General features: G+C 36.0%; 14 protein-coding genes, 2 long non-coding RNA genes and 6 pseudogenes across 22 annotated transcripts; 12 read left to right on the plus strand and 10 right to left on the minus strand.

Moving 5' to 3' along the window:
- Window positions 1–4,075: 4,075 nt before the first annotated feature.
- On the minus strand, window positions 4,076–4,834 carry LOC123922481. Its single transcript, XM_045975197.1, has one exon. It carries the CDS (start codon window positions 4,832–4,834, stop codon window positions 4,076–4,078), a length of 759 nt encoding a protein of 252 aa, XP_045831153.1.
- Window positions 4,835–19,977: 15,143 nt separating this feature from the next.
- On the plus strand, window positions 19,978–21,467 carry LOC123924593 (putative FBD-associated F-box protein At3g50710). The gene is made up of 3 exons (XM_045977539.1): window positions 19,978–20,620; window positions 20,780–20,941; window positions 21,036–21,467. The coding sequence occupies exons 1-3, from the start codon at window positions 20,009–20,011 to the stop codon at window positions 21,324–21,326; spliced, it is 1,065 nt and encodes a 354-aa protein (XP_045833495.1). The 5' UTR covers window positions 19,978–20,008; the 3' UTR covers window positions 21,327–21,467.
- A 7,381-nt stretch (window positions 21,468–28,848) lies between these two features.
- On the plus strand, window positions 28,849–33,121 carry LOC123923602 (annotated as a pseudogene).
- Window positions 33,122–35,849: 2,728 nt separating this feature from the next.
- Window positions 35,850–41,374, plus strand: LOC123920685 (exocyst complex component EXO70B1-like). Its single transcript, XM_045972981.1, has one exon. It carries the CDS (start codon window positions 36,234–36,236, stop codon window positions 38,175–38,177), a length of 1,944 nt encoding a protein of 647 aa, XP_045828937.1. The 5' UTR covers window positions 35,850–36,233; the 3' UTR covers window positions 38,178–41,374.
- LOC123920684 (exocyst complex component EXO70B1-like) lies at window positions 39,146–41,374 on the plus strand. The gene has a single exon (XM_045972980.1). It carries the CDS (start codon window positions 39,146–39,148, stop codon window positions 41,228–41,230), a length of 2,085 nt encoding a protein of 694 aa, XP_045828936.1. The 3' UTR covers window positions 41,231–41,374.
- An 823-nt stretch (window positions 41,375–42,197) lies between these two features.
- LOC123920687 lies at window positions 42,198–43,940 on the plus strand (annotated as a pseudogene).
- Window positions 43,941–44,305: 365 nt separating this feature from the next.
- Window positions 44,306–47,162, plus strand: LOC123920686 (exocyst complex component EXO70B1-like). Its single transcript, XM_045972982.1, has one exon. The coding sequence runs from the start codon at window positions 44,762–44,764 to the stop codon at window positions 46,868–46,870; it is 2,109 nt and encodes a 702-aa protein (XP_045828938.1). The 5' UTR covers window positions 44,306–44,761; the 3' UTR covers window positions 46,871–47,162.
- Window positions 47,163–48,912: 1,750 nt separating this feature from the next.
- Window positions 48,913–53,166, minus strand: LOC123922482. The gene is made up of 4 exons (XM_045975198.1): window positions 52,888–53,166; window positions 51,433–51,531; window positions 49,920–51,069; window positions 48,913–49,832 (listed from the first exon to the last, which is right to left on the minus strand). The coding sequence occupies exons 1-4, from the start codon at window positions 53,164–53,166 to the stop codon at window positions 48,913–48,915; spliced, it is 2,448 nt and encodes an 815-aa protein (XP_045831154.1).
- Window positions 53,167–59,304: 6,138 nt separating this feature from the next.
- LOC123923487 lies at window positions 59,305–61,657 on the minus strand (annotated as a pseudogene).
- Window positions 61,658–61,823: 166 nt separating this feature from the next.
- LOC123923488 lies at window positions 61,824–80,698 on the plus strand. Of its 7 annotated transcripts, none has more exons than XM_045976173.1 (9): window positions 62,455–62,744; window positions 62,921–62,991; window positions 63,823–63,885; window positions 68,658–68,728; window positions 69,560–69,622; window positions 73,219–76,228; window positions 76,353–76,502; window positions 78,130–78,368; window positions 79,855–80,698. In XM_045976173.1, exons 6-9 carry the CDS (start codon window positions 74,259–74,261, stop codon window positions 80,556–80,558), a joined length of 3,063 nt encoding a protein of 1,020 aa, XP_045832129.1. In that variant the 5' UTR covers window positions 62,455–62,744; window positions 62,921–62,991; window positions 63,823–63,885; window positions 68,658–68,728; window positions 69,560–69,622; window positions 73,219–74,258; the 3' UTR covers window positions 80,559–80,698. The 7 variants fall into 7 exon arrangements, 4 of the variants coding, with proteins under 4 accessions (XP_045832131.1, XP_045832129.1, XP_045832132.1 ...); XM_045976176.1 differs by having other exon boundaries at window positions 76,356–76,502; XM_045976174.1 differs by lacking the exons at window positions 62,455–62,744; window positions 62,921–62,991; window positions 63,823–63,885 and adding an exon at window positions 66,032–68,481.
- A 627-nt stretch (window positions 80,699–81,325) lies between these two features.
- Window positions 81,326–86,579, plus strand: LOC123923489. The gene is made up of 4 exons (XM_045976177.1): window positions 81,326–83,364; window positions 83,941–84,090; window positions 84,402–84,661; window positions 85,190–86,579. The coding sequence occupies exons 1-4, from the start codon at window positions 81,455–81,457 to the stop codon at window positions 85,894–85,896; spliced, it is 3,027 nt and encodes a 1,008-aa protein (XP_045832133.1). The 5' UTR covers window positions 81,326–81,454; the 3' UTR covers window positions 85,897–86,579.
- A 2,784-nt stretch (window positions 86,580–89,363) lies between these two features.
- LOC123923491 (exocyst complex component EXO70B1-like) lies at window positions 89,364–91,564 on the plus strand. The gene has a single exon (XM_045976179.1). The coding sequence runs from the start codon at window positions 89,469–89,471 to the stop codon at window positions 91,497–91,499; it is 2,031 nt and encodes a 676-aa protein (XP_045832135.1). The 5' UTR covers window positions 89,364–89,468; the 3' UTR covers window positions 91,500–91,564.
- A 352-nt stretch (window positions 91,565–91,916) lies between these two features.
- On the minus strand, window positions 91,917–93,151 carry LOC123923505. The gene is made up of 3 exons (XR_006814415.1): window positions 93,114–93,151; window positions 92,839–92,908; window positions 91,917–91,980 (listed from the first exon to the last, which is right to left on the minus strand). It is a non-coding gene; the product is annotated as an uncharacterized LOC123923505 (long non-coding RNA).
- A 4,734-nt stretch (window positions 93,152–97,885) lies between these two features.
- LOC123923504 lies at window positions 97,886–99,392 on the minus strand. The gene is made up of 3 exons (XR_006814414.1): window positions 99,083–99,392; window positions 98,808–98,877; window positions 97,886–97,949 (listed from the first exon to the last, which is right to left on the minus strand). It is a non-coding gene; the product is annotated as an uncharacterized LOC123923504 (long non-coding RNA).
- Window positions 99,393–100,526: 1,134 nt separating this feature from the next.
- Window positions 100,527–102,782, minus strand: LOC123923495 (annotated as a pseudogene).
- Window positions 102,783–105,129: 2,347 nt separating this feature from the next.
- On the minus strand, window positions 105,130–105,956 carry LOC123923503 (disease resistance protein RML1B). The gene is made up of 2 exons (XM_045976191.1): window positions 105,891–105,956; window positions 105,130–105,749 (listed from the first exon to the last, which is right to left on the minus strand). Exons 1-2 carry the CDS (start codon window positions 105,933–105,935, stop codon window positions 105,450–105,452), a joined length of 345 nt encoding a protein of 114 aa, XP_045832147.1. The 5' UTR covers window positions 105,936–105,956; the 3' UTR covers window positions 105,130–105,449.
- Window positions 105,957–119,057: 13,101 nt separating this feature from the next.
- LOC123923498 lies at window positions 119,058–120,334 on the minus strand. The gene has a single exon (XM_045976186.1). It carries the CDS (start codon window positions 120,275–120,277, stop codon window positions 119,240–119,242), a length of 1,038 nt encoding a protein of 345 aa, XP_045832142.1. The 5' UTR covers window positions 120,278–120,334; the 3' UTR covers window positions 119,058–119,239.
- A 520-nt stretch (window positions 120,335–120,854) lies between these two features.
- Window positions 120,855–122,243, minus strand: LOC123923501. The gene has a single exon (XM_045976189.1). It carries the CDS (start codon window positions 122,191–122,193, stop codon window positions 121,486–121,488), a length of 708 nt encoding a protein of 235 aa, XP_045832145.1. The 5' UTR covers window positions 122,194–122,243; the 3' UTR covers window positions 120,855–121,485.
- A 2,193-nt stretch (window positions 122,244–124,436) lies between these two features.
- On the plus strand, window positions 124,437–126,688 carry LOC123923493 (exocyst complex component EXO70B1-like). The gene has a single exon (XM_045976181.1). The coding sequence runs from the start codon at window positions 124,546–124,548 to the stop codon at window positions 126,526–126,528; it is 1,983 nt and encodes a 660-aa protein (XP_045832137.1). The 5' UTR covers window positions 124,437–124,545; the 3' UTR covers window positions 126,529–126,688.
- A 3,751-nt stretch (window positions 126,689–130,439) lies between these two features.
- On the plus strand, window positions 130,440–132,440 carry LOC123922483 (exocyst complex component EXO70B1-like). The gene is made up of 3 exons (XM_045975199.1): window positions 130,440–130,747; window positions 131,030–132,224; window positions 132,286–132,440. Exons 1-3 carry the CDS (start codon window positions 130,460–130,462, stop codon window positions 132,438–132,440), a joined length of 1,638 nt encoding a protein of 545 aa, XP_045831155.1. The 5' UTR covers window positions 130,440–130,459.
- A 248-nt stretch (window positions 132,441–132,688) lies between these two features.
- On the minus strand, window positions 132,689–134,988 carry LOC123923500 (annotated as a pseudogene).
- Window positions 134,989–136,528: 1,540 nt separating this feature from the next.
- On the plus strand, window positions 136,529–138,267 carry LOC123923497 (annotated as a pseudogene).
- Window positions 138,268–143,419: the final 5,152 nt, after the last annotated feature.

Raw genomic sequence — 143,419 nt, forward strand, 5'->3', positions numbered from 1 at the left:
ATTATGCAAGAAATACACATAAATTGGGGGTATGTTGAGTGATGAATTGTTAGAAAACGTGCTTTGATATAATGGAAAAGCGAGGTAGAATCATCGGAATCACCTAGTCTATAGCTAAACCACATGCAATCTACTATATCATAGGAATCTACTCAAGTGTTCACAACTGGATCAACAAATTAGTGAATCGCAATCTCTTGTCAAAATCCACTCTATTCGTTGTCGATACTCCCCCGATCTCTCGGGAGGAAGCTACCTACAACGAATGATATGAAAGCGCGTCGATCGTTCGCTACACTCTATGTCTCAATCTCTCGACCGGAAACACTCGAGTGCTCAATGCAATTCAGTTCAGAAATTAAATCAATACTCTCGCACGTGACTTAACTCGAAATCATTACAACACTAATGAAGGATTATAAAGCATTAAGAATAGATTTGCATTGAATCAACACCATGAACAGAGTACATTCTTATATATAGCAGATTACAAATGATTCATCTACATCCTAGACTATCCTAGATCCTACCTCCAAAAGAAGCTTAGCTCCTCATGTTTCTTCGTTCGCGTCCTCGCTTCAACTTCATGGCTTGAGAATCCATGCTATTGAGATGCTCGGAGCTATCCTATGGAGTCCTTGATCTGGATCTTGATGCTTCCAAAATCAGAGAATAGATGAATAATGCAGAATTTTCCAACCCCTTAACAGAAAAATGCAGAATCCTTATATAATGATCGCAACCACGCCGCGCGTCAGATCTATCACGCCGCGCGTGGTTGCAATTTCTTCAACGACGCCGCGCGTGTAACGGTATCACGCGGCGCGTGATCCAATCTGAGGCCTCTGATCTTCAGCTCTGCCATCTTCACGCCGCGCGTGATAGCTCCACACCCCCGGCGTAGTTGTTCCTCTTCTCTTTACGCCGCGCGTGGTCAGTGCTACGCCGCGCGTGATCAAGTCAGAGAGCAATCCAATTCCTGAACAAAGCTTCACGCCGCGCGTGGTCAGGTATCACGCCGCGCGTGATCAAAGTGAAAACTTGGCTCCCTGTGATCTCCATCACGCGGCGCGTGATGGGCTACGCCCCCAGCGTAGTGAAAATCAGCAATTTCCTGCAATTTTTCCTGTTTTCTTGCAAAACAAGTAATCAAGCTTATGATTAGATTTCTCTTATATTTATTGCTTAAAACCTACATGCATTTAATGTTGCTAAAATAGGCATGGATTAGAGAGTGTGACGATCCGTCATCAGTGTTTTTTTGCTAGAAGTCTCTTTCTCATCTTTTGGTTAGAACGTAAATTTTGACTTTCACATTTGTATGATATATATTTTGTAGCAAAATTAAGTGAAATAAATGTGCTTGCTATTAGCTGAAATATATTCAGATGTTAGTGTCTGTCAAGTACCTTTTTGTAGATTTTGGATACAAGGTGAAATCCACCCTTTATCATAACACAAGATGAATCATAATTACCATCAATGGCAATCTCTTTGATGCTCCTATGTTGTAGTTAGAGTCGTTAATCAAATGTTTCAGCACAAGGCACAACGCAAGCATGACTACCTCTAACATACAAAAGTAAAAAAGTAACGGTAAGAAGAAAAAAAAAATGAAGAAATCAAAGCAAAGTTGCGACTATACTACCACGATGCATAAAAAGAAAATTAAGTTCTCATACTATTACACTATTAGAATAAAATATATGCACCTCTTCAAACTTATGAATATTAACAGATATTCACTAAAAATTATATTAATTGTCCTTAATAACACAAATCTACTATGTAGGTTAATATTAAACAAAATTATTATTTTTTTAAATAACCTTCTTATTTTTAATATAAATTTATATTAAATATAACCATGTTACTATATTTAAAATATTAACAATCATTTAATTATATATGATTATACTTATCATAATTATTATTTTTATTGATAAAAAATATTTTAAATGTGTGTTTTAATCAAACCCATGAAATGAAAGAAAAAAAACAAATCCTCTATAAAAAAGAGTATTGCATTCTAATAAGCACTACTAAATTAAATTGAAAATTCGAATAAAAATTATTAAATAAAAAAATTCAAAGCAAAATGAACGGAGAAAAACCTCATAGAAAAAAAAAACCAAACAATAGACAAAAAAAATTGAGACTAATAAAATCGGGATAAAATTTCACCAAGTGAATAATTGATAAGAAACTTCAAGAGAATGAGTGGGAGGTAAGTAGATAATTTATTTGGCATCTTAACTGTATAGAAGGGAGTAAGCAGTAACATTGCTATTTGATAGGTAATTTTCAGAACACGAGATCACGTGATAAAAAATGTCAAAATCACCATACTTCTTAGTTCAACATTACTCATGAGCAATATTTTCACCAATTATAAGTATGTATGACCTCTAACTCTTATTGAAAATAAATAAATAAGGGATACATTAAAAATAAAAAAGCAAAGTGATTTGTGACTAAAATTGCAACTCATATAATGAAAATTAAGATTTTATACGATGACACAATTAAAATAAAATATGATACATCATTTAAATAAAAATTATTTTAATCTTGAACAATTTTTTTTGTTTTTACACATATATAAATATTGAATATAACCATATAATTTGTTGGATTTTGCCCCGACCAAAATTCTGCACAAAATCTGCTTCTGAGCCTTAAGTTCAAAGCTTCGCACATAACTCAATTTGGACCAATAATTCACAAAACTGATACCGAAACAATCGTAATCGAGTTAACTTTCAGAGAATCAAACCCCACTAAATTTGGAGTTACATAGAGAGATTAATTACCGTTTTAGTGAAGGTCTGTCCAATTACTAATGCTGTAGAAATCTACTTGGGACCTTCAAATTCAATATCGTCTACCGAACGCATCGTGACTCCAAATTCAACGAAATTGAAATGACAACAAGGGTAATTTCGTTAACTTTCTATACATGTAAATACTATTAAAAAATGAGCTACAAGGTGAGAGGCATGACGAAAATACCAGTAGTAGTTTCATACGATAATTAATTTGAACAGACCTCCCCTAAAACGGAAATTAATCTCTCGATTTCGGTCGTTTCAGTACCAATTTGGTGAATTATTGATCCAAATTGAGTTCTGTGCGAATCTTTGAACTTGAAGCTCAGAAGCAAATTTTGTGCAGAATTTTGGTGGGGGCGCAAAATCCAACAAATTATAAAATATGGGGGGTAAAATTCCGCATTTAAAAATAGGGAGTAAAATTCCGCATTTTTCAAAACAGAGAGGGTAAAACTGCATTTAAGCCTATTTTTAATTTATAAAAATATTTTAATTATGTATTTTAATCGAACCCGTGCAACGCACGGGTTTACCCCTATTTATATATAATATGAGCTAACATATTTCATGGGTAAAGATACAACAAAATAGTAGCGTTAATTATCATTTTTTCATAATTCACTTGAAAATAGTCACTATAAAAAGCTAGAATTCAAAGTGAATCCCTATAAAATATAAATGAATAGTTCGCAAAACACAAACGATGTCATAACTTATATATATATACTCTGCCCTAATAAGACCTTTGAACTAATTGGATTCACAATAAAGACATGTATATTAGGATTTTGGCTAATATGAACGATATTTAATAAAAATTGATAAATCGTTAATCTTGATGGGTCTCAATGACTTATCATATGATTTTCAATTTTTTTGAAATTTGACATGAATGATCTATATAATATAAACTATCAATCCAACGGTAGATTTTGTAAAATTCGTATTCGTTATAACGATACCATGAACTTGTGTACCATGAAAGACATGATACACTTGTGCATGTTAGAATCGGCCGTATATTAGTTATCAAGTAATATGGCAATACAATATTAATGCATAATCATATGAAAATGGTAGTTAATTTTCAATTAAAAAAAAAATACAACCAACCATATTTGAAAGTTGAGTTGAAACTATAAAATACATGGTTACTAATGATAATTAACCTCACCTGTCCCCATCTCCTTCTCCTTCTTCATTCCATGATATTTTCCATGTTATATATATTTCATGAACTAAATTTAAATCTTATGGTTATTTACTATTCTGTTCAAGATGTCCACACAGATAACAGTCGATTGAATTAGAGGTTGTGCATCCCATGGCATTTCAGCATCAGGATTCGCGATCTCAAAATTGGCATCACATGAAGCTTTGTATGATAGCACACTACACATAGAGTTATAAGCATCAGCAAAATTTTGTTGAGGAAGTATCTCCAATGTATGATTGATTGCATCTAACATATGATCACATAGTTCATGACAAGAGTCAAGGGCACTAATGAATGTTTTGTTGGTGTTAGGGTCGTTAATCAACTTGACAAAAGTATCGGATAAGGACTTGGCTGTGCCGAGGGTGGCGTTAACCTCAATCTCAAGTGCCTTGACGATATCAAAAGGACTTTCGAAGAGTTTTGAAAGGGTTTCAATACAATGTTTTTTCCTATCTTCATCATCTTCAACACATATTTTTAAGATTTCAGGATCGACTATTGTAGCAACTCTGGCAACATTTGAGGCGACTTTGGATACTGTGTTGGCATCAGAGTTTGGTGCCTCAACAGCTTGGAAACTTTTGGAAATGAAATCAATACTTGAAGGGGCTTCAGCTGGGGAACTTGTTGAGGTGTAATCTTTAAAGGAACTTTTAGGGGCTGCAGCTGGAACACTTGTGGAAATGAAATCAATAACTCGACTCGAAGGGACGGCATTGGAAGATAGAAGAAGAGAAGAGATGGACAGGATGACAAGGAGGGTTTTATTGAATGTGTGATCCATTGTCTATTCTCTTGAAAAAATATTCCAAGAGCAGAACAGACAATGGAAGACACAAAACTCAAGTTGCAATTGCCTCTTATTTTATTGGGTGGATTTTTTTATTTTTGGACGTGGAAATAGAATTTCCACTCTAATTTTGGCACATTTTTAGTTGTTGATTATAGGCTCTCCTTATATATCTGTATAATAATAGCAACCTGAAAGGTTGTAACATGCATAAATAGAAAGAGACAAGTTGACTTAGTATAAGTTTAATAAAACTAATTAACCTTTATTCCCGCATCTCTATGTGCATCTTTTTTCCTTTCCAAAAAATATGAATTTATTAACAATAGTCTGGATCAAGTATCATAGTGGACAGCATTTATCAACCTTTTATAAAAAGTTACAGAAATTCTACCCAATCAGTCCGACAAAAGAAATATACATAGTCTACAACACAAGGCTAAAACATCAAAACTCACACCACATTGTGCATAAAAAGCTGGAAAAGAAATCCAAAAACCATTTAAAGGAATATGATCGGGGAGTATTTCATTCATATCAAAATCAAAATAGGTTATATACAAGTGAAACAACACCTTTCAAGGCCGTAAATCATACTAGGAATACTTACTAGCCTAATATAAAAGATATGCATTCATGTACAAAGATATTTCAATATACTATCTATCAAATGTTTCCATATTCTATCACACCCCAGCCGTTGAAGCGGGAGGTTCACGTATGCTGAGACTGGTACGAAAATCATCAAAGGGTATGCGCGGAAGACCATTAGTGAAAATGTCATCAATTTGATAGCGAGAGGAAACATGAAAGACACGAACTTGGCCACGAGCAACTTTTTCTCAAACAAAGTGTATATCCATCTCAATGTATTTAATGCGCCGCTGTTGAACAGGATTGTCAGAGAGAGATATATAGCACTAACATTGCTGCAGTACACCAGTGTGGGTTTGCGAATCGGATAATGAAGTTCCAGAAGTAAATTACGGATCCAACATGACTCGGAAACAACATTGGCTACTCCTCTATACTCGGCTTCACCACTGGATCGAGATAAGGTGGGTTGCCATTTAGAGGACCAAGAAATCAAATTGTCTCCAAGAAAGACGCAATAGTCAGAAGTGGATCGTCGAGTGTCGGGACATCCACCCCAATCAGCATCAATGTAAGAGATGAGACTAGTTAGGGAGGATGTGTACAGATGTAGACCAAGATCGAGTGTGCCTTGCACATAGCGCACAACACGTTTAAGAGCATGCATATGTTCAGTTTTGGGATCATGCATGTGTAGACATATTTGTTGAACAACATATGATATGTTAGGTCTCGTAAAGGTAAGATATTGTAATGCTCCTACTAAACTACGATAATGAGTTGGATCCCCATATGGAGAGCCTGAAGATTTACTAAGCTTCGCGTTGGTGTCTATTAGATAATGATGAATGCCTCATTTCTGCTGATGAGCCTAAATTTGGAACCTGAAAAATATATCAAAGAGAATTTTTTATGTAGCTAATTATTTTTTGTTGAGCTGAGTTTTATTTATTATTAAAATTTATTCTAAATTTTTTTTTTTTATCATTTTTTTTCATTTGTGCAATTTTTCAACTACTTTTGTGCAATTTGTGCAATTTTTCAACTACTTTTTTCCTATACTATTAATAAAAAAATGTAAATAATTGATATTTTAATAAAATAAAAATAGTTTGTAACTTAGGACTTTTCATTGACCTTTCATCAATTTGAACCTTTTATTATTTTTATAAATAAATAAAAATATTTTTTTTTTACTAAATTTGTTATTCTATAAATGAAATTAAATAGAAAAAAGAGTGTTAATTAACTAATTTGTGGAATGAGTGATGAATAAATTTGATTATGCTTGCTTTAACATAATCAAAATTATTGGGGACGACTCTTGAGTTCCGTGTTTTGAATTTTACTTGTACCTAAAATTAAATAGAGATGTTGCTAGCAATGAATAAAAGAAGTAAAGATTAGCCATATATTTAATAAAAATTACAGTAATAATATATAACAATTATGTAAAAAAAAAATTGAATGGGACTATACATATAAAACTAAATTAAAAATTATACTTGACTTGCACCAATACATATACCATTCTCCAATCAGCAACATATCATTCTTCATAACACTGTAACGATTGAAAAACATGAAATTGCAATGAATATTAGTGTTAATGGTGAGGTTGTTCATAAAACCATATGTCTTTATCTATGTGTTCATATATAAAAGCAAAATATGTAAATTTAAAAACACAATAGATAAAAAGTTGGTAAAAGGTGATCTACTTACTTGTTGACATTGTTTTGAGTATAGCTGATAAGTTAGGAAATTATTCAAGGGATTGACAAAACTCACATAAATTCTCCTTCAAATCTTCCTCACATTCAGAACACGAGCAATCAATCAAGTTTTCCCTTCATGACATTAAAGAATAAATGAATATAAAAGTAACAAAAGAACAAAAGAATGTACAATAATTAAGTTTACAATAAAAGTAACAATAGACAAATGAACACAGCTATATTGAAAAAATGTTTACATATCTTACTGAGATTGCTATCAATAGTAGACATAGTGTACAACTTGAAGATGTATATGATCTCATGAGTATCATTGCAAGTGTCAAATGTATAGAACAAATATGAAGAAAAAAAATGTGATAAGTGGTGATTATAAAGGTTAGAGTGAAATTGAAAATTAAGCAATATTTCTTTTATTACTCTATGTTGGTTACATTTGCAAGAAACTCTAAGGTTAGGGAAGTGTAATAGTGGAAAATACTTAATGGTACGGTTATGATAGTGAAAAGTTATAAATAATATAAAAACATGTTTTGTGCAATTCATTCTTATGAAAAATTTAATTAAATTAAATATTTATAAGTGAAGTTTTTTTTTTTTATCAAATAAGTGGAGTTTTCTTAGAGGTGCCACATCATCACAATGCTTGCTTATGAGCAACTCAACCTTCCTTTTACTAGCCAATATTCACTTAGTGGCCAATTAAGGAAGGTATATGATCACACATTAAGAGTGATCAGCTGTTTTGTGATCAGTTGTTTTCCTCTCCCTTGCTCACCTCTTTATTTGCACGAAAATAAGCACACCAAATGCCTAATTAAAACTTTAAAAGCTTATAATTGGCAAGCAAATTAAACTAAAAATATTCTAAGTGTTTTGGTCTAATTTAGATAATTTGGACCTCACACTTTTATTACAACACGAAATAAAAATTAAGAAAACTTCAAATTTGGGCAACATGCCCTGTCCCAATGCCATCTTCACTTGACGTGATCAAATTGATAATTCTTGGCTCTATTTAATAATAATAATAATAATATATCCCTTTTATTAAACTTAAATATTTAAATATATTTTTATAAATAAATAAACTTATTATAATTTTTTTGATAAATTAATTAAGAGCATCTAGATATTTAGATAGAGATAGAAATCCAAACTCAGTTGCCACCCCTTCCTCATCCTTCGATATTGACCACTTAATAATCCGGCCTTATTGTTTAAAAAAAAATAAATTAAAAATCCGGCCTTAGCCGTGAGTATTTGAGTCCACATACACTTCATTGTATGTGTCATGAGAGTTCCACAACTTAGCTAATTCTCTAGAACTTGAATTTGTTCTTTTAATTGATCGCGGTTGATATGAATAACACACCGAAACACATTGTTTTTGTGAAAAAGAAAAAAAATGATTTTCTTGAAGTTTATATTTCTTTTCTAATGATTTATGCACATTGCAAATCATTAAATTTGGAGTTGCTTTAAAATTAGCAACTCACTAAGTTTAGGGTGGGTGTACTAGAGAACTTTGTAAAAACAAATATTGAAAAAAAAAGAAAGACAAAAGTTGAAAAGGAAATAAAGAGGTCAAAAAGTGTGCAAATATTTTTTTTTACTAGAAATAAACGATATTCATTCATTCAAATTTAAAAAGTACATCGATGCAATACAAATTCAAAATCCTAAAAACAAAATGGATGAATCTGCGAACAAACTCACAACATTCATGTTAACGGCAAATTACATAAGCCTACGAATATGACTATATATATTGAAGTGTCTGGAATGTCCATGCATCCAGATCTGTAGAGTTGATGACACAAAAGTCGACATTGAAATATGGATTTGCACTTGATCGAAATTAATCCTTCAACCCGAAACAAATGAACACCGCAGAAAGACGGGATGACAAAATACACCGCACAACGATGGGACAACACCGCACAAAGACGAGACAACAAAATACACAAAAACAATTTGGAAAGGGGTGATTTTAGTTCAAGATTTGACCTGAATTTGACCTAAAATCACCCCTCTTTGATAAACTAAGAAGAAGAAAAGGAAAAAGTGGTGACGGCTAGGGTTAGAAGAGTTGAGGAAAAATTGTGTTTCAATGTGTTTAACGATAAGACAGCTAATTCACAACAAATTTGTAGCTAACCCTGTTTTACTGGAGATTAGCTACGAATTAGTTACAAAAGCAGTCGTAGCTAATCCCGTATTTTCTTGTAGTGAAAGAATAAAGAAAAGTGAAAGAATTACACATAAACATTGATGATGAAAAGCTTCAACTCCAATGATTGTTCAACAACTTCTCTCAAAGCTTAGCATAGTGTTTCTCTCAAGCTCAATTAAAATTCTCATACCCTAGCAAAACATGACTTTTTTGCTTAAGTAAACCAAAATTTCGTAACAATATAGTGCCTCAGCATGGCTGACAATAGTAATCGGGACGCCTCGTGTAACAAAGTGGTGCCTGGGCGTGGATTTTTGCGTCAGGGCGAAAAACAACAAATTTAACTCTTTTCCATGGTTCAGATTGGTGGGGGTAACTAGGAGTGAATCCTATTTATTGGATCAAATCTAGGATGTGGAAAGTCACACTGGGGGAGGGGATTGTTGGTTTCAAGTGTGAGTAATTAAATCCTACATTGACTATGAATGGAAAAAATGTTGAATTTATCAGAGAGATGACCCATATTAACCTAAAATGTTACGGCTTTGAGTGGAGATATGATGTCTCTCTCTTGTTATCCTAGAGCTTTTGACCCGATGTTTTTTCCGAACTTTTCTAAGTAAGTCCAATAACACTTCCACTAGAGCTGTCAAAACGGGCGGCCCGACCAATTTCGGGCCGGCCCGGTTGGGCTTCGGGCTACGTTGGGCCGGGCTAAAAGCCCGGATAAAAAACGGGCTGCCAAAATTAGTGCCCGAGCCCGGCCCGGTACGGGTAGTCGGGCTTTCGGGCCGGCCCGATTTATTTTTAATATTTTTTTTTACTTCTAGTGCTCAAACTCAACCATATAAATAGCATTAATAATTCTAGCGCGTCCTATTTTTTACTCATCCCCTATCTACGAGTTTCTCGCGCGCCCTATGTTTACTCATCCACTACATACGAGTTTCTCGTGCGTCATATTTTTACTCATCCGCTACCTACGACTTTCTCGCGCGCCCTATTTTTACTCATCCACTACGTACGAGTTTCTCGCGCACCCTATTTTTATTCATCTACTACGTACGAGTTTCTCGCGCGCCCTATTTTTACTCATCCACTACATACGAGTTTCTCGCTCCCTATTTTTACGCATCCGCTACTTACGAGTTTCTCGTGCGTCATATTTTTACTCATCCGCTACCTACGACTTTCTCGCGCACCCTATTTTTACTCATCCGCTACGTACGAGTTTCTCGCGCGCCCTATTTTTATTCATCCAATACGTACGACTTTCTCACGCGTCCTATTTTTACTCATTCGCTACCTACGAGTTTCTTGGGTGCCCTATTTTTACTCATCTACTACTTAAGTAGCGGATGGTATTTTATAATTTATATTACAAACTAATTTCAAATCATCCAAAACAAATTATTTATATTTATAATTTATTTTATTTTTTTAATTTAAATTTTTTCGGGCTTGCGGGCCGCCCGCGGCCCATTCGGGCTAGCCCATATTTTAATCGGGCTTTGTCGGGTCGGGCTAAAAAGCCCAGAAATAATTCGGGCTAGGATTTTCAAGGCCCGAGCCCGGAAAAAAATCGGGCTTAGCGGGCCGGCCCATTCGGGCTAGCCCATTTTGACAGCTCTAACTTCCACAAAGTGCACCCATTGAATGCAAGAATAATTTTTCTTGAACAAGTGAATGCAAGGATCATTGTTTTTGAACAAGTGAATAGGGGTGATCGCGGTTCGGTTTGGATCGGTTTTGAGGCAAAAACTCATCCGATCCAAAAATAAATTCATTTGCGGTTTGGTTCGGTTTTGGATGACAAATAAAAAAAATCCGATCCAATCCGATCCAATATTATGCGGTTTAATTTGGATCGGTTTTTGGATATCCAAATTATAAATTATAATTTTTTTAATAAATATAAATATTATAAAAAACGCTACAAAATAATAGTTTGACATTTTTGACAAAATAAATATTAAGTTTGATGTAAAATATAACATATAATATATTGAAAATTAATATTTTGGAATGACAATTACCAATTATATTCGAAACATACAAAAAGTAAAAAAAAAAATAGATTAAATTAAACTAACATATAGTATTAACAAAATTTAAAATAGATTAAATTAAACTAACATATAGTATTAACAAAATTTAAAATGAAAAAAGGTTAATGCAATATATATATATATTTATACTAATAAAAAGATAAATAAATATTAAAATATATGTATGCGGTTTGGTTTGGTTTGGATCGGTTTTAGGAAATCAATCCAAAATCCGATCCGATCCAGCGGTGTTCACAAAAGAACATCCAAACACATCCAAAAAACTTCGGTTTTTTGCGGTTTTCAATTTTTTTGGATCGGTTTTCGGTTTTTATTTGGATTGGTTTGGATTTGAGCACCCCTACAAGTGAATGCAAGAATCATTGACCGGAAGAAATTAGATATATGTCTTATGGAAGCTATTATGTCCCTCAAAAGCAATAATAGACGAGAATGAAAAAGTGAGTGGCATGTTGCAGTGTAAACTGATGGGGAATTAGCACAATAATAATAATAACGAGTAATATGCAGCGGAAATAAAATTCCCCAAATTTGTAAGAACCTTAGCCTAACACCCACGTCTTGTTTTTCTATATAGTAAATATCGTAAGTTTGCAAATCTTCCAAAATTGGACACTCATTAAGAAGCTTATTGAAATTGTCCTTATTTTTGAAAACTACATGAATCAAATGAAGGGTCTTAAGAGAGGGAAGATCGACAGAGATGTTATAAAACGGTTTACTGAGTTTAATAAAAAAACAGAAAAACGATTTTTTCAAAAATGGCAACGAAACTATTATTGGCTGAGTCGCGTACTAGGTCGCTTTCTTTAAGACGTTTCGCGGAACTACTCGAAATAGTGCACTGTAGTATATCTACCGCGAAGTCCCCAGGATAAAACAGCCGTTTTCAATGAAAATACCGATAAACTACTGCACTGTAGTATCGGCCAGAATAACACTATGGTCGAAAATTTCGAACCACTCTAATTGATATACGAATATCAATTCTACGGCAACAACCGTTCAAAATTTGAAACAACAAAAATTAATTTCGAAGAAGAAAAAAAGAGAAGGAAAGAAGCAGTTTTCTCAGAATGCAGAGAGCAATTTCAGGAGCTGAGGCACACGTTTTTGACCGTTTAAAGCTCAGTCAAATCTCAATACGTGGCTAAAAATTAGGGACACGTTTTTGACCGTTAACAGATTTGAAAATCTGTTTCAGACTTGGTCTCAGCACATTTAACATGTGCGAATTAAGGGACACACATAAAAGAAATTTAAATTCAAAAATCTCTTTTTTCTTAGTATTAAAAATTAATATATCACCCAAGCCCGACCCGAACCGAACCGAGGCGGCCGTCGGACGGACGGACGGCGGCGGCGCGCGCGCGCGTGTGTGATATTCGACATTGTGTGTGGTCTCCCTTTCTTACAAAAGTGGGTACCCCAAGGGCACACCCTTGGTTGCCAACTTGTGATATATAAACACTACCAAGTGGTGTGATTTTTCCAATGTGGGACTCAAAGAGTCTTTTTTCAATTCACACTACACATGGTTCTTGCACTTGTGTTTATTTCAATACCAAGTTCCCTCCATATTTCTTCATCATGTTCCAACAATCCCCCACTTGAATTTAAAAAAGTTGTTTCAGTCATAACGTTAAACGTTTCAGTAAGATTGTGCATAAGCGAAGGTGAGCTAAGTCTTGGAACCTTCACGTAGCCAGTAAGAGCCTGATTAAGCAAGAGTGACGTTTAGTCTTGGAACTCTATCTCTGATTTTCCTCAAACCAGCACACAACCTTTCGTAAGGTGTTTTCTAAGGCCCGTGCATTAATGGCCCTGCACGTCTATCCCAGTTTCATGAATGCTCTAGGAATTCGCCCCGAAACTCCAGAGGAACCGGCCTCAGTTCCACATTCATATAGGTGATTCTATCAAGATTACTCCTGATGTACTCCACTCCTATAGAGTATAGATTTCATTAAGAGTTTTGCTAACTCAACCTTTATCATTACAGGATTCATGCCTCTTAATTTGCATGTTCATCTCATATTACTCACAACTTGTTGTTTACCCATTGGAACCTAATTCTTGGGATCTCCAGTCTTTTAGGTTGGGTTACCATCATAAGTAATTCACTTCATAGGCATTAGTCCCATCTTGACAGATGTATTTTGGACTTTCTCTCTAGCCAGTCCTTTCGTCAAAGGATCTGCTAGGTTATCATTAGTGCGTACATGATCCACTCTCACAGCACCTGTAGTGATGAGCTCTCTCACTGTGCTGTGCTTTCTTCTAATTTGACGTCTTTTACCGTTATAAAAACGATTCTCAATTTTAGCGATAGCTGCAGTACTATCACAATGGATCAAGACAGCAGGCATAGGTTTTTCCCATAAGGGAATCTCAGATAACAAGCATCTCAACCAGCTTGCTTCTTCACTAGCAGTTGCTAGTGCTATCATTTCAGACTCCATAGTGGACTGTGCCAAAATGGTCTGTTTCTTAGACTTCCATGATACAGCTCCACCGGCTATACTAAATATAAAGCCACTAGTAGCTTTGGAATCATCTGACAGGGTGTTCCAATCAGCATCACTGTACCCTTCAAGTACAGCTGGAAATTTCTGATAGTGTAATCCGAGATTCATGGTCCTTTTCAGGTATCTCATGACTCTCTCAATAGCGTGCCAATGCTCATTACTGGGTCTGCTGGTAAACCTACACAAGAGTCCCACGACATAGGCGATGTCGGGTCTAGTACAATCAGTGGCATACCTAAGACTACCAATGATGCTCGCATATTCTGTTTGTCTTACGCTATCACCAGTGTTCTTAAACAGTTTTACACTGGGATCATAAGGTGTGCAGGCAGGTTTACAGTTAAAATAACCGTATTTCTTTAGGATCTTTTCCACATAGTGTGATTGATCTAGGGATATCCCCTTCTCAGACCTAGTGATTTTTATTCCAAGAATCACACTAGCTTCTCCGAGGTCTTTCATATCAAAGTTGTTACTCAACATTGATTTCACATTATTTATGGCAGAAAGGTTTGAGCCAAATATCAACATGTCATCTACATAGAGACATATTATAGTGCAAATGTTGTCATCACTTTTATAGTAAATGCATTTGTCACTCTCATTGAGTCTGAACCCATTCAGTATCATTAAGTTATCAAACTTTTCATGCCATTGTTTCGGAGCTTGTTTAAGACCATACAGAGATTTATCTAACTTGTAGACCTTAGTTTCTTGTCCATGTATAACAAACCCTTCGGGTTGTTCCATATAGATTTCTTCTTCTAAGTCACCATTTAAAAAAGCAGTTTTAACGTCCATTTGGTGTACAATTAAGTTATAAATAGCTGCTATTGAAATAAGTACTCGAATGGACGTTATTCTAGTGACTGGTGAAAATGTGTCGAAGAAATCTATATTTTCTCTTTGTCTAAAACCTTTGGCTACAAGGCGAGCCTTGTATTTTTCAACCGTGCCGTCGGGTTTTAGTTTCTTTTTCAAAATCCATTTGCAACCAATTGGTTTGCAGCCGGGAGGTAAGTCTACTAAGTGCCATGTTTTGTTAGATTCTAGAGAATCCATCTCATCATTAATAGCTTCTTGCCAAAGATCTGCATCCATCGATGACAAGGCTTCTTGAAGATTTGTCGGATCTTCATTCAAAGTAAAGGTCGCATAGTCTGGACCATAGTCTTTAGCAACTCTTACACGTTTGCTTCTACGAAGTTCATTTTCTACTTCGTCATTGCTATCATCATTTGGTATCACTGGTAAGTGACTCGACTCAGGAATATTATCCTGTTTAGTGCCCCCACTATTTCTTGATTTAAAGGGAAATTTATTTTCATAGAAATCTGCATCATTAGATTCTATGATCACTTTTTCATTTAGGTCGAAGAACCTATATGCTTTACTGTTTGCTGCGTAACCAATGAATACACATTCATAGGCTCTACTAGCGAGTTTAACTCGCTTCGGGTCCGGTTTACGGACATAGGCTAGACATCCCCAAGTTCTTAAATAAGACAAGTTTGGTTGTCTTTTCTTTAATATTTCATAAGCAGATTCGCTTCTTTTAGATTTGGGAATTCTATTCAAAACAAAGCAGACAGTCAAAATTATTTCCCCCCACCAATGTTTAGCGGCACCAGAATTTAACATAATAGCAACAACTAATTCAGTAAGAGTTCTATTCTTTCTTTCTGCTTTACCATTCATTTCAGGGGAATATGGTGCAGTCGTTTCATGTATAATTCCGTGTTGTTTATAAAAATCATTAAATAAACTAGAATTATATTCGGTTCCCCTATCACTACGAAGTCTCTTGATTTTCGTATTAAATTGATTTTCTATTTCTTTCACAAAAATTTTGAACATATCAAAAGCATCACTTTTATTTTTCATTAAATAAACAAAAGTATAATCTGAACAATCATCAATAAAAGTGATAAAATAACGTTTGTTATTCCTAGTCATGGTTCCATCTAGTTCACATATATCAGAATGTATAAGGTCCATTGGTTCAGATTCTCGTATTACTGATTTATGTTTGCTCTTTGTTATTTTTGCTTGACTACAAAATTCACATTTTTCTATTTCATTAAAACTAAGTTTAGGAATTAATCCTAAGTTACTAATATTCAAGATTGAGCGTTTATTAACATGACAAAGTCTAGAATGCCAAATATTAAAATCACACAAAGAGTAAACAGAAGGAGAAATTTTATTAATAATAAATTCATCAACATTCAGCTTAAACATGCCATCAGAGGCGTACCCTTTCCCAATAAAAATACCATTCTTAGTGATGGTGTACATATCAGCCCCAATAGTTTGATTAAACCCAGCCTTATTTAAGAGGAAACCAGAAACAAGATTCTTCTTCATCTCAGGAACATGAAGGACTTCCTTCAAGATAAGAGTTTTTCCAGATGTGAACTTCAGAACAACATCTCCAACACCAGCAACATCAGATGTATGAGCATTACCCATCTGCACCTTCTTATTTTCAGCATTCGTGTATGTTTTAAACATAGCACGATCATAACAGACATGGCGGGTAGCGCCAGTATCTATCCACCATCCATCAGTACCACCGACCATATTAATTTCGGTGATCATAGCAGCATATGGCTCATCAGCCACATTCACATTAATATGTGCAAGATTAGCCGGTTTAGGCCTCTTTGGATTTCTGCACTTCTTTGATATATGACCTGTTTTCCAGCAATTGAAGCAATAAAAAGGCTCAACAGCGTCATTTCTAGGAGGTGGTGGTTGCTGTTGTTGCTTAGCAATATGGCCCCTAACCGGGTTACCATTCTTAACTCGGTTTTGAATGCGGCTCTGATTCTGATTTTTCAAAGGTTTGCCCGTAGGCTTCAGAGCTGCACCGAATTTCTTTTTATTGGTGTTAGAAACAACCAATATCTTTTCTTCCTCTTTCATATCTTGTTTCCGAGATTCTTCTTCTATACGAAGACGGGTAATCAGACCCTCAATGGAAAATTCCTTTGTCTTATGACGGAGCTGATTCTTAAAGTCTTTCCAACTGGGGGGCAGCTTATCAATAATGACAGAAATTTGAAACTGCTCATGTAAAGGCATACCTTCGGTTATTATTTCATGAGCAATCTTCTGCAGTTCATGTGACTGCACTTCCACTGACCTTTCATCAACCATCTGGTATTTCAAATACCTACTCACAGCATACTTCTTCACTCCAGCTTCCTCTGTATCATACTTCTTACTCAGAGCCTCCCACACATCACTGGCTGTATTATAGGTTCTGTAATAATCATACAGATCGTCCTCCAATCCATTAATGATATAGTTTTTGCAAACATAATCATTATCAATCCAGAGCTGCGCTTTCTATTTCTAGAGGATGCAGTTTTGCAGTTTTGATCCAAAGGTTGAAACTGTTGCGATGTATAGAATTACAGTTGAGGTGAAATGTTTTGACTTTTGATGAGTTGGGTGAAGAGCATGACTGTATTGACGAAGCAAGGGAAGGCCTGTTTACTGAAGGATTCATCGTCAAAGTGGAGAGTTGTGAGTAATTTGAAGAGTGACGTCCACCGCTTCGAAAGAATGGTGGTAGTAAAAGCGAGTTTGGTTGGAAGAAAAGAGAGTATGTAACAGAGTATCTCATCTGGTAAATTGCTGATCCTATCAATGGCTGCCGAGTTCTCCATCGTCGGGAGAGAAAGTGCCGTAATGAGTTTAGCACTCTGGAAAATTGTTAGAGTTGGAAAGTAAATAAGGAATTTTTTCAATATTGTTAAACCTAAGTTTAGGATCGGTAGTCTTATTTTGGTTTGAGCGGCAAATAAGATTTGTTTTTATTTTTTTCTTTTTGCTGAGACTCAAATATGATTTGTTTTTACGTGAAATAGAAAAATACATAAAAAGTCATGGAAGTTGGTTTTATAATTTACCGTAGAAGCTATTCTCTAAATTTTGCTATACCCCGTAAAAATAAATATTTTTTTCGGGTACGTATAATCACAATTTTAACCCTATTACTGCACTTGAAAAAATTTAAATATTAATTAAATATTTTTTTTTTTGTAATTTCATACTTATAAACAAATTCAATCGCGTTAATTTTTTTATTTGTGTTTTTCTTCTTTGTATGTTTTCTTTCTTTCTACAATATTTGATAATTTTTTTTAAATCTAATATATTAATTTTTTGGAGAATTTGAAACAAGCTTCTATAAGGGCAGGGACGGATCCAGGAATCTATAAAATGGGGGGCCGAAATAATTAAATAATAAAAATTAAATAAATCATAATAATTATAATAGTACTTAAATATGCTTAATAAAAAATAAAAAATACATTAAATTGTTTATCTAAATTGTACACGATATTGTTCTATATTATAAAATTCATCAACAACTGAACCGTATTAATTAGTTTGAAATTCATTTTCTATCTTATTTCTCAACCTATTTTTCACAATCTTCATATAGCAAGAAAATAATTTTTCACTTATAGCAAACAATCAGAATTAACTTAATTGAATTTGAACTTTTTTTTTGGGTGAAGAATTGAATTTGGACTTTAATAGTGTATAATATATATTATCAAAATATTTTAAAGTAAATTGTTACAATTACTATATTGTGGGTGCATGTTTTGCACCAAACGGTCGTTACTAATCTTTTACCACATCTCTCAAATATCAATTTATGTAGTATGTATCAATAACAAGTATATTATGAAGAAAAAAAATATGACAAGAGGGGGGGGGGCCTCAGCCCCTACTTGCCCCCTTATGTCCGTCCCTGTATATGGGTGTCCTATTTTGGAGAATTTGAAAACTTACATTTACTATATAGAACAAGACCAGGGTAATGTTAGGGTTACAACCTTATCCAATTTGATCATGGCCGATATAGTTGCATCTGAGGTTCCCTTTAGAACAATTTATAATGTTCAGATTTTAAAACTCACGGTAAGCTACTGAATTTTCATATGGAATATATTCACATTCAATTTCATTAGCAATATGGGACTTACATTGCAATCAACCCTAACATATAAATCAATCGAAATTAACAATCATATTCTATGAAACTTGAATTAAGCAAACTAGTAACAAGAATATAATTGAAAAGAAATAAACAAAACTGAATAATATAATAACCTCAAGGTCTTGGAGAAATTCTCTTACAGTAGATCAACCTTAGTGGTTTAGCAAGTCATGGATTACTATAGAATACAATAATTTTCATGGAAACTGAATTGAATAAAATATAAGAACTGAAGCTCTATTTATAAGCTTTTTCTACTTAAAAGTTACGCACCATCGTGGCACGATAGGCCTTCCTTGTTCTGCAAGTATTTCTGTTTCTTAAAAGTTAATCTTCCTTCTCATCGTGGCACGATGGAGACTTCAAAATTGGCTTTTGGCTTCAACATTAGAGTTGTAGCTCTTTATCTTAGCTTTTCGATACTCGTAGCTCCAGTTATATCTTGTAGAGTGAGAAGAGGTCAAAAACTGATGTTTATTCATGAAATAACTAACAAAAACAAAATAAAAGCAAAACTAAACTAAACTAAGGAAGAAGATGGAAAGACGAAGATGAAATAGGGATAATAGGAAAATGAAGAGAAAAAGAAAAGGAAGACATGCCACATCACACATTTGTAGTCCATGTCAGCACTGTTAACGGCAACATAAAACGGAGAGACGAAATAGATTGACGTATGTCAAACTCAAGGACATTTTAACTATTTCGAAAAACTCAGAGATGAATTTGATTAATGAATGAAAATTTACGGATATTTTGCTTATTTATACATTTAATTTAATTTTTTTTACTTAATACATTTAATTTTTATTTATATACAGGGGCAAATATATTTTGTTAAACCAAGAATAAAACAAAAATAAACTGACTTTTTTATATAACAAAATAATTTACCTTTTTTTTTTTTTATAAGCCAAAGAAATTGACCTTTTAAAAATAGCAATCTGTATTTGTCTATTTGAAAAGGGTTAAACCTCTGATCGATCAAAACCTAATTTTCTTTCTTTTCATTCTACCACAAGAAAATCCATCGTCAAAAAAAATGTCACCGACGATAAAGAACTCTGTAGACGTTGATAGAATCAGCAACTTACCTGATGATTTATTATGTCACATACTCTCTTTTCTCCCAACTAAACTTTCACTCACAACCACCGTTCTCTCCAAAAGGTGGACCCCACTCTGCAAACTAGTCACCTCTCTCCACTTCGAAGAAGAATCAGTTCATGACGTAAAGGTCTTCCATGGCTTCTGTCGGTTTGTGGACGCAGTCATGCTCTCAACCCAACTCATTAAAACAATTTACATTATGTGTAAGTTTAGAACAATGCCTTTGCCGCTAAGTATTTTCAGTTTTCGCACACTTGTGGTTCTTAAATTGAAGAGAATAAAGGTGGTTGCTGATATCTCTGTCGATCTTCCCTCTGTTAAAACTCTTTATTTGATTCACATTTATTTCAAAAATAAGGACAATCTCAACAAGCTTCTTAATGGGTGTCCTATTTTGGAGAATTTGCAAACTCACATTTACTATATAGAACAAGACCTGGGTCATGTTAGGCTTAAAACCTTATCCAATTTGATCACCGCCGATATAGTTGCATTTGATGTTCCTTTTAGAACAATTTTTAATGTCCAGATTTTAAAACTCCAGGTAAGCTACAATATTTTGGTATTTTTTGAATCGGCTAAATTTTATTAATGGACAAGAAGTATGAGAGAGGCAAAGTGATGAAAACACTTTAACCAATCAAAACAATTTCATTTGTATATGTAACTTGTTTTTGTGTTTCGAACTTTTTATTGTTTGTAGATGAAGAGCAGGCTTTCAGAGGTAGATTCATATTGCAAAGACTTTCCTGTATTTCGAAACTTAATCAACCTTTCCTTATACTTTTGTTATTTTCGACACTGGGATGATGTAGCTGAAGTTTTCCAGTATTGCCCCAAGCTTCAAATCCTTGATATTTTTAAGGTTTCTTGAGTTTGTGGATTGATTTTCTTTCTTCTTTTCATCGTGTGTTTCACCAATCTCGTTTTATAAATCTTATTTTTTTCGTGTTTTTCAGTTGGCAATCGACCAACATTTCCCCATAAACTGGAAGTACCCAAATTCTGTTCCTGAATGCATTTCGTCTCACCTTAGATCATGTACTATAAACTATGAAGGTTGGAATGATGAACTTCAATTTACAAAATATATTTTGCAAAATGCGCAACTTTTAGAGGTCATGAAGGTCTACACTGGTCAATTCGCTTATCCCAATCCATTATATCCAGGGCCAAATCGGCGTCCTTTAGAAGAACTAACCTTGTGCCCAATTCTTTCCCCTAAATGTAAACTTTTAATCGATTCTTGATATTTGAAGAACATTGGATTGTCTCGTCGTAAAAATGAACATGAGGCAAGTGACAGTTCTAAATTTGAGATTCAACTGCCATTATTATGGTACTATATTTTATTATTGCAAAGTTATAAGCCAAAGTTTTGCTATATAGTCTAATATACTATTAGTAGCCATCTTAATTTGTCTTTGTTTTCAGCAACTGATGATACAATTATGTTGTGTTTTGTTATTACCTTATGTTGAACTATATATATGTTTACCTGTATTGGAGTACTTTGTGATGCGATGCTATTTGTTTCTCTTATGAATGAATTTTTATTTCAGTTATATATATATGTGATTTTCAATCCTATTTATATATGTCTTCATATGTCTTGATTTTATCCTCGAACCGTGTGAATGCACAAATTTCTTCATATGTCTTGATTTTATCCTCCAAATTAGGCATGGCAATGGGGCGGGGCGGAGACGGGTTTTGTCCTCCCCAAACCCAAACCCGTAAAGTTTGGGTTTTCCCAAACCCATTTCAAATTCTAGCGGGGATAAAAATGATAACCCCAAACCCATACCCAACGGGGATCGGGTATCCCCATCGGGTTTCGGGTATCCCCATTACGCCTCTTTTCACATGAATTTAGATTCTTTTTTTGTATTTTTTTATTAAAAAAAAAGTTAAATGTCCAAAATTATTTTCTCTCAACAATATTTTTTTAAATAAAAAAAAAAAAATAGAGAAAATGGTTTGTTTAATACTCAAATTAAAAATAAAAAATAAATATAGGAATGTAATTTAAGAGATTGTTTAAACGTTTCTAATTTAAAAGAGATGAAATCTAATTTTTAGTATAAGCGGGGCGGGTTCGGGGACAAATTCGGGGTGGGTATTAAAGTACCCATTACCTGCGGGTATGGGTTTTATTGTCATGCCTACTCCAAATCAAGGAGATGTGAATATGGGGTTGGAGGTCCAAGGTTCAAGTCCAGGCAAGGAGAAAAACTAACATATCAATGTAATATACTAACAACTAACAATTTGCCATTCAAAATAAAAATAAAAAATGTGAATATCACATTAAAGAGAAAGAGAGAGAACTTCATCTAGTGCACTTCATAGTGTGCCAACCACAATCATGGGATTGATAAATGGCCACAACAGAAAAATATTAAAGTTAGCAATACATTGAAATGCGAGGAATGAAGTTCCTTTAGCATCTGCTAATAGTAGAACAACATGTCTTAAAGAAACGTTGCAAGAGGTTCTACATTTCAATGCTGCCTCATTGTTCTCATTATATCCTGCAGGGAGCATGCTTTGTGACAGTTACAGCATTTGACTACACTCCAAAGTAATAATATCTGAAGTTCTGAAGTTGAAGTGCTTCTTGCAAGACTCGATATATATGCTCTTCAAAGATTTGTTTTGGGATCTGGTTTTAAATTGCGGCCGCGGATGCGGTATCGGTCACGATCGTTGTAGTTGCGGTTATTGCGGTTGCTGCAACACGCATTGCAGTTGTTGCGGCGAGAAATCAATTTATTTTCCACAAACTATATCAATACATATTGCAAATTGTTTCAGGAAGAATATCACCACTCCTGATAAAGTTTTTAACGGAGGATAATCAATTTATAATTAGCTTGATTTTGGGCATGGATTCATAATTAGCATTTTATAATTATTAATTTTTTTCAAAAAGGCTTGAATTTCGCTGCGAAATCGCTAGGAATATGTTGATCAAGTAGTCAATTTGAGTTTGATCCTAATTATCTGTTGAAAGTGAATTATCTTAGGTTTGCCTTTGAAGATAAAACATCCTAGATAGTTGAATGGTATAGAACTAGAAATTGAATTCATTGTTGTCGATAGAATCAATCATTCATGCATTTGAGAAAGTCGGATGGTTCGCAATAAAATAGATTATTGCTTTTATTTTACAATTTAAAATACTGAACTTATATTTGAGCCGGCTGTTCTCGACGATATCTCAAATGCGTGAATTGGTCATTCATGGACTACAAAAGGAACGCGGCAATTAGAACTATAGGAGTATAACCCCAGCATAATGGATAGCCTAGTCACCATTGTAACCAACATAAAAGGTCAATCAGGAGAGGCAGTGGAATACTCGGTATCGGCCTAGAGAGGTGGTGGAATAATACTCGACATCGGCCTGGAGAGGCGGTGGAATAATACTCTACATCAGCCTGGAAAGGCGGTGGAATAATATTCAACATCGACCTGAAGAGGCGGTGGAACAATACTCGGGTTACTTGTGAAACAACAACTTCATTGTGAGAATGCGGAAGTGCTAGTGTGTTTAAGTCGTGGACTTTGGATGCTCCGATGTGTTTTGAAGAAGGAGTACTTTTGAATCCTAGAGCTAGTTGAAGGTGGAGTTTGTTCATCTTGGAGACAGGAAAGCATAAGGTTCAAGATATGGTTTTCAATTTGTCTTACAAGGTTTGACAATTGTGGTTGTTTCTTTGTTACATGATGTGAGGTATATTCTTGAACTTAAATGCAAAGATAGTTGGTTCTACTATTGGTTATGCATTTATTACTAGTTGTGATTCTCATGATGTGGATAAGTTGTAGAATTTCGGTTGGTAGTTAGTGACATTGGTTGGTTTTAGTTGAAAAGTTTTACGTTATAAGGTGGAAGATATAGTGGATATACCGGTTTGAGGCTTTGGTGGAGAAAACTTGGTTTGAGGTGAAGGTACACCAAAGTGGTATGTTTATGGAGATCTTGTGTGGAAGCAATGGTGATCAAACTTGGTAACTTGTAGGACTATTGGAGGTAGTTGGATGCAAGGAGAGTTTGATATTGCGGCTTGTGGAACCACCTAAAATTTCAAGGTTGGTTGGAGGCAAGCAAATCTTCAAGAGTACGGAAAGCTACAATCCGGGGTTTGAAGAGGGTATGGTTTAGCTTGTGCATTGTCCTAAAATTCCAAGGTTGGGCAAGCAAATCTTCAAGAGTACGGAAGGCATTCCGGGGATTGAGAAGGTGTGGTGAGGCTTGTAGGATTATTCTAAAATTCCATGGATAGTCGGAAGCAAGCGTTTTTTCGGGAGTACGGAAAGGAACATTCTGGAAGCAAGGATTACCTCTTTTTTCATCACATTCATACTCTTGAATTGATGAAAGCTGTATCAGCTTCAATTGCATAAACATGAAAAGTTTTATTCTGTTTTGTGTTTCTTAAACCAGTTTTCAATGCTTGAACCATAGTTTTTAGCTCCAACATCAACATCACAATATACAATTTATGTTCTTCATATACTTTATATCAATCATTGAAGATGCAGACTTTATGTTCTTTACAAACGCATGAATGTATGAAAAAGTTGAAGAAGAATAAGAGGAAAAAGATAAAGAAATGGGGAAAAAAATTACTGTCATTTTGGTCCTTTGCCATTTCATTAGGCCATTTGTCCAACTAATGCTTACTCAGCGTGTCACGCGTCTCCAAAAAAATGTCACATTAGTGTTTTTTAATTAATTTAACTGTTAATTTTAACGTCAGTGACCAAAGTGACTAACGGATTGCAGAGTCAGAGACTATTTTATATTTTTTCTTCCGTCAAGGACCATAATGACTGCGAGTTGCACATTGAGGGACCAAAATAACTATTTCCCTTATTTTCCATATAAAATTTCGAAAATAAGATGCATTGATAATGTAAAATTATTTTAAACTGTTATTCAATATCAACCATATATTCTGTCGAATCATCTCGACTACACTCTACTTTAACGATATGATTCTAAAGAATAATTAATACTTTATCCGTACCAAATTATAAGTTCTTTTAAAAAAAAATTGTGTCAAATTATAAGTCGCTTTATAATACAATTAAACATGTCAATTAGACGCTATAAAATACTCCTACCATTAGGTTTATAAATCCAAGTTCATCTAACAAGAATATTGAAACTATTAGATCGAACGTCATTATCGTGTTGGAATCTGACCACTCCACTTTATATGTATAAGTGTCTGTTTGGTTCCGCGTTCGAAACCAATAGACGTGCGTTTCTCATGTTTCAACGTGGTTTCTCTATTTTGAAATATGTTTGACTATTTCTTTCAAAATCAATTATGTGTTGCAAACTCAATTCTCTGAGAAGATACAATTCCCAGCTTCCACGTTAAGTTCCAAAATCAATTCATCATTTACTTTTAGTTGACTATTAAATAACTCGTTTTCTTCCTTTATTGCCCTCTTAACTGCTATCAATCTGTGCTCAAGAGAAGAAGGGATGATAATATCATAATACCCAGCCGCCGTGCATTACTTCAGTGCCTCCTTTTCTTAATTTGTTCAGCCGCCATGTATAAGGAAATTGACCGCTAGGTTAGAGAAGAAAGAGTAATTGGGCTCCAAAAGCCCATTTGTTTTCTTATTATTTTTATAAAAAAACTAAAATAAAATTAGTTTTATATAAAAAAAACTAAAAAAGATGATAGTTTTATTAAAATATTTTAATTTTTAATTTTTTAAACTAATAAAAATGTATCATGTTGATTTTTTATTTTTTTATTTCGAAACAAACTATGTTAATTCTAGTAAATAAAGTACACATATTAAAACTCATTTTGGTAATTATACATCTAAAAGTCATTTCGATTCAATTTATCCAAACAACATTAAATGTTCAGAATCACACCCAACTCGCCTTTAACCAACATCAATTCTATCAAACTGAATTCTGCCAGAATCAATTATTTTTTACGCCAAATCAAACACACACTAAGTTTTCAATGACTTACTATTTTCTCTATGAAAAAAAAACTCCTAATATGATTAGAGTGTCATTTAAAATTGGAAAGAGTCCGTGAGTGAATTTTTTTTTGAAATACCCCTGTACCCACAAAACATCACCAAAATACCCTACCTGAGAAAAAAATTTCCAAAATACCTTACTTTTCCCTTGTGAGTGGAACGCGTCATCCAGCATGTGACGTCCATATGAAGAACGCGCCATTGGCAATGTAGCGTTCATAGGTTGAACGCGCCATCCAGCATGTTGCGTTCAATTGATGTTTGTTTTTTCGTTAATGAGGGAGAATGAGAGAAAGAAGATATATAAGGGTTTTAAATTTAAGGGTATGAGGGTTAGGGTTTTTAAGGGTTATGAGGGTTAGGGTTTTAAAGGGTTATGAGGGTTAGGGTTTGGGTAAATTTTTTTATTTTAAAATTAATTAAAAAATTATAGAAAAATAATATTAATTTATATAAACACATGTAGCAAAAAAAAATTACTTTTTGGAATATTTTTTTTAGGGTTTAGATGGGGTTTGGAGTTTTTTTTTTTTTTAAAAAAAATTTAATGGTGTTTGTGTTTGTCGATCAAAAGTTCTTACGTGGTGTGTGTTAGCTTTTTCCATTTCCTTTGTAAGCCGATCTTGGCAAGCTTCTGTAAATTGCTGACCAGATTGTAACACATCTGCTGATTGAGTGGCTCTTCTTTGAAATAGGTCGACGCACTTATAGAAAGTTGATTCGACCAAAGATGTGATGGGCTCTTTGTGGATACCTTTAAACACTGAATTCATTGACTCGACAAGGTTGCTTGTCATGTGTCCCCACCTACAACCTTCATCGAACGCTTGAGTCCACTTCACTACGGGGATATTATCAACCCACTCCGGGTCATAATTGTAACAATTGTCCATACGCTTCTGGGCCCTCCAATTAACTAGCACTTTTTGTATTGTATGATATTTTTTTTATTTTGGTTGGTTGGTTTTGTATTGTATGATATATTATTATCAAGTAATTTTTTTTCATTGTCATTTGTGTTACATTTACTTCAATTGAGGGGCATTACACAAACACCATTAAATTTTAAAAAAAATTAGTCCCACACCCGTGCGATGCACGGGTATTATGTGGTATTTTATATTGTAATGTTGAAAAATCATTCGTATAAATTGAAACAATAAGTATTATGAAAATTATAATAATAACATCAACAACAACAAAATAGTAATAATAAAAAAGTGATGTAAATATAAGATAGATATTAAAGATGTGTTTATACATTTCGAAAAGATTACAATGGATCTTATTGCATCTACCAAAATAAGTTGGTAATCCATAAATTTTCATGTCGCTATGAAAACGGTTTGTGGTCATACTTATACACTGTGCATTTGATTCTTAATTGGACACTATAATTCAATATATAGTATAAAAGATTAATCAGTGCGTATAATTTAGTAAAACCTATTATTATTAGTTGAGTGGGTGAATAATGAAAAGTCACAGGCATATAAATATAGGCATATGAAAAAGTGTATAGAGATGACAATGATGTAAGTAGAAGTGATGTGACATTATTGAGTGGTTTAATTGGATATAAGTGACTGACGTGGATTATAGTTAGATTAGTGGTTGCACAACTATCTAGGAATTATATATATAGATGTTTATACATTTAAAAAACTTATCTAGACACTTACCCGTGCGATGCACGGGTCTTTTGCGCTATTTTATACTATAACGTCAAAAAATTATTTGTATAAGTAGTAAATTTAAAATTGAAACAATAGGAGCAAATATATTAATTTGAAACTTATTGGAGTCTTCATTATCTCTTACCAAAAAATTACTACATTATCGAATTTGACATTTATATTAATTTGAAACTTATTGGAGCAAAGATAAATCAGCTTAACTCATACTCAAATATCGAATATGATAAAAATCATACAGGGCATAACAACCATTAGTAAATTTTATTTTATCTATTTTTTTACTAACATTAAAAAAGTAGTCCTAACAATCGACCAACTCCTTATATTTACAAAGATTGGACAAAAGATTATTAACAAAAACATTAACTATTTTGAAAAAAAACAATAAAATACACAAAATAATAAAATAACACAAAAAAATTAAAATGAATAATAACCCAAAACAATAATAATAATAATAATAATAATAATAATAATAATAATAATAATAATAATAATAATAATAATAATAATAATAATAATAATAATAATAATAATTACAATTAGTACCCCACATTAAATGAATGTAAGTGGATGACGTGGCTAAATGAAAAGTTTTCATTGGTTTGTGGATTAGGTTTAGATAAACAATTCCATAACTATCTAGGATTTATATATATCTTAATATAATAAAGGATCAGTGGTTTTGCAAGCCCCATTTTGAAACCCTAAATTCTTGTCCAATCAATCTCCTACATTTTTCCAGTTTGGCCAATCACATATTGCCACCTCTAGGTTTCCATTTCATCTAACCTAATTTGCTTGTCCTTTGTAACCCTAATGTTCTATCCAATAGTTAATTGACACTTATTATATGCATAGAAAATCACATGTTGGCAACTAGAAGCTTCTATATGGTTGCAATGATTCAGCCTGCATCAATTTTGTTGGACCTCTCCTTACACCAATTGGAAGGCTCCACTAAACACAAGATGACAGCATGTAAACTAACTGAATGAGAACCCAGATTTGATTCAGCCCACAGATTTCATCTCTCTGTTAAGAAAGAATCCCACCAATTCCGCAATCCTATACCCTCAACATTCTCAAACTCTTTCTCTCACCCTCCATCTCGTCCTTCACAACCACCACCACCACCACCACCTGTGAGGAGTGGCCGAGTGAGAGATTTTCCGGCGGGAGACAGAGAGTTTTGGCCGTGGAAGAGAGTTCCGATCGATATAGAGAGTTCCGGTGGCGTTTCGCGGTAACACGGAAAGATAAAGATAAAGATGCAGCAAATACCGGTAAGAATCGGCAGAAGGCTAGCGCTAGTCCTGGTACTCAAAAGGTGAATTTGTTTCTTAACTTATTTGAAAAAATTTTCATTTTGTATACATGTATTCAGAATATGGGAAGGAAAGAAAATTTCCATTTTCCATTTGCTTTTTTTGTTGGTTTCCTTTTTGAACATGCTCCTTCAAATCAATCAAGCTGAATAGAAGTCAGCGTAGGAATTTTTTGTTTAGGAAAAAAAGAACATTGCCAATTTTAAATTAGGTGTTAAATAGATTAAAAATAATGTTTGATAAAATTGTTTAGGATTTTATTTCTTAGTTTGTAATTGGTTTTTCAAATTTCACTGCTATGCAGAAGAGAAAATTGGCCGACATGTTAGGATCACAATGGAGTAAGGCGGAGCTTGAACGTTTCTATGATGCTTACCGTGAATACGGGAAAGATTGGAAGAAGGTTAGTTATAGTTTCTTAGTAATAATGTGTTTTTTATTGAATACAGGTTAAAAATCAAGTCTCGCCCTCAGGTTTTTGTCTAATAAGTTATAGATGATCTATATATGTAGTAAATACTGCTAAAGTTTCTATGGAAAGTCGAAGGATCGTGACATTGTCTGGTTTTGTGAATCTACCTTCTTTAATGCACTGCTAATAGAAGTTTTATCATGTCATTATCTTCTTGATTATGAATGATGACAAATTTAATAAATTTGATTGATGGAACAATGACAAATTTAAAAGTTTGAAACAATTTTTAGTGTTTTAATAAGTATGAAACAATTTCTTTCTCATAGTAAATAATCTCTTTTATTGTTATAGGTAAAAGATGATTTGTTGAGTATGTATCAGAGAAGGTAGACCTATATGAAGGCATGGATGAAGAATTTAGAAAAATATTTGAGAAGTTTAGTTTCACTGATGTCGCTGCTTCGGAGGTAATGAATTGGTCTTAATTGTCTTTTTCTCATTGCAACTTCTTTGTTTTATTGTTTTGATTAAAGGTTTTCTATTGTACTACTAGGAAACTGATAAGAATTAGGTTTTCTGTTGATAAAGCTTACCAGACTGTTGGCGTGCCTTTTGAAGTGCTTTGTGCTGTTAATAAGACTGAGAAAGTCGAAGAAGTTGCTCCTGAGGTTAGTCATATCTGAAAATTGCGTAGTTGTTGCGTTGATTTTCTCTCGGCATTTATATTTTGGAGGATTCAGTATCATCTTTGAATTTTGTTGTGTATTTAGATTATTGCAGCTGCTAGAGATGTCCAGGAAAAGACGGAAATTTGTGCACCTTTTGACATTCTTCCTTTGGATTCTGCTGGGGCTTCTCAGCCTATTATGCAGCTTGGAGAGGTATCATTTCTGCCGTGATTCATGTGGAGTCCGTTTAGTGTTTCGAATTAATTACACTCATTTCCTTGCCTTTGTTTACGTGTTTAATAGATTAATTACACTCATTTCCATGAAAATTACTTACCATTTTTATTTTACTGCAGCGCAGAGCACACAACGAAGGGAAAATGACTACTCTACCATAGAATCTGACATCAAAGGTACCCCATTCTGTTCAAAAATATTGAACTCAATAGCTAGAGTACTACTCTTTTGACTAACCATTATTCACTTTTGGAATTTTCACCTTAAGACATATACTATTAATAATTATAATTCATAAATTTTCCTCTCTGATTTTTATTTCTGGCCAAGAATTCGGGGGAATGTATTGCGTTGTTTTAATTGTGAAGTATGTGGTTTTCTATGCTTTGTTATTTTCCTGAGTTCTTAATTTTTGTTAAGCTGAATTTGTAAGTATCATACTTTGTAGTTCTGTAGTATCTGCCAGGCTTCTTAGGATTTTTGGCTGCAACATTGTTGAGCTTCTCCTGGTTGCTACAAGTAGAGAGCATCAAGGAAAAGTAAGCAATTTATTATAATTCAGGAATGACTCATTGAAAAAGTGGATTAATAACACTCTCATCTTCCAAATTAACATGCAATTTTCCATTGTAGGGTTATTTTCAAGTGTTGTTCTCTTGCATAGAGAGGTTGTTGTCTTCTCTAAATGTAGAAAAGCTGGTGCTCCCTGCTGTAGGGGATGCAGAGTCAATTTGGACTAAGAAATTAGGCTTTCACAAGATGAGCGAAGATCAGGTAAAGTTCATCTTCTACATTTTACTGGTTAACTAGGTAAGATAGTGATATCTTGAATGTTTCATCTTATTCTTTGTTTCAGAAAGTTTTTGGTGTTCATCCAATTTCAGACAATAATGATCAACTTAACTCAGCTTTGTACCTTCAAGTGAGCATTATTATTCAAGCACTCATCTTTGTGACAAGGTCAAGGAGTTGGTCTTATGTCGAACGCCTTGGCATGTTGCTTCTCTTTGCCTTCTTTGCAGCAGAGATGGTTAGTCTTACAATTTCAACGACTAAAATCCTGATTTACTCATTTAAAAAAAATGTTTCTCTAAACAAAAAACTTGTGATGTGAAATTAATCTTAAATTATATGTGGGAATTATTGAACTTAGGTGGCAACTCTCATTGCCGTGTATGCACACTAGGGATTTGCTAGAATCAATGGAATTGGTTGGAGATGGGCTGGAGTAATCTGGATCTTCACCGTTGTTACTTACATTCCTCTTGACGTCCTCATGAGGTCTAGGACAACATGATTGATAATAAGGTCTATATATAATACATTCTTAAAATCACCAAATTTCGTTTGTTTCATATTTCTTATGTATAGCACCTACACTTCAAATTGAATATATGTATCTGGTATCTGATATGTGTTAGATAGTGTCGGACACTACATATTTTCAATAATTCGTGTCTATGTCAGTGCTTTGGAATTTAATCTTATATGTGTCAATGCAATGATTTTGTGTTTGTCTTGATTGGTTTAGTCTGCTTTCACAACAAAGAAGGACTACTGAAGAGGAGAAAGAGAGGCACAATGGGCTACCGCTCAACACACCCTCCATGGTCTCAAAGTTACAGAAACTAAGAGCAACAACAGCCATCATGAAGACTTTGAAATTGCTGAACGAGCCAAGAGATGTGCCAAGGCTGCCAGGTACATTTATATAAATAAAATGCATCTTATTAATATGATAGTTAATTTTGGATTAGTAGTTGTAATTTTGATCAATATTATTATACTTAAAACTGTATGGTAGTGGATGTTCTAAGATAGTACAGTACACCATAAAAGAACAATCTTATAAGGCAAAGAACAATCTCATGGTTGACTACATAACACAGGTAAAGAACAATCTGGTCTGATGCTTTTGCTTGCTGTAGAATTTTATTTTGTACTCAGCATTTGCAGATTGGAATCTCATGGTTAATCATTCATTTATTCATAATTTTGTCTTTAATTGCAGATTAATTGGTGAAAGATCAGGATAATTATTCATATACATACATACATACATACATACATACATACATACTAACTGCCTACTTGAGCATGCATGCGCTGAAATTATAAGGTAACAAACAATCATACGCTCCATTCTGATTAAAGTAAGGGAAAATAATAGATGATTTATACTGATTTAAGTAACAAAAGTTATGCTTTTTAAGGAAGAGGAAATGAAATGATTTAGATATTAAAAATGTCAAAGTTTTGGGAAGTATACATTAACGATTGTTATTGTCTTTGCAACTTCTGTTTGATGCAGAACATGAATTGCAGTAAAATTTACTCCTTATTCTCTAGATGCTGGCTGATGCAGAGAAAGGAAAAGATTGTTCAATAGACTTGAGTTTGTGCTGATAACTGTGAAACATTTTCTTTGGTTTCTTTGTCTGATAATAATTTTCAATTTGCATATGATTTCCACGTTTGGTCTTCACTCCATTTTTCTACATCATCACTGAAGGGACATGTTGAACCTTTGGCTTTTTTTTTGTTGCAGAAACTTGATATATGTAATGGGTTGTCTGCTTAGTTCATTTTTGTTCCTTCAAGTGTTTGTACTTATGTGATGTTTGTTGATTTTGTTGTTTAGTTTGACCAACAATATTATTTTTGCTTCAATACATTTGTTTTATCATGTTGGATTTGTTTTGTATTTCTTAAAACTTTATCTTTCAGACCACTCTTCCATATATTGTTTAGGCGAGAATATAATTTGATGATTTAGAGATAATATATGTGGTTCTTTTTATCTTCATGGATTTGTGAAATGTGGTGTGGTAACAACTCTAATGGTACTCTTTCAGACCACTCTTCCAATTTCTCTATTTTTTCTTTGTTTCATTTTAGATTCTGTTCTTTATTTTGGATTTAAGTTTCACATGATATATTATACTAAAAGAAACTATTTTTTCCTTTGCATACCTTGCATTGATTTCTAATGTTCCTATTATGATAGATTTGTAAATTGGCAGAGATGAAGAAATCTCTTTCAGATTGCTTCTTTTTCGCAACAACGGCGGTAGCCTCCGACATAGAGGTAAGGACCGATAATTGACAAAGAATTTTCCGGCATCGTGTTGTTCAAGCAATGGTTCTGTTGGAATCACTGAAGAAGGAATCAAATCGTTAGATCTAGAGGTTAGAAAAATTGAATTTGAAGAATTGTTACTACTATAATTGTAATGTTTTTTCACTCATTATTATTCATGATTTCATTCTAATTTTTATTAAATTTATTGTAACGCATTAAACTTTCTATTTACATGTGGAGAGAGCACAAGTTGAAACGTCGACGTGTAATTGCCGTGAAGAAAAAACACGGAGGTTAGTTTTTGAAATTGCTGATTTATATTTTTCAGCATAGTCTCCATGTATATGAATTAGTGCAGAGCTGATTCTTCAATATGTTAATGTTAATTTTGTCTTGATTCATGTAATGTGGATTAATCTTTTTTTCCCTTAGAGTTTAGCATATGATTTTGTGTAAGGTTTTTGAATTAATTTTCAAATTTGGTCGTTTGATTTGTGAAGTTAAGTGGCACGTGTATTATATGTTGATGTTAATTTTAGCTATGATGTTGTTGATTGGTGCAGCTGATTTTATGAAAATAAGAATTTTTTATGTTGTATATTTTAATTGGATTTTTTGTGACTTTGATATAGGCAAGAGGCAGGCTGAGTTATTTTTTAAGAATTAAGATTATTTTTTCTACTTGATTGCTTGCTTTTCACATGTTAGTTATTCTTGATTTGATTATCCATTTGATTTCCTCCATGACTATCGATAAACTATGTTTAATAAAGCTATGTTTACATTGTTGCACTTGGTTGTGGAATTGAAACCAATGACATATCATGCTGGTAACATTCAATGTAGTTATCTTTTTATCTCAGATATGATGAATTTCCAAATTTTATGCAGGGAACTTTAGATTGTAGGATATGATAGAAGATTATCAATTTGGTTTGGGGCCTTAGATCTATATGAAGTTATCAACCAAATTAATGGAAAAAAGGAGCTGTGATTATTTTTGAATTATTGTTTAGAGGAAGAGAGAAATAGATTGAGTCTATGTATTGATGTTTTTCTTTAAACTATATCCTAATGTACTCTTGCATCCTTATTGTGCATTGAAACTTTTTTTTCTTCATATTGTCATGATAATGATAATTTATGTGGTTAGTTTTGTAAATTGAATTTGGCTTCATATGATATAATGAGATTGGCCTAGAAAAGTCTTATACATTGAAGGGTTGATGAGAGGAAAGGAAGGTAGAAATAATTCTCATATGTTGAAGAATACAGGAATTGGAGGAATTCTATTTTGGAACTTGCTATCATGTCCTTCACAAAATTCTTCTATCATTATAATATGCAATTGTTTCTTCTACCTATATTTTGAATAGCACTCCTATGTCCCATAGCACTCCTATCTATTCTCAAATAGTAGTAATCTTCTTTCTATAAATGTCATGGGTCATGAAAGTTCCATTATAAAATTCGGTGTGATGATTCACTTGAAGTGTGCATATGGTCTACATTTATGTTTGCAATGATCAATTATGTTTAACCCACTTAATTAAGATTAAATTATATGATGTCTTTAATTTAAAACATCCTATATTTGCAATGATATATTATGCTTAACCCACTTGATTGACATCATTCATGATTGACATATATATTGTGATGCTTAACCTATTTGATTAACAGCATCCATGATTGAAATAAATTTGTCGTTCCGCCAAATGAACCAATTTGATTAATTTTCATATGCTTATGACTAATTTTCTTTGACTCATAGCATCCATGATTGACAACAACCATAATTGTTATATATATGGCGTTCTTCTAAACCCGTGCATCGCACGGGGCGGTTACTAGTAGATAGATAAAAACTCCAAACCCCATCTAAACCCTAAAAAAAAAAAATTCCAAAAAGTAATTTTTTTTTGCTACATGTATTTATATAAATTAATATTATTTTTCTATAATTTTTTAATTAATTTTAAAATAAAAAAATTTACCCAAACCCTAACCCTCATAACCCTTTAAAACCCTAACCCTCATACCCTTAAATTTAAAACCCTTATATATCTTCTTTCTCTCATTCTCCCTCATTAACGAAAAAAAACAAACATCAATTGAACGCCACATGCTGGATGGCGCGTTCAACCTATGAACGCTACATTGCCAATGGCGCGTTCTTCATATGGACGCCACATGATGGATGGCGCGTTCCACTCACAAGGGAAAAGTAAGGTATTTTGGAAAATTTTTTCTCATGTAGGGTATTTTGGTGATGTTTTGTGGGTACAGGGGTATTTCAAAAAAAAATTCGTCCGTGAGTAGATGTTACTGTAGTAACAATCACCTCAAAAGTCCGGTCAAAAGCTAACGACAACATTGGAATTTTCAAGCTTCCTAGTTTACACCAATAGAAACATTTCGAAGACACACAAACAAACAAAGTTACCTGCAACGACTACTGTTATCAATCAAACAAACTGCTTTCCACGTTCACTCCACTTTATCTTCTTCTCTTCTCATCATCATCAACATCCACGTAACTTCCTCATTACTTTACCACCTCTACCCTCAACTTATTTCCCAAAACCGCGTCTCACTAGGGGCAAATTCGTCATTACATCTCCCCCTACTCCCTCTACTTCATACCATTTCTAGGTTATCGTTTACTCTAATGATTCATAAACTTAACATTCACTAAAAATGTCTGAAAACGGAGAAGAGAAATTACTCGCTGTGGCACGCCACATAGCAAAAACGCTAGGCCACAACAACAACATGGCTGATGATATTCTCCAAATTTTCTCAAACTTCGATGGAAGATTCTCGAAGGAAAATCTCTCCGAGAAAGTAGCGGTTCCAGAAACAGATCCAAGAGCATGCGCCGCACTGGATCACTGTCTCAAAAACCTCGACCGTCGGATCTCTCACTTTGTTTCCTCCGATCACCCTATCTGGGCGGATTCCGCCGACGCCGGTGCTTTCCTTGACGCCGTTGACGACTTAATCGCCTCCGTTGCTGAGTGGAACCACCTCACCGGTGATAAATCCATCGCCACGTGTCTTGTTCGTGCTGAGGATATGCTTCAGCACGCTATGTTTCGTCTTGAGGATGAGTTCCGATCTCTCATGGAACGGGGCGGTGAGTCGTTTGACCTAACGCAACCGTATCGGAACAGTGATTCAGCTGGAAACTTGTCGAATTTACCGTTTGATTCGGAAGAAGAGGAGGAAGAAATCGACGACGAAGGTAGAAATGGAGAAGATGATCTGATTCCGGTTGCTATGCCGGTAACTGATTACGACATCGTGATTGATGCGTTACCGTCGGCGACGATTAACGACCTTCACGAAATCGCGAAGCGAATGGTTGCTGGTGGATTTGGTAAAGAGTGTTCTCACGTGTACAGCAGTTGTAGAAGAGAGTTTTTGGAGGAAAGTCTCTCGAGATTAGGGTTACAGAAGCTTAGCATCGAAGATGTTCACAAGATGCCATGGAATGATATTGAAGACGAGATTGAAAGATGGATTAAAGCTTCCAACGTTGCTTTAAAGATACTTTTCACCAGCGAACGACGACTCTGCGATCGGGTTTTCTTCGGATTCTCCTCCGCCGCAGATTTCTCGTTTATGGAGGTTTGCAGAGGTTCTACAGTTCAGTTGTTGAATTTTGCTGACGCGGTTGCAATTGGAAGCCGTTCGCCTGAACGGTTGTTTAAAATTCTGGATGTGTTTGAAACATTGCGTGACCTAATTCCTGAATTTGAGGTGTTATTTTGTGATCAGTATAGTGTATCGTTAAGAAATGAAGCATTGACTATATGGAAGAGATTGGGGGAAGCAATTAGAGGGATTTTCATGGAGTTGGAGAATTTGATTCGCAGAGATCCAGCTAAGGCAGCTGTTCCGGGTGGTGGACTTCACCCGATTACTCGCTACGTGATGAATTATCTCCGCGCTGCGTGTCGGTCAAGACAGACATTGGAGCAAGTGTTTGAAGACTATGGACATCCATTGAAAGAATACCCTAAAATTGATGATAGAATGTCTTCATCTTCCTCTTTGTCAGTGCAAATGGATTGGATTATGGAGCTATTAGAGAGCAATTTGGAAGCCAAATCAAAAATCTATAAAGATCCTGCATTGTGCTATGTTTTCTTGATGAATAACTGCAGGTACATTGTTCAAAAGGCTGAAGATAGTGAATTAGGGTCACTTTTAGGTGATGATTGGATCAAAAAACACACTGCGAAAATTCGGCAGTACCATGTGCAGTATCAAAGAAGCTCATGGAATAAGGTGTTTGGGTTTCTGAAAGTTGAATACAATGGATCAATCCCACCTAATGGGGTAGCCAAGTCTATGAAAGAGAAGCTGAAATCATTCAACATGGTGTTTGATGATTTATGCAGGGTTCAATCTTCATGGTTTATCTTTGATGAACAACTTAGGGAAGAAATAAGAATTTCAATTGAGAAACTTTTGTTACCAGCTTATGAAAATTTCATGGCGAGGTTTCATAATATTGCTGAAGTTGGTAAGCATGCTGAGAAATACATTAAGTACGAAACAGAGGAGATTGAAGCAAGACTCAATGATTTGTTTCAGGGAAGCAGTGGATCAACTGGTAGCAGAAAGAGAAGCTAAAAACTGTATGTTTTTGTGTGTATGTATTTAATATTGTGTAGTTGTAAACTTGTAATACAAAGTTTTGATTGTCACAATTTTAGTTGTAAAAGATGCATGACCTTGTTGTATACTATAAATATGATTTGTATGTTTTTCTGCTTAACATCGTTTTGAAGGGTTGAAAAAGATTTTTTTGCTTGGTTACAAATGAAAAAAGGTAAAAGAGAAATAGTAAATTAAATAATGTGTACTATATTTTAAGGAGTTGCATAATTAACACTAGTTGGCTGTTGCACCAATGAGGTCATGGCTTTGGACTCTTCAATTGCAGTGATTAGAATTGTATAAAAAAACTAAGGAATTGACTTAATCAACAAGATTTAGTATGTATAGTATGATACTGTCTCTAGTCATTTTTATAAGAGAAATGAGTCGACGAAAATTGATGTATTATGGCGTAGGTTAAAATTACTTGGTTCAACTCCATGCATTTGTCAAGTAATTCTTGGACTTGGATCCATTGTAGTTATGTAACCATCCAGTTACTGGCAGTAGATTACAGACCTTGATAGAGATCAAATGTTCTCATTTCACTTCAGTAAATTGGATTTTAAATCTAAACTATACTTGAAGACCGACAAGTTCAATTTAAAACATAAATATTGTTTTCATGAATATACTAATTCAGGAGATTATATCACCAAAAAAAAAATAATAATAATACAATATGAGTAGGACCATCATTTATGCAACAGTTGACTGGAGATGAGATTTTCCTTGACTTGGTTTGGAACTTTCATGGTAACTGATTGGAAATATCTTAAAACCATAAAAAAATGGAAAAAATCTTTGGAACTTTCCTGGAGATGATAAACAGCTTTGGTCCCTAATTGCCTCATAATTTCTGCTGAAATAGAGAGAGCTTCTCATAACCAAAGTTATTCTCATTCTGTCTGTGAAATCAATTCATACACACTTTAGACAACATGATGCATATTCTAATCCAAATTTGGAAATGGTTGATGCAGCCAAAGTTGTGGAGGTTTGTGGGTTTTGTTTCATCCATTGTTGGATTGCTCTGTTATGGTCTAAGCTCTTCCTTCAACTATCTCTTTGGAGATTGGAATCTGTTGAAGATTTTCCTTTACAGTGTTTTCAGCTTAATCATCAGCCTCATCATTTTATTTGCAAAGACATGGCAACACTCAACAAGTCTTCGATTCAAAGCTCACGCAGCATTTTTGGTATTAACAATCACTTCACTCTATTCATTTTTCTTTGATAAAGTAATGAATGGAAAACCAGATGCATATAGTCTACTTTCATGTGCTGCTTTTGCTATCATGTTACTAAGTTTGTCACGGAAAACTCAATGCGGATTTGAAGTGGATCTTCTTTACTTTTTTCTCGGATGTCTAATTGTGCAACTCATGAAGATTAAACTGCAGTTATTCATTGTTGGAGCAGCTTTCGGTTACTTAATTATTATTTTACGTTCTTCTTTCTCTTCTATAGATGTTGTAATATATAATGAAGATCTTACTAGTCCCCAAGATGAAAATCTGGTAATTATTGAAGTCAATTCAGATTCACTGCAACTAACCAGTACCGATATTGGTAGCAGTATGGTGGAACAACTCAGTAACTATGTGAAGGCACTTCGGCAAGAAAATTCAAATATCATCGAAAAGCTTGGAGATGATTCTGGATTTATTATGTCTGACCCTGACTTCATGATCAAGGCCTTGCCAACTGAAACAATCGACAACCTTCACAAAACAGCCAAGTTGATGGTTAGTGCTGGATTTGAGAAGGACTTCTCCGACGTGTATATCAGTTGCCGTAAGGAATGTTTGGTAGAAAGCCTCACAAGGTTAGGGTTCAAGAAACTCAACATCGAGGACATTCAGATGTTGTCATGGATGGAAATTGAAGACGGTCTTGAAAGATGGATTAAAGCTTCCAAATTGGCTTTGAAGATATTGTTTCCAACTGAGCGACGATTATGTGATCGGGTTTTCTTTGGGTTCTCATCCATCGCTGATTTATCATTTATGAATGTCTGTATGGAATTTACACTTCAGTTGCTGAATTTTGCCGATGCTATTGCCATTGGAAGCCAATCACCTGAGCGGTTGTTTAAAGTCATTGACATGTTTGAAACAATGCGTGACCTCATTCCAGAGTTTGAGTGTCTGTTCCGTGATCAATACAGTTTGTCGCTGCAAAATGAAGCAACCACAATTTGGAAGAAATTGGGGGAAGCAATTAGAGGGATTTTCATGAAGTTGGACAATTTGATTCGCAGAGATCGAGCTAAGGCAGCTGTTCCGGGTGGTGGACTTCACCCGATTACTCGCTACGTGATGAATTATCTCCGCGCTGCATGTCGGTCAAGACAGACATTGGAGCAAGTGTTTGAAGACTATGGACATCCATTGAAAGAATACCCTAAAATTGATGATAGAATGTCTTCATCTTCCTCTTTGTCAGTGCAAATGGATTGGATTATGCAGCTATTAGAGAGCAATTTGGAAGCCAAATCGAAAATCTATAAAGATCCTGCATTGTGCTATGTTTTCTTGATGAATAACTGCAGGTACATTGTTCAAAAGGCTGAAGATAGTGAATTAGGGTCACTTTTAGGTGATGATTGGATCAAAAAACACACTGCGAAAATTCGGCAGTACCATGTGCAGTATCAAATAAGGTCATGGAATAAGGTGTTTGGGTTTCTGAAAGTTAAATACAATGGATTAATCCCACCTAAAGGGGTAGCCAAGTCTATGAAAAAGAAGCTGAAATCATTCAACATGGTGTTTGATGATTTATGCAGGGTTCAATCTTCATGGTTTATCTTTGATAAACAACTTAGGGAAGAAATAAGAATTTCAATTGAGAAACTTTTGTTACCAGCTTATGAAAATTTCATGGCGAGGTTTCATAATATTGCTGAAGTTGGTAAGCATGCTGAGAAATACATTAAGTACGAAACAGAGGAGATTGAAGCAAGACTCAATGATTTGTTTCAGGGAAGCAGTGGATCAACTGGTAGCAGAAAGAGAAGCTAAAAACTGTATGTTTTTGTGTGTATGTATTTAATATTGTGTAGTTGTAAACTTGTAATACAAAGTTTTGATTGTCACAATTTTAGTTGTAAAAGATGCATGACCTTGTTGTATACTATAAATATCACTGTATTTTTTTCTGCTTAACATCATTATAGCGGGTTGAAAAAGATTTTTTTTGCTTGGTTACAAATGAAAAAAGGTAAAAGAAAAATAGTAAATTAAATAATGTGTACTATATTTTAAGGAGTTGCATAATTAACACTAGTTGGCTGTTGCACCAATGAGGTCATGGCTTTGGACTCTTCAATTGCAGTGATTAGAATTGTATAAAAAAACTAAGGAATTGACTTAATCAACAAGATATAGTATGTATAGTATGATACTGTCTCTCGTCATTTTTATAAGAGAAATGAGTCGACTAAAATTGATGTATTATGGCGTAGGTTAAAATTACTTGGTTCAACTCCATGCATTTGTCAAGTAATTCTTGGACTTGGATCCATTGTAGTTATGTAACCATCCAGTTACTGGCCGTAGATTACAGACCTTGATAGAGATCAAATGTTCTCATTTCACTTCAGTAAATTGGATTTTAAATCTAAACTATACTTGAGGACCGACAAGTTCAATTTAAAACATAAATATTGTTTTCATGAATATACTAATTCAGGAGATTATATCACCAAAAAAATAAAAATAATAATACAATATGAGTAGGACCATTATTTATGCAACAGTTGACTGGAGATGAGATTTTCCTTGACTTGGTTTGGAACTTTCATGGTAATTGATTGGAAATATCTTAAAACCATAAAAAAATGGAAAAATCTTTGGAACTTTCCTGGAGATGATAAACAGCTTTGGTCCCTAATTGCCTCATAATTTCTGCTGAAATAGAGAGAGCTTCTCATAACCAAAGTTATTCTCATTCTGTCTGTGAAATCAATTCATACACACTTTAGACAACATGATGCATATTCTAATCCAAATTTGGAAATGGTTGATGCAGCCAAAGTTGTGGAGGTTTGTGGGTTTTGTTTCATCCATTGTTGGATTGCTCTGTTATGGTCTAAGCTCTTCCTTCAACTATCTCTTTGGAGATTGGAATCTGTTGAAGATTTTCCTTTACAGTGTTTTCAGCTTAATCATCAGCCTCATCATTTTATTTGCAAAGACATGGCAACACTCAACAAGTCTTCGATTCAAAGCTCACGCAGCATTTTTGGTATTAACAATCACTTCACTCTATTCATTTTTCTTTGATAAAGTAATGAATGGAAAACCAGATGCATATAGTCTACTTCCATGTGCTGCTTTTGCTATCATGTTACTAAGTTTGTCACGGAAAACTCAATGCGGATTTGAAGTGGATCTTCTTTACTTTTTTCTCGGATGTCTAATTGTGCAACTCATGAAGATTAAATTGCAGTTATTCATTGTTGGAGCAGGTTTCGGTTACTTAATTATTATTCTACGTTCTTCTTTCTCTTCTATAGATGTTGTAATCGATAATGAAGATCTTACTAGCCTCCAAGATGAAAATCTGGTAATTATTGAAGTCAATTCAGATTCACTGCAACTAACCAGTACCGATATTGGTAGCAGTATGGTGGAACAACTCAGTAACTATGTGAAGGCACTTCGGCAAGAAAATTCAAATATCATCGAAAAGCTTAGAGATGATTCTGGATTTATTATGTCTGACCCTGACTTCATGATCAAGGCCTTGCCAACTGAAACAATCGACAACCTTCACAAAACAGCCAAGTTGATGGTTAGTGCTGGATTTGAGAAGGACTTCTCCGACGTGTATATCAGTTGCCGTAAGGAATGTTTGGTAGAAAGCTTCACAAGGTTAGGGTTCAAGAAACTCACCATCGAGGACATTCAGATGTTGTCATGGAAGGAAATTGAAGACGGTCTTAAAAGATGGATTAAAGCTTCCAAAGTGGCTTTGAAGATATTGTTTCCAACTGAGCGACGATTATGTGATCGGGTTTTCTTTGGGTTCTCATCCACCGCTGATTTATCATTTATGAATGTCTGTATGGAATTTACACTTCAGTTGCTGAATTTTGCCGATGCTATTGCCATTGGAAGCCGATCACCTGAGCGGCTGTTTAGCGTCATCGACATGTTTGAAACAATGCGTGACCTCATTCCAGAGTTTGAGTCTCTGTTCCGTGATCAATACAGTTTGTCGCTGCAAAACGAAGCAACCACAATTTGGAAGAGATTGGAAGAAGCGATCAGAGGCATTTTTGCGGAGTAGGCGGATCTGATTCGCCAAGATCCGGCATGGGATGCGGTTCCCGACAGTGGTGGACTTCACCCGATTACCCGTTACGTGATGAACTATCTCCCTGCTGCTAGTCGATCACGGAAGACCCTGGAGCAAGTGTTTGAAGAAGATTATGAGAATCCATTGAAGGAATATCCCAAAATTAAGGATAGAATGCATTGCTCTAATTCCTCTCTCTCAGTGCAGATGCGTGTGATTATGGAGCTATTAGAGAGCAATTTGCAAGCCAAATCCAAAATCTATGAGGATCCTGGTTTGTACTATGTTTTCTTGATTAATAACAGCAGGTACATTATTCAAAAGACCAAAGATAGTGAATTAGAAACTATTTTAGGAGACGATTGGATCAAAAAACACATTGAATACAGCAATGGATCAATGCAGCCTAATGAGGTAGAAAGTAGATGAAAAAAAAGTTAAAATCGTTCAACATGCCATTTGAAGAAATATGCAGGGTTAAATCATTATTTATCTTTGAACTTCAATGAGATGTTTCAAAGAGTTCTTGAACTTGGTAAGTATGCTGATAAATATGGTGGATATCACAGCGAGACTCGACGACTTGTTTCTTGGAAACATCAAATCCACCGGTAGCCGAAAGTGAAGCTTAATATGTATGTTTTTTGTTTATATGCATGTATTTGTTGTGTAGTTGAAATAACAAGTTTTGATTGTCAAAATATGTTATGATTAAAATAAGGAAAATGCTAAACAGTGCTCCGGGGCACTGCATTAACAAGGAAATTTTGTCTCGAAACTTGTGTATTCAAGTGTAAAAAGTTATCTTCTTTATGTTAATTTTGTTTCTTATTTTCTTTTTTGGTATGCTTAACAAGTGATCGGGTTAAAATGAATAAAAAATTCTCTTAACAAGTACGTTTCATTTTAAAAGAGGTTGTGATGTCATTTTAAACAAAAATTAATTTGCACCTTGTTTTCCATTTGTTTTATGTGTCATTAGTTTGTCCTAACTTCTTGTATTAGTCTAACTTATTCAAAAGAGGGCTGTATTAGTCAGCTCCTACTACCATTACTCATTTCTTGTATATTTAAATTGCTTTCACACATCAAAATAATACTTTAAGTAGCTTTTTGGTTCGTTTCATATGAAATAAGAGGATAAGAAGCTTCCTAAAAAAAAAGAAGCCAAAAAAATTTGTTCACATATCAGTATATAATATATATGTCTGTGAAAGCAGTTTCAACTCTTAACTCACTAAAGAGAAAACATGAAGTATTTTATAATCAAAATTCAAAGATGGCTTATGCATAAAAATGTATGGAGAGTTGTGGGCTTCATTGCAGCTGTTGTTGGATTGCTTTGTTATGCTCTCAGCTCTTCCTTCAACCATTTATTTGGAAATTGGAATTTGTTGAAAATATTTCTTTACTGTGTTTTCTGTTTCATTATCTGTTTGCTGATTTTATCAGCAATGATATGGAATCACTTGAGAAGTCTCAGGTTCCAAGTTCAATTCCCATTTTTGGTTTTAACCATTACCTCAGTATATTCCTTTTTCTCCGATAAAATGATCAATGGGAAACCAGATGCATTTAGCCTCATTTCAAGTGTTGCCTTTGCTATCATGTCTCTCAGTTTGTCGCGGCAAAGTCGGTGCGGATTTGAAGTCGATCTTCTTTACTTTTTTCTCGGAAATCTTATTGTGCAGCTCATGAAGATTAAATTGGCATTATTCATTGTTGGAGCTGGTTTCAGCTATTCTGTTATTATTCTTCGCTCTTCTTTTCGGTCCATTTCCATAGATGAAGGACAAATTAATGAGTACCCCAGAATCCAAGATGAAAATTCGGTAGTTCTTTGTGTCATTTCACCACAATTGGACAGTACTGATATTGCTAGTAGCATGATGGAACAGTTCAGGACTTGTGTGAATGCGATTCAGAAGGAAATGTTTTATGTCATGGACATTCTTTTGGAACAGCTAAAGGAATACTTTGAGGATACATCTGAGTTTATGATGTCAGAACGCAGCAGTGAAGGAGTGATCATATTGGAAGCACTGTGCCCGGAAACGGTCAACAACTTACAGGAAATAGTGAAGTTGATGGTGAACGCTGGTTTTGAGAAGGAGTGCTCCAATGTTTACAGCATTTGTCGGAGGCAATGCTTGGAGGAATGCCTAATAAAACAATTATTAGGTTTGGATAATCTTACTATCGAGGAACTTAACATGATTTCATTTAAGGATTTCAAACGCCGGGTTAAAAAATGGATTAAGGCTTCCAAGGTTGCTCTCAAGATATTGTTTCCCACCGAACGGCAACTCTGTGATATTGTTTTCTTCGGATTCTCTGCCATCTCCGATCTCTCGTTTACAGATGTTTGCAGGGAATGCGCCACTCATTGGCTGAATTTTCCCAAAGCCTTAGCGAATGAAAGCCATTTGCCAGAACAGTTGTTTAGAATGCTCGATGTGTTTGAAACATTGGGCGACCTAATTCCGAATTTTGAGTCTCTTTTTTGTTATCAATACAGTGTATCACTAACTAATGAAGCAAACACAGTTTTGAAGAAATTGGGAGAAGCAATAGTGTGCATTTTCACGGAGTTGGAAAATATGATTCACCAAGATCAGACGAATGCGCCAGTTCTTGTTCTTGGTGGCGGGCTTCACCCCATTGTTCGTTACATGATGAATTACCTAACCAACACATATGACTACCATGATATACTGGAGCAGTTATTTGAAGACCATGGACATATGTTGCAGCAATACGTCAAGCTTGATGATAATGTGCCCTCCTCGTCCTCTTTTTCATTGCAGATGGAACGGATTATGGAGGTATTGGAGACTAATTTGGAAGCCAAGTCCAAAATTTATAAAGACCCTGCTTTGTGCTGTATTTTCTTAATGAATAGCAGCAAGTACATAATTCGGAAGACAGAAGGTGGTGTCTTAAGGGCTCTTTTTGCGAATGGCTTGTTTGAAAGACACCAAGCAAAATTACAGCACAACTATGAGCAATATCTGAGAATCTCATGGAATAAGGTGCAAGGGTTTCTAATCCTGGGCAACAACGGATTAGTGCTTCCTGATATGGTAGAGAAGTCAATGAAGGAGAAGCTAGAATCTTTCAACATACTGTTTGAGGAAATATGCAGGGTTCAATCTTTGTGGTTTGTCTTGGATAAAGAGTTTAGGGAAGAAATAATAACTTCCATTGGGGAAATCTTGTTGCCAGCCTACGGAAACTTCATTCAGAGGTTCCAGAGTGTTCTGGAACTTGGAAAGCATGCTGATAGCTATACCATTAAGTATGGATTGGAGGATATTGAAGCAAGACTCAACGATTTGTTTCAGAGAATCATTCGATAAACTGGTGGCCGTTGTGTAATTGAAATACAAAGTTACTTTTTTGCATTAACTAGTATAGAAAATAGATTTTAATCTAGTTTTCAAAGCTTTCTAAGTCGCTTTCACAATCAACTTAAATGTCTGATCTTAGTTTGTGAAACTTAAAATTTTATAATTCGCCTCACTTAAAATTTAGAGAGCAATTTGCAAGCCAAATCCAAAATCTATGAGGATCCTGGTTTGTACTATGTTTTCTTGATTAATAACAGCAGGTACATTATTCAAAAGACCAAATATAGTGAATTAGAAGCTATTTTAGGAGACAATTGGATCAAAGAACACATGTGAAATTCTGGCACACTAGTATTAAGATGTTGTACTCAACGCTTCACCACTATAGTACACTTTTAACGCGTGAATCAATGATCCAACATCCAACAGCGCATACACAAGGAATAATAAACTAAACAAAACTGAAAGTAAATTAACACAGTAATTTGTTAACCCAGTTCAGCATAAGCCTACTCTGGGGGATACCAATCCAGGAGTGAATCCACTATGATAGTAATAGTTTGAAGCCCTCAATAAACCTCCTGTTTATGACTTCTCACCTAATCACCACCCGTGCTATATCCTACCTAAGACACACCTAGGTATGAGAACCTCCGCTCACCTCCTCTTGACCACAGCCACTGTGATCGTACAATACTAGATTTAATATGTGAAGACACACTTCATAAAACACACACACCACTTCCGTGCTTAAAAGCTTTGGAATGGTATACACACACTATCTCCTTGCTTAGAAGCTCCAGAGATATTACAATGCACAAACACACAGTTCCTAGTCTAGTGGAAAATCAACACAAGACTTAGAACACAATAGACACAATACTAAAACCTAAACTCACGCTTTGTAAGACTCAAATCTGGTTTCAGTGATTTGAACAATGGAGTCAACCTTCTTTAAATAACCTTCACGAGCTCAGGCTAGGTCTTCAATTAGGCTTCAATAGCTCAGCATGATTAATGGTTCCTTTCAAGAAATAATCTTTAATTCAAATGTTTTGTTTCCTTAACTTGAAGATCTGATTAACAAGCAACACTTGATCACGAGATCCATTAATAATTAAGCGTGACAACGCTCCTTATCACAAACGACCATTTATTGTGGATTCCATATTTAGAACTTAGGCGCGAGATCTCAACATACACAGGCCCGGCCTACTGGATGTGGTTTCCAATGTTGAAGCATTGTACCGAACATCTTGCTTATACTGGATGGTGGAAGCATGTAGTTCCACATCAGAAAAGATCACATGTTTTAGCAAAATGGGGCCAACCATACAACGCCAACAATCTCCCCCTTTGGCAATTTTTGGCTAAAACATCCTAAGATTATTTCAACCTTTCTAGAGAGATACACAAGCTACCTTTCTTCAACTCAACGTAGGCACACAGTCATGAAGTAAAGTAGATCAATTTAACATGCTTGTTTTTAATAACCCCTCATATAAAAATAACATATTTAATATGTATCAATTTAGAACTTCAGAGGCATGCAACAGCGGAATAGTGAACACAACTCGCCTCACAGGAATTTGCCAATAGAGAGTATACGATTCTCATAAAAGAAACACTGGGGAAAAATAAATTCCCTCAAAGCTGAGAAAAATAAATTCTCAGGAACAGATGATGCTTCAACATGCAGTAGCACATTGTGTGCTAAGCAGAAAGGAAATATTGCTCCCCCTCAAAAATAGAAACGAGTACCAAGTTCATCTTACTCCCCCTTAATTCATGCATAGGGATTAGTCAGATGATCCAGCATCTGGTGGCACATCAACCTCAGCAACCTATTATGACATACAATATCTACTCCCCCTTTTTAGCCACAAAATAGACAAAAAAGGAACTGCATAAAATAGTATCCAAGAGCAGTGCAGATAGTAGCAGAACAGAAAGTGCAGACAAAATATTACAAACCATGCACACTCGGTGCTAAATTCAGGGCTCAGCCCACAGACATGGAAAATAAAAATCCAAACAAGGAAACATCAAAATTACACAGAAGCACTTGGAGATGAATCATTTTCTTCTCCTTCAACATCTGTGTCAGCTTCTTCTTCACCACTAGAGCCATCATCATCTGCATCAGCTGCTTGAGCTGCAGCCTCTTCAACCCTGAGAGCATGTATCATCCTTTCAAACTGCAATTTCTTTTCATCTAGCTCCTTACAGTTTGCTTCCAGCATAGCAATCATCTCCTTCCTTGTCATAGGAGTGTCAGCAGCAGCATTTGATGGTCCAGCAATATCTGGAGCATGCTGTTTACTGTACAGCTTCTGATGAATGGCCAGAGGAGTTGCCCTTTTCTTAGCAGACTCATCCTCATGCCTTATATTTGGATGTTGGGACAAGATGATGTCACAGATTAGGGTTGGAAATGCAATGGGTTGCTTGGTGACAGAGGTCTTGGCATGCTGCACAACTTGATTGAAAATATATAGACCAGTATTAAACTTAGTACCAGTACCAATCATATAAATGAGCTTACCCAGATTTGTTGCAATGTCAGATGCATGTGTAGTAGGGACCCAGTTGACAGAAGCAATGCGATTCAAGATGGCATACTTTTGAGTTAGCTTGACAGCTGGTACCTTCTTCTTCCTGGGCCAGGTTTTCACTTTATCAGCTGTGATGGTTCTGCAGACCACATTATCAGACACATCTATATCAGGGTGTGGCTCATCAGAGTTACCCAGGAACCTGTTTATCACACTTGGGGAGAAAGTAACACATTTTCCTCGAACAAAGACTTTCTGAAACTCCTTATCCAAGGGATTGTCACAACCTATAGGAATGTTGACAACAAACTCCCTAACCAGCTTTTCATAGCAGGAGCCTAAGCCCCACACAGTTTTGATCAATCCAGCATCATTGATCAAACTTACAATCTCTTCACATTCCAGAATATCTTTGCCTAGTTCCCTTTCCAGAGCCAATCTTCTTTTGCAAATGATTCCCCATCGTTGAGCATAAGATGGAAGATGAAATGAAACATTGTCACAAGGAAAGTCTTCAATGTCAGGAGCAACAAATTGAGGCATGGCCTTCTTAGCAGACATAGCCTTCTTAGCAGGAGGCTTGATGCTTGAGGCATCCTTTTCAGCTTCAAATTCAGAGTCACTTGATGGTGCACTCTTCCTTTTCAGCACACCCTTATTCTTTTCAGGAGGAGGTATAGGCTTGCTCCATCCTTTCTTAGGACCATACTTGACAGGCTTCAGAGTAGTGTCCTTTGAGTTCTTGGTGACAACAGGGGTAGTGGTAACAGCAGGTGCAGGTGTAGTGGTCCTGCTTCTCAGTCTTCTCCCAATTCCTTTCTGAGTAGGTGGAGGTTGCAGATCTTCTTCAGAGGGGACTTCATCAACATCCACTATGTCCTGTTCTTCATTTGTGGTTTTCTCAGAGTCCTCACCAGCTTCATTCTCTGGCTCAGAATCAGCCACATCCTCAGGGGTACTTTCTTTGTTTACTTCCTCTTCAGTGGAAGCTTCAGTATTAGATCCACTGCCAAACGACCCAGTGGCAGTGTTAGCATGTGGGCTAGATCCTCCTTTGGATGCTTCAACATCCTTCTCAGCATCAGTTGGTATAGAGGATGGTTCAACACCGGTTGGAGCATCGGTTACAACAGCCTTTTCTTGAGATTTTTCAGTAACCTCAGTTATGACATTCGTGGGAACTGTCATATTCTCAGGAACACTCGGATTATTGTTCACACCAACATTCTCAGCAATATTTTGAGTTTTTCCTAGGGTTTCAACAAAACTAGGGTTTTCCTCTACAGTAGGGTTTTCTTGATTCACCTTTTCAGACACAGACTTAACAGACGATTCAACATTCGCATTTTTGCCGGAGGCAACATCATGCGATTCCACATTCGCCGTTTCAGAAAAGTTCTTACTTAAGTACAGATCAGACATGCTTAAACCCCTTTTTACAGGAGATTGGGGTTTCTTCTTCTTAGACTTAATAGAATCATACTTAATAGAGGGAGACGATTCACTTACTTTCTTAGACGATTTTGCAGATTTCTTCTTTTTAGAAGTAGTTGCAGGAATACTTGATAAAGGCATCGCATCTACCACAACAGTTGTTCCTTCCTTCTTAGACTTTGATCTTGTTTTCACAGTATCAGCAATTTTGTTTTTGATCTGAGCGGAACCGGAAGATTGAGACATTTTCTCAAAGAATTTGTTGGAGTTTTTGAAATTTTTGATGATTTGAGATGATGGTTTGTGTTTGCAGGTCGCAGCAAGGAGTTCAGAGGAAGTTAAAGGTTTTGGAAAAGAATAATGATGATATGAGAGTTGATAGCGTGTAATAGAGAAGTTATGGAAAGTTATTTTTGTCTTCCCTTGATTTACGTGCGCCAATAGACAAAATTTGGAGAAAAAAATGGTTGCGCGCACATAATGCCTTAACTGCTATAATTCCTCATATAGGCAAATTCCTAATTTGCCCCTAAGCCTTTCAAACTGATTTGCATCTAAAGCTTTGGTGAAAATATCAGCTACCTGTTCTTCAGTTGCAACATGCTCCAATTTCACAATATTCTCTTCCACCAAATCCCTGATGAAGTGATGACGAATGTCAATATGCTTTGTTCTACTGTGCTGAATAGGATTTTTTGAAATATTTATGGCGCTTAAATTGTCACAGTACAATGTTAGAGCATCCTGTTCAACATTGTATTCCTTAAGCATCTGCTTCATCCACAATAATTGGGAGCAACTACTCCCAGCTGCAATGTACTCAGCCTCTGCAGTGGATAGAGAAACACAGTTTTGTTTCTTGCTAAACCAAGAGATAAGATTTTCTCCTAGATAAAAACATCCACCAGAGGTGCTTTTTCTGTCATCAGCACATCCAGCCCAATCTGCATCACAATATCCCATCAACCTAGCATTGTTGGTGTGGGAATACATTATTCCATAATCAGAAGTTGCATTGACATACTTCAAGATTCTTTTTACTTGTGTAAGATGGCTCATCTTTGGCTCAGCTTGGTACCTAGCACATACACCAACAGCAAAGGTGATGTCAGGCCTGCTTGCTGTGAGGTACAGTAGGCTTCCTATCATGCTTCTATACATGCTTTGGTCTACATCTACACCTTTCTCATCCTTGGTTAATTTTAGATGTGTGGCAGCAGGTGTTCTTTTGTGTGCAGCATTTTCCATGCCAAACTTCTTTATGATATTTTTAGCATACTTGCTTTGAGACACAAATATTGTGTCTTCCATCTGTTTCACCTGTAATCCAAGAAAATAGGTTAATTCTCCTACCAAGCTCATCTCAAATTCAGACTGCATCTGTCTCACAAAGTGTTGGACCATCGGTTCCGCCATCCCTCCAAAGACTATGTCATCAACATATATCTGTGCTATCAACAAGTTTCCATTCATTTCTTTGACAAATAAGGTCTTGTCATTTCCACCTTTCTTGTATCCTTGATTGATCAGGAATTCAGTTAACCTTTCATACCAAGCCCTTGGTGCTTGTTTCAAGCCATACAAAGCCTTTTTCAGTTTGTAGACATGATCCGGATGATTTGGATCTATGAAACCTTTGGGCTGTTCAACAAATACTTCTTCATGAAGATACCCATTTAGAAAGGCGCTCTTGACATCCATTTGGTAGAGTTTGAGTTTGAGGATGCAAGCTACACCAAGAAGCAGCCTTATGGATTCTAGTCTTGCCACGGGAGCAAAGGTCTCATCAAAGTCAATTCCCTCCACCTGAGTGTAGCCTTGAGCTACCAGTCTTGCCTTATTCCTTGTTACTGTACCCTTCTCATCAGACTTATTCTTGTATATCCATTTAGTGCCTATGACATTTACTCCATGTGGTCTTGGAACAAGGTCCCAGACTTCATTTCTAGTGAATTGATTCAATTCCTCTTGCATTGCTTCAATCCAGAACTCATCAGTAAGAGCCTCTTTTATGTTTTTAGGCTCAAATTTTGATACAAAACAGGTGTTTGAGATAGCATCAATCCTTCTTCTGGTAGCAATGCCCTGGTCTGGATCACCTATGATAAGATCTTTAGGATGATTCTTCTGTGTCCTAATAGATGGTGCTTTTGCTGGGGCAGGTACATAGTCTTGATCAGATTCATCACCTTTTAATTCAGACTTTTCACTTTGTGTCATCTCTTCAGAGTTGTCAGGAGATGGTTCAACATCTGTTTCCACATCCGATGGTTGAGTGGATGGTGCATCATCAATCACAACATTGATCGTTTCCATAATGACTTTGGTTTTTGTGTTATAGACCCTGTAGGCTCTGCTATTCAAGGAATATCCCAGAAATATACCTTCTTCACTTTTAGGATCAAGTTTTCGTCTTGGTTCTCTGTCAGCAAGAATGTAGCATTTACTCCCAAAAATGTGAAAGTGTTTCACAGTTGGCTTTCTTCCCTTCCATAATTCATACAAGGTTGCAGATGTTCCCTTTTTGAGTGTCACACGGTTGTGTATGTAGCAGGCTGTACTCATAGCCTCTGCCCAGAACTGATATGGAAGACCCTTGGCATGAAGCATTACTCTAGCAGACTCTTGAATGGTTCTATTCTTTCTCTCTACTACACCATTTTGTTGTGGTGTTATAGGAGCAGAGAATTCATGTTGGATACCTTCTGCTGCACAGAAATCATAGAATTTGCTATTCTCAAACTCCTTTCCATGATCACTTCTGACCCTTATAATGACAGACCCCTTTTCTCTTTGAAGTTGTACACATAAGTTTCTAAATGTTTCAAAACTATCTGATTTTTCTCTAAGGAAGTCTATCCACGTAAAACTAGAGAAATCATCCACCATAACAAAAGCATACCTTTTTCCTCCAAGACTTTCAGTCTGCATAGGTCCCATCAAATCCATGTGTAACAATTCAAGTGTTCTGGTAGTAGATTGATGTTGAAGCCTTGGGTGTGCCACCTTGGTTTGTTTGCCTATCTGACATTCTCCACATATTGTTCCTTCGTCTATCTTTAGCTTGGGTAATCCTCTGATTGCTTCTTCAGCTATGGCCTTTTTCATTCCTCTCAGGTGTAGATGACCCAACTTTTGATGCCAGAGTTTGACTTCCTCATTTTTGCTTATGAGGCAGGTAGACATATAATTTCCTTCTTCAGACACCCACAAGTAACAATTATCTTTGGACCTTACCCCCTTCATTATCAGTCTTCCTTCTTCATCTGTAACAAGACATTCTGATTGAGTGAAGTTCACCTTCATGCCTTGGTCACATAGTTGACTGATGCTGATCAAATTTGCTGTAAGTCCTTTTACTAACAGAACATTGTCTAAGTTTGGTAACCCATTATCAATTAGGTTCCCAATTCCCTTTATTTCACCCTTAGCTCCATCTCCAAATGTTACAAAGCTTGTGGCATAGGACCTTAAGTTGGCTAGATACCCTTCCACACCAGTCATGTGTCTAGAGCATCCACTGTCAAAATACCAATCTTGTCTAGATGATGCCCGTAGTGAAGTATGAGCTATCAGGCTTACACCATCTTCTTTCTTCTTCCACTCTTTCTTGACATTCACGTTCTCAGATTTGGGTTCAAGTGGCCGTGAATTCTGTGGATATCCGTACAGTTTGTAGCAATAAGGTCTAATGTGCCCTTTCCTACCACAATAATGACACCTCCAATTCCTTCTTTTAGTCTTCGACCTTGACCTGTTATATCGATGGTGAGGCATGTGTTGAGGCATCGAGTTATTCTGGACATGCTGCTTGGGTTTTAACCATGTGTCAGTTCCCTGATGTGTGGGAGGATGAGGAGGTAGTAACCCACCACTAACAGGAAAAGTTTTCTCAATGGGGGTAGTGATTGTAGCTTTGTTGTAACCCATTTCTTGATCTACTATCTCGTAATCAAAACCAATAGGTTTCTTACCAGCACTTTGTTTAAGCAGCATGGCTTGAAACTTTTCTTCTCCTGATGCAAAGACTCTAGCTTGTTTTCTAGCATACTCCAAGTCTTCATTCAGCTTTTCAATTTCTTTGTTGAGAGTCTTGATTATATCCAGACATTCATTCTTCTCGACCTGAAGTTGGCAATTTGTCTCCTTTTGTTTTTCCAAGGCTTTGCAGAATTCATTGCTCCTGATGAATAAGTCCTTATAGGTAGCCAGAAGTTCTTCATATGATGTTTCATCGCATGATTCAGCATCAGATTCATAGACACCTGTCAATGCATTGACAAGTTTAGCAGATTCACCTTCATCTTCTTCTGAATCATCCTCATCTGACCAAGTAACAGCAAGACTCTTCTTCTTCTTCAGAAAAGTAGGACATTCAGATTTGATATGGCCAAATCCTTCGCACTCATGACACTGAACTCCTCTAGATGAAGTACTTTTGTCATCACTTCTGGTCCTCCTTTGAGTAGATACAGATTTGTTGGAGTCAGATTTGGTGCTTGAACCATTGAACTTATTGTTGAAGTCAGATTTGGTGTTTGAACCATTGAATTTATTTCTTTTATCCATCCTCTTCATGATACGGTTGAACTGTCTACCAAGTAACACCATGGCTTCAGATAAACTTTCATCACTCTCCATATCTATCTCATCATCTTCTGTAGTATTAGAAGTAAAAGCCAAACTTTTGTTTTTCTTCTCTTTTCTTTGGTTTATGCTCATCTCATAGGTTTGAAGTGAGCCTATTAGTTCATCCACTTGAATGTTGGCCAGATCCTGAGATTCTTCTATTGCTGTTACTTTCATGTCAAACCTCTTAGGTAGAGATCTGAGAATTTTGCTCACCAGCTTTTCATCTGATATGGGTTCTCCCAAGGCATCAAATGAATTTGCAAATTCTAAAATATTCATGTGAAAATCATGAATAGTCTCTTCTTCCTTCATACTCAGATTTTCAAAATTTGTGCGAAGCATCTGAAGTTTGGACAGCTTTACCTTGTTGGTTCCTTCATGTGCTTTCCTGAGTATTTCCCACGCCTGTTTGGCTACAGTGCATCGTTTAACAAGTCTGAACATGTTGATGTCCACCCCATTGAATATGGCATTCAAGGCTTTTGAATTTCCCAGAGCTAGGTCATCCTCGTCTTTGGAATAGTCTTTATTAGGCTTGATTTCACCTGTTACCTTTCCATCCTTATCAATGACCATAGGGGGTTCCCATCCATTTTCTACAGCTTTCCAAGTTCTGCTATCAATGGATTTAAGAAACACCATCATCTTAGCTTTCCAGTAGTCATAGTTCTCAGGCCCGGTTAGCAGTGGTGGTTTAGAAACCGTTCCTCCTTCCTTGTCCATCTCACCAGAAATTTCCGTCCCTGAAGCTCACCCTGAGTTTCGAGCAGGGTGCCTGCTCTGATGCCAATTGAAATTCTGGCACACTAGTATTAAGATGTTGTACTCAACGCTTCACCACTATAGTACACTTTTAACGCGTGAATCAATGATCCAACATCCAACAGCGCATACACAAGGAATAATAAACTAAACAAAACTGAAAGTAAATTAACACAGTAATTTGTTAACCCAGTTCAGCATAAGCCTACTCTGGGGGATACCAATCCAGGAGTGAATCCACTATGATAGTAATAGTTTGAAGCCCTCAATAAACCTCCTGTTTATGACTTCTCACCTAATCACCACCCGTGCTATATCCTACCTAAGACACACCTAGGTATGAGAACCTCCGCTCACCTCCTCTTGACCACAGCCACTGTGATCGTACAATACTAGATTTAATATGTGAAGACACACTTCATAAAACACACACACCACTTCCGTGCTTAAAAGCTTTGGAATGGTATACACACACTATCTCCTTGCTTAGAAGCTCCAGAGATATTACAATGCACAAACACACAGTTCCTAGTCTAGTGGAAAATCAACACAAGACTTAGAACACAATAGACACAATACTAAAACCTAAACTCACGCTTTGTAAGACTCAAATCTGGTTTCAGTGATTTGAACAATGGAGTCAACCTTCTTTAAATAACCTTCACGAGCTCAGGCTAGGTCTTCAATTAGGCTTCAATAGCTCAGCATGATTAATGGTTCCTTTCAAGAAATAATCTTTAATTCAAATGTTTTGTTTCCTTAACTTGAAGATCTGATTAACAAGCAACACTTGATCACGAGATCCATTAATAATTAAGCGTGACAACGCTCCTTATCACAAACGACCATTTATTGTGGATTCCATATTTAGAACTTAGGCGCGAGATCTCAACATACACAGGCCCGGCCTACTGGATGTGGTTTCCAATGTTGAAGCATTGTACCGAACATCTTGCTTATACTGGATGGTGGAAGCATGTAGTTCCACATCAGAAAAGATCACATGTTTTAGCAAAATGGGGCCAACCATACAACGCCAACAACATGGAATAAGGTGCTGAAATTTTTGAAGTTGGACAGCAAAGGATCAAGCAGCCTAATGTGGTAGAAATTCGAAGAAAAAAAAGTTAAAATCGTTCTACATGCCATTTGAAGATATATGCAGGGTTAAATTTTTATAGTTTATCTTTGAACTTCATTGAGATGTTTCAAAGAGTTCTAGAACTTGGTAAGTATGCTGATAAATATGGAGGATATCACAGCGAGACTCGACGACTTGTTTCTTGGAAACATCAAATCCACTGGTAGCCGAAACTGAAGTTTAATCTGTATGTTTTTTTTTTTTGTGTATATGCATGTATTTGTTGTGTAGTTGAAATACAAAGTTTTGATTGTCACAAACATAGTTGTAAAAGATGCATGACTTTGTATAATAAAATAAAATATTTGTGATTACATCTAAATCAAAATATGTTAGTATAATTTTTTGGATTTAGCAACAACAAAAAAGAGAATGAGAGGGGATTGTGCGGCTTCTCCTGTTTAAGGAGGAGACAAATTCGTTTCTTTCTCTTAACAAAGACGTGTCCAACTATGCTATATGATTGGTTGTAATGTCATTTTAAACATAAATTAATTTGCACATGATTTTCCATTTGATTTGTTTGTCATGATTTTCCATTTTAACTAAATTATCGTATTAGTCCATTTTATTTCAAAAGAGGGGGCTCTGATTAGTCAATTCCTACTACCGTCTACCATTAATCATTTCTTATATATTTAAATTACTTTCACTGATCAACTTTTAACTTATTAAGAATTAAGAGGATAGGTAGCTTAGCTTCCTTAAAAAAAAAAAAACCAAAAAAAATTGTTCACATCTCAGTATATTTGTTCCTTAAAAAAAAGCAGTTTCAACTTTTAAGAGAGAACATGGAGCATTTTATAATCCAAATTCAAAGATGGCTTATGCATACAAATGTTCAAACCAATAAAAAATTTGATTCTCATGATGGATATGGTGCCGCCTGAAACAATGAACAAACTTCATGAAATGGCAAAGTTGATGGTGAACACTGGTTTTGAAAAGGAGTGCTATAATGTTTACAGCAGTTGCCGGAGGGAATGGTTGGAGCGCAAAATGAAACAATTATAAGGTTTAGGGAATCTTACTATTGAGGATGTTAACAAGATTTCATGGAATGATCTTAAACACCAGATTAGAAGTTGGATTAAGGCTTCAAAGGTTGCTCTCAAGATATTGTTCCCCACTGAGTGACGACTCTGCGATCTAATATTCAGCGTAGCAGCAGCAAACAGAAGTCGTTCGCCTGATTGGTTATTCACAATCCTTGACGTGTTTGAAATATTGTGGGATCTAATTCCAGAGTTTGAGTCTCTTTTTTGTGATCAGTTCTGTGTGTCGCTAAGGAATGAAATAAACACAACTTTGAAGAAATTGGCAAAAGCAATAGTGGAGATTTTCATGGAGTTGGAAAATGTAATTCGCCAAGATCTAGCAAAAGCGGTTGTTCCCGAGGGCGGGATTCATCCCATTATCCGTTACACGATGAAGTACCTCTGCCTCATTTGTGAATGTCGACCGACGCTAGAGCAGGTGTTTGAAGACCATATATGGACATTTGTTGAGGGAATACCCGAAGCTTGATGATAGTGTGCCGTCCTTTTCTTCTCTTTCACTGCATATGGATCGAATTATGGAGGTATTGGAGAGTAATTTGGTAGCCAAATCTAAAATCTATAAAGACTCTGCTTTGGGCTATGTTTTCTTAATGAATAACAACCAATACATACTTCTCAAAACGAAGAACAAAGATATAAGGAAACTTTTATCGGATGATGTGATTCAAAAACACAAAGCAAATGTTTTGTACAACTACGACCAATATCGGAGAAGCTCATGGCAACAAGTGATGAGATGTGGATATTTATTAGGTGGTGACTGTTTTAGTATTTTCATTGGTGTTCCGCTTATATACGGCACCTTTGTTTTGTAGCCCCTCTTTTACCGGTCTCCGTTTGTGTTGTGCAAAGACCTAGTTTTTATTAATAATATATTTGCGGTTTCAAAAAAATAGGTCATACATATTTTACAATTACGTTCATGACAGCAAAATATTTGTATCTTAAATTCACAACAAATTGCATACACACAAAAAAACCATACATCTTTAGGTTTGTTTTCGCCTACCAGTTGATAAACTGCATCCCTCAAACAAACCTTCAATTCTTGCTTCAATATTATCTGCTTCATACTTAATATATTTGTCAGCATGCTTACCAAGTTCCGGAACACTTCGAAACCTCCCAATGAAGTTTCCATAAGCTGGTAACAAGGTTTTCTTAATGGAAATCCTTATTTCTTCCCTAAGCTGTTCATCAATGACAGACCATGAAGATTGAACCCTGCATATTTCATCAAATAGCATGTTGAATGACTTCAGCTTCTGTTTCATTGACTCAGCTACCTCATTAGGCTGCATTGATCCGTTGCCGTCCAACTTCAAAATGTCCAGCACCTTATTCCATGAGATTCTTTGATAGTTCTCACGGTGTTGCTGAATTTTCGCTGTATATTTTTGGATCACAGCATCCCCTAAAATGGTTTCCAATTTACTATCTTTGGTTTTATGAACCATGTACATGCAGTTATTCATCAAGAATACATAGAACAAAGCTGGGTCCTTGTAGATTTTGGTTCTGGCTTCCAAATTGTTCTCTAATAGCTCCATAATCGAATCCATCTGCATTGATAGCGTAGAAGAAGAATGCATTCTATCCTCAATTTTGGGATATTCCTTCAACAAATGCCCATGGTTTTCTTCAAACACTTTCTCCAGTGTCTGCCATGACTCGCATGCAACACGAAGGTATGTCATCACATAACGGGTAATTCCAAGAAGCCCACAACTGGAAGAGGCCCCCATTGCTGAATCTTGGCGGATCCGATTCTCCAACTCCATGAAAATGCCTCGGATAGCTTCCCCCAGTCTCTTCCAAATTGTGGTCGCTTCATTTTGTAGCAACCCAATTAATATTGATTCAAACTCTGGAATTAGGTCACGCATTGTTTCAAACACATCGAGGACTCTAAACAACGTCTCCGGTGACCGGCTTCCTAAGGCGATAGCATTGGCGAAATTTAGCAGCTGAAGTGTAGATTCTCTGCAAACACATGTGAACGATATATCAGCGGAAGTGGAGAACCCAAAGAAAACCTGATCGCATAATCGCCGCTCAGTGGGGAACAATATCTTGAAAGCCACGTTTGAAGCCTTAATCCATCTTTCAATCTTGTCTCTAAAGTCCCCCCATGACATATTTTGAACTTCCTCTACACTAACCTTTTGAAACCCCAGCTTTGAGAGGCATTCGTCCAAACATCCTCTCCGGCAACTGATATACACATCAGAAAAGTCCATCTCGTATCCAGCTCCAACCATCAGTTTCGCAGTTTTGTGAAGGTTTTCGATTGTTTGTGGTGGTATAGAGTCTATCATGAGATTCAAATTTTCTTTTGGTCTAAGCACTGCTTCGAAATTACGGTCAGAAACTGTCAATTCAGAATCATCACCAAGGTATTCTTTCAACTGCTCCAAAAGCATATCAATAATATTTGAATTTTCTTGCCGAAGCGCAGTCACACAATTACTTAGTTGTTCCAACACACAACTACGAATACTTGCTAGTTGTGGTGAATGCGAATGGACTTCAATAACGACCAGATAGAAGAGAAAACAGAACGAAGAATAATAATTAAATAGCTGAATCCTACTCCAAGAATGCATAACTCTAATTTAATTTTCATGAGTTGCACAATTAGACTTCCGAGGAAGAAGTACATAAGATCAATTTCAAATCCGCACTGAGTTTGTCGCGACAAACTCAGTAACATGATAGAAAAAGCAGCACATGAAAGTAGACTATATGAATCTGGTTTTCCATTCATTACTTTATCGAAGAAAAATGAATAGAGTGAAGTGATTGCTAGTACCAAAAATGCTGCGTGAGCTTTGAACCGAAGACTTGTTGAGTGTTGCCATATCTTTGCAAATAAAATGATGAGGCTGATGATTAAGCTGAAAACACTGTAAAGAAAAATCTTCAACAGATTCCAATCTCCAAAGAGATAGTTGAAGGAAGAGCTTAGACCATAACAGAGCAATCCAACAATGGATGATGCAAAACCCACAAACGTCCACACATTTGGCTGCATCAACCATGTCCCAATTTGATTTAGAATATGCATCATGTTGTCTAAAGTGTATAAGAATTGTTTTCTCAGACAGAATGAGAATAACTTTGGTTATGAGAAGCTCTCTCTATTTCAATTCAGCAGAAATTATGAGGCAATTGGGGACCAAAGTTGTTTATCATCTCTAGGAAAGTTCCAACGATTTTTCCAGTTTTTGACTTACCTCATCTCCAGTCAACTGTTGCATAAATGATGGTCCTACTCCTATTGTCTCTTTTTAAATAAGTTTGACTTAATTGCAATTTTAATCTCCTACATTATTACACTCGTGAAATAATATTCATCGTTTTAAAATTGAAGGAAATAGAAGCATCACTCTCAGTCAACAGATTAATTAATAAATTATATGAGTGGAAAGGTTCAGAGCGATCAAAGGCGTATGAACGAGTTGTGAAGGAAATAGAAGCATGAGCATCACTCTCTCAACCACAAGAAAGGTATTAAAACTTTGACCAAATACATCGTTATCTTTGTAATAAATTAGTCAAGTCATCAAATACTTTATGCGACCGTTTAATATTAGGTGAGGTAATAAATCCAAATTTAGTGTTCTCAAAACTTGAGTTCATAAGGTGTATTATTCAATCATGGTTTGAAATAAAATCAATCGATCACTTGATTTATGATGTTCCGATACAAACTTACTACTTTAAACTTTTTAACATATCCAAATTGCCACATGATAGAAAAACCCTTTTTAATAAACCAATTTGTAACACTGATGAACCTTACAATGTGCTTATCAAATAAAAACCTAGTCTTCTCATCATATTTCCTCCATCCCAACTCCTCGATCATCTTTGGTTATCTTCCAAACACTCAAGTTGCATTGACTTTCATTTATCTTTGCTATCAGAAGTGAAACGCACCGTTTCATTTAAAAAAAATAAATAAATAAATAATAATAAAAATAAAAAAAAAACCACTGAACCCCACCCCACCCATCAATTCTCCACATTTCTAGTTTCTTCTTTCACTTTCTCTACTTCCCCTGTTCCACGTTTTTTCTTTCTTTCTTTCCTTTTCTCTATCTTTCCATTTCATCTCTTCTCATTCCAAGAACAAATATCAACCATACACTTAAAAGGAAGACACTACATCTCTAGTATAAGCTTTCTCATGCTTCCACAAATATTATTGGGTATAATTTTGGGGTTAGGGTTAATGCTTTAAGGAAGGAGATGAATACCCACTCTTGGAAAATTGTTCATTGAGATTCTTTGAGGTATATTTATCAACTTACATTTCAATTAGTGCATATTTAGACATGATTAATGGGTTAGAAATTAATTTCAGAAGTTAGATTATATATATTATAGGATTTCATGGTTATCTATCATTACTAAAGTTCTATAATGAGTTTGTGAATCTAAAGAAAAATATAATATTATTGATACTCAGATATGACGCTGGAAGCTTCACATGCTTCTCAGGAGTGGTGGGAGAGCAAACTGAGTTGATTCGTCATAACAGTGAGTTGATGACAATCATTATCACTTATTTTAACTACCGTTATAAATTATATGTTACTAATTTTCTATGTTAATATTGATTATAAATATTTTTATTGGGAAACACGCCTTTGAAACCGTTTTCGTCATCTTTATTTGTTTACATATGGACTCTAGTTTGATTTCTTATGATATATAAAGTAGCGGATTGAAAATTATGGTTTGATTGTGTTTAATTTTACATAAGTTTGGAACTGTTGTTAAAACATGGTTTTAGTGGAATGTATTTTGAATTCACGGTTTTGACCATTTAGCCGTTAACGAGAATAACGATCTAGGTGCACCTAGTTATATGATATCAAGGAGAAAAGGGCTATCCGTTAGATGGAGCCGCCCCTAAGTGAAAGGCCGCTCTTAGGAGGAAAGGGCTATCAACGAGATGGAGCCGTCTCTTGATCCTATCGTAACGAATTCTTTTTATTTGATTGGAAGAGAATGCGTTTTTGTAATCGATGAGGAAAGGGCTATCCGTTAGATGGAGCCGCCTCTAAGTGAAAGGCCACTCTTAGGAGGAAAGGGCTATCAACGAGATGGAGCCGTCTCTCGATTCTTTCGTAACGAATTATTTTATTTGATTGAATTTCTATATTCTTTTCTTATTTCAATTTTTAAACTCTATAACGAATTGAATCGAATATTATTTATATTACATAGTTATTACTATACAATAATTGTTACAAGCTTCTAAAAATCAAACGCTCGTGCCCTTGTGTGTTTCCCATCTAGTTGGTAGTGGTTGTTATCTCTCACTAAGTCCTTGTGACGTACCCCTTCATCTTCTATTTTTTTCAGATTCAAAGTCAGCTGAGTAGGGGTTTCTAGCAGATATTGAGAGTCGTCGGTATCATTCTTTTGGTAGGCTTCCTTGATGAAATGTTACTTCGTATATGTATATTTGAGTTGATCGAATATCTGCAGCTATCTTGAGTCTAGGAATCTTTCGTGTTGAAATGCATAAATTTAAACGTACATTTTGAAACTGCTGACTTAATGATGTATATGCTGTAAACAGAATTTATTTTGATTTGGAAATATTATATTTATTGTTTGTTAAATTCGGTCATTAGGCTTGCCGGACTAGTATTAGTTCGTGCGCCGGTCACGATTGGAATTGGGTCGTGACAAAGTTGGTATCAGAGCTCGGTTGTAGGTCCTAATAGCTGCAGACATAGAATGAGAATAGATTCTTGCTAGTAAATTGTGAACCGCGGCACCATTTACTCGTAAGAAGCTATTAGCATTCTATGGTGGTCTCACTTGTTGTCCAATCCAATGATCTCTTTTGGTCTTTGATTTGTCTCCCTCTGTCGTCTTGTCCAATATTCGGTCAATTTTCTTTCATTTGGCGAGGATGCCACCCACCACTAGATCTCCACTAGAAGCGAAGTTTGTTCCTTATGGTATACTTCCCAACCTAGTTAAAGAGGTTATGATTCGTACGTTTATGTCGACGGACGTGATTGGTTGTAGTAGTTAGTAGTAGTTAGTGTTGAGGTGCCTAGAGGAAGACGGATATTGCTAAGGGTATTGCAACAACTTATTGTGATTGTTGTTGAGAAGTAGCATGATAATGATAATCTAAGACAAACAAATCTTGATGGGCCACAAGTAGTTAGCCAGGGTGAGTACTAGACGATAACCCCATCTAGAGAGATTGATGTTGATATAGAGAAATTCATGATACTTAAATCCTTACCTTTTCTACGTCTAGTGTGCGTGAGGATCCACTTAAATTCATTGACTATCTAAAGAGGTTATAAAAAGCTTTAGGATGCTCAGATATAAGGGTGGTGAAGTTGACATCATTTAAGTTGGAGGATTTGGTATATGACTTGTTTGATACACTTACATGTACAAATAGGATCATCGACGTTGGCATGGAGTGAGATCTCTTGATTGTATATGGTTCATTTTCTTCTAGGAAGTGTTGGGGATGGATTAGCTCACGATTATGAGAGAGATTTGAACAAACTGAGGATATGTCAATTTCAGAGTAAAAAAAAAAAAAAAACAAAAATCAATTAAAAAATAAAAATAAAATAAATAAAAATAATAAAGAAATCCAACTTCAAACGCTCCACCATTATCATATCTTTCATTTCTTTAACACCACACTCAAACATCATCCTTCTTTCATAGCTATTGTCTATTTCCCTTTCTTTTAACATTTTTATTCTGCAACTTAATTGATCTACCATAGTCTGTGAGAATCATATTTTCTCTCTAAAATTGGCCACTTCTCTTTAATCTCCCGATCGTCACAACAGATATTGGTTTAACGATTAGAGACCAGATCCAAGTCCTTTGTGAGCTTTTCAATTTTGACTAGTCTGAGTTCGTCGTCACCTTCATTGCCATCTTTTACACGATGTATCTCAGTATCTGACCACCGTCACACTCTGTCTAAAATCATATTTTGAGTAGTGACTGCTCGTTTCAGAGAGAGAGAGAGCGAGAGAGAAACGCAATGAGTATTTCAATTCTTGAACCAGCTGTTTCGGTTGCCGGTTACTGCCTTTAGTGAAAAGAGTGATGTGGCATGCTACTATTGGATGTCTTTGAAAGTGAATGTAAAAGGATTGTCCATAGCATTGCTCTTGAATTGTGGTTGAGTCTAATTGTGAAAGTTACAGAGGTTTCGAGCCATATTAGGTAACAAAAGCTTAAGGGTGGTGGTAAACAAGATTCTCGTGAGAAACGAGTCGAATGGTCATATTGTAATTATTATCGTGGTGGTGAAGTTATATTTGGTCATTAGGGACAACAAATATCAGTATCACAAGTGGGATAGTTTTAGTAGACATACTTTTTGGCAGTGCAGAGTCGTAGATTAGATCACGGGGCATATAAAAAAAAAAAAAATCACTTTTCCTTAGAGTAATTTTGATTCTATAGTGGTTGATTTCAATCTGAATTTTTTTACAAAGATGGAAAAAAATTGTGCTTTCAATGTGGTCGAGTATGACATAACATGAGGGATGATTGTTGGCAGATATGACGCAAATATTATCACACTAGTAGCTTTAGTATAGATTAAGATAAGATGTTGAGTATGAATTGGTTGTTCTTCCATCATGTCAGCATAGTCTATTATAACAAGGTAGTGAGAATTAAGATGCTGAGTAATTACTTTCTCCGGCCTTTCGAGGAAAATGTGGTTTGGTACCATATAATTTAATCTCATGTTTAGGAGCTAACAACTTATTTACGGTGGTTGTCAAGGATAATTGGTTCTGATTATGGATATACAAGTGAGTTAAAAATAAAATTTTTAGATTGCCCCATGATAAGAAGATTAAGTTTTCTATAGATTTAGTTCCTAACACTCAACGACATCCATACGTCTAGAACAAATGGTTAGCAAAACTTTAGGTGTTAAGAGAGAAACTACATGATTTTCTCAATAAGATATTTATTAGCCCAACTTCTTTTCCTTGTGAATCCCTGATATTGCTTATAAGGAAGAAAGAAGTTCATGATCCCATTCTTGCTCATTTTACCAAAATAAAGGGGCCTATAATTAAAGAATTACAAGAACTTGTTGAAAGTGGAATTTAATTTTAGCTTGATCATTCAAGGACATTGTTAGACCATGTGTAAATGGTCCCCCCAAAATTTTTTCCATAGTTGATGATATCATGAAGTCTCTGTCAAGGTTTAGACTTGGTCAAGTTGGTAGATAATGCGAGAAACTGTAAGTTACGAACTTCTTAGTTGATTTTACGGTGTTTTGTGGTTGAAGTCTTGATTGTATGTGTCCCAAATATTGGTGATTTAAGAAAAAAAAAATATTAAAGGAGTATCATCATTCTTGTTATACTATTCACTCAGATTCGAATAAAATCTACTAATACTTAAGATAATTATACCGCTGGAAATGGATGAAAGGGGAGATAAAAGATTTTGTGCTTGGTGTGCTAGCAAGTTAAGGTTGATGACCAAAAGCTTTCAACTTTACTTCAACTTGTTGAAATAGGTAAGCTAAAGTGGGAGTGCATTGTCATGGATTTCATTATATTTTTACCACTAACTCAAAAAGTTTATGACTCGGTGTGGGTGATTATAAATTAATTAACGAAGTCTGCACATTCTTTATTTGTTAAGAATACTAATATTCCACCTCAGTATGCTAAGAATAATTTAAACGAGATCGTTTCTTTACATGGTATGTCAATCTCTACTATCTCTAGCAACATGGCTCAGTTGACTGCTCTGTTTTGGAAGTCTATCTGAAATGGGAACCCGTTTTAAATCTTAGTACAATCATTACCCTCGGACTGATGGTCAATCTGTCAAAACTATACAATACATAGAGAATATGTTTCGTGCTTTTGTTGTTAATATTGGAGGAAGTTGATCAATGTTTTTCTATGATATAATTTTCATATAAATAGTTACCAATCTAGTATTAAAGTGGTGCCTTTTGCAACATTGTGTATAGATGATGTATGTTTTCGATAGGATGGTTTGAGGTTGGTTAGTCTAAACTAGTGCGTCTAGAGTTGATTCGAGATATTATTGAAAAGGTTAAGATCATCTAAGAGTGTTTAATGCTAACTCGAAGTAGGAAGAGTCTTACTCCAATCAGAGGTGTCATCCTTAAGGCTTAGGGTGGGAGACCATGTATTCCTACGTGTTTCACCAATGTAGGGTGTATTGTGGTTTGACAAAAAATGGGAAAATTGGTTCAAGGTTCATTGGAATGAAATTTTGGCAGAAATTCAAACTTCTAGCTTATCGTTTAGCCCTTCGACCATATCTCTCGACAGTCCATGTGATCTTTATATTTCTATGCTCTAGAAATACCTTTATGACCCTTTCATGTGATTAGTCATGAAAATGTGCAGCTAGACTAGGATTTTCTTATGTCGAACCATTTGACAACTATAATATATAGATAAGAAAGTGATATATATGTTTATGATCAAAGGGTATCGTTTAAGTAAATATTCTACGACAGAGATTGTTTAACGAGATAATAGCTTGAGAACCCAGATAAGTCATGTGTGACAAGTATCCACGCTTATTTGAGAATCAAGGTTAGTAGTATAAATTCGAGGACGAATTTTTTTAAGGGGGGAAGATTGAAACGCACCGTTTCATTTAAAAAAAATAAATAAATAAATAATAATAAAAATAAAAAAAAAACCACTGAACCCCACCCCACCCATCAATTCTCCACATTTCTAGTTTCTTCTTTCACTTTCTCTACTTCCCCTGTTCCACGTTTTTTCTTTCTTTCTTTCCTTTTCTCTATCTTTCCATTTCATCTCTTCTCATTCCAAGAACAAATATCAACCATACACTTAAAAGGAAGACACTACATCTCTAGTATAAGCTTTCTCATGCTTCCACAAATATTATTGGGTATAATTTTGGGGTTAGGGTTAATGCTTTAAGGAAGGAGATGAATACCCACTCTTGGAAAATTGTTCATTGAGATTCTTTGAGGTATATTTATCAACTTACATTTCAATTAGTGCATATTTAGACATGATTAATGGGTTAGAAATTAATTTCAGAAGTTAGATTATATATATTATAGGATTTCATGGTTATCTATCATTACTAAAGTTCTATAATGAGTTTGTGAATCTAAAGAAAAATATAATATTATTGATACTCAGATATGACGCTGGAAGCTTCACATGCTTCTCAGGAGTGGTGGGAGAGCAAACTGAGTTGATTCGTCATAACAGTGAGTTGATGACAATCATTATCACTTATTTTAACTACCGTTATAAATTATATGTTACTAATTTTCTATGTTAATATTGATTATAAATATTTTTATTGGGAAACACGCCTTTGAAACCGTTTTCGTCATCTTTATTTGTTTACATATGGACTCTAGTTTGATTTCTTATGATATATAAAGTAGCGGATTGAAAATTATGGTTTGATTGTGTTTAATTTTACATAAGTTTGGAACTGTTGTTAAAACATGGTTTTAGTGGAATGTATTTTGAATTCACGGTTTTGACCATTTAGCCGTTAACGAGAATAACGATCTAGGTGCACCTAGTTATATGATATCAAGGAGAAAAGGGCTATCCGTTAGATGGAGCCGCCCCTAAGTGAAAGGCCGCTCTTAGGAGGAAAGGGCTATCAACGAGATGGAGCCGTCTCTTGATCCTATCGTAACGAATTCTTTTTATTTGATTGGAAGAGAATGCGTTTTTGTAATCGATGAGGAAAGGGCTATCCGTTAGATGGAGCCGCCTCTAAGTGAAAGGCCACTCTTAGGAGGAAAGGGCTATCAACGAGATGGAGCCGTCTCTCGATTCTTTCGTAACGAATTATTTTATTTGATTGAATTTCTATATTCTTTTCTTATTTCAATTTTTAAACTCTATAACGAATTGAATCGAATATTATTTATATTACATAGTTATTACTATACAATAATTGTTACAAGCTTCTAAAAATCAAACGCTCGTGCCCTTGTGTGTTTCCCATCTAGTTGGTAGTGGTTGTTATCTCTCACTAAGTCCTTGTGACTTACCCCTTCATCTTCTATTTTTTTCAGATTCAAAGTCAGCTGAGTAGGGGTTTCTAGCAGATATTGAGAGTCGTCGGTATCATTCTTTTGGTAGGCTTCCTTGATGAAATGTTACTTCGTATATGTATATTTGAGTTGATCGAATATCTGCAGCTATCTTGAGTCTAGGAATCTTTCGTGTTGAAATGCATAAATTTAAACGTACATTTTGAAACTGCTGACTTAATGATGTATATGCTGTAAACAGAATTTATTTTGATTTGGAAATATTATATTTATTGTTTGTTAAATTCGGTCATTAGGCTTGCCGGACTAGTATTAGTTCGTGCGCCGGTCACGATTGGAATTGGGTCGTGACAAGAAGCTTGCACACCAACTTAATAAGTATGTCGTTGCATTAAATTGCAGTAGGAATATGGAACCGGAGACAAAGATAAGAACAATAGTACTGATCTCTCCTGCACCACACACGTAGGAAGCCTAGATAAAATGCCACGGAAAGACGGGTTTACCTGGAGAAAATATGTCAAGCAAGAGATACTTCGCGTCAAATACCCGAGGTTATAGGAAATTATGTAATTAATCTTGCTTCCGGAAACATGACACACTACTACATACCCACTGATGTGATAATTTCACAGCGGTTAATGAAACACATAGACGTGATAATCAACATTTCAGTATTTCACAGCGGTTATTGTTTTTTTTTTTTATCCCTTAAACATACAAATTAATAGCCACATAACAAAAATAGAAATTAAATACGGCTCCAATATAACATCAAAATATGTACCAATGATAGCAAGTACCTAGCTGCGGATGTGGCCAATTTAGCAGGTTATGTGCAACTTCATTTGTTAGTCTCCACACAAACTCTATACTTGACTCTACAAAAACATTTGAAAAGATAGTTTTACATTGCTCGATAATGGCTCCGAACTCTGTGACGTCATATATGGAAGAACACAAGTTGTCCACTACCCTCTTCGAATAAGCTCGAAGAATACTTGATTGTATTGAGCATGTGTTGGCACCCGAAACTAAACAATTTTTGCAGCACGACAAATAATATTAAGACTTCCCTTTTCTTAATGAATGCCAAAGTAGTTATTTTTGCTTACAAGTGATGAGTAATGATTCATGTTAAGATTTCCATGGTTTGGAGAAAATGGAGAAAACTTTAGAAAGTCTTCAAGATAGTAAAAATCATAATGATTCATATTTGATAAAAGATGATGAAAATGATACAATGGTGACTCTTATATAGAGCAATTTAGGGGTTAACTAACTAACCACTTAATAACAAACTTTAACAAATTAATATAAACTCTAATTAACTAATAGTAGCTACTAGCTAATCACCATTATTCTTAACATCCCCCCTCAAACTCAACATTGGAAAATTTTCCAATTTTCCAATTTGAGGTTGAATTACAATTATTCTCAAACTTATTGTGTGAAAAATGCAATCTAAAATTGCATTGCAGCAAATAACATGAGACCCAAGTCCAGTAGGAATCCAAGCATGCGATCCAGGACTCAAACAAGGAAAGAATCCAAGCTTCCTCCTTCTCTGAAACCAAAAAAAATGGTGCAGGCCTTCAGCTAGAACAAAAAAGCTACCAAAGAGCTCAAGTACTACCACATGTGAATGAACAAATAGCCAATTCTTATCAGAACCAATTCAATTGAAACCTCAAGATCAGATGCAATTCAACCCTTCAAACAGAAGCAAGTACACAAGCAGTGGCAGTAAATAACCAATCACAAAATCTGATCCTTCTCTAATGTGAAAACCAGCTAATTTTGCATATGACAGAATCCAAAAGTGTTCTTAAATCTTCACATTTGTAGACTAATCAGAAGCAAACACGAGGCACTAAACTATCCATATGTGTCAATACCATTGATGTAGAGAATCATGAGCAAAATCCAACAATGTATGAAATTCATCCTCAAACCATGTATATCAAATGACTGAAACCAGCAGAGCATGATCTCCAAATGCAATAACAATACCAATAATTGCAACACTAATAACTCTTAGAATTGTAGCAGCCAACACATAATCCAAAATTGTCTTCAACATCAGAAAGTCACAAAAAATAAGCCAAGACTTCATCAAAACATGTATGAATTTGCAAAACTCAATAACTATGCAACTAAAGCCATAAGCAACCAATTATCAAACAAAGAATATTAGCTCCAAACAAGACAACAAGTCACTACTAGATACTCTCAACACTTTGTAACCAAAGCTTCCAAACCATGCCACTATACTGATAAAGCTTTCAATATTCCATAAAACATATTAGCTCAAGAATCGTCATCTAGACTCCACCAAGTTGCAATAGTGAACCTGGATTCAAAAAGGACTTTACACAAACACCATTTGTTCTTGGTGCATCAAATCAATAGTTGACCAAAAACAGAGATTCATTGATTGCCACCGGGATCAAAGACAGTGATCACATAATCTGTTTTGCCATCGTTGTGAAATTGAGATTCACAGCTACGAATTTCTCCATAATCATCGAGAACCTTCGCAAAGGAAAGAGGCTTGACGATCACGCCGCCGGGATCGAAAACAGTTTCGACGGCGACAATAGCGGCTGTGCTGAAAAATAACCTAAACAGAGACTGGAACGGTGGATCTATGATAACATAACTATCGCATTCTTGAGCCGAAGCCATTACATCAACATTCAAAGCCAAAACAGAATTTTCAAATCTATAATCGCAGAAATTGATTGAGGAAATGGTGATGCGATTGGAAACACTGATATCAACATTGTGATTTTGTACTTGACTCACCAGATTTTTCAATGCATCCGTGACAAGATCCAACGCTTGATTTTGTGTAGTTTCAAATCGGGGAAGTGGAATTGCAGAATTTGTAGTCTTTATCAACTCTTCTTTGATCTCTAATTCTTGATCTGAAGGTGATGATACAGAATCATGATGTTCTAATTGGTTCAAGAAACAAGGTATCTCCCCAATCTTGATTATGTATCCTTCGATTCTTGGTTTAACAGATTTAATCGGTTTGATCGGAACAATTTCAGAATGAAAATTACCAAACCTGATAGATGAAACAAGAACAGAGGTAGATGATGATGAAATCTCCCCCTCTGCCTCTGGAATTGAATCAGTCAAACGTTCTTGAACATGAATTGAAGATTCTTGTGGTGATTTTCGAAGTGGTGGAAGTGGCGAGAATTTCTTCTCCATCTTCGATTTCTTCCACAAGTGACAAAAAATGGAGTGAACCATTAGAAATGAAGGTGGATCAAAAAGTACAGTGTAAATTTCTTTGTGATAAGCAATGGAGGAGTTCTCCGGTACTGGAATAATGGCGGAAGCGGGACGGATTCTCGGTGATCGAAACCGAGGCGATGATACCATGTTAAGATTTCCATGGTTTGGAGAAAATGGAGAAAACTTTAGAAAGTCTTCAAGATAGTAAAAATCATAATGATTCATATTTGATAAAAGATGATGAAAATGATACAATGGTGACTCTTATATAGAGCAATTTAAGGGTTAACTAACTAACCACCTAATAACAAACTTTAACAAATTAATATAAACTCTAACTAACTAATAGTAGCTACTAGCTAATCACCATTATTCTTAACAATTCATATTTGCTATAACCACGGCTTGAAATGTTTCTTTTGTTTCAGGAGTTACTATAGGTGCAGCCACATGAAATTAGATGCTTGTCGAGCCAAGAAGAAAGTACAACAACTTCGTGACAATCCAAACGTTTTTGAAGTAACATACAATGGTGCACATTCCTGCCGTATCTCCTTGACAATACCATCATTATTTTTAGCAGCGCAAAGGATTTCAAAGGATATGACTCCAACCACCATGCCGGCACCAACTTCATATTTAGAGTGGCTTTCACAAGAGAAAGAAGATGATGTCAAAGTTATTTAGTATAAAAAGATATGACATTTCCCTTGGTTTGGAAAACTATTTAAAATTTATTGTGTTCACATTAACATCTATATAAACACAATTTCTCTCCAAAAATCCCCTTAGCTTTTTCAAGAAACCAGTTCTTCCCTGTTTACATTCCTGCGTTTTCACCTTTTCTGTTTAGGGTTCTTTCATATTAGCCTCTCCTTACCTCCACCAATCTTGTTAAATAAATAAAATACTAAATGAATAATCTAACTAACAATAAGAACCTCCATTCAAAACTACAGTTAGTAGTAGTAGTACTACTAGATGAAATTTTAATGACTCTTTTGTTGAGTTTTAAGACTTATTATTTTTTAGAACTGTTGAGTTTTACGATTTAAATCCAATTTATCAAAGTGAAAATATGAACATTTGATCATTACAGTGAAAATATGAACATTTGATCTTTAGTTAAGGACTGTAATCTGTGTCTAACGGCTGTGTACTCATCCAAAAAGAGTTAGCATCTCAACTTATTGTCCACTTATCTTTCATTCAATTACAACTATCTTGAATTTATATACAAAATTATTTCATAAAAAAACAATATTAATTGAAATACATGAAAGTTTGTACGCTTAACAAAATTAAGAAATACGGACTAGAGTGAACATGTGGAGAGAATTGATGGAAAACTTATCTCAAGAAAATATCTAAATTATTAGAGTTGCTGATATGATAAATAGCTTTGGTCCATTCATTTCCTCGAAATTTCAGTTGACTTAGAAATAGCTTCTCACACCCGAATTCAAAAATGGATGGTCTCAACTCTCAATCTCAGTCTCACACAGTCCGAAAACAATTCTTATACACTGTGGACAACATGATGCATATTCTAAATCAAATTGGGAGATGGTTGATGCAGCCAAATTTGTGGAGATTTATAGGCTTCGCGTCAGCTGTTGTTGGACTGCTCTGTTATGCTCTAAGCTCTTCCTTCAACTATCTCTTTGGAGAATGGAATTTGCTGAAAATATTTCTTTATAGTGTTTTCAGTTTCATCATATGCTTGGTGATTTTATTTGCAAAATTATTTCAACATTCGAGAAGTCTCCGGTTCAAAGCTCACACAGCATTTTTGGTATTGACAATCACCTCTGTTTATTCCTTTTTCTTCGATAAAGTGATGAATGGGAAACCAGATGCATATAGTTTAATTTCATGTGCTGCTTTTTCTATCATGTCATTGAGTTTGTCGAGGCAAACTCAATGCGGATTTGAAATTGATCTTCTCTATTTCTTCCTCGGATGTCTAATTGTGCAACTCATGAAGATTAAATTGCAGTTATTCATTCTTGGAGCAGGTTTCAGCTACTCTCTTATTATTCTCCGTTCTTTTTTCTCTTCTATTGATGCTAGAGGACATAATCAATACTCTCAATTCCAAGATGGAAACTCGGTGGTTCTTCATATTGATTCACTACAACTAGCTAATACTGATATTGCTTGTGCTAGAAGTAGAAATAACATCGATTCACCACCATTGGTGATCACTACTGATATTAGTAGTGTGATGGAACAACTCTGGACTTTTGTGAAGGCGCTTCAACAAGAAAATTTAAATCTCATTCAGATGGTTATGGATCATGTAAAAAACTATTGTGAACAACACTCTCCATTGGTGGCGACCGATCCTAACTTCATGATGGATGCGCTGAAGCCAGAAACAATCAAAGGCCTGGAGGAAACAGCGAAGGTTATGGTGAGCGCTGGGTTTGAGAAGGATTTTTCTGATGTGTACAACAGTTGCCGGAGGGAATGCTTGGACAAATGCCTAATGCATAGATTATTCATGTTAAAGAAACTCAGCAGCGAGGACATTCACGATATGCCATGGATGGATCTCGAAGACGAGATTAAAATATGGATTAGAGCTTTCAATGTCACCCTTAAGATACTTTTCCCAGGTGAGCGACAACTCTGTGATCGTGTCTTCTCCGGGTTCGCATCTGCAGCTGATTTCTCCTTCATTGAGATTTGCAGGGAATCCATCGTTCAACTTCTAAATTTTGCAGATTCTATTGCAGCCGGAAGTCATTCTCCAGAATGTTTGTTTAACATCATCGAGGTGTTTGAAACATTGCGTGACCTAATTCCAGAATTTGAGTCCTTATTTTGTGATCAGTACAGTGTGTCTCTAAAGAATGAAGCAATTACTATATGGAAGAAACTTGGGAAAGCAATTAGAAGTATTTTCATGGAGTTGGAGTATTTGCTTGACCAAAACTTGACGACGGGGACATATCTCAGCAGTGGTCTTCACCCGATTACTCAACATGTGGTGAACTATCTCCGTGTAGTTTCCCAATCACGGAAAACACTAGAGCAAGTTTTTGACGATTCCTCACTTTCTGGGAAGATTATTAATATTATGGATATATTGGAGAGTAATTTAAAAGCAAAGGCAAAATGCTACGAGGATCCTTCTTTAGGCTATATTTTCTTGATGAATAACAACACTTATATAATTCAGATGACCAAAGATAATGAACTAGGAATCCTTTTAGGGGATGAATGGTTCCAAAAACACACTCTGAAAATTTGGCACTACCATGAACAATATCAGATAACTTTGGGCACTATGCCCCCCACTTTAGTGCAAGATTTTTTCCCATTATTGTACATCAAACAACAGATAAAAGGTGTACGAAGGATCGAAGGATCAAAGGCGTACGAAGGAAATGTGCAGGAAATAGAAGCATTACTCTCTCAGCTACCAAAAAGGTATTAAAAAACTTTGACCAAATACATCTTACTATAGCTTATGTTCGTAATAAACATATTATTATATTTAAAATCAGAAGCTTGCACACTGACCTGATAAGTGTGTTTTCGCATTAAATTGTAGTAGGAAAATGGAACCGGAGATAGAGATAAGAACAATAGTACTGATCTCTCCTGCACCACACGTTGAAAGCATAGAAAAAATGCCACCGAAAGACGGGTTTATCTGGAAAAAATATGGAAAGAAAGAGATACCTGACGTCAAATACCCGAGGTACGTATAAGGAATTATGTAATTAATCTTGCTTCTGGAAACATGACAAACTACTACATACCCACCGTTGTGATAATTTCACACGGTTAATGAAACCCATAGATGTGATAAGTTGCATTTTACAATTGTCATTACATACTAACCAATGCGATAACCAACATTTCGCATCAAATATCTCTACCAACCGATGTGAAATCTATTTTTATTTTTTATTTTATCCCATAAACTTACAAATTAACAGCCACATAACAACAATAGAAATTTGTCAACAATAGAAATTAAATACGGCTCCAATAACATAAAAATTAATATGTCAGAAAAACTAATATCATAGTTTATACTACATTAATGATAACAAGTACTCCGCTAGTTACTGTACTAATGTATGCTATGGAAACATCACAACATCTAGTTAAAAAATAGAAAAACTACAAAAACATACCCAAATCATGGAATCAAATCCATACCATTAGCCTTAATAAAATCACACCATCAAATTCCTTGCACAAAATCATATCAAGCAGACCAAGCCAGCAAACAGCTCGCAAACACTTTATGGCGCGCCCAAATGCCCAATACAATAAACTAAAAATCTAAGATTTATCAGCTAGCATTAAACTCAGAAAAACAAGTTGCCCAACGTAGACGAGCGTCATATAAATCCTCGTTTGTGAATGGTGTTTTTTAATTGAATATCTACAAATTAAATTATACAATATATAAGTAAGTTAGATCATAACAATAAACTATCATTCACTAACGTCAAATGCACTTAGATGAGATGATGCAAGTCTCTTTTAACATAACCAATGTCCTGGATTCGACCCTTGGTTTGAGCAGACAACAACGTTAGGAGGTCGTCTCTACCAGTCCAAAGCACACGAAATACCCTGAAGCAAGCCAACAAAGATACAATAGTACAAATAAAAACTGCTAGCAGTAAAAAAAAAAAAAAAACTGCACTACTATAGCAGAGTCAAAAACCTGAAGCTACGACCAACTGCACAACCTGAGGCAGCTAGCTCATCTGTTTCGGTGCAGCAGCAGAATGATAATGTTAGATGGAAGGAACCATGTTTGGCGAGGCTTAATTGTAACATCGATTCCTTGTTTAACTCTCTTGGTATTAAATTTGGGCTCGGTATGTATAATAGGGATGAGCTTGGTATACTTTTGTTTTGGCTAACTGAACGGTTTAGCCCTATTTGTGAGGTTGCTTTTAATTTGGCTCATAATTGGCTTCATGAGTTACAAATGGGACTGGTAGTCTTTGAGCTTATTCGAAGAGGGTGGGGGATAACTTCTGTTCTTCCAAATATGATGTCACAGAGTTCGGAGCCATTATCAAACAATGTAAAACTATCTTTTCAAATGTTTTTATAAAGTCAAATGTAGAGTTTATGTGGAGACAAACAAATGAGGTTGCATCTGCATCTAGCTTCCCAAATTCAGATTGTATTGAGCACTTGTTGGCACCCAAACATAACAATTATTTGCAGCACGACATATAATATTAATACTTCCTTTTCTTAATGAATGCCAAAGTACGTGGTTATTTTTTCTTACACATGATGAGTAATGATTCATATTTCCTATAACCACAATTGAAACATTTCTTTTCTTTTAGGAGTTACTATAGGTGCAGCCACATGAATTTAGATGCCTGTCAAGCCAAGAAGAAAGTACAACAACTTGGTGACAATCCAAACGTTTTTGAAGTAACATACAATGGTGCACATTCCTGCCGTATGTCCTTGACAATACCATCATTATTTTTACCAGCACGAAGGATCTCAAAGGATATGACTCAAACCACCATGCCGGCATCAACTTCATATTCTGAGTGGCTTTCATCGGGCACGCCAGGTGAGCAACAAACTTGTATAACATAGTAATCTTAGACGTTTTTCTAATTAGAATGAGTATAAGGATGAAGGATGGGTACACATCAGTGACCTTGTATATATAGGCATATATTCCTCGACCATATATGAAGATACCCAACCTGCAGTCTATTGCAACCAATGAACATAAAAAAATTAAAAGGTGAACCTGAAAAATAATTCGATTTCCCTAAACCTTGAACTTGTATGATGCAAAGGTAGTAACAAACTACAAAGCATCAATCAAAACTTTATTCCAGTTTTGATTTCAAAATTAATTCGTAGAGTATAATAAAGGATATAACTTAACCCTTAGCTCGTTTAGTGGATGGGGTGACAGAGTTAAGAAATTGAATGACTAAGAGATCGAGGATTCAAATTCCACTTTCAGCATAATACTAACACAGCGGATACGTATTACCCTACAATGCCTTAGGAACTGTCCAACAAGTTCTTACCTTAGGAATAGTTCAACCAGTTCTTAACATAAATGTTGCCAAACGAGTGTTTAAATTGTAGTAAGATGCATTGGCTGACGCAAGGTTTTTGAATGTTTCCTTGAACATTAGTGCAGAACGGTTAACGGTATATTAATGCAAAATAAAGCCCAAAAAACTCAATTTATTATAATGATAATTGCAATGTAATCAATATAAGTTACTAAGTTTCCATCATGGCTCATGACAATCTATGATGCACGGGCACTTCTCAGATTAGCTGTGCCCCGTGTCGGACAAGTGTAAGTGTCGGACACTGACATTTATGATTATACTTAATTATATAATTTTCTCCTATATTATATATGTAAGAATTCAAAGTCATTTTCAAGTTCAGATAACATCTTATCAGTGCGATGATAGATTGAAACATGTTGTGCACAAATAGTAACAGAAGGTAATAATAACGAAATTGCAAACAATAAGAACACAAGAAGTTTGATAACGGAGTTCCCCTTAGGTACGTCTCCGGCTGCAGAATTCGCTACAGCTCGTTTCTATTAGATGAAAGAATGAATTAGGGTTTCAGTGTTACAAGCGGTATATATAATAATAATATAATAATGAATTAGGGTTTCGCTCCGCTAGCTCAGCTCCTTGGCCGCCCCCAGCCTCTTCCTGATGCATATATGAACCATATGAACCATACTCAACAAAACACACATCATAAAAAGAAAAGAGTGCAGCACCCAGAAGGAGCCATCATAGATCAAACAACAAATTTATATTTTATTTTTTTAGGCTCTAAAGTTGATATGCCGGAGGCATCCAACCGAATGTTGATTTTAAGTCTCACTTAAACTTGAGCCATCATAGATCAAACAACAAATTTATCTTTTATTTTTTGGTCTCTAAATTGGATATGGAGGAGGCATCCAACCCAATGTTGATTTTAATCCTCACTTAAGCTCGAGTCTGAACCCAATGTTTCAAGAATATGAGTCACACACTCACACTAATTGAATTCTACAGCCAAATACATAAACTCTATCCCAACGGCCAAGCTAGCTGCTCCGGAAGACGGTGGGCATCATCCTATGACGGACAATGTCGTGGACTCTCTTATTTCTGATATCAGATCACAGCAGATCTATGCTGTTAATGGAGACGAAGAATTTTCACCAGAAACGGACAGGACAATGGAACTGTTAGAGAGCATATTGGCATCGATGTCCGAAAAATATGTGGACGCGTCTTTGCGTCATTTCTTCATGATGAATAATTGGAGATTCTTAGAAATGACACCTATAGGAATGCAACTGAATGCAATATTCGGCAATGTTTGGTTCCAAAGAAACAGAACAAAAGTCCAACAAAAACTTGAACTCTATAAAAGAGACTCATGGGATAAGGTGTTGGAATGTTTAAAGTTGGATATAAATGACTCCACGGAAATTAATTTTGCGACAGATTTGATGAAAGAAAAGCTCAATTTGTTTAACATGAAATTTACAGAAACATGTAGTGTTCAGTGCAGATGGTCTGTTCATGATGAGAAGCTAAGGGAAGAAATAATTGAATCTCTCAAAAATACCTTGTTGCCAGCATATGGAACCTTCATTGGGAAGTTTCAGGATTTTCTTAAAAACAAAGCTTACAAGTATATTGAGTATGGAATGTTTGATATTCAAGATGTACTTGATAGTTTGTTTCTTGGAAACAAGAAAGACGTATGAATCATTTGGTTCGGTTTCTATTTTATTTTGTCATTTTTTTCTTAATCTTTCGATGAAGTTGTTTTGGTTTTGTAATGTTATTTGGCATTGATGTACTTTGTGAGAGTGTTTCTTAGATTTTATAGAAACATCTTATAATATGTATATAAGTTATTTTCAATTTATTTCCATTTGCGACAGCATCAACGAAATTCAGCAAATGAATGATGAACTCCAACATTCTCATTATGGTAGATTTCTTCCATTATAATCAAAATGATGCAAATTTCATCCAAGTACAAGACTTTCAGCTAAGAAAATTTCATCTAATTTTGTTTGATCAATACTCAATAGTATCTATTTTGTTTTCAATAATGTACCCTCCCATAATTAATATCAGTCGTCAGTCCTATTAGTGCACATTTTATTTGGATATGTATGAGTATCCTTATGAAGTGAATAATTCTGATAGGACCAAAAATTAATAAATATTCTTTATGAAAATTATCTACCTTAATAGTATACCTAAGGTTAAAAAAGATGAAAATTAAACTGAGTTCTTTGCGTTAATTACAATATAAATTAAAAAAAGATGAAAGGTACTTAGTTCACAAGAGAAAGAAGATGAAGTCAAAGTTAATTAGTATAAAAAGATAAGGTGGACCACCATTGACTAAACTATTGACTAGATATGACATTTCCCTTGGTTTGGAACTTTCCTCATAATTGATTGGAAAAAAAAAAAAAAAAACAGACAAGTCAAAATGGAAAAATAATTGGAACTTTCCTGGCAATGATCAACAGCTTTGGTCCCTAATTTCAGCTGAGATAGAGATAGCTTCTCGCACCCGAAATCAAAAAGATTTGTTTCATTCTCATTTCATATGTGAAATCAATTCTTACACACTTTAGACAACATGACACATATTTTAATCCAAATTTGGAGATGGTTGATGCAGCCAAAGGTGTGGAGATTTATAGGCTTTGCTTCAGCTGTTGTTGGACTGGTCTGTTATGCTTTAAGCTCTTCCTTCAACTATCTCTTTGGCGATTGGAATTTTCTGAAACTTTTTCTTTATATTATTTTCAGTTTCATCATATGCTTTGTGATTTTATTTGCAAAATTATTGCAACATTCGAGGAGTCTCCGGTTCAAAGCTCATACCGCATTTTTGGTATTGACAATAACCTCTGTTTATTCCTTTTTCTTCGATAAAGTGATGAATGGGAAACCAGATGCATATAGTTTAATTTCATGTGCTGCTTTTGCTATCATGTCATTGAGTTTGTCGAGGCAAACTCAATGTGGATTTGAAATCGATCTTCTCTATTTCTTCCTCGGGTGTCTAATTGTGCAACTCATGAAGATTAAATTGCAGTTATTCATTCTTGGAGCAGGTTTCAGCTACTCTCTTATTATTCTCCGTTCTTTTTTCTCTTCTATTGATGCTAGAGGAGATGATCAATACTCTCAACTCCAGGATGAAAATTCGGTGGTTCTTTATATGAATTCTCTACAACTCGCCAATATTGATATCGCTAGCGATAGCAATAGAATAGATTCATCACAATTGATGATCGCTAATGATATTAGTAGTGTGATGGAACAACTCATGGCTTTTGTGAAGGCACTTCAGCATGAAAGTGTAATTATCATTCAAATGATTTTTGTGCATGTAGAAAAATACTATGCTAAAAAACAATCTCAGTTTGTGTTCAATGACCCTAACTTCATGATGGATGCATTTAAGCTAGAAACTATCAAAGGCCTCGAGAAAACAGCAAAGGTTATGGTATGCTCTGGGTTTGGGAAAGATTTTTCCATTGTGTATAATAGTTGTAGGAGGGAATGCTTGGATAAGTGCCTAAATAGATTATTCAGTTTAGAAAAGTACAACATCCAGGACGTTCATAATATCCCGTGGAAAGAACTCGAAGACAATATTGAAAGTTGGATTCGTGCTTCCAATGTTGCTCTAAAGATGCTTTTCCCTGGCGAGCGACAACTCTGCAACCGCATCTTCTTTGGATTCTCATCCGTTGCTGATTTCTCTTTCCTGGACATTTGCAAGGGATGGACCATTCAACTTGTGACTTTTGTCAATGCTATTGCCACCAGAAGCCATTCGCCAGAGCGTTTGTTTAAAATTCTAGAGGTGTTTCAAACATTGTGTGACCTAATTCCGGAATTTGAGTCATTATTTTGTGATCAATACAGTGTCTCTCTAATAAATGAAGCAATGACCATATGGAAGAGACTCAAGGAATCAATCAAAGGCATATTCATGGAGTTGCAGTATCTGATTGGCAAAGATCCAGTTAACGTGACAGTTAATGGTGGCGGTCTTCACCCGATTACCCAGTATGTGATGAACTACCTAAGTGTAGTTTGTCAATCCCGACAAACACTAGAGCAAGTGTTTGAAGATTCCTCATTTTCTCAGACGATTCATAGGATTATGGATATATTGGAGAGTAATTTGGAAATGAAGTCCAAATGCTACGATGATCCATCTATAGGCTATATTTTCTTAATGAATAACAACACGTATATAGTTCAAGTGACCAAAGATAATGAATTGGGAACCATTTTGGGGTATGATTGGCTCCAAAAACACGCTCTGAAAGTTTGGCACTACTATGGTAGGGAAGTTCAACAATCACCGTACAAAACCAGACACTACGATGGCAGGGAAGTTCTACAATCATTGTACAACGCCCGACAGATTGGTAAAATAGATCGGAGCAATGTGGAAGGTTCCGAAGGATCAAAGGGGTATGAAAGAGATGTGCAACTGATAGAAGCATCACTTACTCAACTAGAAAGGTATCAAAAAAATTATTGATGTTTTCTTTTTTATTAAATAAATTTAGTGTGATGAGACAGAATCTCAAAATATTCACAGTGTGCACCCACGGCACACCTTTAAATTTTGAAAATTACTTCCCGAAAATTGTCTTAATATATCTAAAATAAGCATGGATACTTATTGTTAAGAAGTCCCACATCGGTTGCGATATGGCCTGACTAAGTGTTTATATACTAGAGGCAATCCTCACCTTACAAACCGGCTTGTAAGGATGAGTTAGGCCCAATACTCAATTCTAAGATGGTATCAGAGCCTATCCACGATTCGCTGGGCCACTTCGTCGGGCTGCCTGCAATCAGGTTTCTGATCGGGCCCTCCACCATTCATATCCGCGCCTCAAGCCCATAGCGCCAGAGCGGGGGTGCAATCCTCACCTTACAAACCGGCTTGTAAGGATGAGTTAGGCCCAATACTCAATTCTAAGACTTATAATTAGGGATAGTATCATAGTAGTACAAAAGAGTAGATTTGTCTTTACAATCAATTTGTTGCACATTGATCTAATGATCATCATGTCTTCGCGCATTAATTAGAATTGGGACAAAGGACTCAGAGGCAGAGATAAGAACAATAGTAATCTCTCCCTCACAACAGTTTGGGATGGCTCATAAAATGTCACCAGACGATGGCTTTACCTGGAAAAAATATAAGGAGAAAGAGATGCTTGACTTCAAATACCCGAGGTATGCATGGATGGTAATTTATGTAATTAATTTTGTTAGGAAATATGACATCTACATATAAAAGTACTTCTCCATTCTTAATCATAAGCAAAATTTTAATTATTAGATTCATTAAATATCTGATCTATATTAGTTATACAATGTATCTGATATATTTGAAGTATCTTTAACATGTGTTCTAAGAGAACATGCTAGCAATTGCTTTATTTTTTATATTTTTCAGCCCAGTTTCACGAATATTTGAATCCGTCCTATGTAAGGGACAATGATTCATAATCCTAACACTGTTTGGAAGTTTTCTTTTGTTTCAGGAGTTACTACATGTGCAACCACATGACTAGATATTCAGGTGGATTCAAGAAGAAAGTACAACAACTTGATGACAATCCAAACATGTTTGAAGTAACATACAAGGGTGGACATTCCTGCTGCATGTCCTTAACAAAGGCATCATTAATTTTACCACCACGAAAAATAAGGAATACCTCAAACTCAAAGGATATCATCACTCAAACCACTATGCCTCCATCATCAACTTCATATTCTAGGTGGCTTTCATCCGCCACACCAGGTGAGGAATCAAGTTGAACAACAGTAAATCAGTAATTAATCGATTACAACTGTCTGATAATAAAAGTATTTTGTTATTTAATTAAATTTAAAATTTATTGGTGGGCACTCTCGCCAACCTGCAATCTGCCATGAAAAGTGACGGGGTATGATTTTCAACCCGCCACCACTAGCCCGCCTGCCCTTCTTAGGAAGATTAATAACAGGACGGAGAGGAACATGGCGGGTTGGACTGTTTTTCCATCCCTAGGTTAATATGTTTGCTTTCCTTCCACTTTTTAGTCGTTTGAAATATCCTCGTATACACATATGATTCATGTTAGGTCAATGTTACTTCAACTTTGAAATTTTTTGATGTTTTTTTCAGGCGTGTTTAGAATAATATTATAAAATATTCTTTGGCAAAGAAATTAAAATATTTTCATTCGGTGACTTGGTTCGAGCCCTAATATACACACTTATTCAGTTTAAAAGGTCAAATTGTAACCACTAGACTATTTAATCTATATTGTGACATTAAATTCTACAGTTAAATCCATAAGCTCTATCCCAGAGGTCAATCTACCTGCTCCGGCCAACGGTGGGCATCATCCTATGATGTACAACGTCGCCGACTATCTTGTTTCTGCTATCAGATCGCAAAAAATCAAGTTTGTTAATGCAGACAGAGCATTTTCAACACAAACAGAGGAGCCAATGAAACTGTTAGAAAGCATTCTGGAATGGAAGTCTAAAATTTATGCGGACACTTCGTTGCGTCATTTTTTCATGATGAATAATTGGAGGTATTTAGAAGTTGCAATTCAAAGAAGGGAATTGAATGAAATTTTTGGAAATATTTGGTGCCAAAAATTCAGAGTAAAAGTTCAACAAAAGCTTGAACTTTATCAAAGAAACTCATGGGAAAAAGTGTTGGATTTTTTGAAGTTAGATATCAATGACTCCTCCGTGGAAATTAATTTAGCAGTAGATTCGATGAAAGAAAATCTCAGTTGTTTTAACATGCACTTAGCAGAGACACTTAGAATTCAATGCACATGGTCTGTTCATGATGAGAAGCTAAGGGGGGAAATAATTTCATCTCTCAAAAACATCTTGCTGCCTGTGTATGGAACCTTCATTGGGAAGTTTCAAAATTTTCTTAAAAACGATGCTTACGAGTATATCGAGTATGGAATTTTTGATATTGAAGATGTACTTGATAGTTTGTTTCTTGGAAACAAGACAGATGAATGAATCATTTGGTTTGTGAATCATGGACCAGCCTGGGCACTTGCCCTCTTGATAGTTTGCTTTTGCATTGTAGCTTTGGTTTGTGTATATATATCATTTTGTCCTTTTTCTGAACATAATCACTTTGTGAGAGTGTTTGTTAGATTTTATAGAAACCTCGTAATGTATATAAGTTATTTTCAGTTTATTTTTGTTCGCTACAACAACATCCAAATTAAGTAAATGATTAATCTAAAATATCTGCAAAGGAGTGATTGGAGACAGTGTATAACTGGTAGAAGACAGAACAATATTTCACAACAATGCGGCATTAACAGGCAGCATTCACAAATATTTAAGCAGAATGTATAAACGCAGAAGCCCGAGATTCCGAGATATGCACTCTACATTCTCATTGTGGTAGATTTCTTCTAATATAATCAACAATTCAACATGATATACAAATTTACAAAGGAGTTGTTGAATCAATGAAATCATAAGTTGGAACTGTAATTCATTATACCCCAAACTATAGCTTCAAACAGCTACTACAAACAAGGAAGTGCACAAGTAAATGTGGCATTTCTTATTAATATAGAGGAGTTTTCATGTTCTGCATCAGAATTCAATTGTTCTCCAGCATTATTTTGTTGGCTACTATTACTATAACTATAATCAGATTTGAATTCATTTCTATTTTATCTGCAGCATCAATTTCAACGGCTACATTATCTTCCAGTACTCTTAAAGTTCCAGTTTCGTACCGAGAAAAAAAAAGAACCATACTAAGACAATAACAAAATATCGCTTCAACAAAACTACTAATTTACTATAATGTAATTTTTTTCTCAACTTATGTTTTACAACTACAACACCGCAAGGTTTTAAATTGCGGACCGCATCACCTGATGCGACCGCAATATTGCGGATGCGAACGGCACCACAACCGCATCAGACGGCAATTGTGGTGTGAACTTAAAATCACACTTGATACCGCAACGAAACCGCAATGCAACAACATTTTTCCGCAACGCAGCGACGTTTTGATGGAAACGGGCCGCAACAGGAAGAAAATTAGAATTTACATGAACATTTGAAGAAAAGAAGCAGATGAAACAAACTGAACCACTGAATTTTCACTCATTTTGTTCTGGGTTGTGTTTGAAAGTTTGTTTTCTAGCTGGATTTAGTTAATTTGCCATTGTGGTAGAAAGAACTATAAATAAAAGAATATATAATAAATTATAATAATTATAGTTTTTATTATGTGTTTGTGCGTAGAGAAAATTATTTCACACCGCAATGGCCGCAATCTGCGTCGCAACGACAATAATGGCCACAACCGCATTCGCGACCGCAACCGCAAATTAAAACCTTGTACAACAGTAATAACTCACTCAAAAAGTAATTCTTTTGATATGTACCTTATATTTTTATAAAATACCAAATTCCCGTACCGGTACCTAGGCATCCTAGGATAGCACCAAATTTATTTTCTTCTGAACAATTTGGATGGGGGAATTTTTTGAGGTAAAGTAATGTTTTGAGGGAATTTAAATGATTTGAGGTGAATTCCATTGTTTGGATGAATATTTGAAGAATTTTCAAAATGATGGAAATTTATGAAGTATTTTGTTCAAGTTAAATTTAGAGAATTTCAAAAAGACACTTAAAACCAAAGAATTTGAAATTCCTTCTTCTTTGTAAACTTTTAAAAATTACTAATTGATCGTAAAACCTAAAATTAGCCGAAAAACCTAAAATCGACGATCAACGCTAAATTGGCCGAAAATCCAAAAAATCGGCAGAAAAAACCTAAAATCGGCCAAAAGCCCAAAAATCGACTATAAACCCTAAAATCGGCCGAAAACCCAAAAAATCGGCAGAAAAACCTAAAATCGGCCAAAATCCCAAAAATCGACTATAAACCCTAAAATCGGCTGAAAACCCAAAAAATCAGCAAAAAAAACCAAAAATCGACCGAAAACCCAAAAAATCAGCCGAAAACCTAAAATCGGCCAAAATCCAAAAAATCGACTATAAACCCTAAAATTGGCCGGCAACCCGAAAAATCGGCAGAAAAACCTAAAATCGGCCAAAATTCCAAAAATCGACTATAAACCCTAAAATCGGCTGACAACCCAAAAAATCGGCTGAAAAACCAAAAATCGACCGAAAACCCAAAAAATCGGCCGAAAACCTAAAATCGGCCAAAATCCAAAAAATCAACTATAAACCCTAAAATCGGCCGGCAACCCGAACAATTGGCAGAAAAACCTAAAATCGGCCAAAATTCCAAAAATTGACTATAAACCCTAAAATCGGCCGAAAAACCAAAAATCAACCGGAAACCCAAAATCGGCCAACATCCAAAAAATCGGCCGAAGAATCTAAAATCGTCCCTAAACCCAAAAAACTCGGCCGAAAACCTAAAATCGACCCAAAATCCTGAAATCGGCTATAAACCCCAAAATCTGCCGAAAAACCAAAAATCAACTATAAACCCATTTTTCGGCCGATATTAGGAGTTATAGTCGATTTTTGGGTTTTTCGGTCGATTTTTCGTTTTTCTGTCGATTTTAGGGTTTATAGTCGATTTTTGGGTTTTTTGCCGATTTTAGGTTTTTCGGCCGATTTTTTGGGTTTATGGTCGATTTTTGGGTTTTCGATTAATTTTTTGGGTTTTCAGCCGATTTTAGAGTTTATAGTCGATTTTAGGGCTTTTGGTCGATTTTAGGTTTTTCAGCCGATTTATGGTTTTTGACCGATTTTAGGTTTTTCTGCCGATTTTTTCGGTTTTTCGACCAATTTTTGGGTTTAGGGTCGATTTTATTAAAATAAATAAAATTAAATGAAGGAAATTCAATTGCATTACCCAAACAAAGAATTTTACAATTGATGGAATTTCAACACTTTATCCAAACACTGTAATTTGAAAATCAAGGGAATTCAATTGAATCAATTGAATTGCCGAGTATTTAAAATCCTTAAATTTCTAGAATCCGTGGTAATTAGACATCCATGGAAAAAGTCGAGATCACATTCAAACCCAGGATCAATTTTTCTATATTGATAACCAAAATAGAGAAATTAATTAGACATCAAAGCAGAGGCTGCACAAGAAATTATACTCAATAAGTCTGATCGAGAACTCTCCGGTTCAAAGTTCATACAACATTTTTCTGGTATTGACAATCACATCTGTTTATTCCTTTTTCTTCGATAAAGTGATGAATGGGAAACCAGATGCATATAGCTTGATTTCATGTGCTGCTTTGAAGTGGATCTTCTTTATTTTTAATGGCAAATAGATGTATATATATAAATATATGAAACAAACAAATAGTGGTTGTCAGAGAAAATATGCTGATAATATTAATAATAAGAAAGTATCCATCAATGGAAATGATTGTTTGATTTCTTATTTTTTATACAAAGGAAAGTAGGACTTTTGTTAGTGCATTCCTACTACCGTTACTCATTTCCTATATTTAAATTGCTTTTTGCTCCATTTCCTTGAAATTTCATAGGAAATAAGAAGATAGCTTCTACTCCAAAGTCAAACATTGCTCACATCTCAGTATATAGGAGGGAACATGAATCATACTATAATCCTAATTCGGAGATGGCTGATGCATACAAAGGTATGGAGATTTGTTGCCTTTGTTTCAGCAGTTGTTGGACTGGTTTGTTATGCTCTCAGCTCTTCCTTCAACCATCTATTTGGAAATTGGAATTTGTGGAAGATCATTCTTTACACAATTTTCGGCTTCATCATCAGCTTCATGATATTGTATGCAAATTTATGGAACCGCTCAAGAAGTCTTCGCTTCAAAGCTCATACGGCTTTTCTGGTATTGACAATCACCTCTGTCTATACCTTTTTCTTCGATAAAGTAGTGAATGGAAAACCAGATGCATATAGCTTGATTTCATGTGCTGCTTTTTCTATCATGTCGATGAGTTTGTCGAGGCAATCTCAGTGCGGATTCGAAGTGGATCTTCTTTACTTTTTTCTCGGATGTCTAACTGTGTTACTCATGAAGATTAAATTGCCGTTAGTCTTTGTTGGAGCAGGTTTCAGCTATTCTCTTATTATTATTCGTTCTTATTTATCTTCCATAAATAACATAGTCGAAAACGAGTATTTTGGACTCCAAGGTGAAAATTCAGTAGTCATTGAAATGGATTCACTAATAAGGCCTAGTAATGATTTTTCTGTAATGATGCAAAACCTTATGACTTGTACTACTGCAATTCATCAGGAAATTTCAAATCTCATTAACAGGCATATAAAGGAATACATTCTAGATAGGAGTAAATCATTTTCTAGGTGTGATTTCGTGATGGATACTCTTCTGTTATCAAAGATGCACAATCTTCATGAAATTGTGAAGTTGATGATAGGTGCTGGATATGAGAAAGAGTGTTCTCGTGCGTACAGTAATTGGCGGAAGGTATTTTTGCAGGAGTGTCTGATAAATAAAATATTTGTGTTGCAGGATGCAAAGATCAAAATCGAGAATGACCGTAAAAGGGAACAATATGTAGATACCATGATGGGAAGATTGATGACTGCTTTGGATGTAACTATGACATGCTTGTTTCCCATTGAAAAACAGCTCTGTGATCGTGTCTTCTCGGGGTTCTCAACCACTGGTTCTAATTGTTTCATTGAGGTATGCCAATTAGCAACGTTTCAGCTGCTGAATTTGGCAAATTCAGTTGGTTCTGGGAGCCCTTCAAAATCGTGTTTGCTCAAAAAACTCGACATATTTAAGCAGTTACATAGTCTAATTCCGAAATTCGAATCTTTGTTTCCAGATTCGACATTACTGTACCAAGCCATCAAAGTTAAGAATAAATTAGGAGAAGCTAGCAGAGACCTTTTCAAGGACATGCATAATTTTATTTTCAAAGTCCCAGAAACAGATCTAGTTGATTCATCTTATGGCCAACATCATCAAATGACTATCGAGGTCATGAGCTACGTGACTTCTGTTTGCAGGTCAAAGCGGACGCTGGAACAAATTTTACACGAGTACTCCAAGGTTGACAATGAAGTGGAAGCATCTTCTTTCTTCGTGAAGCAGATAGAACAGATAATAGGGATGTTAGAAAAAAAATTGATATACGAGTCCGAAAACTACAAAGACCTTGCTTTGCGCCATATTTTCATGCTAAATAATAGGTCGCACATAGAAGCTGTGAACAAAAGCTGGGAATTGGAAACAATTTTGGGCAATGAGTGGTTCCAAAATAACATAGAAAAAATCCATAAAAACCATGAGCTATATAAAGGAAGCTCATGGAACAAGGTGGTGGACTTTCTGAAGCTCGAGAACAATGAAAATACTACAGAAGAGTTATTGAAAGAGAAGATTCATTTGTTCAACAGTCACTTTGAAGATATATGCAGAGTTCAGTCCGTATGGTCTGTATATGACAATAAGCTAAGGGAAGAAATAATATCGTCTGTGGGAAAAATCCTATTGCCAGCATATGGAATCTTTGTTGGGAGGCTCCAGGATATTCTTGGTAACCAAGCTTATAAGTACATTAAATATGAACTGTTTGAAATTCAAGATCTACTCAACCATTTGTTTCTGGGAAACCAAAATATATGAATCAGAATATAGATAAAACATGATGTGTTTATTTTTATTTTGTATCTATGATTTAGATCGACTTGATTCAATTCTGTCACGACCCAATTCCAATCGTGACCGGCGCACGAACTAATACTAGTCCGGCAAGCCTAATGACCGAATTTAACAAACAATAAATATATTATTTCCAAATGACTATTTACTTTAGAACAATTTTACTGAAATTTCGACAAAGTCTCATTTGTATTTTCAATGTTTCCAAATCAGAATAAATCCTGTTTGCAGCATATACATCATTCAGTCAAAATTTTCAAAATATACATGTTTAAATTTATACATTTCAAAACAAGATATTCCTAGACTCAAAATAGCTGCAGATACTCGATCAACTCCAAATATACATATACAAAATAGTTGTTCATCAAGAAGGCCTACCAAAAGAGTGACATTGACAAATCTTTAACTCTGATAGAAGCTTTCTATTCAGTTGACTTTGAATCTGAAAAAAATATAAGATGAAGGAGTAAGTCACAAGGACTTAGTGAGAGATAACAACCATTACCAACTAGATGGGAAACACACAAAGGCACGAGAATTTGATTTTTAGAAAGCTTGTAATAATTATTGTGTAGCAGTAACTACATACTATAAATAATATTCGATCCAAATCATTATAGAGTTTGAAATTTGAAATAATAAAAAATATAGAAATCCAATCAAATAAAAAGAAGTCATAACGAGAGAATCGAGAGACGGCTCCATCTCGTTGATAGCCCTTTCCTCCTAAGAGTGGCCTTTCACTTAGGGGCGGCTCCATCTAACGGATAGCCCTTTTCTCCTCGATTACGAAAATACATCCTCATCTTTAATTAGAGAGTCTACAATATCGTTGATAGCCAATTCGTTACGAGAGAATCGAGAGACGGCTCCATCTCGTTGATAGCCCTTTCCTCCTAAGAGTGGCCTTTCACTTAGGGGCGGCTCCATCTAACGGATAGCCCTTTTCTACTCGATATTATATAACTAGGTGCACCTAGACCGTTATCCTCGTTATCGGTTACTTGATCGAAATCATTATTCTCAAAACATATTTATCAAAATCCACGTTTCACAAGATATTGAAATTTATCTAAAAATACCACAACAAACCTCATTTTCAATTCATTTGTTCAACAAGTCATGGATAAGTCCAAATAAAGTATAGTTAAATTTGATGACTTGGAAATTATATAATAATGACGAGAAAATGTTCAAAGGGTGTGTTCCCCAATTTTATAAATACTTTAACATAGAAAATAAGTAACATAAAATTGATAATAGTAGTTAAAATAAGTAGTAATGATCATCATCAACTCACAACTATGACGAATCAACTCCGTTCCTAGCAATGCCTTCCGGAATGACCACCGGAGCAATTTTCATCGAATCTGAACATCATACAACAATTTCAGCTCTCGTGAAAACTTATTTAAGATCACACTACCAATAGATAAAAGAATTAGACAAAACCCCCAATTTGTTAGAGTTAGAGCTTAAAGTGACTCATGAAAATCTAAGAGTTTACTACACACTAGTTCTGCTACTCATCCAAAATAGATATCATTTTTAAACTCGTGAATCATAAAATTTTACCTCAAAGAATATAAATGACCAACTTTCAAGAGATGGATCATATTCTTCTCCTTTCTTAGAGCAATAACCCTAACTCCAAAATCTTTACCCATGAACACTTTTAGACTAGGAGATAGCTTTGCTTATGAGTAATTAACCATCAAGAGTGGAGAGAAGAGAAAAAGAATTATGGTGAATTGGAATAGAGACGAACAAAATGAAAGTGAGAGTGGAGAGAATTCTAGAAGATGGGAGTAGAGAGTGAAAGGCACGTGAGAGAAATAGAAAGGGGTGGGTGGGGTTTCCGTGTTTTATTTGGTTTGTCTTTTTGTCCCATTTTTTTTTTTTTATTATTTTTTATATATATATATTTTTTTTTATTTTAGAAAAAAAACCGAAACGGTGCGTTTCAATCTTCCCCCCCTTAAGAAAATTCGTCCTCGAATTTATACTACTAATCTTGATTTTTAAATAAATGTGGATACTTGTCACACATGACTTATCTGGGTTCTCAAGTTATTACCTCGTTAAACAATCTTTGCCATAGAATCTCTGCTTAAACGATACCCTTTGATCATAAACATATATATCACTTCCTTATCTATATATATTATAGCTATCAAATGGTTCAACATAAGAAAAATCCTAGTCTAGCTGCACATTTTCATGAATAATCACATGAAAGGGTCATAAAGGTATTTCTAGAGCATAGAAATATAAAATACCGTACGGACTGTCGAGAGATCTGGTCGAAGTCCCAAGTGATAAGCTAGAAGTTCGAATCTCTACCGAAACTCTAACATTCCATTGAACCTTAAACTAATTTCCCCCCTTCTGCCAAACCACAATACACCCTACATTTGTGAAACATGTAGGAATACATGCATGCTCTCCCACTGTGAACAGTAAGGGCGACATCTCTGATTAGAGTAAGACTTTTCCTACTTCGAATTGTCATTAAACACTCCTAGAAAATCTTAACCTTTTCAACAATATGTTGAATCAACTCTAGGCCCACTAGTTTAGAGTTTAGACTAGCCAACATCCAATCATACTATCAAAGACATACATTGTCTACATACAATGCCTCAAAGGCGCCACTTTAATACTAGATTCGTAACTATTTATATGAAATTTCCATCATAGAAAAACATTGGTCAACTTCCTCTAATAATAAGAACACAAGCACGAAACATATCCTCTATGTTTTTTTTTTTTTTTATAGTTTTGACAAATTGACCATCGGTCCTAGGATAATGATTGTACTAAGATTCAAACGGGTTCCTATTTCTGATAGACATCTAAAACGGAGCAGGCAACTGAGCACCATGTTGTCAGAGATAGTAGAGATTGACATACCATGTAAAGAAAGGATCTAGTTTAAATAAATCTTAACATAATGATCTATGGATGGTTTAAAGTTTCTACTGTTGCTTATATGTAAAATGGTCTACTGTTGGCACAATTCCACTAGCATTCTTGCTGTAACTAACTAAAATTCAACAATAGATCTTAGAATCACATCTCTTTTAGTTCAATGGTCTATTACTTTAGGCATTTGGAATCATACTTTCACATCTTACAATCATTAAAACAATATACTCAAGGTTCTCACTCTTGTGACATCTGTAAGACCACCCCCAACAAGAACTTATATAAGGTTGCAACATTACTTTCAAACAAAACACACAAGGAATTGAACATAAAATTAAAGGTACCGAACTTAAATTATGTCTTGAACAATGATGTATGGAGGTTTTGGGAGTAGCACTTCACACACTTCTAGTTTTATTTGACACCCTGCTTTAACTATAATCATTGCAGCATATCAAAATCTCCTTTCCACCAACATGCTTCCGCTGCGCAACTCTGATTTGTTTGGTAAGTAGTTTATGACCGTATTCCATAATACTCACCTAATTTACTCTCTACTGTTTCAATTTATCAACTCGTGATCTAATAACCCAAGAAACATATAGTAGGAAATATTGAGAGGTTTAAAAAATAGTCTTCAAGAGCTTATAAATAAAAACTACTTGTTTCATTCATTCCAGAAGTTAATCACCTTGAATGACTATCACAGGGCATCATTCTATTATAACTAGTATTTATGTTATATAAATAAACCACCTACTTCATATTTAATTTACATCTTAATAGTCTACCAACCAAGCATGGACATACTCAATCCAAATGTATTCCTAAATCAAGGAATATTAAATTTCAAGTTTAATAATATCCTTATCAAGGCCTAAATTTTTTCTGATAAATATGTTAATAGCCTAGAAGCTACTAACCAATGCAGAGTTAATAGGTGGTTTTCCGCATGTTTCTATTGCTTAGGAATTCACAGATAAGTAATTTTTTATTTTTTTATTTTTATTTTTGGTGACTCATAAGAAAAGGTAGAATTTTGAGACTTGAAAATAAATTTTTCAATCCTAGTAGGTCTTCAATACAATCTTGATTTGAAAACGCTCAGGTTTATGACCGTTCCTAACTCTATCAAATATCCATAAAGATGTTAGAGAATTAGTAAACTCAAAAGACATAACCAGAATTATATAATGTTCATAGTATGTGCAAAGAGTTTTTATTGAAATAAGACCCCTCTCAACCTTTAATTGGTGATGCCTAGACCGCAAATCAATCCTAGACAAAACACTTAACTTCTTGAAGTTGATCACACAACTCGTCAATTCAAAGTAAACAATATTCAATCGTTACTACCCTCCTATTCGATTCTCTACCACACAATATCACATGGGTTCATCTTTCTTCCCTATAAACAATATCACAGCTTCCCAAGGAAAAGAAGTTGGACTAATAAATATCTTATTGAGAAAATCATATAGCTTTCTTCCTTAACACTTAAAGTTATGCTAACTATTTGATGAAGAGGTATGGATGTCGTTGAGTGTTAGGAACCAAGTTTATAGATATCTTAATATTCTTATCATGAGGCAATCTAAGAAATTCTTCAGGAAAAACATTAGGAAACTCACGTTTTTTTGGAACTATTTAATGTTTTTTCTTCACTCACTTGTATTTACATAATCAAGAATAATTATCCATAATAACTCCTTTTTTTTAACAACTTGTTAGATCCTAAACAAGAGGTTAAATTATATGGTACAAAATCACGTTCTACTCGCAAAGGATAAAAGCGATTACCCAATATCTCAATTCTCACTCCCTTGTTATAATAGACTAAGGTGATATGATGGAAGAACATCCGATTCATACACAACATCCTGTCATAATCTATACTAAAGCTTCCAGTGTTAATTCATAACTAGATAATAATTGTGTCGTAGCTGCCAAGGACGACCCCTCCTGTTACTGCATACTCGACCACATTGAAAGTACATTTTACCCTCTTTGAAAAAAAATTCAGATTGAAATCAACCTTTAAAGTCAAAATTATTCTAAGGAAAAGTGAATTATTTATATGCACCATAATCTAATCTACGACTCTACACTGTGTAAAAAAATTTGTCTACTAGAACTATCTCTCTTGTGATAGTAATATTTGTTGTGCCTTGAAAGTTCTGCAAAACGAGTTTTGTTCTTTGAAATTGACATAACCTCAGTTTGTTTAAATCCCTCATAGTCATAATTTAAACCATGCATCTCCAACACTTTCTAAAAGAAAACGAGTCATAAACAATCAAGAGATCTCACTCCATGCCAACGTCGGTGATCCTATTTGTACAGGTAAGTGTATCAAACAAGTCATATACCAAATCCTCCAACTTAAATGATGTCAACTTCACTGCCCCTATATCTGAGCATCCTAACGCTTTTTATAACCTCTTTAGATAGTCAATGAATTTAAGTGGATCCTCACGCACACTCGACGTAGAAAAGGTAAGGGTTTAAGTATCATGAATTTCTCTATATCAACATTAATCTCTCTAGATGGGGTTATCGTCTAGTACTCACCCTGGCTAACTACTTGTGACCCATCAAAATTTGTTTGTCTTAGATTATCATTATCATGCTACTTCTCAACAACAATCACAATAAGTTGTTGCAATACCTTTAGCAATATTTGTCTTCCTCTAGGCACCTCAACACTAACTACTACTACTACAACCAATCACGTCCGTCGACATGAATGCCGCATCCTCGATCATCTACTTTAAATCGACAACGAGTACGTACGAATCATTACTCTTTAACTAGGTTGGGAAGTAAACCATAAGGAAAAACTTTGCTTCTAGTGGAGATCCTAGTGTTGGGTGGCGTCCTGACCAAATGAAAGAAAATTGACCGAATATGGGACAAGACGACAAATCAGATGTAGACAAATCAAAGACCAAAAGAGATCATTGGATTGAACAACAAGTGAGACTACCATAGAATGCTAATAGCTTCTTGCAAGTAAATGGTGCCGCGGTTCACAATTTACTAACAAGAACCTATAACCGAGCTCTGATACCAACTTTGTCACGACCCAATTCCAATCGTGACCGGCGCACGAACTAATACTAGTCCGGCAAGCCTAATGACCGAATTTAACAAACAATAAATATATTATTTCCAAATGACTATTTACTTTAGAACAATTTTACTGAAATTTCGACAAAGTCTCATTTGTATTTTCAATGTTTCCAAATCAGAATAAATCCTGTTTGCAGCATATACATCATTCAGTCAAAATTTTCAAAATATACATGTTTAAATTTATACATTTCAAAACAAGATATTCCTAGACTCAAAATAGCTGCAGATACTCGATCAACTCCAAATATACATATACAAAATAGTTGTTCATCAAGAAGGCCTACCAAAAGAGTGACATTGACAAATCTTTAACTCTGATAGAAGCTTTCTATTCAGTTGACTTTGAATCTGAAAAAAATATAAGATGAAGGAGTAAGTCACAAGGACTTAGTGAGAGATAACAACCATTACCAACTAGATGGGAAACACACAAAGGCACGAGAATTTGATTTTTAGAAAGCTTGTAATAATTATTGTGTAGCAGTAACTACATACTATAAATAATATTCGATCCAAATCATTATAGAGTTTGAAATTTGAAATAATAAAAAATATAGAAATCCAATCAAATAAAAAGAAGTCATAACGAGAGAATCGAGAGACGGCTCCATCTCGTTGATAGCCCTTTCCTCCTAAGAGTGGCCTTTCACTTAGGGGCGGCTCCATCTAACGGATAGCCCTTTTCTCCTCGATTACGAAAATACATCCTCATCTTTAATTAGAGAGTCTACAATATCGTTGATAGCCAATTCGTTACGAGAGAATCGAGAGACGGCTCCATCTCGTTGATAGCCCTTTCCTCCTAAGAGTGGCCTTTCACTTAGGTGCGGCTCCATCTAACGGATAGCCCTTTTCTACTCGATATTATATAACTAGGTGCACCTAGACCGTTATCCTCGTTATCGGTTACTTGATCGAAATCATTATTCTCAAAACATATTTATCAAAATCCACGTTTCACAAGATATTGAAATTTATCTAAAAATACCACAACAAACCTCATTTTCAATTCATTTGTTCAACAAGTCATGGATAAGTCCAAATAAAGTATAGTTAAATTTGATGACTTGGAAATTATATAACAATGACGAGAAAATGTTCAAAGGGTGTGTTCCCCAATTTTATAAATACTTTAACATAGAAAATAAGTAACATAAAATTGATAATAGTAGTTAAAATAAGTAGTAATGATCATCATCAACTCACAACTATGACGAATCAACTCCGTTCCTAGCAATGCCTTCCGGAATGACCACCGGAGCAATTTTCATCGAATCTGAACATCATACAACAATTTCAGCTCTCGTGAAAACTTATTTAAGATCACACTACCAATAGATAAAAGAATTAGACAAAACCCCCAATTTGTTAGAGTTAGAGCTTAAAGTGACTCATGAAAATCTAAGAGTTTACTACACACTAGTTCTGCTACTCATCCAAAATAGATATCATTTTTAAACTCGTGAATCATAAAATTTTACCTCAAAGAATATAAATGACCAACTTTCAAGAGATGGATCATATTCTTCTCCTTTCTTAGAGCAATAACCCTAACTCCAAAATCTTTACCCATGAACACTTTTAGACTAGGAGATAGCTTTGCTTATGAGTAATTAACCATCAAGAGTGGAGAGAAGAGAAAAAGAATTATGGTGAATTGGAATAGAGACGAACAAAATGAAAGTGAGAGTGGAGAGAATTCTAGAAGATGGGAGTAGAGAGTGAAAGGCACGTGAGAGAAATAGAAAGGGGTGGGTGGGGTTTCCGTGTTTTATTTGGTTTGTCTTTTTGTCCCATTTTTTTTTTTATTATTATTTTTTATATATATATTTTTTTTTTTATTTTAGAAAAAAAACCGAAACGGTGCGTTTCAAATTCCTTTTCGAATATATATTTTTTTATGTGTTAAGGATATAGATAGTTAGTTAAACAACTGGAGTTGGTCGATAGGTTACCAAGTTGGTTAGGTGATTAGAAAGTTAGTTAGGGAGTTAGTTACTCCAAGTAGCTCTATAAATAGGCCACTCCATTGTACATTTTACTCATTCTTTTATCAATCTATATTCGATCAATATGAATTCCTATGAGTATTTTCCTTATGAATACTCCTACGCTCTCTACCTTGCTTATGAATATCATCTTCATCCCTGTGATTCCATGGAATTGCCAACAAATTTGTGATGTAAACAATCAAGTAAATAAATCTCGCACAGTAATATATCCCAAGTCTTGTAACTATCGCATCAGCACGTCCATAATTTTCTTCGCAATTATGCACAAACTCGCAATGTTCCAAACACTTCACATTCATTAAATAGTATGCAGTAGAAGTTAACGTACAGTCACAGATTCCTGAACTAAAATGAAAGTACATTATTAGAGGAATACTTTTTTATTTATTTTTTTTTTCTTTTGTAGGAAATAAGAAACCCCTCACATGCACACGCCGATTTAAACAAAAGATCTCAAATTTAGTTAATGTAGTTACAGATCACATTAAATAATATGCAGTAGAAGTTAACGTACAGTCGCAGATCTCAATTTAATGAAGTTAATTTACTTTTGAGCTCTTGGTTTTCTGTCTGCTTTATGTTTGGTGCATGAAATCAATTTGGGTCCTTTTGATTTTGAAGTTAACATTGGTGGTTGATAGTTTCCGTTATCATTGTAAAGCTATTGGATACATCTCGGTTGTGGAGGCTCCGCACCAGTAATATTGGAATTTGAAACTATGGTATCAATGTCGGTTTTGTGTCCGGTGACCATGTTTGTGTCCGTGTTTCATAGATCGCAATCCTCATTTACTGTCAATTTCATGACTCTCTACGATACCAGCGACTTCCTCACCAACAATCTCACAGAAATTGTCATATTTGTTGTCATCACTACTATCAACACAGTAATTGTTTGTTCGGCCAATACTATGTTGGTTTTTCAAAATGTCACCAGAGTCAACAAAAGTATGTCCATAACAATCAGAACAAAAAGGAGAAAGATTTATATATTCAACAATGACGAAAAAAAAGAACAAACTAATCAATAATGCACGGTCTGTAGAAATTTTTTATAGATTCATCAAATAATATTTTAGCATTATTCACTTTCTTAAAATAGATATTTATAAACAAATATGTATGTGATGATAATTAATTGGATTTACCTCTTCCCTGAAACAAATTGTCGAGACCTCTTGCGATATCTTCCATTTCATACTTAATATATTTATCGGCATTCTTACCAAGCTGAAGAACTCTCTGAAACCTTCTAATGAATTTTGCATAAGCTGGCAACAAGTCTTTCACAATGGAAGTTATAATTTCTTTCTTAAGATGTTTATCAAAGATAAACCATGAAGATTGAACCCTGCATATTTTCTCAAAGTGCATGTTGAATGATTTTAACTTCATTTTCATTGAATTTGCTTCCTCATTAGGTTGCATTGATGCATTGGTGTCCAACTTCAAGAACTCCAACATCTTATTCCATGAGTTACTTTGATAGTTCGCATGATGCAGCCGAACTTTTGCTGTGTGTTTTTGGATCACAGCATCACCTAAAATGCTTCCCAATTCACTGTCTTTGATATGTAGAAGAATGTACCTGCAGTTATTCATCAAGAAAACATAGCACAAAGTAGGATCCTTGTAGATTTTGGATTTGGCTTCTAAATTTCTGTTTAATAGCTCCATAATCAAACCTATCTGCACTGAAAGAGAGAAAGAGGAATTCACTCTATCCTCAAACACTTGCTCCAATGTCTTCCGTGACCTACTTGCGGCACGGAGGTGGTTCATCACATAACGGGTAATTGGATGAATCCCACCAGAGAGAATAGCCGATTGGGCCGCATCATAGCGAATCATATTCTCCAACTCCATGAAAATGCCTTTGATTCCTTCCCCCAATCTCTTCCAAATTGTGGCTACTTCGTTCTGCAGCGATCCACTGTATTGACCGCGGAACAGAGATTTAAACTCTGGAATTATATCACGCATAGTTTCAAACAACTCAAGGACTCTAAACAACTGTTCAGGTTCATGTGATCGTCTTATGATGGCCATAGCTTTGGTGAAACTCAGAAGCTGAAGTGTGGATTCCATGCAAACATCTGTGAAGGATAAATCAGCGGCGGCGGAGAATCCAAAGAAAACCTGATCTCAGAGTTGCCGTTCAGTGGGTAACAATATGTTCAAAGTAACTTTGAAAACTTTAATCCACCTTTTAATATTGTCTTCCATTTCCTTCCATGACAACATCTGAAGGCCTTCAAAGCTGAGTTTCTGGAACCATAATCTTGAGAGGCTTTCAACCAAACATTCCCTTCGGCAAAGGCTATACATGTCACTGAATTCCCTTTCAAACCCGGTGCTAACCATCATCTTCGCTGTTTTGTGAATGTTGTCGATGGTTTCAGGTGGAAAGGCGTTGATCATGAACTCGGGGTCAAAAACCGCCAATTCAGAATCATCACTACGGTATTCTTCCAACTTCTCCAGAAGTATTTCGATGAGATTTGAATTTTCTAGTTGAAGTGCCTTCAGACAAGTACTGAGGTTCGCCACCATACTGCCAATATTATTACTAGCCAGTTGTGGTGAATGTAAATGGCCTTCTATAACTACAAAATTTTCATCTTCGATTCCAGGGAATTCATTATCTCGTGCTACGTCTAACGAAGGAAAGGATGAACGAAGAATAATAAGCAAGTAGCTGAAACCTGCTCCAAGAATGAATAACAACAATTTAATCTTCATGAGTTGCACAATTAGACATCCAAGAAAAAAGTAGAAAAGATCAACTTCAAATCCGCACTCATTTTGCCTCGATAAACTGAGTAACATGATAGCAAAGGAAGAACATGAAATAAGACTATAGGCATCTGGTTTTCCAGTCACAACTTTATCGAAGAAAAACGAATATAGTGAGGTGATTGTTAATACCAAAAAAGCTGTGTGAGATTTGAACCGAAAACTTGTTGAGTGTTGCCATATGTTTGCAAATAAAACCATGAGGCTGATGATGAAGCTGATACCACTATAAAGGAAAATCTTCAACAGATTCCAATCTCCAAAGAGATAATGAAGGATGAGCTGAGAGCATAACAGAGAAGTCCAACAACAGATGAAGCAAATCCCACAAATCTCCACACCTTTGGCTGCATCAACAATCTCCGGATTTGGATATTTGTCACGTTGTCTAAAGTGTGTAACAATTGACTTTGGCTGTGAGAAGCTATATCTATATCAGCTGAAACTTGAAGACAATTAGGGACCAAAGCTGTTTATCATTTCCAGGAAAGTTCTAATCAGTTCCGAGGCAAGTTCCATCAGTATGTGGGGTACTATTTATTTGACTATTTCAAACTAACTTTGACTCCACATTTTTTCTCTTGTTGACTAAGTTCCTCTACTGATAATTTTCACTCTAAGACATTGCAAATTAAGTTTCATAACTTTAATTTGAATGTTATTTGTTATAAAGGCCATGAACTCGGTTCAACCACGATCCATTGGATGGTTTTTAAAATATGACATTGGTAGTATATAAAATTAGAGGAATCATATTCAAAAGATACCAAAAATAATCAGCTGCTGGTAAATACTCTTCTTGGTGAGTCCAACCTTTCGCCCAATGATTTCTTCGTGTTCAAGAACTCTGGAGGAATAACGTTAAAGCTTTGAATCCTCCATTCTTGTATGCTACTTACACTTGTCCACCTTGCATTTTCATTTTTTAATGGATAATCATGATTTATTTCATATACAATTAAGTTAAGATTCCTGGGATTAAATATCCTTTATTCAGTACATAATACTTTCATTACATTACAAATGCATGCATCACATTTCTTTGTGGCAGCACACTAGTATGCACCTCTTGTCTCTACTATATTTTCAAAAGTAAGAACATTTATCTCAGATGCCTACACACTAAAAAAAGATAATTTAAACAAGACCAAAAGATGTCACAAAAGTAGTTGAAGTTGGCGAGAAGAACCCGAGATGTGGAAGTGAATACTAGATGTTAGCTGGAGTTGATAGTGAGAGAGCAACGCAAAGTCACGCGCTTTCTCCAACTCCAAAGTGAGAACAACTACTACTTATGCCTAGGCAGCGCTACTGATAAAATAGCAATAGCTGGAATTACACTCCGGCTAGAAATCAATCTAATAAATTTATTCTTAGCATTACACTGTTTTAGGAGCTTCGAGCCTCTCTGCATCCGTGGTGGAACCTTGTGCATATTGTGTAATAGAGGAAACATTGGGGACATGATGTTAGGCTAATGGCTAAGATGGTTGGCTATAAAAGAAGATGGGTACCCCCATTTGCTTCCTCAATTCTTGCTAGGCTTGCTTTTAGCATTTTCATGAAATTTAAATTATGGATAACATCTCGAACTTCCTTCCACCTGTTCCTCGAATTGCCTTCACCAAAATTAATAATTAGAGCACTTTCTGAATTAATGGTTTCTTGTGGTTGGATAAGATAAACGTTTTCTTGAAGGGCACCAGAATTCATAATTGGAGCACTTTCAGAATCAATGGTTGTGGCAGGATAAGATGAGAGTTTTCATGGACTTGAGTGACTAGAGGATGTTGGTCTTGGATTGGGAGTCCAAGATTGACACTTTCTATTGCAGCAGCCAAATAAAATCGAAGAATGATGAGAGAATAACTTAAACTCACTCTAAAAATGACTAAAATTAATTTCATCTTCATGAGTTGTATAGTGAAATATCAGCAAAACAAATATAGACAAAGCGACATGATAGCAAAAGCAGCAAACGAAATCAGAATATATGCATCTGGTTTTGCATTAGCTTTATCAAAGAAAAAGGAGAAAACAGTCACTAGTGCAGAAAGGGGATTCCACTACTGGCCAAACGGACTTTCCACTACTGGCCGTGGCCGTAGTGAATGCTGGCGTCGTTGTAAGTCCAGACTTTCCACGTCGGGTCTTTTAATACCCGTCGTGGTATGTATATTTCTTCTTTAATTATTATTTAAAATTATGGACTTTCCACGTCGGGTTTTCCAATTACCTGTAGTGGTATGTATGAGATTCCACGTCGGTTATAATGAATACCAGTAGTGGTATGTATGTTTTCAAATTTTTTTAATATAAATCATGGGGATTCCACTACGGGTATTTACACATATTCGTAGTGGTATGTATGGTTTTCCAGTTTTTTTTTTAAAGAATTGGGGATTCCACTACGGGTATTTACGAATATCCGTAGTGGTATGTATGGTTTCCAGTTTTTTTTTTAAAGAAATGGGGATTCCACTACGGGTCATTACCTTTACCCGTAGTGGTATGCTTAGTTTTCACGTCTGTTTATTATAAATATCAGTAGTGGTATGTTAGTTTTATTTTTATTTTATTTTTTGTTTTTTTGTAGCTTCCTGTGCATTAATTATATCGTCTACACTTTTCCGGCGCAGAAATTATACAACATAATTTCAAGTCACTGGTAGCTAATAACGCACAACAAAATTACTAGTAGCTAATAACGCACAAGAAAATTGACATAATTCCGAATATTATTTTCCACAAGTCATTGTCAATTCCTAACAAGCTAACAAGTTACATGCAACACATTAAAAGTCAGTGCTTAACATTATCACTAATTAATTCCAAGTCTAATGACTAAGAAACTAAATTCAAAATCATCTAAAGCCACAAAGCACCAGCATCTTTGAGGAGAGGGAACAAGCAGAGAGCCCATTAATACCACCTCCAATTCCAAGTGCTACAAAACATGAAATACTGGTAACTGTCCCTGCAACCAAAACCACAAACATTAGACTAATTTTAAACCTCAAAATTCCTGCATTTGTCAATATTAATCACTATTAAATACAATTAAACCATTTAATAGTTCAAGCTTGGCACAATCATAAAGAACAACTAATCCAAGATTTCGCGACAGAACATTCCTTGGAAGATGCAAACTCTTAAGCTGAACACAACCATTTAAACACAAACAGTTAAGCTTGCTGAGGAAACTCGAGGAGGAAACTTCAGTCAAGCTTTCACAACCACTAAGAATTACTTCTTCAATATTTGGAGATAGCGATAGGTCTGGAACTTTAATAAGCTTCTTAGAACGACTAAGATCAAGTCTTTTCAAATTTGGTAAATCCTGATAACAAAAAATATATGATTAAGGGCCTGATAAATTTATTTTTTACATTCAATCATCATACAATCATGATATTAGAAATTAAGGACTTTGTCCATCAATAAAATGCAAACAAATGTAACATGTAGCTTGAAAAAATACCTGATCATCTCCCTCCCAAAGTTTCTCAAGATCGCTTTCACGCATATAAATTATGACGAGGTGTTTTGGACAAAGAAATGTTAACGTACGAGAAAGGTTTTCAATAGCTTCTCGCAAGATCACATTCGAGTTGCCTTGCGGAAAATGCTTATAAAACTGAAGTATTCTAAGATTATTCATCATTTGGAAAGTGTCAGCTTGTAGTTGAACCTTATATATTTTGCAAATGTCCAGGAATATACACCGGATTGCATTTGACCCCTAAAAGAATTAAAACGTGAAGAATTAGCAGACAGAGACCAATTAAATATATAGGTAAAGAATTGAATTTTGTTTGTAGTTCTGTAATCTGTATTCACTTTTCAGTCCAACAAATCACAAAACTAAGAAATAAAATTATCTAATCTTATAATCTGTCTGTAGTGACTAAAAAGTGAGTACAAAGACTAAAGACTAAAAATATATTTAACTTTATATCATTGATATTTAAGTTATATGCAGAAATGTTAGATACATACCTTGTTTATTAAAACATGATAAATATCTTCCGGATTCCATAATCGAGTCCGATTTCCAGGATCATTTCCAGACTGCCGACGAACAATTTCTTGTCCCATTTTTTGTATTAGATAATGCATCACAATTCTATCTTCTGAAATAGATATAATGCCCCTATCTATAAGAACATTCAGTCCAGTGACAGGATAGAAACCACAACTATGTAGGGTATGTGCTACATCATATACCAATTGTCCTGTATAGAAGCAAGCTATATCAAGAAAAATGTCCTTCTCTAGGGGATCAAGCCCATCATAATAACTTGATTTAAATCTGTCAAAAATATTCTTATTGGGAAATTTTTCCAACTTTTGCAACTGACTTTTCCATGCATCCATTGTTTCACCAGAAAGTGATGAGCCTAACTCCTTTAGAGCTAGTGGAACCCCTTTAGCATAGTTTGATACCAGATTTTTTGACAAGTCCTCATAAGCATTATTTGTGGGATAGTTTTGTTTAAATGCATTTAAGCTGAAGAGCCGTAGTGAATCTTGAAAACACATCTCCTTGACTATGTATATCTCATCTGCATTAGCATTCCGAAGCACTTTCATGTCTCTACTAGTCAAAATGATTCTACTACCATGGCCGAAGTTAGAAGGCTCTATAGTTAAATTTGAAGTGTTCACATCGTCAAGAACAAGGAGAACCTTTGTTTGTTTCAGCCTTTGAACATACGAGCACCGCAGTCTAGAGGTAAGTCTGTCTTCCTCTAGAAGCTCTGACAGGTATTGACTTTTTATATTGAAGAATAATTTTCAAGATTTAACCTTAAAATCAATACAATTAAACACATGAATTCAGCTTAACCAGAGTACTTAAAAACACAATCTGCATACCAATGGGACATTTAATGACTCTGTTAAACTCGACATCATTTATTCGGCTTACAATCAGCCTATCAACAACATATAACTCAGCTTAGTTTTATATCACAGTAAAAGAGTAATTAAACCACTTCAGTCACTAGTGAGTATACTGCTATGTTTGACAGTATATTATTCATCGTGATATAGCACTACAACTACATAAAGAAATAATTCCTACATACAAGTACTATTCCAAAGCTACTACACACTTGATAAACAAATTGACTCAACAACATCCAATGGCAAACCAGTGATATAACTCTTATTACTCCAATTATTATAATTTAATTTATAAGAACTAAACCAAGATTATGTATATTATCATCCTAAACTACCCAAGCCTCACTATCAAACCCCCTGCCTCGTTTTCTTTGAACTAAGAATTAAACTCATTTAACTACAAAGGTCATCATCCTACTTTCTATATTACTAAAAATGAGTCTTTTTTGGCATGTACACTGTTTCATATCCATTACATTGGAAATCAATGAACTTGCCACAACTTCAATAGCAAGTATATGAATCTGCTATATAACTTAAAAAATAAAATTGAATGGAGGGTGCTACTCACATAGTACAATCAAAATGTTAAATTCCCAATTACAACAAATCCACCAAAATTTCTGAAAACATTTTCATGTTAATCAGAAACAAGCTTTTCCTATAAGCACTGAATCTTCAACAAGAAAACAACAAAACTGTTTCCTCGTCCAAAACAAAATCAGTGCTAAACAAAAAACCCAACAATATGTAACCAACAAAAAAAAACCCAACAATAATCAAAACAATTAAGTTAATAATCATAAAAAACGATTTAGGGATTTGGAATTTAGGGATTTCAAAGAGAATTAGGGATTTGGGATTTAGGGATTTGGGTATTTGGCGACAAAGAATGAAGAACACTCGTCTTCTTCGTCATTCTACATACAAAGAAATTTTGAGAAATCTTAACATTGATATGATTAAATTAGATAAAAAGAAATTTGGAGGAAGAATTGAACGTACCGAAAGTAAACTCGTTCTGGAGAAGATGAAGTTCGTCGTTCCGATTGTGAAGTTCGTCGTTCCGATTGTGCCCTTGATGACAGATCGTCACACTCATTAATCCGTACCTATTTTAGCAACATTAGATACATTTTATCAGTTTTTAATCAATAAATGTAAGAGAAATCAATTCTTATGCATGATTACTTGTATTGCAAGAAAACAGGATTTTGTGCAGGAATGTGCTGAATTGAACTACGTTGGGGGCGTGGAAAGGTCACGCGCAGCGTGATGATGCCCTGAGGAGAGCTGAGTTTTCATTGAAGCCACGCCCGGCGTGAAGCAAGGCCACGCGCTGCGTAATTCACCTTCCAGAGAGGGGTTTTTCAGCATTTACACTACGCGCGGCGTGAAGGCAGGGCCACGCGCGGCGTGATGGGAACTTTTGTACCACGCTGGGGGCGTGGGATGCATCACGCGCGGCGTCGCGGATCCAGTGCTGAAGACCTGAAGCTTCAGATGCAGCCACGCGTGGCGTAGAAAGTTACATGCGCGGCGTGGTTGCAATGTTATATAAGGAATTCTGTTTTTCTGAAAAGGGGTTCGAAATTTTGGGAATCTGATCTTGATCTTGAGAGTTCCAGGCACGATTTGAAGACTGATCCTGTGTTCCAGAGGCTAAAGGTGGCTAGATTGGAAGCATTCAACATCATGGGAGCTGATTCCTTGAAGTTGGAGCAAGAATTGAGCTACTCCACGATGAGAGGCTAGATCTCCATTGAGGTTGGATCATGATGAGGAACTAAACTAATGTATTACATGTAATCAATTGTATCTGTATTGAATCTCTCTCTTATGAATGTTATTCAATGAAATTCTATCCTTAATGTTTTACAATTTCTGATCAATCTTGCAATGAACTTAGATTTTAATTATGTATGAGAATATGAGTTGAAATCAGAACTGAATTCATTGTGCATTTGAGTGTTTCCGGTCGAGAGATTGAAACATAGAATGTAGCATACGATCAACGCGTTTTCAAATACTCCGCTACCGGTAGCTTCCATCCAAGAGATTGGAGAAGTATCGGTAGAGGATAGGGTGGATTTTGACAAGAGATTGCGATTCACCATATTGTTGATCTAGTTGTAACATTCGAGTGATTCATTACGATACAATTGAATTGCATGTGAATACCATTGTTTAGGGAATTGTCGACGATCCAACCTCATTCTTAATCAATTGATTTCTCAACATTTTCGTACAAACAACATCATTCAAACCAAACCCCCAATTTAGGTGTATTCTTTGCATCATGTTTATGAACACTATTAGACTCGTTTAATCACACAATCCCTGTGGATCGATATTTTTATTACTACGTGGTAATTCGTTCACTTGCGAAAATTATCCATCAAGTTTTTGGCGCCGTTGCCGGGGATTGTGATTGATTCGACAAGGCAATAGTGTCATATTTTCTGTGTTTTCCTTAATTTTCTGTTTTATATTTTTCTCCCGGAGCGTTCTACTTGTGTGTTTCCTTGTGCATGCGGAGGACAGGTCCCATTGAGCTGCAGTTCGATCCAGAAATTGAAAAGACAGCTCGCGCAATTCGGAAGGCAACAAGGGAAGCTCAAGCTTCAAGAGGAAATGCTTTGCTAGGTGGTACACCGGACTGTCAAGGACAGAGTTCAGCCACAATGGAAGAAGAGCAGGATCCACCGGTCCACGTTCCACCGGTTCCTCAACCACAAAGACGTACTCTTGGTGACTATGGGCGGAGAGATAATGACGCCCTAGCCAATCAGGGTTTTCAACCGGCAAACCCGGTTTCGTTTGACATTAAGAATACTGTCTTATCCGCACTCAAAGAAAACCCCTACTCCGGATCGGAATCCCAATGTCCCAACCTACATTTATCACATTTCTATGAGGCTTGCGATTATACCGACCCACCGGGGGTAAGTGAATCGAATAAAAGACTTAGGTTGTTCAAGCACTCTCTCACCGGCCGTGCTAAGGATTGGTTGGACACAATACCGGCCGGAACTATTGAGACATGGAGACAACTTGAGCGGAAGTTCTTAGACCGCTACTTCCCTATTCATATGTTTTTGGAAAGAAGGGCTGAAATTAGCAACTTCGAGCAAGCGGATGGGGAGACGCTCTATGATGCTTGGGAAAGGTTCAAAGTTTGTCTTAAAAGGTGCCCGAATCATGGTTTCGACGGCCACAATCAGATGCAAATGTTCACCCAAGGCTTGAGGGCGCAAACGCGCATGATACTTGACGCATCAGCCGGTGGTTCGCTGAAAAATAGGGACGAGGCTGAAGCAAGAGAGTTGGTGGAAAGTATGGCTCAAAACGAGTATAGAGCTACTAATGATAGAGGAGCTAAAAAGAGAGGCGGAGTGTTGGAATTGGATACTCAAACAGCCCTATTAGCACAGCAAAAGCTAATGACTAGCCAAATGGAAGCAATGATGAAGCTGCTGTCCAATCCACAAGTTCAAACTTATCCAGTAGGTAAAATTGACAATGTGCGTTGTGATTTTTGTTTGCAGGACCACCCAAATGGCGGATGTTTCCCGGAGGGTTCAGAGGAAGCTCGCTACTTAGCCAATTTCCGGAAGCCGTACAACAACAATAACAACGGGTCCGGGTGGGGGAACAATATGCAAGGTCAAGGTGCACCGCAACAGCAGCAAAGGCCTCCATCAAGGATGGAAGAGACTCTAAATCAGTTCATGCTCATGACCCAAAGCAACTTTGAAGCGATGAAATCGAGTCAAGCAACCTCTAACAAGAATCATGAAGCTTCTATAAAGAATCTTGAGGTGCAAATGGGTCAACTCTCAAGACAGTTTTCAATGTTGCAAAACCAAGGAGGTTTCGGTGGAAACACTCATGATAATCCGAAAAATGAAACTTGCAATGGAATCACTTTGAGGAGTAGAGAGATACCGGAAAGGCCAGCTGTGGAGAAGCCTTTGAAAAAGAAGGTCATTGAGGGAGAGGTTGAAAATAAGCAAGAGGTTGTAGTTGAAAATGAGAGACATGAGGGAGAAATGAAAAATGAAATTATGTCTAAGGAAGTGGATATTAGTGAGGATGAGGAAGAAGAAGTTGAAAAACAGAGGGAGATAAAAGAAAAAGAGAGCAAGAAGGTTGAGAAAGGTAAGGGAATTGATGAATCGCCATATGCTAGGATGCCTTATCCTAGGAGAAAGAAAGTTAAGAATCTTGAGCGAGAAAAGGAGTTCAAGAAGTTCATGAAGGTGTTGAACAAGCTTGAGATGGCTATACCATTAGTTGAGGCATTGGAGCAAATGCCAAGTTATGCAAAGTTTTTGAAGGAGCTGCTCACAAAGAAAAGAAAACCACTAGATGATGAAATGGTAAGTATGACGGAAGAGTGCAGCGCCCTCATCCAAAGGAAGCTACCTCAGAAAAAGAAAGATCCGGGGAGCTTTACAATTACATGCTCTATTGGAAATCTCACTATTGAAAAGACTTTGTGTGATTTGGGTGCTAGCATTAATCTGATGCCGTTATCAATGATGAAGAAGATACCGGGAGCGGTAGCAAACCGACAAAGATGAGTCTCTCTTTGGCGGATAGATCAATTGTGCATCCGGAAGGTATTCTCTATGATGTGTTGGTTAGAGTTGCTGAATTTGTGTTTCCCGCAGATTTTGTGGTTTTGGACATAGAAGAAACTAGGGAGTGGGAACCTTTGCTACTTGGTAGACCCTTCTTAGCAACTAGCCGAGCCTTAATCGATGTGGAGATGGGTGAACTCATGCTAAGGACCGATGATCAGCAGGTTACATTCAATGTCTTTGATAAGATGACATGTGATGATGGAGACCCACAATGCTTTAAAATCCAGGTTTATGATCATATTGTTAAAGATGCCCTTAAGTTACCTTGGAATGCACACTATTTGCCACATGGTGGCACTACTTTTCCTTAACCCTTAGGGGCATGGAACGTCAAGCATCGGGACGTTAAACAAGCGCTGGTTGGGAGGCAACCCAACGGGTTCTAATGATTTAGTTTGTTGTGTTTTTGAAGTATGTAGGTAGATATGCAGCAGAAGCAAGGACTGAAGCAAAACAGGGCAAAACAGAGCTTAACTACGCCGGGGGCGCAGCACAATCACGCGCGGCGTGCTCTTTCAGTACAGAGGAAGGAGTTTTCAGAATCTACTAAGCGCGGCGTGGGGGTGCATCACGCGCTGCGTAAAGCCTGGAGAAAAAAAGGACTCTCTAACTAGTGATTACGCGCCGCGTGATGGTGATTACGCGCGGCGTGGCCTTTATAAAAGAAGTTCTTGACCGTTACAATTTGTACTACGCGCGGCGTAACAAGGGTCACGCGCGGCGTGGCTGCACAGGAAAACGTGTAAAATTTGAATTTCTTCCTCTTCCCAACCACTTCACCACCACCAACATCAATTCACTCGTATGCTCACACGGTAAACTCCATTGTTAACCCTTTTTCATCTTCCAAACCTCTCCAATTTCATCTCTAATCACTCCCAATCATCCCACTCCTTCACATTCACATACAACCCATTTCACTCACTCCTAATTCACTCCAAATCCCTCATTTCACCACTTTCCCAAATTAACCCATTTCAATCTTCATAATATCACCATGTTGACACGGCTAACCGGAAAGGGGAAGAAGAAGAGTGACGCTAATCCCCCACAAGAACCACCAAAGAAACAAAGGACAAAGATGAGTGCGAGCAAGGGCCAATCTTCGCGGTCCGCTCAAGCATCTCCTCCTCGCCGGAGCAATGTTACTCGACCACAGGTCCACCCCCACTTCATCAGTGAAGTTCATGAGAAAAGGTACACACAAATTCGAACATTTACTATTAATCAAGATAATGGTTTTGGAGAGGATTTGCTAAATGGTGTAGCTGAGATAGGAAATGAGATTAAGTCTAGGGGATGGGAGAAGTTTAATAAGTTGATGATGAAAGATGAAATTAATCCTGGCAATCAGATGTGGGTTAGGGAGTTTCTTGCAAATGCCTATTTACCGGATCAACCAATGTTTCCGGAATATACTTGCGTGGTTAGAGGTGTTAAGGTGAGTTATTCTTTCGAATCTATCAACAATCTGCTTGGTTGTGCTGCGGGAGGTGTGTGTGAATTCTTGCGTGAGAGAGAGAGGATCGACAAGAGTGGTATCGAAGTTAGGGAGGAACTGAAGAGTATCGTGTGTCGACCGGGAGCAAGGTGGCTAGCCCACTGACCAGCTTCTCTCCCTAGAAGGTTGAGTTTAACAAGTTTTAATCCCATTCACCGAGCTTGGGGTGAATTTTGGTTGAAGAATGTGAGAGTTGTTGGTAACAATTCAGAGATTCAGCTTGATAATGCTTACGCAGTCCGATTGTTGGTTGAAGGGAAATATATTAATCTTGGGTATTGGTTACAAAAAGATCTTCATGAAATAGCCAATCATCCGAATCCGACTTTTACTTTGGGGCATTGCAACTTAATTGCTGCTTTGTGTAGAGCAAACAATGTTCCAATGGATGTGCAAGAAGGTGATCTTCATCCTGTTCGCCCCTTGTCATTATCTTACTTCATCAAAAAGTTTGAGAGAGGTCCTATTGTGCCCCGGGGAGAGGGGAATGCTGCAAGGGAGGAAGCTTTGAGAGAAGAAGAAGAAATCAATAGGTTTGAAGATGGTGATCATCCGGATCAACAGGGGCATCCGGTACATGAGTCTCGAGAGATGCCGGAGCAGGTTCCTCCTCTTTATTCTCACGATGTTAACCAGCTGGCTTCTATGTTACATCAGATGGAGATTTCACAATACTCCGGCCTTCCTAATCTCTACTTTGATACCGCCTCTTCCATGTACACCGAGGCGATGACTTACCGTTCTACCTTCCCTCCTCCTACTTTTGGGACTTTGTATCCGGATGATGCCGATTGGGGGGCACATCAGGCGAGGGAGCTGACATCATTCCAGGCCAGGCAAGCTTACAATTCTGGTTTGAGAACTTCTGAGTTGGCGGAGATCGAGAGGCGCCGCCGGGTTGAGCAGGATGAGGCAGCTGCTATGGAGAGGGAGATGCTGGATGTGGATGGGCTGAATCTGAACTTGAATAGCCCGTTCACCAATTACTTCACTGGCCAGCCGGATGACACCGTTTGACGTCTTTGGTTATGATTTTCTGCTGCTGCTACTCTACTACTCTATCTCTACTTTTTACTTTCGTTTACTTTATTTCCGTTGGTTTGTAATAATAATTTGATGTTGCTTGGATTTGGCTGGATGTACTATTTTAGACTTTGAATTTGAACTTTGTCTTGTTTGATTGTGGAATGGTTTTAGCTTTTAGAGTTTGTTTCAATACTTTGGCATGTTCCTTCTAGTTACTTGAGTATCAATTGCATGATTTTCTCCGTGTGTAATTTGTGAAACCTGCAGTGCAATAGCTTGTTGCACTCATGTGATCAAGAGGCAAAGGAAGGGAACGCACACTTTTTGACCGGTTCTTTGATTCGACCCAACCGAGAGGTATTGAGCCAAACACTCCTTTTTCTTCTATATGTGATATCCACCCATGTATTGTCTCTCGATTTTGCTTGTCGTCTTTTTATTTGATTGGTACTTTTGTAGCACACACGAGGCATGTTCCTTGGTACCTTTGAGCTTTTCTATCCACCCTTACATATAATTATCCTTTGCTTAACCAATTTGAGCTGAAAAAGAAAATGTTATTTTGCACAACCTTAAGAAAATTTTGATGATAAAAAGGAATGACTTTCTTGGAGGTTAGGCACCTAATTAGTGGTTGATGCGCATTGCTCACCACTAAGTTTGGGGTTGCTCTTTGGAATTAGCAAACAATAAAGTTTGGGGTGAGGGTACTAGAGAACTTACAAAGTTTGATTTGAAAAATTGAGAAAACAATTTTCAAAAGTTACAAGGCTTTATGTGGAAGAAAGAAAAGAAAGAATAAAGAAAAAAGAAATGAATGTTGAGGAAAAGAGAAAAGAAATGCAAAAAGAAGTGATAGCCTTGAGTTACAAAAAGAATTGCAAACTTGTGTGTTGAAATGAAAATGTTCTCTAGTCCACTATGTTTCAAAAGATTAAGGGTTTGGTTTATGAAAATTTTCTTTGACTAATAGGGGGATCTAACTCCAAGTTTTTCTACTACTTATCCAAAATGTCATCATCCACCCTAGCCAAGCCACGTTATAACCCTAAAAGACCTCTAATGTGTGTGCACAAAGTGAACCGAATGAATTCTTAGACTACTTGCAAAATTATTGTTGACTTGCATTGATGTGTTGAGTTGAGTGAATTACCAAAACTGAAGAGTGTATGTGAGTAGTGTGATGAAATCATAGAGCCTTGGTCGAAAAGTGTGAACTACTTGAAAATGTCTTGCGGGAACGATTGTGCAATTGAGCATTGTTTGCAGGTGGATCATTGATCATCAGGTGATTCTCACGTATGTATGATTCTAGTGAATTTAAGGAAAATGCCAAGGTCTTGACACAAAAGCTTGAGGTAAAAGTTGTTTCCTTGAGGACAAGGAAAGGTTTAAGTTTGGGGTTGTGATGACGGATCGTCACACTCATTAATCCGTACCTATTTTAGCAACATTAGATACATTTTATCAGTTTTTAATCAATAAATGTAAGAGAAATCAATTCTTATGCATGATTACTTGTATTGCAAGAAAACAGGATTTTGTGCAGGAATGTGCTGAATTGAACTACGCTGGGGGCGTGGAAAGGTCACGCGCAGCGTGATGATGCCCTGAGGAGAGCTGAGTTTTCATTGAAGCCACGCCCGGCGTGAAGCAAGGCCACGCGCTGCGTAATTCACCTTCCAGAGAGGGGTTTTTCAGCATTTACACTACGCGCGGCGTGAAGGCAGGGCCACGCGCGGCGTGATGGGAACTTTTGTACCACACTGGGGGCGTGGGATGCATCACGCGCGGCGTCGCGGATCCAGTGCTGAAGACCTGAAGCTTCAGATGCAGCCACGCGCGGCGTAGGAAGTTACACGCGCGGCGTGGTTGCGATGTTATATAAGGAATTCTGTTTTTCTGAAAAGGGGTTCGAAATTTTGGGAATCTAATCTTGATCTTGAGAGTTCCAGGCACGATTTGAAGACTGATCCTGTGTTCCAGAGGCTAAAGGTGGCTAGATTGGAAGCATTCAACATCATGGGAGCTGATTCCTTGAAGTTGGAGCAAGAATTGAGCTACTCCATGATGAGAGGCTAGATCTCCATTGAGGTTGGATCATGATGAGGAACTAAACTAATGTATTCCATGTAATCAATTGTATCTGTATTGAATCTCTCTCTTATGAATGTTATTCAATGAAATTCTATCCTTAATGCTTTACAATTTCTGATCAATCTTGCAATGAACTTAGATTTTAATTATGTATGAGAATATGAGTTGAAATCAGAACTGAATTCATTGTGCATTTGAGTGTTTCCGGTCGAGAGATTGAAACATAGAATGTAGCATACGATAAACGCGTTTTCAAATACTCCGCTACCGGTAGCTTCCATCCAAGAGATTGGAGAAGTATCGGTAGAGGATAGGGTGGATTTTGACAAGAGATTGCGATTCACCATATTGTTGATCTAGTTGTAACATTCGAGTGATTCATTACGATACAATTGAATTGCATGTGAATACCATTGTTTAGGGAATTGTCGACGATCCAACCTCATTCTTAATCAATTGATTTCTCAACATTTTCGTACAAACAACATCATTCAAACCAAACCCCCAATTTAGGTGTATTCTTTGCATCATGTTTATGAACACTATTAGACTCGTTTAATCACACAATCCCTGTGGATCGATATTTTTATTACTACGTGGTAATTCGTTCACTTGCGAAAATTATCCATCAGCCCTAATTTGAGAGATGATTGGGAATGACGAAGAAGATGATTGATGATTGATGACCTTGTGAAACTCATTCTGGAGAAGATGATTGATGATTGTGAACTTCGTTCTTCAATTCGTTCTGCGCGAAACGTTAAGGGAATTGGGAAGGAATGAATGAACAAATGAACACGTACTCTGCGCTATATACATTCTAAGTTAAGGGATTCCACTACGGGTGAATACCAAATCAGTAGTGAAATCCAATTAAAACAAATTTCAACGTAATTACAACATTGCCACCGTGTCTACTTTTCACTACTGATTTAAGAAAACCAGTAGTGAAATCCCTTGTCTATGAACTTTTCACTACTGGTATACAAATATCCGTAGTGGAATCCTTTGGTCAAATGTATTTCACTACTGGTATTCAGATACCTGTAGTGGAATCTCTTAGCCAAAAGTCATTTTTCTACTAGTGAGTGGTGTTTGTCAAAACAGAAAATACCAAATGAGCACGGAACCGGAGACTTGGCGAGTTTGGCCAAGTGTTTGCAAATAAAATGGCGAGGCAGATAATGAAACGGAAACCGCAGTAAACAACTACTTTCAACAAATTCCAGTTTCCAAAGAGATGATTGAGGGAAGAGCTTAGATCGTAACATAAGAGTCCAACAATGGATGAAACAAAACACACAAATCTCCATATCTCCGGCTGCATCATTTGGACGTCATGTTTCTCAAGCTAGCAAGGTTTGTATTCACAAGCATTTTCTTTACTTTCAGATGAAACTTCACAAGGTTTGTATAAGCAGAGAAACAACCATTTTCTCTAACAGTTAAGATATCTAAAGCACTTTCCTTACTAATTTGGATGAAACTTCAGGGAAATTATGCTGAAGAAAGAAAAAGGCTCTTTCACCATCAAGGAGTTTCATATTTCTTTGACGAATGTAAGCAAACATAATTGTTGGTTATTAAAAGGAATGTAGATGTATAGAACAAGAGAGAACACAGAGTTTTATTTTTGTGGAAGGTTATATTTTATTGAATTGCTCATCATACATATTTAAAGAGCAATAAGAAGACCAAAGAACATAAAAAACTGCTATTCAAAACATAACAAATGCCTATGTAGTTGAACAGCTATTTGACTCTTTATTTCCTAATAATTATGAAAATTAAAACTTGATCTGGAAGCTTCACATATCATTACAATTAACAATAATTTTAAAATAAGCCAGTCAACCTCAGCTGAGCAAAGTAAAGAGATTATTCGATTTTGAAATATTAAAAAATGAAATGAAAAGAGCTTATATGCGCGAGTTTCGTCACTTGCTCTTTGGACATTGGTGTATAGGACAGAAGCAAAACTACTTTAGTATGTGAATCTTAAGAAAACTATATTTTTTATTCATAACACGAAATTTAAAGGGAATCACCATAATCCACATTTCCGTGTCTTATAGTATGAGCAATGTATAACTGGTCAAAGGTGCTGCAAATATCCGGTCCACTGGACCTCCTAGTCTGCGCGAGTTTCTACCACCAGTATCTGGCCCACTGGACCGCCAAATTTGGTTCGGGGGTAAGTTTTGGCATCAAGTGGTTCCAGCTCCCTCCTGATCGCTTGAAGCGTGGTCCTCTCTACCAAGTCCAACGCCAATCACTACTGGACCAACTAATGATTGGTTAAACAATAATCTTTTATACATCTGACCCAAATAATAACAGGAAAATATGTTGATAATATTAATAATAAGAAAGTATCCATCGATGGAAATTGTTGTTTGTCTTTTTGCTTTAACAGTCATCTATTTGTCCTATAACTTGCATTGATATAACACAATTAGTATATCAAGATCGAAAATAAACAGTCATATAATTAATCATAATTTACACGATATCATACATTTTCACAACACATAGAAACAAACAAGACTATGAGCGGATGTTAAATACTTAATTTTGTTACATTGTACATCGGTGTCTTCCATATTAAAATAAAAAATATATTTTGGAGTAGTCAAAGCTATCCCAAAGTTAGTCATGGGGTGATAATGATTTGGATGTGTGCATCATTGACTTGCGCAATGCACGCAATGGTTTAGCTCCAAAGGGAAATTTTTTCACCAGAGATGCGATCCCACCTCTCTCTTTCTCTTTCACTAAGCTAGTGATGGAACGTTGTTTGTTTAATCGTGCAATATTGTGTTGTAATTGGGAACTTACTTGAGTAATCTCCTCATTTTCTTGTGCAGCATTCATAATTGGAGAACTTTCAGAATGAATGGCTTCTTGTGGCATGCTAAGATGAGTGTTTTCTTGCAAGGTAACAAAATTCATAATTGGAACGCTTTCAGAATTCATGGTTTCTTGTGGCACGATAAGATGAGCGTTTTCTTGAAAGGCATTAGAATTCATAATTGGAGGACTTTCCGAATAAATGACTTCTTGTGGCTGGATATCAATAGGATGAGCATTTTCTGCAGCTGTGTTGGATTCTTCTAAATCTGCATGGACTTGAATGACTAGAGAATGTTGATCTTGGATTTGGAGTCCAAGATTGCCACCTTCTATAGCGTAAGATAAATAAAAACGAAGAATGATGAGGGAATAACTGAAACTCAATCCAACGATGACTAAAAACAATTTAATCTTCATAAGTTGCAAAGTTAAGCATCCGCAGAAAAAATATAAGAGATCAACCTCAAATCCGAAGTGAGTTTGCTTTGACAAACAAAGAGACATGATAGCAAAAGCAACATAAATAAGACAGTACAAATCTGGTTTTCCATTAGCTTTATCAAAAAAGAAAGAGTAAACCGTGGAGATTGCGAAAACCAAAAATACCAAATGAGTTTTATATGGAAGACTAGTTCCAAAGGTGTGGCTTGTTCTTGCAAACAAGATGGTGAGGCAAATAAGGAGACCGAAAACGGTAAAAAGAGATATTTTCAACAAATTCCAATTTCCAAATAGATGATTGAAGGAAGAGCTGAGAGCATAACACAGAAAGCCAACAACTGATGAAATAAAACACACAAATCTCCATATCTTTGGCTGCCTTGCCCATCTCATGGTGTTTTTCGCGCAAGTAAGATTTGTATGCCGGCCATTTTCTAGGAGGGAAGATATAAGAAGCCCTAATGATGAAACTTCAAAGAAATTATGCTATAGAAGGAATAAGACTCTACACCTGAGTTGTATTTTACTTTGACAAGTGTAAGTAAATATAATTTTAAAATAACCCGGTCAATTTTTCTGAGCACATTAAAAGAGATTATTGATCAGTTTTGAAATATTAAAAGATGAAATGAAAAGAACGTATATGACTTTTTTTTTTTTAATGGCAGAAGATATATGACTTAGTATGAGCAAGGATAATTTTTTTTAAGAAATTTTGGCCCTCAGAAAATAGAAGGTCCGGCTCCATAGGGTGAAGTCTTTGTATCCATTAAGCGCTTCTTATACAATTTTTATATTTTAACCAAGTATTTTTTATAACTTCATTGCAAACATAATGCTAAAAGATCTGTTCTATCGAACGAGTCAAACGTCTAGCGTTATTTTAGTCATTCTTGCATTTGAATTGTGATGAAAAATAAAGACCTATTTCACTAATGGATATAAGATAAGATTCATGGAATTAATTTGGAAAAACTAGTACATAATATTTTCACAAACATAAAAAACTTAAACATCACTTGTCTTTGTGGCAGTACAGTATTTTCAAAAGTAAGAAGATTTATATCAGCTATACCTTCGGACTCAGTATAAACTATACTAAACACTAGAACAGAGCATCCAAAACCAGAAAACATGATCAAAAGATGTCGCAACATTAGCAGAAGGTAGCTACTGGCTAGAATCAATCGAGGTGTGGAAGTGAGTACAAGATGTGAGCTAGAATTGATAGTGACTGATAGTGAAGCTCAAAGTCACACTCTTTCTGCGTTGGTGTGGAACCTTGTGTTATATATCAAGTCATATGGAAACAGGATATTAAGTTGATGGCTTTGATGGCTGGCTATGGACGACGACTTGGTTCCACGGCTCGCTTCCTCAATCCACTCACTTCCATGGCATCCACCATTTTTTTCACTGTTTTGTGTAGGTCGTTCTTAATGTCACTCATCTCCGTGTTCCTGTCAAAATTTTCCCAAATACCGGAGTCAGGAAAGACTTTTGGCCCTATCCTTCCAAGCTGCTGCCAAATTACCCCATTAAGCTTATGACTCATATCAACTAGCTCTTTTTTAGAATCGCAAGGCTTTATATATTCACTATCACTTTTTCCTTTTTGTGACGACAAATTGACATGAGTGACCTGACTGGTACAGATGCATGTCTTCGGAATTCATATTTATAGCACTCTCAGCAGTTTCTGTGGCAGTACTAGTTTGTTCAGAATCTGCATCGACTTGAATGACTACAGAAGGTTGGTCTTGGATTTGGAGTCCAAGATGGCCACTTTCTGTTGGATTACCCAAATTAAAACGAAGGATGATGAGGAAATAACTGAAAATTATTCCAACTCTGACTAAAAACAATTTAATCTTCATGAGCTGTATTCCGCAAAAAAAATATAGGAGATCAACCTCGAATCCCAAGTGAACTTGTTTTGAAAGACAAAGCGACATAATAGAAAAAGCAGCGCTCGATATCAGACTGTATAAATCTGGTTTTCCGTTAGCTTTATCAAAGAAAAATGAGTAAACAGTGGTGACTGCGAAAACCAAAAATACCAAATGAGCTCTGAGCCGCATACTTGGCGAGTGCTGCCATATGTTTGCAAACAAGATGGCAAGGCAAATAAGAAAACTGAAAATACAGTAAAGAAATACCTTCAAGAAGTTCCAGTTCCCAAATAGATGGTTGAAGGAAGAGCTTAGAGCGTAACATAGCAGTCCCACAATGGATGAAACAAAACACACAAATCTGCATATCTTCGGCTGCATCACGAATCTCACAATTTTGTTGAGTATGGACGTCATCTTGTTTCTCAAGCGAGCAAGATTTGTATTCACGAGCAGAGAAACAAGCATTTTCTAGGAGATAAGATATATATATATATATATATATATATATATATATATATATATATATATATATATATATATATATATATATATATATATATATATATATGGGGAGGGATCAAATTACACCGGTGTAACATTTGAGTAATGTTACACTGCTCAATAACGCTTTAACGAATACAAATTTTACAAAATCCACCGTTGGATTGAAAGCTTATATCCTATAGATCATCCATGTTGAATTTTACAAAAATCTAAAATCGTTTGATAGGTTATTGAGATCGATGAAGATTAATGGTTTATGCGTTTTTATTGAATACCGTTAATCTTGATCTATCTCAAAAACATATCAAACAATTTTAGATTTTTATACAATTCAACATAGATGATCTATACGATATAAGCTTTCAATCCAACGGTGGATTTTCTAAAATTTGTATTCGTTAAAGCGTTATTGAGCGGTGTAACATTACTCAAATGTTACACCGGTGTAATTTGATCCTTCCCCTATATATATATATATATATATATATATATATATATATATATATATATATATGAAGCACTTTTCTACTTTAGGATGAAACTTCAAGGAAATTATGCTAAAGAATGAGTTCCATTTTTCTTTGACCAATGGAACATTCTCACTAATTCTACACAACTTATTTATGAGCAATGTTAGTTGGTGAGCTCTAGGCTTACCCTTTAACTAACACAGTGAAAATTAGTGACATGTACGGTTCACAAGCTTATTAAGATATTTTTTACTCATGAGATAACTAAATTTTTACTCTACTTATAAATTTATTCGTGTGACTAATTTTTAAAAACGAACCATGATGGGGGAATAACTGAAAATCATTCCAACAATGACAAAAAACAATTTCATCTTCATGAGTTGAAGTTAGATACGCGCAAAAAAACATTATAGCAGATCAAGCTCAAATCCCAAATGACTCTGTTGGATATTTGAATTGGACAACATGTTTCAACATTAGTTACAAGTTATTTGCTAAGGAAATCTCGCGCATTTAATACGAGCATCTGCTATATATGGAAATCCACATAGGAGCGCGTTTTGATAAAGATTTGATCTGATCAGATGTCCTTGAAATAAGTCAGACTTAATGGAACAACTGTATGACTTATCTTATCTTCCAAGTCATTCAAACATTTTTGGAATGTTTTGATCTACCTTTAATGATGATTGAAAATGGATCAGATCATCTTTATGATTGGAGGAGCGTCCTATTTTTCTTGAGGAAAGTGGAGCGTGCTAGCTCACTATTTATATGAAGACCAAGACCAAGACTAATTATCGAATTGAACTGAATTGGAAATATACATTCAAGTTTTATATATTGAGTCAAAGTGTCTGTATTTGTTAATTGTGATTCTTTCTTGTGGATTCTATAGCACAAGTTAAGAACTGAGTTTGTTGTGTATGTTTTAAGGTTACTCCTAAGCTTTGAAGTACGAAGTTAACTGTGTGTGATTTACTCGAAACTTTTAAGCAAGAGTAAAGTATTGTCTCGGTGATTGTCACCACATTGTATTCGACATTGTATGAACAACACAGGTTGTGTTGGTTGAGTGGAGGTGAGATGTGATCTCATGTCTAGGAGTTCCTAGGCAGAAGTTGCATGAGTAATGTTGAGGTTATATGATGTAAACCAAGGGTTTGCTGAGGTCTTAGTAACTAGAGCTATTAGTGGATTTCCTTCCTGGATTGGTATCCCTAGAGTAGGCAGTTGGCTGAACTGGGTTAACAATTTCCTGTGCAGTTTATTTACTTCCTGTTATTTCATACATGAGTCATCAGATGTGCCAACAATAAGTACAACATTATTCATAAAGTAATTGTTGAGACATCTGAGGGAACATTATTATAGTGATACCAAAATTTCAGATTCTACTTGGACAAACTGAGAAACATGATAACAAAAACAACACATATATAAGACTAAATGAAATTTACATAGAGTATTATTTATGGACAAAGAAAACCTAAGACTTATTTTTTTTTTTTTAATAAGTGTTCAAAAAGAATCTTAGGATTAGGTAGGGGGTACACATTATTGCACTTTGATTGCTTTTAATTTAAAATTAATATAAATTTTTTCAAAAGATTAAGGTTTGAAAAGGTAAAAAAAAAACAACAAAAGACTTGACTTGCACAAATATATAAAACTATTGTGTCTCAACTTGATTGGAACAACACTTATCAATAGACTTTGTTAAAATGAGAAAAAAGCCTTTTCAATGTAACTTTGTTGAAAAGAATTTGTGTCTGTATATCACTTCCCAATGGACTTCAGAAATAATAACATGACAACAATCCTATGGAGATTTTTGGGTTTGTCTTCAACAGTTGTTGGATTTCTTTGTTATGCTTTAAGCTCTTCCTTCACTCATCTATTTGGAGAGTGGAATTTGTTGAAAATATTTCTTTACAGCGTTTTCAGTTTAATCATTTGTCTAATGATTTTATTTGCAAACACGTGGCAAAACTCAAGAAGTCTTCGATTCAAAGCTCATTCGGCATTTCTGGTACTGACAATTACCTCTGTCTATTCATTTTTCTCTGATAAAGTTATAAATAGAAAATCAGATGCATATAGTTTAATTTCATATGCTGCCTTTGCTCTCATGTCACTTAGTTTATCGAGACAAACTCAGTGCGGATTTGAAGTTGATCTTATGTACTTTTATCTGGGATGTTTAATTGTACAACTTATGAAGATTAATTTGCAGTTAGCTATTGTTGGAGTTTGTTATAGCTATTGTCTTATTATTCTTCGTTCTTCTTTTTCTTCGTTAAATGTTACACAAGAAACTCAATGTCTTGGACTCGAAGAACAACATGTAGTCATTCAAGTTGATTCACAACTATCTGAAAATATCAAGCAAAGATTCTTGACTTGTATGAACGAGCTTAAGAAAAACAATACAAAAATCGGTAAGATGCTTTTGCAGAAGGTGAAAGGTAACTATAAATTGTTTGTGACGGACCATAACTTCATAATTGATGCAATTTTGCCTGAAACAATCAACAACCTTCATGAAATGGCGAAATTGATGTTCGATGCTGGATTTGAGAGAGAGTGCTATGAGATTTACAATTGTTATCGCGAGGAATGGTTGGAAGACTTGTTAATAAATAAGTTATTAGCATTAAGAAAGATGGGATTTCAAGATTACGTGATTGGAAGATGGATTAAAACTTCCAAGGTTGCTCTTAAAATACTATTTCCGAGTGAGCGTCATCTATACAACCGTGTCTTCTCAGAATCCAACTCTGCATCATCTAATCTCTATTTCTCGAGGATTTGTAGTGGAGCAATGATTCAGCTACTGAATTTTTCTGTTGCATTTGCAAATAGAAGCCCTTCAGCGTGGCGTTTGTTTAAAATCCTCAACTTGTTTGAGACGTTGTGTGATTTGATTCATGACTTTGAATCATTATTTCTAGATCGGTTGGTGAGTGAAGCAATACAAGTCAAGAATAGATTGGGTCAAAAAAGTAGAGACATTTTCATGGAATTTGGGAATCTGATCTTTCTTACACCAGACGTGGAGTTAGATTGTTGGGCTGATGGTGGTGTTCATCCAATGACCTGTGAGGCCACTGGCTACATCGTTATGGCTTTTTGGTCACGACAACATCTGGAGAAAGTATTACGCGAATATCCCTTCGTTTTTGATGGAGTAAAAACATATTCTTTATTCTATTCGCAAATGGAGCTAATAATGGAGCAGTTTGAGAAAAAATTGGAATTTAAGTCACAAATTTACGAGGAACCTGCTTTGCGTTACTTTTTCATGATGAATAATCTAAGTCATATTGAGTATAGATTGGAAAGCTTTTGGGATCATAAGTACTTGCATAAAAACACGGGTCAATACTTTGAACTCTATTGTAGAAACTCGTGGAGCAAGGTGATTGATTTTTTGAAGATGGATGTCAATGAGTCAGTTACGTGTAACTTTGAAGCAAATTCAATGAAAGACAATCTTAGTTTGTTCAATCAGAAGTTTAAGGAGACGTGTGGAATTCAGTGTACATGGCGTGTTTTTGATGAGAAGCTAAGGAATCAAATAAAAACTTTCCTCGAAATGAAGTTGTTGCCAGCATATGAAAACTTCATTGCTATGTTTGAGAATGTTGTTGGTAAAAATGCAGACGAGTATATCGTGTATGGAATGTCTGACATTCAAGATGAACTCAATCATTTGTTTCTGTTAGAGGAAGTTGATTGTGTTAGACATGATTTGATGAAAACCAGTTAGTTAGTTAGTTAGTTAGTTAGTTAGGGTTGGTTAAGATAGCTACTACAGAAATGCTAATTGAAGCACTTCCAATCAATACAAATTTTCATAATGTATATTATATAATAATAAAGCTGTGAACTCTTGTATTGCCTTTCTTGCAACATCTATATTTTCTGACTCATGTAAAGTTTGATGAATTAGGTGCCACATAGTTGGAATTTTGCTTTTTTTTTTTTGAACCAATCATCTCCGAAAATTGTTTTCAAGTTCCCGCCCTGGTGGAATTACTATGTGCCTCCTATTACTATGTGCCTCCTATTATTCAAAATTTGTCCTGGCACACCGCATGACATACAAGAAGAAGAACGGTATCCATTATTCTAGACTGTCATTGGATGATGTGACTATCAGACGGAGAAACTTGCTTAGCTGCAGGGAGACAAAGAATCAGATAATTCTGTTTCAAAAAAAGGTTAGTAATTGCTTCTCCTAATCTGTTTTGGACTGTATTGTTGCTTTGTTCACCAATATATCCGGAAAATTGGAATTTCGGTATCGGATGTTGCAATGTCTCAAAGATTGCGAGAATTTTGAACAACTGCCAAATTGATGGGTTTCCATTAGCAACTGCACTAGCAAAATTTCGAAGCTGAAACTGTGTGGAAAACCTCTGTGAAACGAGTAGCAGAGGAGGTGAAACCAGAAAAGACGTGATCATAGAGTCATTGTTCGGAGGGAAATAAAAATATAAAATCTTAAGAGTGATTCTGATGCTGTAATCCATCTTTTTTATCACATTATCTACATATTTCAGATTCTGGAAGCCGGATAATCTATTTATAAAAAAGAAAACTCTTCCTAAAACCCAGCGGCCGGCACTTACACATAACTTTGCGGTTTCATGAATGTAGTTGAATAGAAGACAGATGGAACTGATTAGAATTTCCATCTCGTCTCCGACTCTAAGAAGAACATATTATACTTTTAACTTTTAAGCCAAGTAAAAATTAACACTTTGGAAATTAAGTACTATGCCCATAAAAATATCCAATAGACTGTTCTACCGAATAGCTTTATTTAAGACTGTTAAGAATCCGTTATCAATCAATTAGGATTGATTGATATTCAATTAGTAATTACTGTAATTGATATTGTTTCCTTTTGTATATTAACTTAACTATTTGCATACAAAATTCTAAGATGGTATCAGAGCCTATCCACGATTCGGTGGGCCACTTCGTCGGGCCGCCTGCAATCAGGTTTTGTAAGGATGAGTTAGGCCCAATACTCAATTCTAAGATGGTATCAGAGCCTATCCACGATTCGCTGGGTCACTTCGTCGGGCCGCCTGCAATCAGGTTTCTGATCGGGCCCTCCACCATTCATATCCGCGCCTCAAGCCCATAGCGCTTGGCGCGAGCGGGGGTGTTAAGAAGTCCCACACCGGTTGCGATATGGCCTGACTAAGTGTTTATATACTAGAGGCAATCCTCACCTTACAAGCCGGTTTTGTAAGATGAGTTAGGCCCAATACTCAATTCAAAGAATTTGCTCTCGGAACTTAAGTTCGGTGACCTTCAGACCACAAAACTCATATGCGACAATCAGGCGGCACTTCACATTGCGTCCAATCCAGTTTTCCATGAACGGACCAAACACATAGAAATAGACTGTCACTATGTAAGAGACAAGGTACTGTCAGGAGAAATAACCACAGAATTTGTCAAATCTGAAGACCAATTGGCTGATATGTTTACCAAGTCTCTCAAGGGTTCTCGAGTGAATTATATTTGTAACAAGCTCGGATCATACAATATCTACGATCCGGCTTGAGGGGGAGTGTTAAGAATCCGTTATCAATCAATTAGGATTGATTGATATTCAATTAGTAATTACTGTAATTGATATTGTTTCCTTTTGTATATTAACTATTTGCATACAAATATACACCTTGTGTGATCATATTCGACACACAGAGATACAAACATAACAAAGACCAAGGTTTTAAATTGCGGACCGCATCACTTGATGCGGCCGCAATATTGCGGATGCGGTAGGCACTGCAACCGCATCGGACCGCAATTGCGGTGTGAACTCAAATCACAACTGATGCCGCATCGCAACCGCAACGCAACGGCGTTTTTCCGCAACGCAACGGCGTTTTGACCGCATTTACCGCAACAGTCATTTATGCCCCAAATCAAGGAAAAAAGGTAAAACTAAAATCAGAGAATCTTAGAATCAATTTCAGAAAACACAAGAAAACAAACGAAAAGTAAAAAAACAGAACAAAACAGAGAGAAAAGGCAAAAAAACAGAACAAAACAAACGAAAGGGAATCAGAATAAACTTACTTTTTTTCCTTTAAGTCAATTCAATTCATTTTAGAATCTCCTTTTCCTGTAAATCATAGACTTGGTGCTGCTGTGAAGAGTTGCAATTTTATCGTTCCTCTGATTGTGTCCTCCCTTCCTTTCCTCTTTCCAATCGGTCTCATATGCTATGTGATATCTCTCAAGGTATGATATTGTTATTGTTAACTACTTATTCAAGTCTGTTCTTTCCTATTTCTGGCTTTTTGGGTGTTATTTGGAAATTTGATTTCTAATTCTAGGTTTTGTGTTTCTTTGGGTGTTTGTGTGAGTGGGTGAGAATGAGATGATTCAGATAAATAGCAGGAGAGAGTGAGGAAGGAGATAGAGAAGAGAAAATTTGGGATTTGTGGTTTTGAGAGTGAGGAAGAGATAGGTTCTGAGAGAGAGTGAGGAAGAGATACGGAAGAGTTCTCCAGAACGCTCTCCAGAACGCAAGAACAGAGAGAATGAATTTTTTGTTTTTTTTTTTTAATAATAAATAGAAAGGTTTAATTATTATAATAATTATAATTATTTTATTTTAGTGGGGGTGGGGGGAAGAATGAAAGTGAAGAAAAAATTGGGGGGAAACAAAAATATAGTGGGGGAAAGAATGGAAGTGGAGTAAAAATTGGTAGTGAGCTATTTTTTTTAGTAATTTTATAATAGATTTTTTTTTTTAGTCAAAAAAAATTTATTTGTATCTACGATCCTTGTTTTTAGATTGTGGTTAAACAACTTTTTCATTGGATCAATCCTTGTTTATCTGATATGGATTTATTTTTTTTATTTCTTTTAAATTTTATAATAGATTTTTTTTTTGTAAAAAAAAAAGATTTGTTTTTTATATTTTTTTTGAGGCAATTTATTTTTTATATAGTAAGTGATATTTATCTTAATTTTTTTTAATTACTATTGTGTTAGTTTTTTTTTGAACGTTACTATTGCGTTAGTTGTAAACAAAAAAATTGTGTTAGTTTATATTTTTAATTCGTAGATGTATTAATTGTATTAGTATTTGCATTTAGTGCATTTATCTATTTGTGATGTATTAATTGTATTAGTATTTGCATAAACAATTATGAATGTTATTTATGTTAATGTTTCTTCCATTCGAGTCAAGGTTATATTATTCATAAATAAGACACAATGTCTTAAAAATGAATTAAAATTGACATAGAATTATAAGTAAAAGATATATAAGGAATTACAATCATTATAGTATTTTTTTTGTGTTTGTGCGGATAAAAAATTATTTCACGCTGCAACGGCCGCAATTGCATCGCAGTGTCTGCATTAGCCGCAATCGCAACACCTGCAACCGCAACCGCATCCACGACCGCAACCGCAATTTAAAACCTTGACAAAGACCGTGGCCACTAACTTAATTGCTGATGTTTTCAACATTATTATACACCTTAGTCCTCCATTTCCCACTTTGCATTTTCACTTTAATGGATACATAAGACTTATTTCACTTACAATTAAGTTTAGATTCCTGGAATTAACATTGGTTTATTCCGTATATAATATTTTCATTACATTACAAAAATGTAAACATCACATAAAAAAAAAAGTAAGAAGATTTGTCTCAGATGACACACACTAAATTTGACTCGAGAAGTCTTCGGTTTGAAGCTCATTCTGCATTTTTGGTATTGACTATCACCTCTGTCTATTCCTTTTTCTCTGATAAAATTATTAATGGAAAACCAGATGCATATAGTCTGATTTCGTGTGCTGCGTTCGCTCTTATGTCACTTAGTTTATCGAGGCAAATTCAGTGCGGATTTGAAGTGGATCTTATGTCCTTTTATCTAGGATGTTTAATTCTACAACTCATGAAGATTAACTATTTGTTAGCTATTGTTAGCTATTTATTTGTAAGGATGAGTTAGGCCCAATATTCATTTCTAAGATGGTATCAGAGCCTATCCACGATTCGCTGGGCCACTTCGTCCGGGTGCCTGCAATCAGGTTACTGATCGGGCCCTCCACTATTCATATCCGCGCCGCAAGCCCATAGCGCTTGGCGCGAGCGGGGGTGTTAAGAAGTCACACATCGGTTGCGATTTGGCCTGACTAAGTGTTTATAAACTAAAGGCAATCCTCACTTTACAAGCCGGTTTTGTAAGGATGAGTTAGACCCAATACTCAATTCTAAGAATAGCTATTGTCTTATCATTCTTCGTTCTTCTTTCTCTTCCTTAAATGTTATACCGGAACCGCAGTGTCTTGGACTCGAAGAACAAAGAGTAGTCATTCAAGTTGATTTACAACAAGAAGATACTGATAGTGGTCATGTGAAAGGTAACTATAAATTGGTAGTGACTGACCACAACTTGATAACTGATGCGCTTCCTCATGAAACAATCAATAACCTTCATGAAACAGCGAAATTGATGGTGGATGCTGGTTTTGAGAAAGTGTGTTTCGAGGTTTACAACAGCTACCGTAAGCAATGGTTGGAAGACCTGTTAGGAAAGACGGGATTTCAAGATTACGTGGTTGGAAGATGGATTAAAACTTCAGAGGTTGCTCTCAAAGTACTATTTCCCAGTGAGCGTCGACTCTACAACCGTATCTTCTCGAATTCAATGTCTGCATTATCTGATCTCTATTTCTCAGAGCTTTGTCATGGAGCGATCACTGAACTACAGAATTTTGCTGATTCATTTGCAAATCGAAGCCCTTCAGCATGGCGTTTGTTTAAAATCCTTGACTTGTTTGCGACTTTGAGTGATCTAATTCCTAAATTTGAATTATTGTTTCTTGATTCGTTGGTGAACGGAGCAATAAAAATCAAGAATAGATTGGGTGAAATAAGTAGAAACAATTTCATGGAATTTGGGAACCTGATATTCTTTACACCGGATGCGGAGTTTGATTGTTGGGCTGATGGCGGAGTTCATCCAATGACCTGCGCAGCCACTGGCTACATCGTTATGGCTTCCTGGTCCAGACAAAACCTAGAGCAAATTTTACAACAATATCCCTTGGTTGATGCTGATAAAGCGGAGACATCTTTATTCTATTCGCAGATGGTGTTGATAATGGAGCAGTTTGAGAGCAAATTGGATGCTAAGTCACAAATTTATGAGGACCCTGCATTCCGCTATTTTTTCATGATGAATAATCTCGGGCATGTTACATACAGATTGGAAACCTTTTGGGAGTATAGGTTCGGTAAAAATGTGGAGCATTACTTTGAACTCTATTATAGGAACTCTTGGGATAAGGTGATCAATGTTTTGAAGATGGATATGAATGTGTCAGTGGCACCAAATTCTGAAACAGATTCAATGAAAGATAAGCTCAAGGTGTTCAATCAGAAGTTTAGGGAGATGTGTGGAATTCAATGTTTTTAATGAGCAAGTAAGAAACTTCATAATAACTTCCACAGAAAGCATTTTGTTGACAGCTTATGAAAACTTCATTGGCATGTATGTTGGTAAAAACGCTGATGAGTATATCGAGTATGGAATATTTGACATTAAAGATCATCTTAACCGTTCATTTATATTACAGGATGTTGATTCTGTGAAAGGATTAGATGAAAATCAGTTAGTTAGTTAGTTATTTTCTTGTTAGTAAGGGTCTGTTAATATTCGTGATAGTTATTGCATGATAAAATATAGAAACATAATATTTGGAAGTTGGAACCTTTTTCTCTAATATATAAACAAGTCTCAAGGCCAACTGTCCAAGTCTAACTAACGGGCAATTTACGAAACACTCACTAACTCACGACACTGACATTGATAATATAAGAATTAATTGAATGTAATTAATGACATTGATCAGTTTGTTTTGGATACCGTGACTCTCCTTCGATCATAAGTGTTATCGTGTTTCCAATAGAGAATACACTTTTGTAGTGTTATAGTGTTTGTAATAGGGAATAGATCTTTCTGGTCATAAACACTAACAATAATTTCTACTCATTTTACAAAGTTTCTTTCCATCTCAAACTCCTATCTGACTCTAAGAAGAGCATATTAGTCTTTAAATTTTAAGCCAAATACAAATTAAACTACTATGATTGGACTCATTTCTTATGCATTAAGCTCTTCTTTCAATCATGTTTTTGGAAACTTGAACTTCATCAAAGCCTTATACCAGAGGCTGCATTGGATCGATTTGAAGGGTTGTTTGGCACTGCACTGGTTTGTTCACTGAATTGCTTCCACTTCCACAAGCTGCAGGGGAACATCATGGTTGTGTTCCCCCCAATAAGTTGTGATCACAACCCTGATATTGTGTGAGGCACGTTCAACTTGTTTCGTCGCATTACAACCTCCTTGAAATCGGTGTATACATCTGTAGTAACTCCTACAGGTCATAATATAAACACAAAATTCGATGACGCAATCTAGAATTTATGAAGCACTAACACAAACACACAAACAAAAACCAGACACCAAAATCGATATTGACACTGATATTTACAAGTCGACGCTTATAATAATTTTAAAAAACGAATGAAATAATTGAATGAAATCATATGTATTGCTATCAGACTCAGACACTGACATTTGTTTCGACACTGACACTTGTTAGACACCAACAAATCCATAATATGAAGTGTGAGCACTACATAGTCTATTACTACCTTCCTTTTTGTAGCTGGCATCCATATGGGGAAAAAAATACTAAAATTACCAAAGTTGACCATGAATTAGTTAAATTTGAAAAGGTAAGAAAATTGGTACAAGTATAGACTATAGTTGGATTTCCAAAAGAGCAAGCCACTAATATGGTAAAGTACCTAAAAAAGATAGACAAATAAATACAAGCCATTAATATGGTAACATCTGTGTATTACAAAACATGGGAGTGAGAAAATCTATCATTGGATACTCAAATCAATAAGAAAAATGTTATTTAAACACAAGATAGAACCAATTTCAAGAAAAATAAGACAAAAGTAGAATCTAAAGTCAGTATTATGCTTTTTTTTCTTTACCTTGGATTTGGATTTCGGTTGACAACTTTCATTCCATATTTCCTCCATCTGTAACCATCATCCAGGATATCAATGGCATCACTTGCTGTCTGGAAAACAACAACTCTAGATTCTTTCACTCTTCTGTTTCGACGGATTATACCCTGGTTTTCACCTTCAACTCTAGGTTGTCTCACTATTCTGTTTCTATGGATTACACCCTCATTTTCACCTTCAACTCTAGGTTCTGATATACCCTCATTTTCACCTTCAACTCTAGGTTGTCTCACTATTCCAATTCTACTGATTATACCCTCATTTTCACCTTCAACTCTAGGTTCTGATATACCCTCATTTTGTTGTTGATGTCCGAGATCATTGACTCGATGGGAATCCACTGGAATAGCACTAGTATTGGTTAATTCTACTGAACTACTGATAGATGCGGAATCTTGATCTTGTTGGACGCGTTGATCTATCGAGGAATGCAAATAAAAATGAAGCATAATGAGGGAATAACTAAAACTCACTCCAGCAATGATCAAAAACAACTTTATCCTCATGAGTTGTACAGTTACATATCCACAGAAAAAATATAAAAGATCAACCTCGAAACCAAAGTGGCTCTGCTGTGACAAACCGAGTGACATGAAAGCAAAAGCAGAACCAGAAACCATATTATACAAATCTGGTTTTCCCTTAACCTTATCAAAGAAAAAGGAGTATATATTGGTGATTATGAAAACAGAAAATATTAAATGAGCTTTAAGTCGAACACTAGTGTTCGAATTTTGCCATCTGTGTGCAAATAAGATGGCAATGGAGATAATGGAACTATAAATAGTGTAAAGAATTATCTTCAACAAATTCCAATTTCCAAATAGACTAGTGAAAGAAGAGCTGAGAGCATAAAAAACCAGTCCAATTACAGATGATGTAAAACTCAGAAATCTCCATACCTTTGGCTGCTTAATCCATCTCAAAATTTGGTTGAGCATAGATGTCATGGTGTTAAATTTGCTTAATCCACACAATTTAGTTAACAAAAAAATTAAACAAGCTTACACCAATTGGAGAGAAGAGAATAAAGTTTTCTTGAATGTTTTCTGTCTAGTAATAGAACAGGACAAAGCGCCAATAATACTTTTTATTCCTAATAGTTCCTAAGAAATGTAGAGGAAAGCGAGCATAACCTACTTCTCACTGTCGAGGAAATGTCGAGGAAGTTTTTAGGAGTGATTATTATGGGACGTCTAATTTTTTATGGCAAATGCTAAATAGTGCCCCCGGGGCACTCTTTAAGCCCTTAAATAGTAAGCTTTTTATAGAATTTTTATGGGAATGCGTAAAGTCAACGCATTGAAAATTGTAGTGTTTAACTTTTTGAATAAAAAGTTTCTTTAAATAGAATGTTTAAAGAGTGCCCCGGGGGCACTCGTTAGCAAGACCCATTTTTTATTTAATAATTTAGAAAACATTCTCTTCAAATTAGGACAGTCTGATTTTCATCTAACTGTCTTTAACACTTGACTACACGATTGCATATAGACATCTTGCCTGACTGCAATATATTTTTTTTTTAACGACAAATATATTATTATTAATAATCGGTCGAACTACAAAATAAATGTGCCGTTTATAAGCGGAAGACCAATGAATAAAGCCAAAACCAAATACCACCTAATAGAAGTTCTCTTCTAATATAATTTTTGGAAAGACACTCCTCGGCCTCCAGACCACCAAAGAAGACCATCAACCGACCCATAATGATGCCACTAGACTTTAACTCCCGATTTCGAATCAAAAGCGATCGGCTCATCATAATCCAAAAAGCAGCTCCGTGGGCCAAAAATTGATGGGGCAACGGTAGAGTGTAAACCTAGTAAAATAAGTCTCGGCTCACGGTCCGCCTTCAAACCGTCAACACCGACGTGGAAGAGGTCAATCAAATACAAAGAACCTGCAAATCTCAACAGATTTGGAAACCATCAGACATTCAAAAAAGAATCCTGCAAATCTCACCAAATTTGTAAGCGGCCAGAGAATCCCGTATCGAAGAAAGTCAACCACACACTGCATCAACCACACACTAGAGGTACAAAGAACCTGCAAATCTCAACAGATTTGGAAACCATCAGACATTCAAAAAAGAATCCTGCAAATCTCAACAAATTTGTAAGCGGCCAGAGAATCCCGTATCGAAGAAAGTCAATCTCACACTGCATCAACCACACACCAGCGGCGCCAGATCCAACACCTCCACGTCAGCACCTCACCACCACACCCCCGCGTCACCTTCGCCACCACACCGCCGCCACCACCCCCTTCTCAGATTCTTCGCAGCAGCCGCCGCCACCCCCCCCCCTCCCCCCCCCCCCATTCACTTACTATCAATTATGTCCCTATATTTTAACAACTTCAATTTGATACCCGTTAAGTCACATCGGTTGCGAGATGGCCTCGATATAAAGTAGAGGTAATCCTCACCTTACAAGCCGGTTTTGTAGGGTTGAATTAAGCCCAATATTCAATTCTAATATGGTACTAGGCCCACTGGGCCGCCTACTGTCAAGTTGTGATCGGGCCATCCACCATTTATATCCGAGCCCCAAGCCTAACGGTGTTGAACGCGACAGAGCGCGAAAATCAGAGATATCTTTATATAACTTGTGATGTGTTTACCACACCACTGAGTCAAATTTAACTTCATTCAAAATAATTTGTGGCCATTGTCCAGTGGTTGTACAGTTCTTTATCGATCTAATTATTACATGTTTTAGAAATTTCATTAAAATTCTGAGAATCGAAGAATGCAGCTAAAGGTATGGAGAATTGTTGGTTTTACTTCATCGGTTGTTGGATTGCTTTGCTATGCTTTCAGCTCTTCCTTTATCCATTTATTTGGAAACTGGAATTTTTTTAAGATATTTCTTTACAGCAATTTCAGTTTAATAATTTGTCTAATGAATTTGTTTGCAAGTACATGGCAACATTCGACAAGTCTTCGATTGAAATCTCATTCAGCTTTTTTGGTATTGACAATCACCTCTGTCTATTCCTTTTTCTCTGATAAAATTATGAATGTAAAACCAGATGCATATAGTATGATTTCATGTGCTGCCTTCGCTCTCATGTCACTCAGTTTATCGAGGCAAATTTAGTGCGGATTTGAAGTGGATCTTATGTCCTTTTATCTCGGATGTTTAATTCTACAACTCATGAAGATTAACTATTTGTTGGCTATTGTTGGAGTTTGTTATAGCTATTGTCTTATTATTCTTCGTTCTTCTTTCTCTTCGTTAAATATTCCACAAGAAACTCCGTGTCCTGGACCCGAAGAACAACGAGTAGTCATTCAAGTTGATTTACAGCAACGAGAAAATACCATTAGTGGTTGCATCGTGCAAAACTTTCATACAAGTTTCGAACTGTTGTAACAACAATTCGGAACTTGTATTAAAGAGCTTGAGCAAAACAATTCGAATATTGCCAAGATGCTTATAGAAAAGGTGAAAGGTAACTATAAATTGGTAGTGACTCACCACAACTTCATAACTGATGCGCTTCCTCACGAAACAATCAGCGAAATTGATGGTGGATGCTGGCTTTGAGAAAGTGTGTTTTGAGGTTTACAACAGCTACCGTAAGGAATGGTTAGAAGACTTGTTAATAAATAAATTATTAAGATTAGCAAAGATGGGATTTCAAGATTATGTGATTGGAAGATGGATTAAAACTTCAGAGGTTGCTCTCCGAGTACTATTTTCCAGTGAGCGTCGACTCTACAACCGTGTCATCTCGAATTCAATGTCTGCATCATATGATATTCCTTACAAGGGATGCGGAGTTTGATTGTGGGACTGATGGTAGAGTTCATCCAATGACCACCGCAGCTATTGGTTACATCGTTGTGGCTTTCTGGTCTAGACAGAACATAGAGCAAATTTTACGACAATATCACGTGGTTGTTGGTGATGGAGTGGGAACATCTATATTCTATTCGCAGATGGAGTTGATAATGGAGCAGTTTGAGAGAAAATTGGAAGCTAAGTCACAAATTTATGAAGACTGATGACCTCTCGTCATACCTATTAATTCATGCTTATTTGAGGGACATTAGACTCTTTTTAAGTAGTTTTGTATGAATAAACAAGAGAAATCAGCCCGGATTTGAGATTACTTAAAAATATGGTTTTGTACTATGCTGGGGGCGTGGGACTATCACGCGCAGCGTAGTGGTCTATGCAAGAAGGAAGAGTTTCCCCTGCTTTAACTACGCGCAGCGTGGTGGCTATCACGCGCGGCGTAATACCTTACCAGAAGTGAAGATTGGTCTCTGACTTGATCACGCGCGACATAATATCTACCACGCGCGGCGTGAAGGAGGAAGTGAACTACGCCGGCGGCGTGATCCAACCACGCGCGGCGTAATACCTCATCTGAAGATTTGTTTCTCCTCTGACTTGATCACGCGCGGCGTAATGTTAAGAAGAGCAACCACATGCGGCGTGGTAGATCTGGTGCGCGGCGTGGTTGCGATCTGTATTTAAAGAAACTTCATTTTCTGGAAAGGGTTTCGATACTTTGGAGTTCATACTTGATTTTAAGAGTTCTTGTGCATCAATTGGAGTCAGATCCTGTGTTCCAGTGGCTAGATTCAAGGAGTTCAACAGTATGGGAGCAAATCTTGTGAAGTTGGAGCTTGGATACTTGCTTGTCACCATGAGGAACTAAATCCTCATAGTGGTTGGATCTAGAATATGAACTAAACTGATGTAATCCCATGTAAATCCTCATATTTGTAATGAATCTCTCTTGTATAAGTGTTATTCAACGAATGTCAGTTCTTAATGCTTTACAATTTCTGATCAACTTTGCAATGATTTTAGATTTTGGTTATGTATGAGAATATGAGTTAAAATCCGACATGAATTCATTGAGCACTTGAGTGTTTCCGGTCGAGAGATTGAAACATAGAGTGTAACATAAGATCAACGCACTTTTAATTACTCCGTTACCGGTAGCTTCCATCCAAGAGATTGGAGAAGTATCGGTAAAGGATAGGGTGAATTTATCAAGAGATTGAAGTTCATCATATTGTTGATCTAGTTGTGACACTTGAGCGGTTCATTACGATATGATTGATTACATGCGATTGCTATAGTTTACGGAGTTTCGATGATCCAACCATACTCTTTTAATATTTGATTTCTAAAACGTTTTTTACAAACCAATTACTCAAACAAACCCCCAAACATGTGTTTTACTTTCATAATGTTCATAGACATAGTTGAATTGTTCGAATGTATCACAATCCCTGTGGATCGATAATTTTATTACTATTGACGATATTTGTACACTTGCAAAGAGTCAATCAAAGACCCAGCCTTAAGATATTTTTTCATGATGAATGATGATAAATTTCGCAAGTGTACGAAAATCACGTAGTAATAAAATATCGATCCACAGGGATTGTGTGATCAAACTAGTCGAACGGTGTTCATAGACATTATACAAAAAATACACATGAATTGGGGGTATGTTGAGTAATGAATTGCTAGAAAATGTGCTTGATAATATGAAAAAGTGAGGTAGAATCATCAGAATCATCTAGGCTATAGCTAACCGCATGCAACCTACAATGTATAAGAACTACTCAAGTATTCACAACTAGATCGACAAAATAGTGAATCGCAATCTCTTGTCAAAATCCACTCTATTCGTTGTCGATACTCCCCCGATCTCTCGGGCGGAAGCTACCTACAACGAATGATATTAACGCACGTCAATCGTTTGCTACACTCTATGCCTCAATCTCTCGACCGGAGACACTCGAGCGCTCAATTCAATTCAGTTCAGACATTAAATCAATACTCTCGCACGTGACTTAACTCAAAATCATTACAACACTAATGAAGGATTGTAAAGCATTAGAAACAGACTTGAATTGAATGAATACTATAAAGAGAGTATGATCTTACACAATTGCAGGTTACATTCAGATGAACTACATCCTAAACTACCTAGATTCTACCTCCGAGGGAGTTTAGCTCCTCATCGTTCTTCGTACGCTTCCTCGCTTCATCGCCACGGCTTGTGAATCCATGATCTGATGCGCTTGGAGCTCTCCGCTGGAGTGTGAATCACGATCTTCAAGTTCCAAGATCAGAATGTAGTCCAATTTCGCAGAATTTTCCAACCCCAAAACAGAATTATGCAGAAAATATATATACAGAACGCAACCACGCCGCGCGCCAGATCCATCACGCCGCGCGTGGTTGCAAATCCATCAACTGCGCCGCGCGTGGTAACAGAATCACGCGGCGCGTGATCAAGTCAGAGGCAATCTTCATCTTCAATCAAGACTTCACGCCGCGCGTGGTCAAGTATCACGCGGCGCGTAGTCAAGTCAGAGAGCAATCCAGTTCCTGCACCAAGCTTCACGCCGCGCGTGGTCAAGTATCACGCCGCGCGTGATCAGAGTGAAAATCCTTGCTCCCTGTGAGCTCCATCACGCGGCGCGTGATGGGCTACGCCCCCAGCGTAGTGAAAATCATTCAAATCCTGCAGTTTTTCCTGTTTTCTTGCAAAACAAGTAATCAAGCTAATGGTTAGATTTCTCTCATATTTATTGCTAAAAACCTACTAAAATGTATCTAATGTTGCTAAAATAGGCATGGAATAGAGAGTGTGACGATTTGTCATCACAACCCCAAACTTGAACCTTTCCTTGTCCTCAAGGAAACAACTTTTACCTCAAGCTTTTGTGTCAAGACCTTGGCATTTTCCTTAAATTCACTCGAATCATACATACGTGAGACTCACCTGATGATCAATGATCCACCTGCAAACAATGCTCAATTGCACAACCGTTCCCGCAAGACATTTTCAAGTAGTTCACACTTTTCGACCAAGGCTCTATGATTTCATCACACTACTCACATGCACTCTTCAGTTTTTTTGGTAATTCACTCAAATCAACACATCAATGCAAGTCAACAATAATTTTGCAAGTAGTCTAAGAATTCATTCGGTTCACTTTGTGCACACACATTAGAGGACTTTTAGGGTTATAACGTGGCTTGGCTAGGGTGGATGGTGACATTTTTGGATAAGTAGTAGAAAAACTTGGAGTTAGATCCCCCTAAGGTCAACAAAATTTCATAAACCAAACCCCTTTTGAACTATAGTGGACTAGAGGACTTTTTCATATCAACAAACAAAGTTTTGCAATTCTTTGAATTCAAGGCTATCACTTCTTTTGTACTTCTTTTCCATTTTTTTCTTTCACATACATCTCTTCTTTCATTTTCACTTTTGTTTTTTTTTCTTTGCCTTGCAAAATTTGAAATTTTTCTCAATTTTGTTCTCTAGTACCCTCACCCCAAACTTTATTTGTTGCTAATTCCAAAGAGCAACCCCAAACTTAGTAGTGAGCAATGCGCATCAACCACTAATTAGGTGCCTAACCTCCAAGAAAGTCATTCCTTTTTTTTCATCAAAAATTTCTTAAGGTTTTGCAAAAACATTTTCTTTTTCAGCTCAAATTGGTTAAGCAAAGGATAATTATAAGTAAGGGTGGATAGAAAGGCTCAAAGGTACCAAGAAACATGCCTCGTGTGTGCTACAAAAGTACCAATCAAATACAAAGATGACACGCAAAATCGAGAGACAATACAAGAGTGGATATCACACATAGAAGAACAATGAGTGTTTGGCTCAATACCTCACGGTTGGGTCGAATCAAAGAACCGGTCAAAAAGTGTGCGTTCCCTTCCTTTGCCTCTTGATCACATGAGTGCAACAAGCTATTGCACTGCAAGTTTCACATATCACACACGGAGAAAATCAAGTAATTGATACTCAAGTGACTAGAAAGAACATGCCAAAATGTTGAAACCAACTCTAGAGGTAAAAATCATTCCACAATTAAACAAAAGAAGATTCAATTTCAGAGTACACATTTAAAACATCCAGCCAATATCCAAGCAACATCAGAATATTATTACAAACCAAGCAAATAAAAGACAAAAAGTAAAGATAGAGATAGAGTAGTAGAACAGTAGCAGCAGCAGCAGAACATCATCATCAACAACATCAAACCGCATCATCCGGCTGGCCAGTGAAGTAGTTTGTGAACGGGCTATTCAAATTCAAATTCAGCCCATCCACATCCAGCATTTCCCTTTCCATCGCAGCAGCCTCATCCTGCTCAACCCGGCGTCGCCTCTCGATCTCAGCCAACTCAGAAGTTCTCAGACCCGAATTGTATGCTTGTCTGGCCTGAAATGAGTTCAGCTCTCTCGCCTGATGCGCCTCCCAATCAGTATCAATGGGATACAAAGTCCCAAAAGTGGGAGGAGGGAAAGTAGACCGATAAGTCATAGCCTCGGTGTACATGGAAGAGGCGGTATCAAAGTAGAGGTTCGGCAGCCCGGAATATTGAGAAATTTCCATTTGATGCAACATTGAAGCAAGCTGATTCATATCATGAGAGTACCGAGGAGGATCTTGAGCTGGTATATCATGATACTCATTTGCCGGATCCCCTTGTTGATCCGGATGATTACCTTCTTCAAACCTGTTAATTTCTTCCTCCTCTCTCAAGGCTTCCTCTCTCGCAGCATTCCCCTCACCTCGGGGCACAATGGGTCCTCTCTCAAACTTTTTGATGAAGTATGATAAAGACAATGGACGAACGGGATGAAGATCACCTTCTTGCACATTCATGGGAACATTATTCGCCCTACACAAAGCAGCGATGAGATTACAATGTCCCAAAGTAAAGGTCGGATTCGGATGATTGGCTATCTCGTGAAGATCTTTTTGTAACCAATACCCAAGATTAATAAACTTCCCTTCCACCAACAATCGGACCGCGTGCGCATTATCCAGCTGAATTTCTGAATTGTTGCCTACAACCCTCACATTTTTCAGCCAAAATTCACCCCAAGCTCGGTGAACCGGATTAAAACTTGTTAAGCTCAACCTTCTAGGAAGAGAAGCTGCAGAATGGGGTAGCCACGTTGCTCCCGGACGACACACAATATTCTTTAATTCCTCCCTAACTTCGATCCCACTCTTGTCTATCCTTTCTCTATCACGCAAGAGTTCACACACTCCTCCAGCAGCACAACCAAGCAGATTATTTATAGTTTCAAAAGAATAACTCACTTTCACACCCCTAACCACAGAAACATACTCCGGAAACATTGGTTGATCCGGTAAATAGGCATTTGCAAAGAATTCCCTAGCCCACATCTGATTTCCAGGATTCATTTCATCTTTAATCATCAATTTATTAAATCTCTCCCATCCCCTAGACCTTATCTCATTCCCTAACTCGGCTACACCCTTCAACAAATCCTCACCAAAACCCTTCTCTTGATTAATAGTAAAGGTTCGAATTTGTGAGTACCTTTTTTCATGGACTTCACTGATGAAGTGGGGATGAACCTGTTGCCGAGTGACATTGCTCCGGCGAGGAGGAGATGCTTGAGCAGACCGAGAAGATTGACCCTTGCTTGCACTCATCTTCGTTCTTGGTTTCTTCGGAGGCTCTTGTGGTGGATTAGCATCACTCTTCTTCTTTCCCTTACCAGTTAGCCTA

The sequence above is a fragment of the Trifolium pratense genome, linkage group LG4 (genome assembly GCF_020283565.1).
Source record: "Trifolium pratense cultivar HEN17-A07 linkage group LG4, ARS_RC_1.1, whole genome shotgun sequence".
Lineage (NCBI taxonomy): Eukaryota > Viridiplantae > Streptophyta > Magnoliopsida > Fabales > Fabaceae > Trifolium > Trifolium pratense.

What these genes read in the sequence shown, in the direction of transcription:
- LOC123923503 (XM_045976191.1), bottom strand. Translation starts at nt 105,935, where the DNA reads ATGCGTGAAAGCGATCTTGAGAAACTTTGGGAGGGAGATGATCAG. An exon ending in TTTGGGAGGGAGATGATCAG is followed by an intron (nt 105,750 to 105,890) that starts GTATTTTTTCAA and finishes TTTTGTTATCAG; the next exon opens with GATTTACCAAATTTGAAAAG.
- LOC123922482 (XM_045975198.1), bottom strand. Translation starts at nt 53,166, where the DNA reads ATGGAAACGATCAATGTTGTGATTGATGATGCACCATCCACTCAACCA. An exon ending in CTATCTCAAACACCTGTTTT is followed by an intron (nt 51,532 to 52,887) that starts GTATCAAAATTT and finishes AATCCTATTCAG; the next exon opens with CACAGTAGAACAAAGCATAT. An exon ending in ATGTTGCAACTGAAGAACAG is followed by an intron (nt 51,070 to 51,432) that starts GTAGCTGATATT and finishes GGTTCCGCTCAG; the next exon opens with ATCAAAAACAAAATTGCTGA.
- LOC123923488 (XM_045976175.1), top strand. Translation starts at nt 74,259, where the DNA reads ATGGATGGTCTCAACTCTCAATCTCAGTCTCACACAGTCCGAAAACAA. An exon ending in CTCTCTCAGCTACCAAAAAG is followed by an intron (nt 76,229 to 76,352) that starts GTATTAAAAAAC and finishes ATTAAATTGTAG; the next exon opens with TAGGAAAATGGAACCGGAGA. An exon ending in CCTGACGTCAAATACCCGAG is followed by an intron (nt 76,503 to 78,129) that starts GTACGTATAAGG and finishes CTTTTCTTTTAG; the next exon opens with GAGTTACTATAGGTGCAGCC.
- LOC123920686 (XM_045972982.1), top strand. Translation starts at nt 44,762, where the DNA reads ATGAAGTATTTTATAATCAAAATTCAAAGATGGCTTATGCATAAAAAT.
- LOC123923489 (XM_045976177.1), top strand. Translation starts at nt 81,455, where the DNA reads ATGACACATATTTTAATCCAAATTTGGAGATGGTTGATGCAGCCAAAG. An exon ending in TCACTTACTCAACTAGAAAG is followed by an intron (nt 83,365 to 83,940) that starts GTATCAAAAAAA and finishes CGCATTAATTAG; the next exon opens with AATTGGGACAAAGGACTCAG. An exon ending in GCTTTCATCCGCCACACCAG is followed by an intron (nt 84,662 to 85,189) that starts GTGAGGAATCAA and finishes TAAATTCTACAG; the next exon opens with TTAAATCCATAAGCTCTATC.
- LOC123924593 (XM_045977539.1), top strand. Translation starts at nt 20,009, where the DNA reads ATGTCACCGACGATAAAGAACTCTGTAGACGTTGATAGAATCAGCAAC. An exon ending in TCCAGATTTTAAAACTCCAG is followed by an intron (nt 20,621 to 20,779) that starts GTAAGCTACAAT and finishes TATTGTTTGTAG; the next exon opens with ATGAAGAGCAGGCTTTCAGA. An exon ending in AAATCCTTGATATTTTTAAG is followed by an intron (nt 20,942 to 21,035) that starts GTTTCTTGAGTT and finishes CGTGTTTTTCAG; the next exon opens with TTGGCAATCGACCAACATTT.
- LOC123923493 (XM_045976181.1), top strand. Translation starts at nt 124,546, where the DNA reads ATGGACTTCAGAAATAATAACATGACAACAATCCTATGGAGATTTTTG.
- LOC123922481 (XM_045975197.1), bottom strand. Translation starts at nt 4,834, where the DNA reads ATGGATCACACATTCAATAAAACCCTCCTTGTCATCCTGTCCATCTCT.
- LOC123922483 (XM_045975199.1), top strand. Translation starts at nt 130,460, where the DNA reads ATGACACACACTAAATTTGACTCGAGAAGTCTTCGGTTTGAAGCTCAT. An exon ending in CTATTGTTAGCTATTTATTT is followed by an intron (nt 130,748 to 131,029) that starts GTAAGGATGAGT and finishes CTCAATTCTAAG; the next exon opens with AATAGCTATTGTCTTATCAT. An exon ending in GGAGATGTGTGGAATTCAAT is followed by an intron (nt 132,225 to 132,285) that starts GTTTTTAATGAG and finishes TTTTGTTGACAG; the next exon opens with CTTATGAAAACTTCATTGGC.
- LOC123923501 (XM_045976189.1), bottom strand. Translation starts at nt 122,193, where the DNA reads ATGACGTCCATACTCAACAAAATTGTGAGATTCGTGATGCAGCCGAAG.
- LOC123923498 (XM_045976186.1), bottom strand. Translation starts at nt 120,277, where the DNA reads ATGAGATGGGCAAGGCAGCCAAAGATATGGAGATTTGTGTGTTTTATT.
- LOC123923491 (XM_045976179.1), top strand. Translation starts at nt 89,469, where the DNA reads ATGAATCATACTATAATCCTAATTCGGAGATGGCTGATGCATACAAAG.
- LOC123920684 (XM_045972980.1), top strand. Translation starts at nt 39,146, where the DNA reads ATGATGCATATTCTAATCCAAATTTGGAAATGGTTGATGCAGCCAAAG.
- LOC123920685 (XM_045972981.1), top strand. Translation starts at nt 36,234, where the DNA reads ATGTCTGAAAACGGAGAAGAGAAATTACTCGCTGTGGCACGCCACATA.